General features: G+C 36.6%; 1 non-coding gene and 2 pseudogenes across 1 annotated transcript; all 3 read left to right on the top strand.

Moving 5' to 3' along the window:
* The first annotated feature begins 23,417 nt into the window (after positions 1 to 23,417).
* LOC118835037 lies at positions 23,418 to 23,521 on the top strand. Its single transcript, XR_005009401.1, has one exon. It is a non-coding gene; the product is annotated as a U6 spliceosomal RNA (small nuclear RNA).
* A 21,867-nt stretch (positions 23,522 to 45,388) lies between these two features.
* Positions 45,389 to 110,768, top strand: LOC118840033 (annotated as a pseudogene).
* An 18,023-nt stretch (positions 110,769 to 128,791) lies between these two features.
* Positions 128,792 to 129,208, top strand: LOC118834452 (annotated as a pseudogene).
* The last annotated feature ends 14,971 nt before the right edge of the window (positions 129,209 to 144,179 follow it).

The following is a 144,179-nucleotide window of genomic DNA, read 5'->3' as shown; positions in this document are numbered from 1 at the left end:
CCCACCAGCATCATTTTAACTGTTTTACAAGTTTGATGGATGTGAGGTTGATGAGGTTCAGGTAGAGTTGTGGTGGGACATCTCTAAAGAATTACAAAGATTCAGGTCTACTCCAAGCTGGTTGGAAAAATTTATTGCATTTTTGAGGTTTCACGCTCTGGCAAGTGTCTAAGTCTCTAGAGGAACTAGGAACTTCAGTGAGGCAAGACATATAGTTTTATGGAGAATATAATGATTATTACACAATCAAAATTTACATAGAATATAAGAATATGATTAATACTAAAAAGGCAGGAGTTTGTTAAGGGATTAGGTAATGCAAGAGGGGACCCAGCCTCAGTGGAACTGCTCAGGCCCTATGGTAGGCTGGGCCCCTTCTACAGTGAGGTGGTCAAGCATACTGCTCTACATCCTGGTGGTAGTGTCTTCTGATTGGCTAGTTATCGTGGTCCCATCTGGTCAAGATGGATAGCATGATTGTGCCTGTTTCACGGGAAAGGTTTCTGTGGGACAGTGCTGAGTTTCTGTTTCTATGGGAACTAAGGGTTCAGGGACACATCTGTTGTTATAGTGAGCAGTGAGGCATAAGTTAGGACATTGGGGGTGGGGGAGTAGGGAGGTACAGTGGACTATAATGGAGTTAGAATATTGGGGCTCAGGGCAACTCTATTAGGACTCCATCAAGGTGGTATCTCAAAGTTATTTAATTTGCATCTCTTCATTAGTAAGGCTGAATGCTTTTCTCCCAAAGAGATTATTGACAATTGTGTCCCCCGAAAATTCTGTGCTTATATTTTTGACAATCTATTTAAGAATCATCAGCATAGAGATGGTAATTGAATCCATAGGAACTGACCATGTAAAGAACACCATGTACAATAGTATCAAAGGAGAAGAGGGCTCACGACAGACCCCAGTGAAGCACCATGGTTGGTGGGCATGACTTGGAAAAAAAATCCAGCAAGGGAAAGTGAGAAGAAGTAGTCAGGTAAGGGGAGAACAAGGAGAGAATAGTGTCCTGAAAACCTAGAGAGAAGAGATTATCAAGGAGATGAGGGTGATCGAGACTGGCAAAGGCTGCAGAATCTGGATGAAGATTGAAAAAAAAACACACATTAGATGTGGCAAGTAAGAGATCATTACTAATTTTGGAGAGAACAGTTACATCTGAATAATTATGTCAGAAGTCAGACTGTAGAGTTAGGAGAGCCAGAGTGGAGGAAAGTGAAGGAAGTGGAGGGCTCTACCGAAGACAGATTTCTTAAAGAGTTTATCCACAAAAAAGCAGGAGAGACACGGGACAGGAGCTAGTGGAGACGGATGGATCAAGTGAGGGTTTTTTTGATGAGGGGACATATGGACATGTTTGTAGGCAGAAGAGAAGCAACCAGTAGACAGAGAGGTAGAGAGACTGAAGATTAGAGAAAAGATGATAGAAGAAGCAATCTGTTGGGGAAGATGGGATAGAATGGGATCACTCATAAATGTAAAAGAGTTAGCTTTGGCAAGTAGAAAGACCCTCTCTTTATATGAGGCAGAGGGGAAAAGGAGATAGTGGCAGAAACATGTGGGTTATGTGAGAAGAAATGTTAAGGAGAAAAGGGTGCTCTTTGTAAACAGCCTCAATTTTTTTCTTTAAAATATGAAACAAGGTTCTTAGCAAAAAGGTAAGGGGAAGGGGAGCCATTATAGACTGGAGGGATGAAAACATTTTGGAAGTACCGCTGCAGAGAGTGGGATGAGTTAATAAAGTAGATGTGAGGAAATTAAAATTATGCTGTATCATTTTATAATTGATTCTACTCTGTAATTGACCTTATTCCCCATTTTGTCAAGCCCCATTTCTCAGTTAAGCTCAAAAATGCAGTCTCTCCCACTCTGAATTAATTGCCTTAAAGGTGTTGGAAGTGAATGAGCCAAGGAGGCCTCCATTTTTCACCTCTATAAAGGAAAAGGAAATAGGTTGTTCTGTGACAGAGTGGAGGGGGATCTCTCTCTTAATCTTTGCTCGCAAGATTTTTGCCAGATTCTTCCTTAATATGCTAATCCTTCACCTGTAAGATGGTCATCTACCTGAGAGCCAGTATGGCTTCAGAAAGGACCAAGGAATGGTTAAAATGGTGTTTGCTGCCCAACAACTGCAGGACAAATGGCAGGAGCAGAACAGAGGTCTGTACCTAATATTTGTCAACCTGATCAAGGCCTTTGATACTGTCAATCGCTAGGCCTTGTAAAAACTTATGTCAAAATTTGGTTACCCAGAGAAGTTCATCAGTATCCTATGTCGGTTTTATGATGACATGCTTGTACACTTTCTAGATAACGGATGGTACTCTCACACTTTCCCCATCACTGATGCAATGAAGCAGGGCTCTGTGCTTGCTCCTAAGATTTTTTTTTCAGTGATGACAAAAATAGCATCAAGGTCAGTTACCTCAAAGATGGTAAATTATTTAACATGAAAAGTCCACAAGCCAAGACTAAACTGGAGGGAGGGTTGGTGCATGACTTCTTGTTCACAAATGATTGTGCATTCAGTGCAGCCTCTGAGCCTGAGATAAAGTATAGATCGATTCTCTGATGCTTGTGCTAATTTTGGCCTAACAGTTAACACCAAGAGGACACAGATTCTCCACCAGCCAGTACCATACTATCAATATGCGGAACCATCAGTTATAGCAAAGGGAGGAATATTGAATGTTGTGGTCAAATTCACTTACCTTGGCAATACACTTTTCAGGGATATACACATAGTTGCTAAGGTTCTGAAGGAAAGTGTGGGAGAGAAGAGGTATGAGGCTACCTACCAAACTGAAGTTCTGTGGAGCCACTGCACTTATTTCATTGTTGTGTGGCTGTAAAACCTAGATTGTATACCAGTGCCATGTTGGGAAACTGAATCACTTTCATTTGAATTGTCAGAAGATTGTAAAGACGACCTGGCAAGATAAGGTACCAAAGACTGAGGTCCTTTCTTGAGCTAAACTGACAAGCATTCAAACTCTATTGCAGAGAGTGCAACTCTGATGGGCTTTTTGCACTGTTCAAATGTCAAAAGCCCATTTGCCTAAAAGACTATTTCATTGAGAACTCACACAAGACAAGTGCTCAAACAGAAGTCAGAAGAAGCAATACCAGGACACTCTAAAGATTTATCCGAAGGACTTTGGAATTTCCAAGATACTAGTAAATAACCTGTTTTCCACAACTAAGGCCCAGCAACCAACCTGTGCCTTGAGTCTGGCATAGTAACAATCCTTTGTGCTAGCTCTCTGGATAATCTCAGTCACAGCAAAATCCCAGAACTGTCTGTGGTCAGGAAGTCCTTCTATGAATCAATCTTTCCACCTTGTTGTTGTTATTCCCCATTATCAGTGCTATAGCTCACTATGTAGCCATTGGTATGTGCACATGTATTGAGATCTCCTCAAACTACCTTGAGTCCCACCCCCCAACTAGAAGTGGGACTACAGTACATGTGTCCTTGCTTACAAACCATTTCCTTCACTTTACAATTAAACTTCTGTTTGATTGCTGACTCTCCTGTCTCTATCCTCCTTATTTCAACTCTGGCTACCCACAGGTTAGAGGCTGATTCCATAGGGTTGACAGAATCAATTGTGAGACATGGGAGACATTGGCATAGAACCACCCTCAACATGACATTCCTCCATCAAAGAAGGTGCTGTGCTCTATGAACAAAGCAGAACTGCAGTAGTTCAAAAGAAATGGGAGATGCACAAATTTAGAGCCATCTCTACTCTAAATGTCCATATCGGCCATTTGTGCAGTCTGTGGTAGAGCTGTCAAGCTTCTATTGATCTGATCAGCCACAATCAGATACACTGTATCTTGACCCCAACGTAGTAATACTATTTTGAATCTCTTTTAGTATGAAGGACAACAACCTCCATAATACAAATTTATAATTCATGTGTGCAGTCATTTTTGTACCTTTTTTCAGAGATCCTCAATATCCTGACAGTGGGAGTAGAGAAACAAACAAACAAAAAATGATGTGCCTAGATTTCTAGCCACAGCAAGGTGGTTTAATGGATAGAGAGTTATACCTGTATTCAGGAACACCTAACTTCAAAACCAGCCTCACATACCAGCTGTGTGACCTTGGGCCAGTCACTTAAGATGTCTCTACCTCAGTTCTTTTATCTATTAATTAGGGATGACAATAAATCCTATTGGTTGTGAGGATAAAATTTGATATTTTTTTTTAAAAAAAGCTTCGCAAACCTTAAAGTACTTTGTAAATACTAGATATTTTATATTTTAAAAGGGAAATTATTTAAATGGCTGACCCTGGCACATGGTACATGTTTGGTCAGGAGCAATACGAAAACAAAGAAAAATAGGAGAAATGGAAAATTAGGAGTTCATGGTTGTCAAGAGGAAGCTAAGAGTTTGAATTCTAAGAAACAGATCTTGAGTCTGTGATACAAGTGACAATGGGTTCCAAAAAATGGCTGGGCTGATGTGGACTGAAGTAAAAGAGGATTGAATGTCATTGAAATGGAGGAGGTTGAAGAGCTGTGAGGTCAGGTATTAGATGGGTCATCAACATGAATCCTGAAGTCATCAAGGAGAATGGCAGAGTAAAGGGAAAAGAGGACAATTGTCAAATAATATTCTGCTCAACTTAGAAGTTCTAAGAGAGACTTCAGGGATACAAGTCAGGAAGGTACAGACAATATGGATTTGTTGATCTAAAAGGATGAATGAAATTCAGAATAATAGAATGAAGAAAAAGAAAGGGAACTTGGAAGTCATCCAGTATGAACCCCGTTGATTTATAAATGCCAGCAACAAAGATCACAGAGAGTAACTCTGTTCCAAAGGCCATCAGTATGAGACTCTCTCCTCATTAGTAAAGATGAAGGCCTTGCCCTGCTTGAAGGATGAGAAAATGTGGATAAGAGGCCAGAGAGCTCCAGACTTAACCAGTCCCCTTTGGATTCTTCAAAGACTAGCCCCCTTTGGGAACTTATCAAACAGGAGTCCCCATTCAGGACACCTTGGATCCAGAGCCCTTTGGGACTCTTGGAGCACCAGTGTTCTGCATTCTACAAGTGGCCAGTTACTTTGGGAACTTCTGGCTTCCAATTTGGGGACAGAAAATGGAAGAAACTAACCCCACTTCTGTTTTAACAATCCGGCTAGTAGCTTCTGTGGGGGTTTAATATTCACCCACAGCCAGCACCCAGAAAGCTGCCAACAGCACAGGTTTTTCGATCTGCTTAAGCAAGAGAAGCAAGGTGAAGGGGTTGACAGGCTTACTTTTAATTCAAATATCATTCAGTTAGTTCAGGGGAAAAAACCAGCACCCTGAACTTCAAAACAAAAAGCAAACAAATTACATACATCAACAGACTTTGTCTGATTCAAATCCCAACACATAGTTACCAGAGTTCAACAAATTTCAACATCCGGCTTTACAAGCTGGAGGGCTCCTTAGGTACAGCTGCCCGGAGTCTCCTCATCAACACCATCTCCAGAGCCCCCACACAAATGGCTCTGTCCTCCCTTCTTATAGGGCTTCAGACATCAAACATCATCTGAATCACCAGAGCTCAGGCTCTGGTGATCAGTTCTTGAGTTGGCCCCTCCTCTTAGGACCCTGGGAGGTTCACATCCACATGGATTATGTTAACACCTAATGGGGTTTGGGCCTGGGGCTTAGCACCTAGTAAAGCTCACTGAGATAAATTGAGTCACTCAAAGAAAACAAAGGCCATTCTGGATACAACTTCAGGTTTTGGGGAAAAAAGATTCTGTGAAAACATGAGAGGAATGATCAGTTTCCATCACGTCCCTATCCCCAGCTACATACAGGGAGTCTTCTCTTGGGCGAGGTCTAGGACTTTTTCTCCTGGTTGAACTTAGCTCCTAATGGAAGAGCTGGTTCATTCAGTATTGTCTGGTATATATTTTCCTATATATGGCTTTTCTGATTTCTAATTTACTACTTTTTGGATAAATTGGTTTCTTTGTTCTTCACTATGTGTGTTCACTGTGGAACTGGTATTAGGGTGTTAAAGTGATCAAACCTTGGATATAGAGTTTGGGGTCTTCTTTCTCTCTCCCCAAAATGACAAAGCAATCAAAAATCTAGATGGAACCCAATCATATTCCCTAGATGAACTATATTTAAGGGAATAGATAGACAGACTTCTAGCTTGGTACCCCATCATTCTAAAGAAAGAAGAGTGTGGCCTCTGGCACCAACTTCCTGTTCCCCCTACTGGTATGGAATTAAAGTCTCAGCTGAGAAGGGTAGGTGGAAGAGAGGCTAGCAATATCTATTCTGCCTCCATTTAAACAATATAGTGACAGTCCCCTCCTTGCCACACATGAGTCTCTCTATTCTTGGGATCTTTTCTTACCTGCAGGACCCATTCTTTCTCCTTAGAAGAGGAAATGTGATTTGCCCCAAGGTGACATATCTAGTAAACAGCAAGAATTCAGCCCAAGTCTTTTGATTAAAAATTCAACTCTTTTTTTTCATTATGCTATGCTGCCTATAATAGTACACATCACACACAGCTCACAATCATTATGATCCTCATGAAGATATAATTTTTCTGTTCTAGAAATAGATATGTGAAATTTAGATACAAAATATGTATTATTTTCTTGCATATAATATGCAGTCTCACCTAAGGCTTTGCAAAGTAAAATTTTTCTCTGTGGTACATGTTCTTTCACAGAGCTCCTTGGAGAAAATAAAATGAAATACATAGTGGCATTATGTATGATATTGAAAAGTTCCTTGGTAACAAGGACTTTTTCTATAATTGCTTTGAGGGAATTATGGGGAAACTTATTTTATTGCTAAAGGAAATAATAAAGGATTTTTATGAACTGTTGCCATAATAAGTTTGTTCAAATTGCAAAGTTTGGTGACTTATATCCTAAAGCAGAATACCAAACCTCTAAGTGGATCCAAAGAGTCTACCTAGATCATGAGATTTTACTTCTGAAGCCTTTCCTCCTTAGGAGTAATGAAACTAAGACTAGAAAATTCACGGTTTCTGCAGCGATAATTTTTCTTACTCCAAGCCTGTTTTCTTAACTCTCCTCCATAAAAGAAGCTACATCTACCCAGCACACTTCCACATATGCATAATATCTTAGAGTTTAAAAAGTACCTTAAAGAATATTTAGTCTAATGATCAAAATGAGAAAACTGAGACACCCTGAGGGAACGTTTACATAGCTGGTTAGTGGTTATTGTCCTTTATTCTATTCTCGAAGAAGACCAAAATGATATCACTTTTTTGGATGTAAGGTACAATGTGTCCAACTGTGCCTGATCAGGCCAATAGAAGCTTGAAGGCTCTACCACAGTTCAGGCACAAATAGTCCACATAAACATTTGGAGTTGAGATGTCTCCAAATTTGTGCACCCTATGTTTCTTTTGAGCTACTGCAATTCTGCTTTGCTCATAGACCATAGCACCTTCTTTGATGTGGGTACACCATGCTAAGTGGTCCTTTGCCAATGTCTCCCATGTTACACAATTAATTCCAAAGTTCTTCAGACAGACCTTGAGAGTGTTCTTGAATCACTTCTTCTGACTTCCATGTGAGTTCTCCATGAAATAGTCTTTTTAGGCAAGCACATGTTTGTCATTCAAACAATAAGGCCAGCCCATTAGAGATGCACTCTCTGAAGCAGAGATTCAATGCTAGGTAGTTTAGCTTGAGAAAGGACCTCAGTTTCTAGTATGTTATTATTCCATATAATCTTCAGAATTTTCCTAAGACAGGTCAAATGGAAGTGATTCAGTTTCCTGGCATGGCACTGGTATACTGTTCAGGTTTCATAGGCATACAACCATGACATCAGCACAATCACTCTGTAGACCTTCACTTTGGTAGATATCTCTGGAAAGTCTACTGCCAAGGTAAGAGATTCAACATTCAATATTTCTCCCTTTGCTATAATTGATGGTTCTATGTGTTGTATGTAGTATGGTGTTGGCTGGTAGAGAATCTGTGTTCTCTTGGTGTTAACTTTTAGGCCAAAATTAGCACAAGCATCAGAGAATCAACTCATATTTGGTTGCATCTCAGCCTCAGAGGCTACATTGAGTGCACAGTCATCTGTGAACAAAAAGTCTCCCTCCACTTTAGCCTTGGCTTGTAGCTTTTTCATGTTAAATAATTTATGTCAATTTAGTAGCTGACCTTAATACTATTTTCATCATCACTGAAAAAAAATTCATGGGAGCAAGGCAAGCACACAGCCCTGTTTCACTGCATTGGTGACTAGGAAATTACCATCCTTTATCTAGAACATGGATAAGCATGCTGTCGTAAAACTGACATATGCTACTGATGAACTTCTCTGGGTAACCAAATTTTTACATATTTTTCCACAAGCCCTCATGACTGACAGTATGAAAGGCCTTGGTCACTTTGATAGATGTTAGGTTACAGACCTCTATTCTGCTCCTGGCATTTGTCCTGCAGTTGTTGGGCAGCAAACACCATTCCATGGCCCTTTCTGAAACCATACTGGTTCTGAGATAGATGACCATCTTCCAAGTGAAGGATCAGCTTATTAAGGATTTTGGCAAGAATTTTGCCAGCAGTGACTAAAAGAGAGGACCCCACCTCCCTCCACTCTGATTGTCACAGAACAACCAAGTTCCTTTTCCTTTATAAAGATGGACAGTGGAGGCCTTCTTGAACTCCTGGGGGATAACCTCCTCTTGTCTTATAACCCAGAAGATTTCAGTCAGCTTTTGTATGAATAGTGGACCCCTTGCCTTATAAATCTCAGCTGGAATAGAATTAGCATCAGGCACTTTGCCACATGAGTGCAGCCTAATGGCATTCAAAACCTCTTCTTCAGTTTTAAGTTCAGCTAGAGAGGGGTTGACTTTAACCTGAGGTAAACAGTCAATGGCTTCAGCTTTGGTTCATGACCGTCTACTGAGAAAACTACAGAAGTGTTCAGCACACCTCTCCAGGATCTTGTCCTTATCACTAATCAATGTGTCTCCATCGGCACTGAGTAGTTGAGGTGCACCATAGGTCTTTGGGTCATAAGTAGCTTTCCAGGCACAACAAAAGCACTTTGGGTTGTTATTATCAGCATAAGACTAAATTTCACCTGCCTTCTTACTGGCCCAAGTATCCTGCACTTCTCTCAGTTTTGCTTGCATCTTACTTTTGAAGGAGTTAAACACTAACTTCTTAAAGACTGATGAACTATCCTGCTGATAAACTCTATGAAGTTCTCATTTTTCATTTAGTACCTTCTGAATTTCTGCATCATTTTCATTAAAGCAATCCTGATGTTTGCTACTGTTCTGGTCCATATTGTGGTCCTGACCACCAAATCTCTGAACGGTGTCTACTCTTTTTCTGTTCCACTGATGCCAACCGTGTTTTGGCTCAGCTTTCCCTCCAAGTAATCAATAAAAGTTCCCCTTTGGAGAAGCACTCTAATTTGTTTACTTTAAACCTTGTGGTAGTCTTGCCCTGGGGCTGCAGGTTTTGTTGAACGAGAACACTTAGCTTGGGTAGGATAAGTTCATGATCTGTCCAGAACTGTATAACACATTACCTTGCACTCTCAAATCCTGTCTCTTCTCCTTACAATGACATAGTCTATTAAATGCCAATGTTTGCTGCAAGGATATATCCACAAAGTTTATTGTGTTTAGCTAAATGAACACCAGTGGTGGTGATGAGAAGGTCATCAAACACAAATCTTCAATAGTATGTGACCACTGCTGTTGCTGTTTCGAACTCCATATTTGAAGACATTTCATTATTTTCTCTTCCCTGATCAAAAAGCCTTTCTTGTGTCTCACATATTTTTCAACAATATGTATTATGTTTTAGAAATTTTCATTTATGTTTCTCTAACCTTTGTCATTTGGTCAAATGCCTATAAGAAAAAAATCTCCATATAATCTTTGAGGTTTAAGCAGGTCAGGGGCAGGGAAGATGGTTAAGAAGGTATAGAATTTTTCCCCTTTGCTGCTCTTGGATGCCAATGATGCTATTCATGGTAGACCCTTAGGTTTTATTTTCCTTTTATAATTGTCATTAGTAAAATGTGGCTTAATGCAGGGATAGCTGGTGTGTGTGTGTGTGTGTGTGTATGTGTGCACATGTGCTTGTGTCTCAGCACTTAATGTAATTAATCATGACTTTTGCACCAGTGAATTAAAAAGGAATGTCAAAAAATATGTCTGTCTTTTTAGAAGAACATTTGTGTTTAATAAAATATCTGATGGTTTGATAGCAGTTTGCACAAAATTGTGCAATTAGGCAGTCTACAGTCTTTTTCCTTGCAGGAAAAAAAGGGGAGGGTACTCTGCACTCTGCCCTCAGACCACAACAAAAGGGTTGATTTCAATTTTGTATGTCTCAGTTTAAAAAGCATATTGACAAATGGGAGAAAGTTCAGAATTCATCCAAGATTGTGAAGATCCCTCATTCTGTGTCATAGGAGGATTAGGGGGAAAATAGGGAAAATATCCAGGGGAAATATGATACCCATGTTTAACTATTTGAAAGGCTGCTACCTGGAAGAGGGATTAGATTTGTTTTGTTTGGTGAGTAGAACCAGGAATAATGGATGGAAACTGCAAAGGGGGAAATTTAAGTTTGATAAAAAAAAACCACCTTCTTATAATTAGAACTGCCCCAAAATAGAACTGGATGCTCAAAAGATGAATACTTATCTGGTGTCATAGTAGGATTTCTTTTGGGAGGGCGGTGCAGGGCAATTGGGGTTGACTTGCCCAAGGTCACACAGCTAGTACATATGGCAAGTGCCTGAGGTCGGATTGGAATTCAGCTCCTCCGGACTCCAGGGCCGGTGCTCTACTCACTGTGCCACCTAGCTGCCCCAGGATTTCTTTTTATAATGTTGGACTAAATAGACACTATTATTATGATGTTATAACTTATTATTCTGTTATTACTTAATTCTGCAATTTCATGGTATGGAAATAAAGACTTCAAGACTTCAATTGATCCATGGATTCATAGTGGTGAGAACTCTCTTCAGTGGCACAGATCTATCCATTTAAGTTTTCTCATCCTATGGTATTCTTGTCTGTACCCTGGGGGAAAAGTATGCTATACTGGAAAGAGAACTTAGTTTCAAATCCTAATTCTGCTATTTACTACAAAGACGCATCTGGGTAAGTCACTTAACTGGATAGCTGAGTTTCAGTTTCTGAGCCTCAGTTTTTTCATGTGCAAAACGGTGAGACTGAAGAGGATAACATGTAAGATCACTTCCAATTCTTTAACTGTGACAATAGGATCCTTCCATCAATTTTCCCTAGAGGAACTAACAGTAGTATGCTATTAAATGTTTAATAACTAACTTGCCTTCTGGGGGGAAAGCATATCCATAATATACATTTAATTTCATTCTGCATTATTAACATTTTCTCCAGCACATTCCTTACTATAGACAATTAGACAACTGTTGATTAGACAATCAACAAAATTTGTAGCATTTGCTAATTTCCAGGGCTAAATGCTCACACTAAAAATTTATTTTTAATAGTATTTTATTTTCCCAATTACATGTAAAGACAGTTTTAACATTCATTTTTATAAAAATTTGAGTTCCAAATTGTCTCCCTCTCTACCTCTCCTCCTCCTGTATAAGATGGTAAGAAACTTGATATGGATTAGATGTGTGCAATCACATAAAATATATTTCCATCTTAGTCATATTGTGAAAGAAGCAGGACAAAAGGAAAAAAAAACATGAAAAAGTAAAGTGAAAACAGTCTGCTTCAATCTGCATTCAGACTCCATCTGTTCTTTCTCTGGTTGTAGATAGAATTTCCCATTATGAGTCTTTTGAAATTGTCTTGGATCATTGTATTACTAAGAAAAGCTGTCAGTTATAGCTGATCATCACACATTGTTGCTGTTACTATGTACACTGTTCTCCTGGTTCTGCACTCTTCACTTTGCATCAGTTCATGGAAGTCTTTCCAGGTTTTTCTGAAGTCTGCCTGCTCATCATTTCTTATAGCATAATAGTATTCCATTTGTCCACTTGTTCGGTCCTTCCGCAGTTGATGAGCATCTTCTCAATTTCCAATTCTTTGCTACCACAAAAAAGCCTGTATAAACATTTCTGTACATGTAGGTCCTCTTTGGGATATAGACCTAGTTCACGACCTAGTTCACACTAAAAATCTAACAAGTGGCTCAAGCATGCGTTTAAGTTGGTTCCAGCAAACCACTAAGACCTACCTAACCTACTATAGGTTTTCCTTTGTGTTGTTAATTTTGTGTATATCCATGAATCATTTGGGATACCTATTTGCTTTCTTGTTTTCTTGGTCTGATCAGTCCACCTCTTGTTAGGATAATGTATTCCTGAGACTATCTTCTGCACCAATTCTTGCACATATCATTATTGGTAATAAATGGTATTATATATATATATATATATATATATATATATATATACACATATATATATGTGTGTATATATGCATGTGTGTGTGTGTATCATGTGTCTTCCTTTTTCCTTTTGTGTAACCTTCAGCTGAGGCTACTACAGAGATTATGGTGATGGTAGGCTCACAGCAATTTTCTAATACTTGAATAATATTTTAAATACATTAAAAAGAAGAAGTCTGGAATCAATGAAAACTTTTCTCAATTTCCAAAATGCAATTCAATTATCTCTCTTCTACTAAATTCTGGGTCTATTACAAGATGTAAGTTCTAACAGAATAAATGGATGGCTCAAGAAGTTGTGTGTCAGAACCTAGGCAACAGGCATTCATTATGTACTTATTTGTAGGGGAGAGGGTGTTGGCATACATACATTTTATGTGGATTATTAGTGCAATCTCTTTTAAGTGGCAATAAATCTCATTGAAATAGTTTGGTAGTACTCTGAGGATACATACAATAGGCATAAAGTCAAGTATAATTAGGAACATCTGGAGGACCTGATTAAAGTAAGAAGTTTAAATAAAAAGGAGTTGAAAAATTCCTTTATAATAGAGGTCTACACCTTGTATAAATTATTATCAGACTTAGAAATTCATTGGCATAGGGAACTGCTAGTGAACAATATCTCTCAATACAGATAGGCACCTTCTCCGCAATTTATAATCTTAGGGAGTTTCCTGTGTTCCTGAAGCACTGATAAGTTCGGTGCCTTGCCAAGGTCACACAACCAGCACATCTAAGAAGCAGGACTTGAACTCAGTACTTCCTGAATCCAACATTGGTCCTTCATACATCATAACCCTTTTCTTCCCTCTATTTGACACCTTACAAAATAATATTTAACAATGATATATTGTGGTTTTGGCTATCAAGAAATGTTTTATGATCTTAGTGTACACACAAGAAAAACCTTATTAAAAGAAAAATTATAGTTCTCATTTTCCTCCAGGTCTGAAAATCAGCAAAGAAAATTCAGTGGAACCTCATATTTAATATACGCTTTCATAAAATGGGTGATTATGAAGAAATGCTCTGTTTTAGTAAATATTAGGTAGAAACCTACCCTTTCCCTTCTTATAGTTTCCTCAGACAAGGCTGGGATGCACATATAGATCATTCTCACAAAGATTTTATGAATGAGAAGGCATCCTTCTTGCATTGTCATGGTCAAGGAATTCACCACTGACTTGGCAGCTTGCTGGTGATTAGTCTGTCTATATTTATAAAAAGGCTTCAGCACATATAACCTTGCTGTACTTAAAGCTCTTCCACTGTGATAGAATCTGCTAAAGATTGTACTCAACTATTGTAGCCTGAAGAACTTAAGGGTAACTTAACCCTAAAATGAGGCATCTTTAAAAAAACATTGTAGTTGAATGATGATCTGGTCCCAGAACTGAATAGGAGGATGAAAATAGGTGAGACTGTCTTCAGCAAATTATATAATCTTTTTGATAATATCAAGCTTCTCTCTGAAAAAGAAACTTGTTCTTTAATATATATATATATATATATATGCATATATTATATAATATATGTGCGTATATATATATATATGCATATATATATTCTTCTGGTTATATCTTACAGCAGTAAGTTACAGCGCACCAAAATCTCTGAAGAATTAAAATTGTGAGTCACCTAAAAGGCAACGGAGGGGCTGTAATTAGTCTGCAATATATTCTAATGAAGAATTAAACATTGAAAGTTAGATAAATGTTGGCATCAGAAAAAAAAGTGATCAAAATAAGTGGGCTGATCAGGCAGTGTTCAGAAGGGACATCCAAAGAACAACCTTAATGTCCTATTAATATGATACAGTGTCAAGAGATCTAGAGGAAGGACCTGAAAACCTTGTGTAGATCCTCTGTAGGAAATAGTTTCATAGGATATGACAGTAGAGATGAGTTGGATGGAGAAGCCACAAAATTGAGAGCACAAGTCTGTTAAAATACTGGTTGGCAATTACTGATGTCCTCTCAATCAACTTCATGGGACCATTCTATCACCTGAAAATGTTTTTAATCATTTGATATTCTTCTGTTTTTCACATATTGTCAAAATCAAGCCCTTGTTGCTCTTGAAATTATGTATTTGCCAGTATAGATTTCTTCTATGTGTATTCATTGAATATAGATATTATTCATTATCTTAAGTGCCATATTGTTTCCATCATATTGCACAGTAAGATGTTAGAGTGAAAATTTAGTAGTTCCTCTGTCATGGAAATTGAAATAGACACATAAAAACCTGGCAGTTTTCTTCCCTTTTTTGTCTCATTACTGTTATCCTCCAAATTTCTTCCATAAGTGTTCTAAGGATAAAATCAGTTTAGTTGGGTCTCACTTCAAGTTTCATACAGCCCTATTATCTTTCCTACTATTCTTGCCTCTCATGGGACAATATTACTCATAATCTTTCACCATCTTAATTTATAATATTTTTGTAATGAGTTTATTTTTTCTTCTATAATAATTCCATTGCTGTGGTTCAGTGTCTCTCTCCCAGGAAAAAAGAACAAGCATTTTCTGGTTGAGGCTCTTTCTGCTATTTTTTCAACTTTCATTTTAGTGATTGTTTTGTACAGGTCAGAGTTCAATAGAGAATATGGATAGTTTATGTTGATTTTTGTTCTTTATCAATTTTCCCTGTTTTATCATAAATAGCTTATTTATATAGGTCAAGTTAGAGTTGCCATAACTGCCAACAGTGTCATTTCATTTTTGTTCTGTCCCCTAGCTTGGTGTTGATTTTGAATTTTACTCTAATTAATTGATGGCATAATTGCACACTGACAGCTGATTCATAAATGACTCATAAGCTCATAATGAATAATTTCTTGTCTAGCAAAACATAAACAATTTCTTTTTTGTGATGTTGTCTGTCGCGTGCCATGTCTAGTAGCTTAGCATTCTCGGAATAATGTATTCATGTTAGATTCAGGAGGATTCTATGAAGTGCTCAAGCTTTGGCCTTTTTTTCATTTCTTGACCGTGAACAATATTTTACAACATATTTTCTACCATCTTTACCTATTTCCACCTTCACACTGAAATCACCAATTACTACTGTATATTTTTATTTCATTTGTAGGAACTTATTAAGTTCTTTAAAGTACATCTCTAACTCTTCAATCTTTGTGAAAGATTCTAGTGCATACACTACAATCATTTTTATGATTTTATCTTTGTTTGTTGTCATTTTGTGGACTGACAAGTAAAATTGCAAAATGTCTTTGAACCGTTTCTTTTGGCCTTTGGGCTAAATCAATTTTATTAAATCCATTAGTTGGTATTTAAAGGAGAACCATCCATCTATTAAGTGACAATCTCTATGTCTTTTGGTTTCATGTATTATGGGAATGTCAATAATAATGAGATTCAATTCTTTCAATAATATGTCAATTCATTTTCCAGTAGATTAAGATCTCATATTCAGAATAACATCTATTAAGTCAATATTTATGGAAAGCCTAGCCTCTTTACTTTGTAGGAACCCATGTATTTTCTCTATTAATCCACCACCATTACTGCAGAAACAGAGGAACACAACCTTAAAGTCCATTTGTGTGTGCATATGTGTGTTTTGTTACTATTATTTTCATGTCATGATTTGCCATAGGCTAATGAATTCATTATATAGTTTCTGATCCACTCATGATGATCATCTGTGTGCTTAGTTTGACTGGTCCTCAAATATCATACTCAATTTCAATGGGGTCATACTTGAAGACTTTCCATTATATTGAACCTGCAACAGCTTCCACCCCTTTGGCATAGCTTTTGACAACTCAATGTCATTTCAAGGCCACTAGAGGCATTGGATTAGGACTTTTATTCCCAATACCCAGGAAAACTCATAAAAGGTTTAAACTTAGAAACTTACTAATTTGTACAATGAAAATGTGGGTGATGGTAAAATCTGTGATATTTGAAATGTTTGCTTAGAGATCTAGTTTTCACAATATTACCAGAAATTGCAAATCCAACTTGAGTCCTACTGAAATAGTAAGGAGAAAAAAAACTTGCCATTCCCTAACACGTATTTGACCTATACTTACTAAAATATCAGGGACTAACTAATCAAATAATTCATGATGTCCATTACCATAGGCTCTGCTGACTAGAAGTCAAGAGACTTCCTTCTGGTACCTATAAAGAGTTACTAAGAGAAATGAGCTCTCTGGTTTTGTTTGATTAAAAAGTACGCATTTTCAATCGCCATCCTTTTTACTTCTACTTCTAGAGAGAGGGAGCATATTAATGATTCAGGCATTCTTAGGACCATTGAAATTTGAAACTTTGGCACAAAGTGGAAGCAAGAGTGGACAGAACCAGTCCTCCACCCTATATTCATATGAGAATGGCTTAATTATGAAAGTACTTTTGCAAGATCCTTATCCCTTTTTCCTTGTGATTTTCCTAACTGCCTGGTTTCACACTTCAGATTCCATTAATTTGTAAAATTACAAATGCTACTACTCATTTCTTCTAAGCAAAGATGAATAGATTAGCATTGTCACAGTAGTCAAAAAAATTCTCAACTCTGTCCAGAAAGTATTAAAGGAGAAACCTCTTCTTTTTTGGGGTTGCCTAGTAAACTGATATTATTTAATTGATTAAATCTTGGAATATCTCACAGAGTCATAGATTTAAATCTGTACAATCTAAATAGAGTAGATCTAGTTCATTCTTCTAATTTTACAGATGAAAAGACAAAAACAAAAACTGAGACCTCAAGGGATTCAGTGACTTGCCCGATATTATAGAGATAATGACAGAGATGGGGTTTGAACCCAGTTCCTACATAGGAAAAAGAATGATTGCCCTTCAAATCCCACTGTTTTAATTCTCAGCTCTCTATATGAGCTGCAAAAGCAATCTTCAATCACTCCCTAAAGATTGGACAATGATGATACTCTCTGCTTCCATGATTTTCTATTCTCTTTCATATATTCACAGGCTCATAGAAAGTTAGAGCTAGAGGGGACCCTAGAAATGACCTGCTTTACCCTCATTATTTTACTGAATCAAAGATTTAATGAGAACTTATAAATTTATTAAGATATAAGAGTTTATTAAATTTTTTATTTAATAAGAATTTATGCCTACATGCTAAGCATTGTCCCAGTACTGGAGATAATAGAGGCAAAAGAAGAAGCAATCACTGCCACCAAGGAGTTTACATTCTAGTGGGAGAAACACCATGGCCTCAAACTAGGACTTAAATCAAGATGCCTAGGTTGAGGAAACTTAGGCCTACAGAGGAAGAATGACATCTCTAAAGCTTTACAATTTTTAATATTTAAGGATGGAATTTTAAATCAAAATCTGTTAATGATGGTGTAAATACAATGCTTTTTGAAATGCACCATTCAAAAATGTGAGAAATAACAAAACGAACATCAATAAGTCATTTCACGTGAGCCTTGTAACAAACCAAAGCTGTGTTATTACATTTTACAAGGAGGAAATTGAAGCTAACATCACATTGCTGGTAAGTGATAAAGGCTGGGTTTGATTCCAGATCTACCCTAACTCCAGGTCTAACATTCTATTGACTAGCTTGCACTGCCTTCTTGTTAGAGTATTTTATTGCAAATGTTTGGTATTCAATTTGGAATTATGAAAGAAAAAAATAACTTATAACTGTTAATACCACTTCTGGGTATGTACCCCCAAAGAGTTCAAATATATAGGGAAAAAGTCATCTCCCAAAGCTAAATTGGTAGATTCTCTCTTGTCATAGAATCTATATTACTGGCAAGTGCCTGGCTTTTCAGTACATAAATCATGAACTGTATTCTGTTTTGTGGAGATTTTAAGGGTTCATAATGCAGATATACAAGGGTTCTGGGATATTCCTTATTCAGTATACAGGTACTTTGGGTTTAATATTGAAACAAAATGAGATGCCTGCATGTTAATCACTAGTTAGCAAAGAGATTTACTTAAGTATAGCAAGAGAAGGCTATTCAACAAAGACAGGCATTGAGAACTTCTTTAGTTGATTTAGCTGAGTAAATCTCCCACCATGATTCACTAGCAAAGCAACTGAGTCCTCCGCAATCTCAGTCCTCCCTCCATCTTCTCCACCTTTTCATCACAGATCTTCTTTCAACTCTTCCTCCTTATTTCTGCTGTGTACAGAGATGATGAGGAAGTGATGACAACAGTCCAAGTTCTTGGCGTCCTGAGTGTCCATAAACATCTCAATACCTTTTAAGTATAATCTGAGTTCTAAAGCCATTGGGACTCTTTCCTCATTGGTGGTGATCAATACCTGTGCCTGTGTGAGGGACAGGATGGAGTTGTCAAGATTGTTAAACAGAAGAGAGCTTCCATCTTTTTAATCTCTTCAAGCTTCCAGCTTTGAAAGAGAAGAATGAAGACAACTCTACTTGAGGTTGCTAAAGGGAAACTAAGACTCCAGGAAGAAAGTGACATGAGAGGACCATCCAATCTCCATCATTTCCCTCTACTCAGCTTGTTAAACTAGAGACTGGGAATTTCCCACTGAGTGGAATCTGGGGCTCTCTTTTGTTCAGTTGAGTTATCTCAATCCCAGCATTTTCACTGTGTATTGCCTGGCATGCATCAACTTATGTATACCTTCTCAGACTTCTGTTTTGCTTCCATTTGAATAAATGGGTTCATTTCCTATTTGCTATGTGTGCTCTTTGTCAAACTAATATTTGGTGAGAAATGAGTCTAGCTTTAGCTATAAAGCTTGGGTCTTCCTTCCTCCAAAACAAACACACAATCAGAAGTTTAGCTTGAACCTGAAAACTCCATCCTCTAGATGAATAATATTCAAGGGGGTAGACAGATACAATTTTAGCCTACTACCCCTCTCTGAGGAGAGCAGAGTAGGCAAGCTTCTGCCCCAGCCTCCTGCTTCCTCTTCCTAGCAAGATATAAAGTCTGTTTTGGAGAAGGAGAAGAGAGTAGAGATGTCTATTATGCCTCCCTTCAAAACACACATTGGCACCTCCATGCTACATGAGAGGGGCAGCCTTCACTACGTAAGGAAAAACTTGCCTAATCTGCTTATGAGAAAGGGCTGAGATAATGCTTCTACAAAAATATGACTTTACTTGATCACCATTCAAATATATTTTTTTAAAATCCTGCAGAAATTTTAAAATAATGATTAAGAAAAAATCCACACACGATTCAAGAAATGCTACCAACAAACAAATAGATGACATTTAACTCTGAAGTAACTCCCTGGTGGAATTGTACTTACAGCTTAGATGACTATTTGTACAAGGGCATTGCATTCCTCTGTCAAAGCTCTCTTTTCCTGCTGCTTTTAAAGGTGGTTAATGACTTCCTGGAAGGTAGATAGATATTTATACATATGCCATATATGCATAACACCAGTAGTGAGCAGAAGCCTCTCATTCTTAACAGTGAGTGTTCTAGATCGCCACACAGAGTAAATTAAATTTGAGGTTGATCTTTAATTAGGTGAATGCTATTGTTTATTCTGACACATAATATTAAATGCTTTTCCATTTGGAAATATTTTATTTCTTATTAAATATTCTAGAAAGCATGCAGTGTTTCTTTCACAGTGAACTCTTAGATGTTTTTTTTTTCTAAATAATCTTACTGCATTTGAGTAATTGTATGTTTTAAAACTAGTTATAAAAATACTGTGCCAAATAATTATTACTATATTACTGCTAAACAAGTACTTTGAAAGAAAGACTCCACATTCATATTTGAGCATGAGAGCATGCAAATACATGAGAGGATTGTTTTTAAACAAGAGGCAGAATAGCAAGTAAAGTGCTAGTCTTAGAGCCAGAAGACCTGGATTCAAATCTTGCTTCAGATATATACTGGCTATGTGACCCTAGACAGTCACAATCTTTTTGAGCCTTGGTTTTGTCATCCATAAAATGAGGATATTAACACCTCATTTTCAGGTTTGGTATAAGGACCAAGCACTTTGGAAATCCCTAAAGTGCCATACAAATTTCACTGACTGTCACTATAATCATCATCATCTTCATTAAAGAACAGAATAGCCTTGGGGAATTACCAGTTTTCAAAGAAAGCATATATTCACTATTTTGGTCTTCCACATTATCCATGGTGCACACGCAGCCCATAACACTCCTGAGAGATGGTTGAAGCAGACTAAAATGTCATTTGAAAATGTTTAATTTTTTTTGAAAATTAGGAAAACATAGATAAAATTGTCAATATGAGGCTCACAGGGATATGAATATGTGGTTTATTGATCACATTTTCTATTGGAGATCGACATCATTGATCTAAGAACAGTAAATATGATGACCCTCTAGAATATTTCCACTTTAAACAGAGAAGCAAAGGAAATGGTGATTTTAGTTTATTAGTTGATGGATTTGTATTAGAGTTCTTCTCTCTTATTAATGCCTAAAGGGAATTAGATTCAATTACCGTACTTAGTATTACGTGGAAGTTATTTTCCATTCCAATTAGGGTGTCTGTCATACACATTTATGGCTCCAGGTTTGATATCATCATTTAGGACCAATCATTTGTAACCCAGTCAGAACCAGGAATTTCCAAACCTCTAAGACAAATGGGTATACTCATTAAAAATCTGATGCTCACAAATGATCTTTAATAGTTAAAATGGTGGGATTATGGGTTGGTAGGCCATAAGAACTTAATAGGAATACTTGGAAATCTTATGTTTCAATTTTATTGATCAAAATGGTGATCACTCAGTAGCCCAACTAGGAAAAGATGTATTCCAAAGATACTTGAATGACTTGCCATTTCCTTCTCCAGCTCATTTTACCATTGAGGAAACTGAGGCAAACAAGATTAAGTTACTTGGCCAGGCTCACAGATCTACTAAGTATCTGAGGCCAGATTTAAACTCTTGTATTGATTCCAGGCCAGGGACTCTTATCCACTGTGCAGACTAGCTGCCCCATTCCTTACCAATGATTATAATACTTCATGACTTCATTCTTGTGAGATTATTGTGAAACATTAAGATAAGTGAGACAAAAATGGTTTGGTGGGTCAAATCTTGTAAGCCGTTTTCTTCGTCTTCTATATCACATCTATATAAAGCATGAGTGTAACTGATCTAATCCTTTCCTGAAGTTAAGGGGGGAAATTATCTTTCCTATGCTAGTTTCATAATACAATTCATTAAAACAATAATTTGGCTATTGTCAAGCTGCATAGATGCAAAGAAATGGGGAAAAAACCTTCCTCTTTAATTAAAAAGATAAAACATTGATGCAGGAAAATTTGGAAAATAATGAATGGCATTATATTAAGTGACAAATAAGTGCTACAGCTACCAAATGCCATGGGAGTTTAAAGGAGAATAAATCAGGGCTATTCTGATCTGTAAGATTTTTCATAAAGGGAAAATGAGAAATGATCAGATTTTATCTTTCATTTCTTACATTTAGTAGCAAATGTGTCTCTAAATGAGTGATATGTCTTTGTTGTTCTTGTTGTTAGTATGGATGGGGAACAAATTAGTAACCAAAAAGGAAAAGAAAGGAAAAACTTCAGGCATAAAATTAATTCATTGAGATAATACATATTTATAGTTAATTGAGGCCTCAGGAGCCCTAGAGACAGGGGGTGATATTAGTCATAGGTCTAGAGTAGACCTAAAATGATCCAGTTCATTTACCAACATTTTATAGATCAGGAAACTGAATCCCAGTGCTATTAAGTGACTTTTGTTGAGGTCATATAGGTCACTTCAGGTCAAAATTTTACCTAGATCTTCTAATTTTCAGAGTGAATGACACTATCAGATCAGCATTTTGAGGCTGGCCCCCACTGACTGTCTTGAATGATTTGCCATTTCCTTCTCCACTTCATTTTACCAATGAGGAAACTGAGGCAAACAAGATTAAGTGATTTGTCTGTGCTCACACAGCTAGTAAGTATTGAGGTCAGATTTATGCCTGACTGGCATCCTGTGGTGTCAAATCAGCTAATGGGAAAGCAGCACCAAGGATGGCTCCCCATATTTTCTAACAGTCCCTATATCTGACATTTGCTAAGGACACTTCCTCAGTTTCTTGGTTTAAAATGATTCCAGGGCAGTGATTAGTAATGGAGCATGCTATTATGCGTTACTTTTGATCCCAGATATACACTTTAAGATTCTGAAACCTGGAATTGGTTGAGGGTATTAAAAGAAGTAGAAAAAGAAAAGAGGGATGAAATCTTACTCATTGTATGATTCTGCATATTTATCATACCTGTTCTTGTGACCTTGACTGTATTTGTGAAACATTTATCTGTCCATTTCCTGAAGCCCGGGGGTTTTTGTTCCATAGTGACATGTATAACTATAGACTAGCTAAAGTTTTAAGGCTCAGTGAATACAACATTAGCAAAAAGCACAAGGGTGCCATTAAGTTTTTTCAGGTCTTAAATTTCTGAAAACTCAACTCTCCAGAGCCAGTCTACAAATTCTAAAGCATGCTCAGCACAATACACAGGGATTCTCCCCAAACCTCATCCCTCCAATACCATGCATATCAGAGTATCTTGAATTTATGAGATGGACCATAGCAGACGGCTGCCAGCATCTATAATAGGACTTAACACACAGGGGAGAAGTCAATGCGGGTTGAGGAAACGTTCATAAGAGAGTTAGGAATTGAGCCGGATGTTATAATACGATAAGGATTCATGAAGTGGAGAAGAGAGATATTCGAAGAGAACAGTCCAAAAGCAAAAAATGGAGATAAGAATGATTGAGATACACTAGGTGAACTAACACATATTCAGAAGTAGCAGTAAACAGCTTTAGAAAGGTAGGTCGAGGCTAGCTTGTGAACAGTCTTGAACATCAACCGAATGACAAGAGGCTTTAACTTATAAATAATAAAGAATCATTGGAGGCTTTTAAGTAGGGTATTGAGTTCATAAAAGTAATGTTGAAGAAGACTAGTGCTTATGTTGGCATTATAAATACTAATATTGGCATGATACAGAGAAAATTAGCATGACCCCTGTGCAAGGCTGACACGCAAATTCATACAATTTTCAATATTTGGGGGAGATAAAATGGATAAGTTTGATGTCATTCAATTTTAAAAGTTTTGCACAGAAAAAATAAAATTAAAAGGAAACTGGAAGAAAATTATAGCAAATTTCTCTTATGAAAGTTTCATTTCTCAGATATATAAGGAACTGAGTTGAATTTATTAAAAAAATCCATCACCCATTGGTAAATTGTCAAAGGATATGAGCAGACAATTTACAGAAAAAAAGAAATCAAAGCTATCTATATTCATGTGAAAAATATTCCAAATCACCAATAATTAGAGAGATGCAAATTAAAACAACTCTAAGCTACCACCATATATTTATCTGATTGGCTAACATGACAGAAAAAGAAAATGACAAATGCTACAGGGGATGTGGAAAAATAAGTATGCTGATGCCTGTTAGTGGAGTTGTGAGCTGGGCCAAGCATTCCAGAGAACAATTTGGAACTATGCCCAAAGGAATCTACAATTTGAACCAGCAATATAGCTATTAGATCTGTCTCCCAAAGAGATGAAAGAAAAAGGAACAAATCCTATATGTACAAAAATATTTATAGCAGCTCTTTTTTGTGATGGCAATGAGCTGGAAATTGAAGTTATAATATACAATTGTGATGTAATGCTATTGTGCTATAAGAAATGGTGGAGGAATTGAACTGCATATTCTAATCTATTGAAGTGTTTCGTTTCTATATTACAAGATTTCCAAATTAGCACCATGACGTGGGACTTCTGCAACAAGGTAAAACAATTAAGCAAGAAGAAAAAGGTAGTGACTTCTTTTGAAAGTTCATAGAGCATGCCACACCTGTAGTCTTCCCAACCCCTCTTTCTTTAAATGTTTTATTTTTGTTTTTAATAACAGAAATCCATTTTCTTATATATTTTCACTGGCTGCTCCTCATACCTGGAATGGTATGAGGAGGTAGGGTATGAGGAATTCTCTCCCTTCTCATCTCTGACTCCTGGTTTCCCTGGTTTCCTTCAAGTACTGCTAAAATCTTACCTTCTTAAAGAAGCCTTTCCTGGCCCCCTTTACTGCTAGTCCCTTACTTCCTTTATCTCCTATTTATCCTGTATCTTGGTGGTATGTATTTGCTTGCATGTTGTCTCCCCATTAGACTCTGAGCTCCCTAAGAGCAAGAACTTATTATCCTAAGTGCTTCACATAGTACCTGGCGTACAGTACGCACTTAGGATAGACTTGTTGACTGACTGCAAAGGCACAGATGGTGGGGGGCGGGGGGGTGTCATGTATGAAGAATACTAAATGAGTAGGAGGAACTGAATCATAGAGTATGTGAAGGGGAAGGAAATATAAGAAGAGAAATGAAGGAAGGGAATAGGTTGTGAAGGACTTCAACTGCCAAACAAAGAAGTTTGAATTTGGTCCTAGAGGTAGTAGGACGTCAATGAAATTTATTGGATGACAGGAGACATGCTAAGGCATGAACTTAAGGAAAATCAACTTGATTACCATGTGGAGAACAGAGTGGAATGGGGAGAGACCTGAGGCAGAAGACCAATTAGTAGGCCATTGCAATAATGTATATTTGTTTTAATGGATTTGTTTTTTTATTTTCTTTTTTCCCCCTCAATGGATTATGGAGTATAAGAAAATAAATTTCGGCTAATAAATTTTTCTCTAAAACCATTTAAGAAGAGAGAGATTGGGAGGACTACAGGTGTGGAATGCTCTATGCACTTTCAGAAGAGGTCACTACATTTTTATTCCTGCTTAATTGTTTTATTTTGTTTCAGTAGAAGTCTCACAGGGTGGTGCTGATCTGGAAATTTTGTAATATAGAAACAACACAATACAATACAACATAACACAACACAACATAATACTATACAATACAATATAACACAATAAAACACTCCAGGCAAAAATAATAAAGTCTTATATTGGGACGGTGGTTGTGTCAGTGGTGAGAAGGGGAATGCATGAAAGAGATGTTGGACATTTGACAATTGGTTGGAAATATGAGAAAAGAGAATGGGTCAACATTAACACCAAGATTTAGAATCTGAGAAAGTGAAAGGATGGTAGTGATATGAAAAAAGAATAGGAAATTGAGAGAAAGAGAGGGATTTAGGAAAAAGAAAATGATACCTATCTTAGGTATTTCAGGTTAAGATATTTCTGGGACATCCAGTTTGAACAATCAAAAAGCCATTTGGTAATGCAGGTCTGGAGGTCAGGAAGAATTAAAGCTAGAGCTGGGTGTTCTTTGCATAGGGACATTAAAACCTTGTAGAGCTGATGAGGTCACCAAGACAGAGAATGTACAAAGAGAAGGGAAGAGATCTCAGGGCAAAGCTTGTAGTGCTTTAAGGTTTGTGAAGTACTTTTTTTTAGATGTAGACAGTTCAAGTTTACTATTCCCATTTAATAGTAGAAGAAGCTGAACCTTAAGGAAATTAAGTGATCTGAGCATAAAGTTATATAGGTAGTAAGTAGAGAAGATGTAGTTTGAACAGAGATCCTTCTGAGATCAAGAATATAGCCTTTTCCTCTAAACTACTTGCTGAAGTTATAAATAAGTGACAGCAAAATTAAGAATGGCTCACAGGTTCTTTTCAGACAGCTATGGAAAGGAGGCAGGGGCTATTTCATTATATGTAGAAGGACAATAAAATATTATGGGATACTTGAATATCTTAATCTGCAGTGTCCTTGCTGAATAAGAAAACACTCATGATAATAACTGTGGTTTGTGTACTAGCATCTGTCACACAGCTTAATAATTAGAAAACTTCTGTGAAAATGAAGATAAAATCCTACAAAGTCAACATATACTTGATGGTTGGTGATTTCAATGTGTAATTGGGCAAAAAGGAGGAGAATAATGGAAAAAATTCTGCAAAATTGTATTCATAATTAAGAAATGAAAGGGTACAAAAACTTCTATACCACTTAAATGCCTCAATCCTGTAAACCATGAAAAGAATCTTTTTTTAAAATAAAATATGTTGGAAGTCACTGGACAAAAGTCAAACAACATTAGAGGAATTGAAAAAGACTATATCTTTAAATTTAAGAAATAGTTGGCTATTGATTGGGGAGCCTGATGGCAGACTTTCAGTTAGCCTTGAGAGTGGATGAAAAAGCCAGAAATGGGAGATGAACCTCACCCTAGAAGGAAAATTGAAAGGATGCTCATACAGAAAATTCCTATGATGGCTATTGGGGAGGGATGAGGGACAGAGGCCTTATAGTAAGTTTCTTCTGCAGAAAATAGACATTAGAGAGGAGCTCTTACTCAAAGCAAGTGTCATCTCTTCCAGGACTACATTTCATAACAGGAAAAGGAAAGGATAGATCCCCAGGAGAGGTGGCCATCTCTGTTAGAGGGAAATTATTTCAGAGCTAAGATTCATTGGCCTTATGAGAAGTAACTGACTGTGCTAAAAGCAGGAACTGAACTGAATCTTATGACTTGGGATAAGGAGTAATTCCTATCATATTTTGGGGCCTCCTTAATGAATCAACATTTTCATGAGTTACAACAGAAGTTCCACCTTAGGTGACAATCAAATAAGCAAGGAACATGAACACTGGTGTATGATTTACAAATATAATAACATAAAAATGGGGCTGAGGAGGGAGCTTTCTGTGTTTGATATTTGGTACTATAGGCATGCAGTAGAGATAGTTATTCTTGGATTTGGAGCAAGGAAGACATGATTTTGAGTCCTGTCTTAGGCATTTTCCAGTCATGTGACCCAGAGTAAGTCACTTAAACCTCTCTAAGTAACGGTTTCTTGACCTATAAAATGGAGATTATAATAGTACCAATTTTGCAGGGTTATGAGGTTTAAATGAGATCACATGTGAATTGCTAATATTGTTGTTATTATCACTTCAAAAGTTCCACCTATGTTGAGAGACAGGAAGAGAATGAAGGAAAAAAAAAACAATTAAAGATATATAGGCTGTGAGAAACACAATTGTGGGTATCACAGGGCTCCTTAGGCAGGGTCAGGAAGTAAGCCTGGGCTCGCTTCCATAGCTCATTGCTTTCCTGGTTGCATGTCCTTAGGGAGATTCACATAATAGACCCATTCCCACAGAAAGAACTCAGAAACAGAGTGGGCAGAGGAAGGCATTTATTACACTTCTCAGGAGGAAGCAGATATGAAGTGGGTGTGGTGCTCACTAGGAATACCCACATTGATGCAAAAGCAGAAGTGAGGTTAAACAGTTCTACCCCTCCAGTAAGAGTTAAGATCGGTCCAGACTCCTCAGGATTACATTCTTCATTACCCTACATTCCTCTCTTGTGCAGATTAGTAGGCATGGTAGTGAGGATACTTGTGACCTGGGCGTGACACTTCAGGTTTGAACTGGTTGTTCCAGTCTAACCTTCCTAGTCCCCCTAGCACCAGGATGACCATTGTCTTAGTAAAATAAGATAAGTGAGCTTCCTCACAGCTATTGGTTATCTCCCAATTAACTTCTGTGGGAGTAAAACAAGATCCCATAATATCCCTTCTTACATAGACCATCAATGAGAATACAAAATTCAGATTTGGGAAAGGCAAAAAATGAAGAGAAAGTAAATAAAAAAGAAAAACTCTTGAAAAAGTATCACTCAAAATGTTATGGAAGCTGAGATGTTGGATGGTTGAACCAATTTCTTAGGTGGATGGGAAATTGGAAATCAATTTTTAAATGAGTTAAAAATAAGAAAAAGGAATGAAAGATTTAAAGAACTTGTAATTTTTCAGGAAAATGGAAATAAAGATGGGTAAAACCTCTGGAAACAGAAATTAAAGTAAGGAAACCTAATAATCATGACAAATGCTGGCTTAAGAAAGGATAAAAATCAATAGAAAAGGAACAGAAAGAAGAAAACAAAAATCTAATTATCATAACCTTAAATGTGAATGCCTTAAACAACCTAGTAATGAAACAGAAAATCAGAGTGAATAAGGAAACAAAACCCAACAATTTGCTGCTTATAAAGAAATAAAAAAATACATACAGAATGAAACGAAAGGTTTTATTAAATTTTACTGCATATAGACTTATTTTTTAAAATAAGAGTTGAAATTTTGTTTTTAGTCAAAGTACAGATAACTTTCAATGGCAAAGAAATGGTTTGGTTTGGGAAAGGGGAGAAGTAAACAAAGGAATGGGATGAAGAAGATTACAACATACTAACTAGATAGCCTTGATTACATAAAATTCAAAAGCGTTTGGATAGACAGAATCGGTGTTGCCTGATTTAAAAAAGAATAGTTTTTTTTTTTTAATTTGAAAACCTGACTTGGTTTATCTATAGAGTTTATTTGATGAAGTTTTTTTGTCTTTGTGGAATGTATGACATAATGACTGTTTAATGAGGTTTGTTTGACTTTTATAATATGAAAGTAAGTAGAGGATAATGCAGCAATCTTCTCTTTAACTTTTATGGCCTAAGAGGAATGTATAGGATTACAATATGTAAATGAATTGTTTCTCCATCATTCTGAAGTAATTTTTCCTATAAGACACTTTGGGGAATCTTCATAATTGTTCAGGTTTTCTCTGAGGCCTCAACTTATATTTGAGCATAATAATAAGAGCTCAGTTTTTTCCTCCGTAATTTCTGTGTTGTGGTAAATACAGATTTGCTAGCACTTACTCACCACATGAACTCAGAGAGAAGATATTTCTCCCCTAACACTCCTAATCTCTAATAATAAGAGAAATTTAAATAAAAACAACTCTGAGGCTTCAATTCTCACCAGCAAATTAGAAAAGATGATAAAAGTCCATTTTGTGCTTGCTTATAAATTCTCTATCTTGTCCACAAGGTTATCTGGGGAAATTTTGCTGTATGCCTTTGCTAAACCCTAGCATAGTGGTTTTAAAATTACTTTTTATTTATATCTTTTATTTTTACATAATTATTATTTCTGAATGTATTACTGCCCACTAAGAAAATTATTTTTAAAAAGAATAAAAATAATAAAAAGAAAAGAAGTTCAGAAAAAGCAATCAACTTGTCATACCCAGTCTGATAAAATATTCCACACTAATTTTCCTCCAACACTACAAAGAAGGGAAGAAAGGACATTTTGGGTTTTTTTAATCTCTTTTCTAGGGCCATTATATTGAACAGTTTTCAGTTTCAGTTTTTGTTATAATTGTTCTTTCTATTTACAATGTTTTTGTCAATACTGTACCTATGAAGAATAGAAAGAGAACTGAATTTTAAATCAGGAAAACCTGAATTCAAATACTGCCTCAGAAATTTACTAGCTTAATATTATTCTAAGTAAATCATTTAAAGTCATTCAATCTCAGTTTTCTGATCTACAAATGGGGATAATGATAGCACCTATCTTAGAGGTTGTTAAAAGGATAAAGTGAAAAAAATGCAGAAAAATACAAGGTAGAATTTAAAGTATTATATAAATACCAGCTATAATTATTATATTTTTATCATGATTGTACTTATTTTACTTTGCAACATTTCATATGCCTTCTAATGCTTCTTTTAATTCATCTTCATTCATTGTACCACAATAATAAATCATTACATTCTTGTCCCACAAGACATATACTTTATCAATGGGACTTCCCTTTCCCACTCATCTGGTCATTCTATCAAAGCAGCAAATGAAATTAGTCTGGCATTATGGATTTTTGATAAACTCATGTTGACTCCTATTGATCACTGTTTCCCTATCTGAGCATTCACAAATCATTACATTAAAAATATGCTGCAATGGGGAGCAGATGGGGATAAGCAATGGGGATAAGCACTGCATCAAAACTGAAATTAACAAGATTAGAGTGGTGACAGAAAGAAGGACCTATAGCAATACCCACTTCATTTACTTATATTTAGTGGCCAGACGGTTGAAGTCCAAGCTATAAAGGGAATTTGGACTTTATTCTACAGGTATGATAAAGCTTTGAAGCATTTTACACAAAATCATATGTTATGATGAAAAACTGCATTTTAGGAAGATTAATTCAAGTATGTTCAAGAAGAATAGTAGAGCACTAGGGAAGCCAATTCAATTTAGTTCACTTCTATAAATATTTAAAAACACTTTGCTAAGAACTATAGGGGATTAAAAGATGAGGAAGCCAAAGTTCCTGCCCTCAAAATTTATGTATTGGAAAGCAGGTAAGACAAGCACACAAATAGCTACAGTACTACATAGCTAAAGATAATGCCTTAAGAATACAAAGGGTAGGCAATGGAGCACAAAGCATCTAGTTGGAAAAAAAAAGAAATCTGGGAACCCTTAAAGCATATTTTGGCATTAGAACCAGACCTTGAAGTACTGTCAACACCATCCATTAAGTTACCCAAGAGTTTGAAACCTCTAGTCTTTACTTTTCTTCTCTTTCTTCTCCTCTCCTCCCCCCACCTCCCACCCAAATCCAATCATTTGTTAAGTATTGTTGACTGGATCTCAACAATATTATTCCTATACGTAGCTTTCTCTCTACTCAGAAAACTTAACTGCTTCTGGCCCTCATCATCTCTTGCTGATCAAAAGCTAACTGAATGAAAGAGCATTCTGATAGGACTCCAAGCTTTTTGGTTTTGTCCTCAAATCTAACCATACAGCTACTGAACTCATCATCTTTGTCAAACAAATCTGACCAAGGTATTCCCCTATCTGAGAGACTTAAATAATCCCTCCTGCTTCTAGGATAAAATATAAAGTCCTCTGTTTGACATTTAAACCCTGTGCAGTCTGGCTGCAGTCTGCTTTTCCAGGCTCATTACCCACTTTGCCCTTCACATACTCTATTTCTCAGTCAGCCTAGGCTGCTTGCTTTTCCTTCCTCATAAAACATCATTGGCCACCTGACACTTTGATTTTGATCGTGCTGTCTCCATACCTGGAACGGATTTCTCGGCATATCTTTTATTTGGAATCACTAGATCTCTTCAATCCTCCAATCAACAGCTTTCTCCTACATGGGATGTTTTTTCTGATCTTTCCAATGTCTAGTGTCTCTCCCCATAAAATCGCTTTATCATACACACACACACGTGTGTGTGTATGACTCAGTGCACCATTGTTTCTAGACATGTTTGTCAATCAGTGTTGGAAAGGAGGTATCACTCAGTCTGTAACTTAGTATTGCCTGATATTTGTCACGCAGTCATCACGCCCATTCAGTTGCTACCCAGAAATTGTCACTTACTCCTACTTTGAGGAGGATCAGAGATGCAGGTGTCCAGTCTCTTTTGCTGATCTTGACCTACCTGACTTGTCTTTATCTCATTACAAAAATTATCAATAAAGCTGGCCCCACCTTGAAGCCATAGCTGATCTCCAGGGATCAACTCCAATGTGTTGCTACCTCAATGTACTTATAATAAGTTCTTTTTAATTCTCTTTGTCCTGAGTTTTGCCTTGTTAGTCAGAACAAAAGCCCAACAAAGAATTTTCCTTACACACACACACACACACACACACACACACACACACACATACACACATACACACACACACAAATATCTTTATTTTGGTATGTTTTGTTACTTGAGAAAATGTAAAATGTAAGGGCTAGTTCTATTTCATCTTTGTTTTTGTCTGTCTAGCACCTAGGATGGTCATTGGCTCTGTCAACATTTCCTGAGCTTGTTCTAAGAAAGACAAACAAAATTATGTTGTCTGTGTAAGCCTCAAAGCTTGCAGAATATGCATATAAAAATATGCATGGGAGCTCATTGTGGAAAATGACCCCACGTACAGATAGACAAAAGGGATCTGATATCTTTAAGAGTAATTCCATCTCATTCCTCCCTCCCTTCCTTGCTCAGAATACCTGCATCAGCAAAAATTATAGTCTCCATATGTGTTAACCATGATATGAGAAAGGAATTTCTTAACTGGATAGATTGTAAATACAAAAAGATAAGAGAATGTCAAGGTGTCAATTAAATTGTAGATCCAGGATTATATAACATTACATATGTTGATAAAATACCAAGACAAGAAAAAATCACATTATGCAAGATAGTGCCAGTTCAAGGCACCCTGCCCTGGATAGTCATAAACAGAAGAATGCTCCTGATCAGCTTCATCTGGCCTTGTAGTTGCTGACACAGGAGGGAGCATTTTGGGTTCACTCAGAGAGCAATGCAAAGTATGTGTGTTATGCCAGAGCACACAAGTCATTATGGTAGGTTAAACTCAGAGTGGGCCAAAATGTCTCTCTGTATTGGCCAATGCGGGTTTTAGGCCTTTCTCAGGTCTTGGGGATTCAAAATGATTTTGGCAGGGGTTCACAGCACATAGCAGGCCCCTAATAAATGTTTGAATTCCAGTTTTGTTACTTATTATCTTTGTGAACTTTAACAAATTATTTTACCTTCTCGGGTATCAATTTCATCAGGCATAAAATGAAGAGGTTAAACTACTTATCATATTAGAACATAGAGCATAAAGCCTTGGTGTAGGAGAGGGCATTAAAATTATTTATTGGAAGGGATGAAATATAATAATAATAAGCTTTAAGGTTTACAAATAATTTTGCAAATATTATCTCCTTTGTCACAACAACTGCGAGTTAGGTACTATTTTTATCATTTTACACATGAGGAGACTGAAGCTGATAGGAAATCATGTAAACTGCTCAGGGTCATACAGCCAGTATGAGCCTGAGGCCGGATTTGAACCCAGAATTTCCAGAGCTCTATCTGCTATGCCATCTGGTTGCCTTTGTTAGAAACAGGAGCTCTAACCTATGTGAAATGTTGAAGTATGGTAGCTTGGAGACAACCAAAATTCAGAATGAGATAATGCATTCCTGGATTGATGCAGTGTCCAGAGGCAGAAGGGCAGTTAGGTGGTAAGGTGGACAGAGTGCCAGGCTAGGAGAAAGGAAGACTCATCTTCCTAAATTTAAATCTGGTCTGAGACACTTATTAGCTATGTGACCGTGGGCAAGTCACTTAGACCTTTTTGTCTCAGTCTTCCTTATCTGTAAAATGAGCTGGAAAAACAAAGGGCAAACTACTTCAATATCTTGGCTGAGAAAACCCCAAATGACATCATGAAGAGGTGAACATGACTGAACAACCATCAAAGGGACAAGAAAACAGTGGGGAGGTAGGGGAGGGAGCTGTCTAGAGCCCTCACCACTTACTAGTGATAAATCTGCTTATCTTGTAGGAAAATTTTCTTCACCTTGGCATATAATATCACTTTCCATTTGCCTGGGAACTGGTGCCTCAAATGGCCCAATAACCTTTTAATAAAGAACTATAGTAAGAAGAAAAGGAAATATTATAAATATTCTCAGTGTCTGTCAGTCAGCTAATAGACTATAATTGCTGTCACGTTCCTAATTGGAATAATGGGGATGTCCTCCTAAATATGGATCAGATTCAGACAATCTTCAGACCAGATATCTCCAAGGAAATAACATGCCGACATGTGTTTAGGGTTCAGGATTCAGGAAACAATCTAAAAGTTCATTCTGCAGTTAATATGTTTACCATGGTTGCCAGTTTTAATCTGTTTTATCTGAAGACACAGACATCTTACTGGAGATTATTCAAACTGAGAAAAAAATAAATTTATTCTTTGCACACTGGGGAAGTATTTTCCGAAGCTTTCAAGGAACCACTAAGCAGATAAGTATTTTAATCTGCCTCCACTGAGTAACTGTTTAACTAAAAAAGTTGGGATTTCTGGAGGGAGTTAAATAATAACATAAGCTGTAATCATACTTCATCACATTACTTATTCAACCTAGTTCTTTTGACAGTCTATATGGGCATGTCAGTGGTACAGTGGATAGAGCACTGGACCTGGAGTCAGGGAGACCCAAGCTCAAATTTCACTTGTCCTCCATTTGCCTCATTTGCCTCATTTATAACCTGAGGATAACAATAGCATCTACCTCCCAGGATTGTTGTGAGGATCAAATAAGAAAATAATTTATAAAGTGCCTATCATAGTTCCTGGCACATAGGCTCTCATGTGCATGGGCATGTACGTGCACATACACATACACACACATTTAGAAAAATAAAACAGAAATGTGCATGAGTTTCTGGGGATTCAGAGTAATGAGTAAAGCCAAACAAGTCAAAGTCAACATGTTGAGATCTATCGTCCTTTGAGAAAATTGTTCCCTTAAAATCTTTCTTCAGGTTAAGATTTTTTTTTGTTTATTTTGAGGTGGGAGGAGGAAAGGGAAAGAGGCAGGGTCTGAGATTTTAACACTTAGAACATAGAGCACTTTATAGAGGACATGCTCTGGTACAAAAAGCTTCATCAAATGTCTACAACAATTATGAGAGAACACACTAATTTCTCATATTTCCAAAATTATAATGTTGATATTTTAAAATCTTGGACACACAAGTCAATTAATTAGCCACTAAAAAAATACTTCTTTTATTCCATCCTTACCAGTCAGCAACTTGGAAGTAAAATAAAAAAGCACTTAAAGATTATTGTATTGCCTCATTTGATTTGATCTTCCAGAAGAGATTATAAGGTAACAATTTGTCCTTCTTCCTGTTTTACAGATAAGAAAACTAAGACTCAGAAGTCTGATATGGTTTGAGGTAACAAACTAGTATAATTCCTTTCCTAAGCCCATTGGTATGGCATTCTCTCCTTACTGGTGGAGGTGAAGACATTGCCCTACACGAGGGGTGGTTTGAAGCTGGTGAGAGGTAACAGAATTCCAGCCTTCATCCATCACTCTTCAGAACCAGTCCCCTTTAGGGACTCTGCAAGGAGGACTCCCACTTTGATACCCTTCAGGGACTCTTCATATTGCGACTGGGCAAGCTTCCGATCTTTCTTGAGTTTCAAGTCATTTCAGTAACTCCTGGATTCCAACCTGGGAAGATAAGGTGGAATAAGCCAACTCCACTCAAAGTTGCTGATGGAAAAGACTCTGGGAAGAGTTAGTGGCAGTCTCCATAACGTCCTTATTCCCAGATTGCTACTCAAGAGACTACAGGGGGTTTCCCCTTTGATGAAATCCAGGACCTTTCCCCTTGGTTGAGTGGAGTTACCTCACTCCCAATGGGAGAGTTCCTTAGCTCTTTATTGTCTGAGTAAATGGAGGCAAATTTCTCTTGAAGTAGTTTAGATCTCTCTTTCCCCTAAAGGGGAAGATGTCCAGATAACACAAAGGCCAGTTCTCAAGATTTAAATCCTCCTTTCTCCTAAAGGGAAAACCAGAGGAAGGTTATGCCTGTGAAATTAAAGAAAAGTTTTTATTAAGCAGGGAAGTAAAACATGCACATTGAGATTGCCAGCCTTTGCTGACAAACCATCAAGTAATGGATGGGGAGAGTTTATATACCTTTTGAACAAAGGAAGGTAAGGAATTTGGGGAAAAGGTGGGCTTAGAAAGAAATAAGTCAATGAGGCCCATCCCCAAGGGGAGGGGGAATGAGGAATTCCAGGTGTCATTGCTGTGGCCCTTTGATTAACAAATCAGACAAGCACACCAAAGTTCAAGGATTAATAAGGAGATGACTCCAAAAACAGGATAATTCCAAGAGCCCCATAACCAATTAGGGGAGCCTCTGGAGATAAGGTTGTCTCAAAAATTCATAAAGTCTTTGAAGATAGGGATATCTCTGGAAGGTCCATAAACCACTAAATAGCTCAGTGTCTGCTTCAAAGTTCCTATGAGCTTAATTGGCTTCAGAGTTGCTGATTTTCTGCACGTCCTGCTAGGTTTACTCTAGGTCGCTGCAAAGGATTGTTGGTACCTAATACAACTAGTCCTCATACAGTTATTCTGGTTACCTGGATAACTGGGGGAAGGGATACTCAAGTGAATCAAGGTATCCATTTTCACACCTAGTATATTCTCCTAGGTGTACCTTGTTTGATTTGTTTTGCTATGATTTTAATAATTGGGTTTCTTTACTGTTCTCTATGTATGTTCAATGAGGAATTGATATTAGTAATGAAGTTGAGCCTTGTATATAAAGGTTGGGGTCCTCCTTTCTCCTCAGAATGACAAAGCGATCAGAATTTGGTTCAAACCTAGAAAAACAATATTTAGGGAGTAGATAGATACACTGCTAGCTCAGTACCCTTCTAGCTCAGTACCCCTCTCCCAGATGAGGGCAGAGTGGCCTCTAACATCAACCTCCTTCTCTCCCTCCTGGCAGGAAAGAAAGTCTCCCTGGGAGAAGGGGAGGGGGGTGATGGAGAGGAAGAGGCTAGAGAGATCTATTCTGCCTCACTTTGAGCCACACAATGACAGACCTTGCCACACACGAGCATTCTTTACCTCTAGAATTTCATTTTCCTACATTTGGAGGATCTATCCATAGCAATATGAATTTTGGTCATTTTTGCAAGGTAATACAGAATTTTTTATATTTGTTTATTTAAATTAGTTTTTTATTTATTTATTTGTTCCTTTTCCCTTCCCTAAAAGCTGGGACTACTTTCTATCCTGCACTTCTTTAGTATTTTAGTTTCTCAGGACCACCCCCATTTTAAAAAGGGCTACTTGACTAGGTTGCACAATGGATAGAGTGGCAGATCTGGAGTCAGTAAGACTCATGTTCTTGAGTTCAAATCCAGCCTAAGACACTTCCTAGCTGCGTGACTGTGGGCAAGTCATTTAAACCTGTTTGCCTCAGTTTCTTCATCTGCAAAATGAGCTGGAAAAGGACATGGCAAACCACTCCAGTATCTTCTCCAAGAAAACCCCAAGTGGAGTCACAAAAAGACAGGACTGAACAACAGCAACACTCAGCCACACCTTTAAATACAAAACCCTCAGGCTTTTATTATATGGCCAATAAAAGTCCCTAACCCAAGCCTTAAGTGGCTCATTAGTTGTATTTTGATGCCTTAAAATGAGTTTCAGTAGCAATTGTTTTCTACTAACAACCTATTTTACATTTTGTAATTGTACACTAATAAATTTTCTAGGAAATGGGAGGATATTTCCCTTCCAAACTGATTCTTTTCTCTTGTGACTCCTAAAGCCATCTCCTCTTCTCTCACTTCTTACCTGTCCCCTAGGATGGAGGCCAGGGAAATGTCCTTGAGTTAGAAGGAAAGTTTTTAGCATGTTCCTATGGTCATTTCTGTGTGAGGTAAGTAAAATGTGAAGACTTCACAGGGAAGATATGTGTGTGTGTGTGTATATATATATATATATATATATATATGTATATGTATATGTATATGCACATACTAAGAAATATTTAAAAAGCAAGAAATAGGGAAGTGGAAAAATTCTGAGGCCGTGAGAGTCTGATGGTTCAGCCTCTGGGAAAGTTTACCCTGAAACTTTTTGTTCTTTCTTCTGGTTCTGGTTTAAAGATTTGCTCAGTGAGGATAGGGTTACTGTGACCTGCTTTCCTTTACTGTAAAAGTATTGTAAAAGAATGGAGATGGTCTCCCCCTCCCCTTATCCTATTCCCCTTCTTTAGATTTATATATGTCACCTCAATTGTAATCATTAACTAAGGGAATAGGAATTGGAGTTTCTGTGCCTCGATTTCCTGGTTCTTTGTCTAGCTTTCATGCTCAGATTGTAAGCCTGCCTCCCAGCCAATGGTGAGAAGGATCAGAGGTGGGTGGGAATTCTCTTCTGTTAGGTATAATTATGGCTGCTTTGCCTCTTGTAAAGTGCCTCCCTTACTGGATTTGTTCTAGCAGAGGATGCCCTATTCTTGAGAATTGAATAAAATTTATTTCTGTTCCCATCGTGAGATGGCTCTTTATTAACTTTTAATTGGTGAGGATCTTTTATCCCACACATTTCTGTTTTGAAAGCAGAATTTGTCTTCTCATTCTGGAAAATATTTTTGTTTGTCTTTTTCTTTTATTTTTTTCTTCATAGGATGTAGATATTTTTTTTAAGCCACAGATAATTTTATTTTTTTGTTGTTTTTATCTTGGAAATTTTTCAATGTAATTTTTAGTTTGTTTTATTCAGTTTTTTTGGAAGAATAATAAACTTATCTTGGCATTACTTTATCCTGCTGTTATATAATTGCTGCATTTGTTGATATGGCATATTTATTTAAAATCTGAATGCTACTAGTACAATGCATAGTTACTTATTATATGTTGACACATGAAAGTCATTGGTACTGTTTACATTATTTGAATTCATGTCTTTGCTGTAGTATATTATTGCTTAAGCACGGTATATCAACCCGTTGTTTCTGTAATAATGAACAGTTGTTAACTGCACAAATATTAGTGTATTGATGCGGGCATACATGGAACAATCTCTAGAAAAGGTGACAAGTATGTAGAAAATATGAGGGGTACTATCTTTCTCTTACACTTGAAAATAATAGAGGTCTCCTAATATCAGGAATTAATGCAGGTTTATTCTTTGTACACTGGGGAAGTATTTTGCAAAGCTTTCAAGGAACCTTAAGGATAAGGACATTTTAAAAAATTTGTGCAGAAAAGTGAAAGTATTGGATGAATGTACAATTAAAGCCACTTATGTCAAAGCAGGTAAGACAACTCAGGAAGTTTCTAATCCAGACTGGGAACTGTGACCATGGAGATGCATCTGAGGAACTGACAGTAGAAAGTTAGTCCTGGGAATTTCAGACTTGTCCAAACTCTGAGAATATGGAACTTCTTAAAGAAGTGGGAGCACTGAGCCCCTTCCCCCCCAGAAAAGAAGTTGCAATCCTTCTAATCTAAGGAGAGAGAGATCGAATGTCACAATTATGCCCAAGAACTCCACTTTATCCGTGAATGAGGCAGTGGCTTTATTCACTGTGGTATATGATTACCAAAAAATTGGCATTTTCTCTGAACAGGAATCGTGACTCCAGAATAATATTGGGAGACCTGAGTTGGACAAGCAAGAGTGAGCCTGGAACACCTGAAGGCCTCTTAGACAAACAAAGTGATGAGACTGTTAGAGAGCCTAAGGGAGATAGCTGTAAAGGCAATCAATACCTTCATAGAGAAAAGGTCAGATACTACTTGACAATAGTGTTTACAAATTCAGATTGCTGAGGGGAACAGACCTAAAGACTTCTATGCTAATTTTGTCTCTAATAGTATGCAGAAAAAAGTATCGAATTCCTCCTCTTTGTGCAGAGACTGAAACAGAAAGGTCCTGTGGACATTAAGAATGCAAAAAAAAAAAATACACTTCAGAGACTATTCCAGGATTTGGTACGATGACCTTCATGTAGCTGATGTCATCATGAGCTATGCAGACACAGTAAAAACAGAGAATGTGGATTACAATGCTATTCTGGACAGTGGATCCCAAGTTAATGTTATTTTCCAATTTTTTTCATGACAGTGGTTTGGATAAAATAATTTTAAAGGCTATGACAGGGCTTGAACTTTGTGGTTTGAGTGATAGACTATCCTTACCTGGGATACATCTAGATGAGTTTCCAATTTCCTAAGAAAGTTGTTGGCATCAATAAAAATAAAGAGGGACAGTGTGAAGCAGAGCTAAGGTAATAGAATAAAAGGAGATTTTTTGCCAAGCTGTCCCAATATTACCCTCTAAATATCTTTTTAAAAGGGCATCAAATCATATTCCAAACTGTATAACCAGTAAAAGTCCAGAATGAGTATTTGCTTCCCCATCTAGGAAATGTTTGAATGTCAGAAAGAGAGGTCTGTGGCACTGGGGTGGGGGTTGGTTGGAAGCACAGTGCTGTGGAAGTGGCATCAACCATGGGCCTTGGAGGGGCAGCAGCAGTAGCAACAGTGGTAAGAAGAGTTCAGCACTCAGAGATGGTAAAAGTACAGAACAACTAGTCAGAAAAAAGTATGGGGTGCCCCTACTCTAGCACTGGGAACAAGGCTTACTGCCATTTAGCGACTCATTTATCATTACCCAGTTCTGGATCACAAGTCCAGGGCAGTGAGGAGCACTTGCAGTTGCAACAGGAGCAGGGGACCTATATGAGTATAAGTCACAGTTCTGGGTTGGAGAAGAGATGTGGTTGCTAGGGAGCAAGGGCCCTACCTGGGTAAGTACCCAAGCACAGAAAAGGAGAGCACTGACCATACCACTTCCTGGATCATACCACCTTGAAAGCACCAAAAATTTATAGGCCTCAAAGTAATAGCTGTGGAAAACGTAGGACATAAAAGTCTGACGCTCAGGACAGTTACCCCTCCCTCCCTGCCAGATAAGCAGAGCCCAGCTCTGACTTAAAGAGAAAAGTCAAGAAATAAGTTGGAAAATGAGGAAACACAAAAAGAGAACTTGATCATAAGAAGCTACTATGGTAACTGGGAAACTGAAGACACAAACTCAGAAAAAGAGAATGACCTGAGAACAACTACAAACAGGGCCTTAAAGAAAAATGCAGATTGCAGGGCAGAGCTGAGATGGCAGAGTAAAAGTGGAGACTTGTTTGACCTCTCCCCCAAACCCTTCCAAATACCTGTAAAAATGACTGTAAACAAATTCTAGAGCTATGGAACCCACAAAATGACAGAGTAAAACAAATCTGCAGCCCAAGACAACCTGGAAGGTTGACAGGAAAGGTCTACCACACCAGGCTGGGAGTGGAGCACAGCCCAGCACGAGGCACACCAGCATGAATGGGGCCAGGGGACTGAATCACTGGCAACTGTGATGGTTTACACACTTCTCAACTCACAAACACCAAAGACAATGTAGAAGGTCAGTGGAAATAATCTGTAGGACTTGGGTTAGAGAGGAGTGTGGTCCAGCTCCAGCCCCTGGGTGGCTGAGGTAGTGTTGATAGTGGTAGAGGTGGCAGCAGCAGCAATGGTGACTGCTTCTGGAGCTCCAGGACCATAGATGGTGGGGGCATCAAGAAGCTGATCAGTGGGGGATTGCAGGGATCTCTGATGGCCATGAGGGATGATTGTCTTGCTTTGCCCTTCTTGGATCTGTGTCACAATCCTGGGTGATAGTCCTGGGGTAAGAAGGAGCATTGGCATGGCAGAGCTTGTGGCAGCTGTTGCAAGGCAGAAGAGTGCTTGAGAACACTCATAGACCAGAGCACAGGCCAAGAGAGTATTAAACACCTCTGTTTCTATCATAGCACCTTAGAAGAACTGAACATTTACTGGTGCCTAGAAGTATCTCTGAAAACAGCTGTGCAAAACCCCTGAAGCTTGAGACAGAGTTCTCTCCACTCTGGAAGAAGAGTCTGACCTTGCCAAAGAGCTTAAAAGTCAAGTAACTGACAGGGAAAATGAGCAAATAGTGTAAAAACTCAGACTATAGTATATTACTTTGGTGCCAAAGAAGATCTGAACATATAACCAGATGAAGGCAAGAAAGTCAAATCTCCTACATCAAAAGCCTCCAGGAAAAATATAAATTAGTTGCAAGCCATGGAAGAGCTTAAAAAGGATTTTGAAAATCAAGTAAGATTGTTTTCTTTCTCATGTTTTCTCTCTTTCACTATAATTTGTCTATGCAACATAACTAATGCGACAATGTTTTTGATAGGAATATACGTGTAGAACCCATATTGCATTGCATGCCATTTCAATGAAGGAGTGGAGAGGGAGGGGGAGAAAATTTAAACTTGTGGAAATGAATATTGAAAACAAAAAAAATTAGTTGGGGAAAAATAAAAATACAAATCAAATATCTCTGAAAAGAAAAAAAAGAAAATCAATTAAAAGTAGTAGAGGAAAAATTAAGAAGAGAAATGAGAGTGGTGTAAGAAAATAATGAAAAATGAGTCAACAGCTTGCTAAAGGATAATTCAGTAATCTGGCTTCTCTTTACCAGCTTTGTTTTACTCAGATATGGTATCTGCTGATTTCTGTTACAATAAGAGCTGCACATTTTTCACTCTACTGAATTTCATGTTGTCTATGAGTATTTACACATTTCATGTAGCAATGGTGAGCGTAATATCTTTGCAAAATTTTTTGTACTTTTTTTGTTTGTGTTTTGACCACACAGTGTGATCTCCACTTGCTACAATAAGCAAACAAGGGTTGCGTAAAGCCAAAAATGTTTAGGGTACTTTTTCTAGCACCTTCATCATTCCAGGAGGTGAGCACTGTAGTCTTTAAAAAAGGTTGCTCAGCAATTAGGAAGTATCCCCAGAAGGCTATAAAACTGTGCATACCCTTTGACCCAGCAACACTACTTCTACGTCTGTATCCCAAAGAGATCATAAAAATGAGAAAAGGACCCACATGTATAAAACTATTTATAACAGCTCTTTGTATGGTGGCCAAAAATTAGAAATTGAGGGGATGACAATCAATTGGGTAATGCCTGAACAAGTTGTGGCATATGAATGTAATGGAATACCATTATTCCATAAGGAATGATCAGCAGGTGGACTTCAGAAAAGCCTCAAAAGACTTACATGAACTGATGCTGAGTGAAATGAGCAGAACGACGAGAACATTGTACACAGTAACAGCAAGATGGTATGATGACCAACTTTGATAGACTTAACTCTTCTCAGCAATACAAGGATCTAAGACAATTGCAAAAGACTTATGATGGAAAATGCTATCCACATCCAAAGAAAGAACTATGGAGTCTAAATGCAGATTGAAGCATACTATTTTCTTTTTTTCTGTTTCTTCTTCCTTACATTTTTCCCCTTTGTTTCTAATTCTTCTTTACAACATGACTAATATGGAAATATGTTTAATATGTTTGTTTATGTATATGAAGTCCATATTGGATTGCATGCCACCTTGGACAGAGAGGAGTGGGGGTGGGGAGAAAATTTAGAAGTCAAAATCTTATAGAAGTAAATGTTAAAAACTAAAAAAAAACATTTTTAAAAGCTGCTCAGACACTCAGTGGACTGCTGAATCCCATTGTTGCTTCAATGAGATGACCCTATGGCCTGGGTCACCTATGTTTAGGGTAGTGACTACAAATCTCAGTGTATCTGCACCTGTTGCTTCATCACTTCCTCATTGACACAGGACTTCAAGGTAGGTACAATAATAAAATAGTAAGATAGTAAAGTAATAATAAAAGAGTAACATAATAAATGATGGATAATGTCTTGACTTCTTCACAAATTGGATGAGCCAGAGTTGGGTAAAGTCATTAGCCTCTCTTTCTTTTTATGTCATCAAAGTCTAATAGCAAGAAAAAAATCAAGATTACTGAATCATTTTTCCACAAAATCTATGTTACTTAATAGGGAAAGATGAGTGGAAGTGGCTAAGAAAAAGGGGGGATGATAAGAGGGAGGTCAGATTAAGGGATGCTGTCAGTGATCAGAAATAAAACAGATTTTGAGGAGTGGATAAGTTAAAAAAAGAGAGATGGATACACAAAAGAGAATAGGATGGAGGTAAATTCACAGCTAGCAATCATAACTATGTATGTTATGATGAACTCATTCATAAAATGGAAGCTTAGAAAAATTCATAAGATGCCAACATACAACAGTATGTTGTTGATGCACTTGTAACTGAGTTATAGAGTTAAAATAAGCAGATGGAACATAACATGCTCCATCAGAAAAAAAGCTAAGGCTATAATCATGATTTCAAACAAACAACAAAAACATACCCAATTAAGAGAGATTAACATATGTAAACTAAAAGAGAAAGTACATCTTGCTAAAAGTTACCATAGATAATGGATTAATATCAAATCTAAACATACATGAACCAAGTGTCATAGTATCCAAATTCTTTAAGGAAACAAATGAATTATAGCAGAAATTGCAAATCTATACTAGTGGGCGACCTTAATTTACCTATCTCAGAACTAGAAAAAACTTAATATAAAATAAATAAGAAATAAGTGAAAGAGAGAAACAGAATTTTGGAAAAATTAGATATGATAGACCTCTGGAGACAATCAAATGGGAATAGAAAGTATAACTTTTTCTTAGCTGTACATGACACCTTTGCAAAAACTGACCATGAGTATAAAAAGATCACAAACAAATGGAGCAATGTTGAAATATAATATGCATTTTTGGACTATAAAAATTTCTGTAAAAAGACTTAGTAGCATAGAATAAAAATTAGTTGGAAATTAAATTATCTAATCCTAAAGAATAAATGGATCAAATAATAAATAATAGAAACAATCAATAATTTCATTAAAGATAATGACAACAATGAAACAACATGTCAAAATTCCTGGGATTCAGCCAAAGCAGTACTTAGGGGAAATTTTATATCTTTGCATGCTTACTTCAGTAAAAGACAGAAAGAACAGATTGGTTAATTGGACATTCAACAAGAAACAAGAAAAATAACAAATTAAAAATCCCCAATTAAACTCAAAAAATAGAAACCTTGAAAATCAAAAAAGAGATTAATAAAATTTAAAAATAATGAACTAACAAATACAACTAGAAGCTGGCTTTATTTTTAAAAAATAGATAAGCAAATGATTAATTTGATTTAAGAAAAGAAAACTAAATTACCAGTTTCAAAAATTTAAAATAAAATTGATGCACCACCAAAGAAGAAGAAAGTAATGCAATTAGGAGTTATTTTAGCCAATTATATGGCAATCAAACTGGCAATATAAATGAAATAGCTGAATATTTACAAAAATATGAATTGCTCAGAAGAGGAAATAGTATACTCAAATAACCCTATCTTAGAAAAAGAAATTTGGCGGGCGGTTGGGGGGGATGAGCCAAGATGGTGGCGAGAAAACAGGGAGTGGCTTGAGTTCTCTCCCAAATCCCGCCATAGCCTGTAAAAAATGACTGTAAACAAATTCCAGGGCTAAAATCACCACAAAATGACAGAGTGAAACAAGTCTCATTGCCCTGTGCTGGGAACGGAGTGCCGCCCAACTTGGGTGGAGTCTGAAGAGAGTAGAACTGACAGAGCAGGACTCAGGGAACTAAATCACTGGCAGCTGTGGCAGTTTCCAGATTTCTCAACCCACAAACAGCAAAGACAACTTAGCAGATAAGTGGGAAAACTGTTGGACATGGGTGACAGAAGTGCATGATCCAGTCCAGCCCCAGCGCCAAGGTGGTGGAGGTGGCTGCAGCAGCAGCAACTGTTTCTGCAGTTCCAGGACCACAGACAGTGGGGGGAGTCAAACAGCTGATCAGAATGGGAGTGCAGGAATCTCTTTACTGGTGATGAGGAAGCACTCTCTTGCTTTGCCCTGTTTGGATCAGAGTCACAGTCCTGGTTGGTCATCCTTGGGGGAGAAGAAGCGCTGGTGTGGCTGGGCTTGTGGTGGCTGTACAGAGGGAGTACTGTTAGTTACATGGCAGAAAGGAGTATTTGCACTCACAGACCAGAGCACAGGCCAGGAGAGGAGTATCATACCACATCAGAATAGAAGCAGCTCTGAAAACAGCAGTATAAAACTGCTGAATATTGGGACAAAGCACTCTGCACTTTGGAAGCAGTCATACCCTGACAAAGAGTGAAAAGTCAAGTAATTGGCTGGGAAAATGAGGAGGCAGCATAAAAGGACTCAGACTATAGAAACTTTTTTTTTGGTGACAAAGAAGATCAAAACATACAACCAGAAAAAGACAAGAAATTCAAAGATCCTACATAAAAAGCCTCCAAGAAAAATATGAATTGGTCTCAGGCCATGGAAGACCTCAAAAAAGATTTGGAAAATCAAGTAAGAGAAGTAGAAGAAAATTGAGGAGAGAAATTAGAGTGATGCAAGAAAATCATCAAAAACCAGTCAAGAACTTGGTAAAGGAGACCCTCAAAAATACTGAAGAAAATAAAACCATAAAAATAGTCTAACCCAAATGGCAAAAGAGCTCCAAAAAGCCAATGAGGAGAAGAATGCCTTAAAAGGCATAATTAGTCAAGTGGAAAAGGAGGGCCAAAATGCCACTGAAGAAAATAATTCCTTAAAAATTAAAAAGGAGCAATTGGAAGCTAAGGATTTTATGAGAAATCAAGAAATCATAAAACAGGACTAAAGGAATGAAAAAATGGAGGACACTGTGAAATATCTCATTGGAAAAATCACTCACCTGCAGAATAGATCCAGGAGAGAGAATTTAAAAATTATTGGACCACCTGAAAGCCATGATCAAAAAAGAGAGCCGAGACATCATCTTTCAAGAGATTATCAAGGAAAACTGCCCTAATATTCTAGAACCAGAGGGTAAAATAAAAATTGAAAGAATCCACCAATCGCCTCTTGAAAAAGATTCCCCCCTGAAAAAAACTCCTAGGAATATTGTAGCCAAACTCCAGAGTTCCCAGGTCAAGGAGAAAATATTGCAAGCAGCTCGAAAGAAAGAATTCAAGTATTGTGGAAACACAATCAGGATAATACACCATTTAGCAGCTTCTACATAAAGAGACTGAATGGCTTGGAACATGATATTCTGGAGGTCAAAGGAGCTAGGATTAAAACCAAGAATCACATACCCAACAAAACTGAGTATAATAGTTCAGCACAAAATATACATTTTCAATTGAATAGAGGACTTTCAAGCATTCTTGATGAAAAAAACAGAATTGAACAGAAAATTTGACTTTCAAATACAAGACTCAAGAGAAGCATGAAAAGGCAATCAAGAAAGAGAAATCATAAGGGACTTACTAAATTTGAACTGTTTTGTTTACATTCCTACATGGAAAGATATTTGTAACTTATGAAACCTTTCTCAGTATTAGGGTACTTGCAGGAAATATACAAATATATAGACAGAGGGTACAGGGTGAGTTGAAATGAAGGGATGATATCTAAAAAATTAAAATTAAAGGTTGAGAGAGGAATATATTGGGAAAAGTAGAAATGGAGAGATAGAATGAGCTAAATTATCTCACACAAAAGTGGCAAGAAAAAAAGCTGTTATAATGGAAGGGAAGAAGGGGGAAGTGAAAGGGAATGAGTGAATCTTGCTCTCATCTGATTTGGCTTAAGGAGTGAATAACATACACACTCAATAGGTTATCTTACCCTATAGGAAAGTAGGGGAGAAGAGGATGAGATGGGAGGGGATGATAGAAGGGAGGACAGATTAGGGAGGAGGTAGTCAAAAGTAAACACTTTTGAAAAGGGATAGGGTCAAAGGGGAAAACTGAATAAAGGGGGGCAGGATAGGATGGAAGGAAATACAGTTAGTATTTCACAACATGACCATTATGGAAGTGTTTTGCATAATGATACATGTATAACCTATATTGAATTGCTTGCCTTCTCAAGGGTGGTAGGCGATCTGAAACTCCTTCCACTTCCGCAGCTTTTCCTGCTAACCTTCTCTGTTGTCTTTGGTGCTTGTGGGTTGAGAAGTCTGGTAACTGCTGCAGCTCACTGATTCAGGGCACTAGAGCATGCTCCACCCAGCTCCTGGTCTGGTTGGTCCGCACCGCCCATGCTGGGTTTGGCTCCTCTTGGCTCCCCTTGGCTCCCCTCTGCTCCCAGCTCCGTGCGGGATAGACTTCACCTGGAGACCATCCAGGCTGTTCTGGGCTGGAGCCCTGCTTCCCTCTGCTATTTTGTGGGTTCTGCAGTTCTAGAATTGGTTCAGAGCCATTTTTTATAGGTTTTTGGAGGGACTCGGTCGGGAGCTCACGCTAGTCCCTGCTTTCCAGTTGCCATCTTGGCTCCACCCCCCTAGAGGTGTGTTTTCAATGCATCAATGAGATGCATGATGTGCTCAAGGTACAATTCGCAGAATCCAGTTCACTGATTCCAAACCATTTAGAGAAAGACCTTTGAAGATTCCTCTATTTATGATGGAAGATCTCAGAAACCATATCAAAGAACTTCTGGTTAATTACACCATCACAAAATCCATTAAGTCTTATTCATCACCCACAGTGGTGGTGCCTAAAGAAAAAGTGGAAAGACAGGGATGCACAATCACTATTGAACTTTGAATAAAAGGACGTAAGCACAAACAGGGTGGGACTTTTTGCTGTTTTTTTTTTTCTTTTGGAGTGCTTCTCAGCACTAAGGCAATCAAGTGCCTTTGAGTCTTGCCTTTGTTTCAATCTTTGATTGAATCAAGAATCTTTGATGACCTGCTTAAGTTACAAGAAAGTGTAAGTCACATGAGTTTGAGTCAAATGATTGTGACCCCCTCTGGCACTGAAGAAGCATATGTATACTCTGAGGTTAGCATTTCACTTTACGGGCTCACTCATTGGAAGAGTGTTCCTGGGTCTGGGCCAGACGAGAGTCTGGGTAGCCACTGACTAGCCTCCAGGCTTTGAAAAACCCAGATGTTGGTGCTTCTCTCCTTGACAAGTATGTAAGTATTTCTGTGGACAGACAGAAATCCTGTCTGCTGATTTGTGTTATTTGCTCTGTTTACATAATTTCTACTTGTAATTTCTGTTTGTATTTGCTCTGAAGTTCAAGGCTTCTGACTTTTTCCCCTGAACTAAGTGAATGATATATGTATGTTTAATTAAAGTGAGACTGTAAACCCCTTAAAGTTGCTTTCCTTAGAAAAGCAGATCAAAGACCCTATGCTAGCAGCCCTCCTGTGTGCTGGTATTGTTGCTCTTGCCCCAGTACACTATGCCACAGGTGTGAGATACCCTGGATTATACTACCAAATTCCTATGTTTGAGGAAGACAAGTGATGTTTTCATCAGTCAAAGGATTTTCAAGTGTACTGACAATTGGAAAGCTAATCCATATGAGGTAATTGAGAGACTGGGCAACTTTCCTGTTTCTAAAACAGATCCAAAGAATGGAGGGGGCACTATTAATAGTATTCACCACAACCTCCTATTGCCTATAGAATTAGTTGGACTTTCTAATGTGGAGGTGGACATAATTGATGGACACTCACCTAGGATAACATTGAGAAAAAGAAACTGTCTACCATATGGGCACTGAAAATACACGGTGCATCCTGGGGAGGAGGCTGTGTGTATTATTACAGGACAGGAGAATTGAACTAAGATACAACTCTTTTCCTGCCCCAAATTGCTACAGAAACTCCTAGGGTACAGAATCAATCCATACAGCTCAATGACCCTGATAGTCAATTTGACATAGATGCCAGCCCAGATGCAGATACAAAAGCACACAGGGATCCTAATGGTCAGCCCATACCAGCTGCTAGCCCAGGTTTAAGAATTTAGGTATCAGTCAGCGACAGGAGAACTAGGACCTATTAGATCAGTCACTAGGCCTAAATTATGATGTTACAGGTAAACCTAAAGATATAGTTATACATGTCCCTAGGGGACAATGCTAGAAATTGCTCATCTGAAAAGTATCTTGCTTGTAATTGCATATATTTACTCTTTTCCACGTAAATTGCTGAATGCTGAGTATGCTTTTTTGTTTGTTTTACCGTTATGTTCATTTGACTATTTTGCGTTATATTCATGTTATCGCAATGGCTGTTGATTGTTCTGCATCTCTTATAGCTATTGCTTGTAGTTGTTCAGTGGTTTTACTTTAGTTATATTTTATATATGTGCCTCTTGATACTACATATATGCCAACTGATATTGATATTGTTGCAACTAGCTAGCTTTGCTAGGTAGCCACGCTTATTGCTTTTGATTGGTTGTTGCACACTATGGATATGCATGTACCTCCAAAATGGGGCATGTGTTGCATATCCTATATGTAGTTAAGTATGCTGTCACTGTAGTATTCTTCCAAGTGATACTCTATAGTGTCATGCCTACTACATGCATTGTTACTGTTCATTTATTTTATTTTAATTTTATTACTAAGTGACAGAGGCAATATTTGAACCTAGGTATTTGCAAACTCCAGGTGACTGTTTCTGTCTAGTTATATTTACTCTTTTAATACCATGTGTTCATGGGCTGGAGTTTTTGCTGTTGGTAAAACTTTCAGATTTGTATCAGTAGAGATGAGAGGTTTTTTTCATGCAATCTGCAAAAAAATTGCATTTTGAGAATATGGTAGATTTTGTTTTACAATTTTAATTTAGTTATATTGTAACTCCATCTTTATTTAAGTTATTAAAACATTTCCCAAATATGGTGAGGTCTTCCAGATGGTCTTGTTTATAGATGAAATTGTGCTGATTGCATCAGACCCTGGAATGCTACAATGAATACTAAATGAGATCTATCATCAGCCAAAATTTTAGCTCAAGAATCTACCCAGAAAAATAAAGTGAATGAAGAATGCCTATTGTCCAGCCTAGGATACTCAGTTGAATGCACAACTTATAGAATTCATTCATAATTATGTTTTGAGAAACTCCACAAATCCATAATGGACTCGTCCCAGAGCAGAACAGGAAAGCAGACTGGACTGCCTTTAGAAAATCACAAAATTCTCTAAATAATATAAATTATTTTTCTGACATAATATCAATATTTTACTATAATTTTCTTTCAGTGATGCTGTATGGTTGCAACTCACCAATACTACAATCTCCCAATAATTACAGTTGGGGTTTATTCAAAGGGTGATTCAGATGTTGGGCATGAATACATTTGCAACACACTACAAACAAGGAATTATGAGTTTAGCAACATAAATGTTGAATGAATTATGAGTATAAGAACACAAATGCTTCTAAACTCTGAGAGATCCCTAGCTTGTGACCCACACAAACAGACCAAGTATAATAACAGACCAGTTCAGTCCTAGATCAAACTGACTCCCAAAGAGAAATATTAGACTTTTTTTCTTGAACTCTTTAGTTCATTGTGACTCCACTTGGCAGTTCCAGGGGAAATCTTTCAAAGCTTAAGTATGGCTCATAACTAGGTTCTTCCCAAAAGGTAGCAGAAAAATATTCAATGTCTCAAGTAAAGAACAGCTATTTATTTCCTCCACACAAGAGAAATACTCAAGCCCGCAAAAGGCTCACAAACATGCATTGACAAAGATGTAAACATGTATCTGTAATTTGAAACCACTATTATATTCTCCCAGGAGGTGGATCCTTCAAATATCAAAACAGGAAGCATTCTGGGGACTACTGAATAGAAATTTTATCTTCATTATTTTTAGTAAGTGAGGCTAGGGTTTGAGTTCCTCTTCCTTTTGATAATTCCAAGGAGCATTGTAAGCATTGTAGTAGTCATTGAGGGTATTTTCCATAGTGCTGCTGGAACTACCTGAGAGACCCTGGTATTTCCCAACCCCTCAAACTCAAAAGGTTGCCACCAAGGCTAGGAACATTCATCACAAGATTACTGAGATCCAGCCACCTATAATCAGAGAAGACATAAAGCAGAAAATGCAGTTGGAGGACTAAAGGCTAAAACTTGCCAAGGCACACATATTCATAGCTGCTGTCAGTGGGAGGAAGGTGGACTTCATCCACTGGTGATGGGAAATTCCAGAAACAGATAATTACATGTTCCAGGTAATTAAGATAAGAGGAAGGGTTCTACAGCACAAAGTTATTCTTTTTAATCTCTCTTTAGTGGACATCTATTTTGGGCTGGGCTGGACTCAGATCTGTCCCCTGGTAATTTAGGTTCTATATTAGAACAAAATGAGACACCTGTGGATCAATCAACAGTTAACAAAGGAAATTTACTTAGTTATAGCAGGAGTTAGATATTCAACAAGGAGAGGTATTAAGAATCCCTTAAGTTAATTTAACTGAGCAAAGCTCCCATTGAGATTCCCCAGAGAAGCATTTGAGAGAAGCCCATTCAGCTCCTCTTGCCTGTTTTGTACTAGGGTGAGGACTCAGTCCCCTGAGTTAAACAGTGCTTGAGGGATGTCTCAATTCCTTTAGAGTACACACACACACACACACACACACACACACACAGGTTGTAGGAGTTAGGATGTTGCTCTCCCCGAGTGTTCAATAAACCAGAGAGAATAAATCACTTAGGGGCCACATTTTTTGCTAATTACAATAACAAATTGACCCAAGCCTACTAGCAGGTCAACTGGGAGTAGACAGTTAATCAATAAATCAATGAATGAACATTATTAAGCATAAAAGTAGTGGCAAGCAGTTGGGTAACCACTAATGACCTATTAATTAATGTATGCCAACCAATTGGGTTAAAATATTGCTTAAAACTTCCACATGTCAGTAGGGACATTTGGCCCAGGGTTGATATATTAAATGATGAAGATCTAGATTGTGATGGTCTAGAGAGAATGAGATGAGTGAAGACAGAGAATCGAACCATGAGTGTTATCCAGAAGAGAACGTTTAAATCCTGACTTGGTCTCTAATTGAGAAAGTTATACTGCTCTTGGTTTCAGTTTCTTTATCTATAAAATTATACTTTAAAACCTAAAGCAAAATTTGCTGTTGTTTTGTTGTTCAATTGTTTCAGTCATATTTGACTCTTTATGACCCCATTTAGGGGTTTTTTAGCAAAAATACTGCAATGGTTTGTCATTTCCTTCTCCAGTGGTTTAAGGCAAACAGAAGTTAAATGACTTGCCCAGGATCACACAGCCTGGAAGTGTCTGAGGCAGTAATTGAACTCAGATCTTCCTGTCTCCAGGCCCAGCACTCTATCTCCTATGCCAGGGCTGTCAAAATATGGCCCACAGGCCGCGTGTGGCCTGCAGTGTGATTTTACGCGCCCTGCCTGTGGGTTTTAATTTTCACGAGCAAAGAAATAAAATAATAATTCACATGAAATGTGTATTAGATTTTTTAATTCTATCACTAATAAATAATCTCGTTGATGTTAATTTTCTTTGGTGTTTTTAAGCAATATTACTGACCGAACATATCGCACGGAATTTTCAATCAATCTATTGCAATGTGTTCCATCTGTATAATGCAGACTAGTCAGTATGCACCTACCTTTACACTGTTGTGTTGTCACTTTGTTGTTTTGTGTTTGTTTTTGCACCTCCACCTGTTGTATTGATGGCGCGCATTCCCCCACTTTCTATTAGTGTATGAGTGTGGCCTTCAAATAATTATTTTATTTTAATGCAGCCCTAAGATAACCTAAGGTTGGACAGCCCTGTCCTACCACCTAGTCGTCTGAAAGTAGGCTACAAATGAATTATTATAATTTAAAGAAAACCTGAAACTGGGGTGATTATCTATTTAATTCCTATGCTCTTTCTAAACTTCCTAATCATGCCAAATATCTGCCAGCTCCTTGAGGACCACTTTCCTTCAGATCCTGATGGAGAAAGCCTAGGACTCAGAGCTTTAGAGCACCAGGAACAGCAGTTTACTCTAGACCAGCAGCACTATTCCAACCCTGTCTTTTACTATTATTCATGGAATCAACCCTTCTGGACATGCAACCCAGCACCTGCTTCTACAGGGCTGTAGCCTCCATTTTCTCAGCAACCTGAAGATCTGGAAAAGAAAATACTTACCACCAAAGTGCTTGGCATTGTCAACTAGTTTAATTTCAGAAATCAATGGCGTTTATCAGAGAAAATAGCATTAAAGAAGACTCGTTGCCATATGCTATGCTACTATACTTGAGGGACCAATGAGACTTTCCATCTCACTTGAAGTTTAAACTTCCTACATGTATTGTTTCTTGCTACTAAAATGTGAGCCCCTTGAGAGCAGAAATTGTCTTGCTTTTCTATTTTTATCCGTGTCACTTAGCACAGAGCTTTACACAGTATGGACACAAGATGCCATTTTTCATTCATTCATTCATGCATTCATTCATTCATTCATTCATTCCTCCCGAATGAATTTTGAAGAATTTATGCAATTTAGAAATTCACTCTTTGTGTAACTTAGGAGTATGAATTGATGGGTAATATGGACTGTACCTCAACTATTCAAAGACATCTCTTTGTTTTTGGTTTTAATTCTCTGGTGCATGGCCACAGTTTTTTTTTAGCTATCTTACTATTCCATGATGACAACTTAATTCATTTTCCATGGGAGATTGTTAGTTTTGAGGCTAAATCAGGAATGATTCCAAATCAATGTGCTATAATGATCAAATGTAATACTACATTAGTTCCTCCCTACTCCCTAAATAAGACAATATAACTCTTTGGATATAGAACTGGCCTTGGAGTCAGTAAGACCTATTATTGCTGACACAAGCTAGCTACGTGACCCTGAACATGTCAATGAACCTCTCATTACCCAAAGTAACACTCTAAGGCTAAGTGAGAGTTAAAGGCGCTGATCTGCATCAGTATAGAGAGTTTCCATAACAAGAGATCTTCGAGGTAATGAAATAATATGTTAAGAATACACCTCTCCATCTCACAACACATTCTTAAAAGTTAGGGGAGAATTCTCTTAAGCAGGATTTAAAATCAGTGTTATATAGTTTACATTGATTAGCCTGTACAAAAATATATATTATTCTCCGTTTATGACAAATCATATTTCTTTTATTTCTATTGTTCTTTTGATCATATTATTACATTACATTTTAGCATATTCCCATTGGATGCATTAGAATGAGAATATGCTAAAAATGTAAGGTAATATTATGATCAAAAGAACCAGAGAACTCACTCTGGAGCTCACAGACTGGACAATAGGTCCCTGCCCTCTTAGCACAGAGTGAATATAAATACTAAATAGTAACTGCTTCTCTTTTGGCCAGGAACCCTGAGGGTCTCCTCTCCCAGTTTGATTTTTTTTGAGTTTTGATTAAAGGGGCCATCCCTTGATTAACTTCATAAAGAGGCCTATTCACTGAATGGGCGTTACCTCACTCACAGTGAGAGCCTGAAGAGACCTTAGCCTGAAAGGACCAGGGTCTCCCAATGCATCCTGGGCTATCTCCAGTCATCCTGATGAATATCAGGCCCCTGGACCCAGATGACTCTGGAGGAGAAAGTGAGGCTGGTGACCTTCCACTGCCCTCCCTCACTCAAATCAAAGTCAGCTGCAAGTCATGTCATCATTTCCCTGATGTCATGGTCTTCTTTGGAATGAAGGACAAACACAACAACAACCAACACAAGCTTATTTTTAATTGATGTTAATAATAGTCCTGTAAAACAGATGGAGCAGCAACTACTATTACTGTATTATTTTTATTGTTTTTATTTCCCACGTGAGGAAAGTGAGGTTAAGAGAGGTTATATGAATGGTTCAACTTCAAGAGGTCAGTCTTTTAATTATAGATCTAATACAGTAACTTTGACTTTTTAAAAATGTGGTTTTTTTTTTACTTAAAATACTTTTACTTAAATACAAATGTATTATTTTTCAAATAATTATAAGCAGATTAAATAAGATATTATAAATTTCTATAGTGTATTTGTTTTTTAAGAATAATAAATATGACCAGGATTAGTGGACTACATCTGTAAACCTTGCTACCAGAGGACAGTAAGGCTATGAGATACATGGAACTAGGGGGTTTCCAGCTGCAGTAGGCTAAGCCATGCTAATCTATACTAAATCTAGCACCAATGTCATGAGCCCTTGGTAAGTGGAGGAGGGCTTGTGTCAGGAAGACCAGATTGCCTAAGGAAAGGTAAGAAAGGTAAGGTCAGAAATAGAACAGCTCAAAGCTTCCATACTAATCAGAGTGGGATCAGGCCCATTTGTGTACCCTGAACTTTAACTACTGGCCTGGGTGAGAAACCCAATTTTTGTCATTATTATGAAAAATAATTATTATTGTTGCTGTCATCAGTATTATCTAACATCTGTACAGTATTTTAGGATTGCAAAGTGCTTTATGTACATTATCTCATTTGATCCTCAAAACAACTCTCTGACGAAGATGTCACAATTATCCACATTTTACAGAAAGATGAAGTAAAGCTAAGAGAAGGTAATTGATTTGCCTAGTGTCATAGAATTCATAAATGTTTGAGGTAGGATTCAAACCCAGGTCTTCCTCACTACTTACTCCAAGCCCAATGCTCTATTCACTCTCGATAGATAGACAGACAGACAGATAAATAGATAGAAATAGATATGTATGTATATGTACATGTACATGAATATGTATATATGTATGTGTGTGTACACACACAAAAACACACGGAGTGCGATTGGTGACATACAGACGCACATATCAAAGATATACAGAATAATAACAAAATTGTTCCATATTCATGTCTATGCTTTAAATTTTTCTTTTGTGTATTTTATAAAGATCTTGTATAAGTTGTGTTTTTATAATGTACAATGTGCTTTCCATTATATCATGTTGTTGCCTAGGCTCTGTTTCATTACCTTAAAGATAGTGGTAGCAGAGAAGTATCTGCTCAAATTAACTTGGTTCAGATATCTTTACTTTGGAGTTGTATTTCATCCTCTATGTCTGCAGTACCTTCCTCTAAAAACCTCAAACTATTTCACAATTTTCCAATAACTATTGATTCTTATTGTTATCTTTTTAAACAACCAAAGCTTCATTTCTTTAAAGATATACCAACCCAATTACTTTTTCCCCCCACCACCAAATTTCTAGTAGATATTTTCCTACTGAAAGGCACTAGTATTTACACAATCATTTTGATAATAAAAGGTAAGTTTTGCTTAAAAATATAATGCTATTTTCTTGCTTTTATTCCTTTTCTTTGCTCTAACCTCTTTAATTGTAAAAAAATTTTTCAAAATAAATTTTATAGATGTATTTTGTTTCTAAACCACATATGTTGCCTCTCTCACTTCCACCACCTAAAGAACAATTCTTTGTCAGAGAGAAAAAGTTGAGCAAAATTAGTTCATGCAGTGAACATATCCTGCAGAACATGCAACATTCCATGTCTACAGTTGCCTGTAACATACAGTAAGAAGGAAGTCACGTTTCCTGATTTCTTCTTTGGAGACAAGGTCGCTCTGCAATTATTCACAATCTGGCTACCTTTTAACATTCTTTTCATTTATTTTGCCATATTCATTGTGTACACTGTGTTCCTGTTTTTCCTTACTTGATGATATATCAGTTCCTGCAACTTTCCCCTCTATACCCCCAAGTTACTCATATTCATTGTTCTTTTGCCCCCCCTTATTATTGCTGGTCCAAACCAGCAATTCCATTTATGTACAGTACCCTTATGAGGAAATTCGCTCTACAAATAATAATTTGTAAGGAAAGTTTTAGAGAGTTCTCAGGGGCACTGAGAAGTTCCTTGAGGTTCACATGACACAGGGCTGGAAACATATATGTGTTTCTTTGTGAGTGGTGCACAAACACATGTGTGCACATGTACTTCTGTGTGTTTTCAACTCTGAAAACAAATGGCCAAAAAGTCACAGATGTTATACAACCACTGTTAACTCTAAAAATATCAAAGAGCTCACACTAGTTATCACAACCACAGTTAACTCTAAAGAATAAAATAAAATAAAAACAAAGAGCTAACAGTAGTCATAAGCAAAAAGCTTTCTTTATTCCATTGGTGAAGGGAAACTAGACATATGTGCCAGAGGCTCCTATAGTAAGAGGCCCACTTTAGTGTGGGGAAATATAGCGCTGACAATGAGTGACAGCAACAGTGAGAGAAGTTTGATTCATAGCAGGGCTTCATGGCTGGAACATGGTTTCTCCACGTACTTCTCTGAACTCAGGGACCACCTGAGGAACTTGTTCAAAAAAATTCTGGGATTTTGCTGTGGCTGAGTTCATCCAGAGGATGAGGGCAAAGGATTGTTTTTATGGACACATAGACACATATAAACACACACGTCTGTCTTAACATGTATGCGCATATACACATAATATACATATATGCATATACACACGTACACACAAACACACATATGCATACATACATGCGCATATGCGCATATACATATTTACATGCATGTGTATGTGCATGTATATGTGCATGCACACATATATACACATGCACAAATATACATACACATATACATATACATGCATATATACACACATAACATACATATATTCACATATATACACATACACAAATGCACACACATACATGTACATACATATACGCATATATTTACACGTGTGTATGTGTGTATTGCATATATGTGTAAACACACTTATATACGTATACACCTACACACATATACACATATGCATGCATACACACATGCACGTATATACACAATACACATACATATACACACATGCACATAGATATACATGCGCACATACATGTGTACATATGTGTACACATATACACCTTATACAACACATACGCATATTCATACACATACACAGATACATATACACCTGGCAGTACCCGTCATTGTTATAATAGCTGTTATTATGTCAAGCTCAGGACATAGCTTGCTTGCTGGGCCTTAGCTCTGTAAAACAGGGTATCTCTTAATAGGATTAAAAAGAAAGTGATAGTCTTGGCATAGGGATCCTGACTCTGTGTGTGTGTGTGTGTGTGTGTGTGTGTGTGTGTGTGTGTGTGTGTGTGTGTGATATATCTTGAACCCAAGTATTCCTGACTGTGAGCCCTATATCCTATGACATGCTGCCTCTGTCATTTCTTGCTATGAGAGAATAGCATTCCTATACTAGAATTTGTTCAGCCAATCCCCACTCCGTATAGGTAGTAACAATTTGCTGCCAGTCTGTGAGGAACTACCTATGAAGAAACTGTTTTGTAAGAGTTATTATGACTGGAGAAAGCTAGCCAAGTGTAGCGCCAACATGATTCTCACAGCACCGAAGGCTGCTATGAATGCACTGGTGTAGTTCTGAATCACAAAATATGACAGACTCTCTTTAACGAAGGTGAAAACAGAATATTAATGCAAACACCAGAAAGCCAAATCCATCACAGCACCAAAGAAATCTATACACATTATCAATGCAGGGGGCATCCCCAAGCCTTCCTTCCTTCAGGCCTTCGCACAAACAAGGGCAAAATCACTCCCTCTCTCACTCACTGCTAGCTGCTGCTCTGTGTGTCTCTCTTTCCCAGCTCTGACTGCTCTGTCTCACTTCCTTTCAGCTCTGCTCCACCCCTTCCTGCTCCACTCCTTCAGCAAGCTCCTTCCATTACAGGCTCATGTGACTCAGACTTCCATTTGACTCAGCAGGTCACATGGGCCTATTAAAGGATGGGAAAATCTTCAGATTGTATTAACATTACACCAAGGTATATAGGAAGAGGATAAAGAGGACTTCTTTGTTTATGAGAGTATTTTAAGCTTTATCTTGTGACTAAAGAAAAACAAAACCAAAAGAAAATAGTCTGCTTTGCTCTGCATTCAGACTCCATAGTTTTTTCTCTGGATGTGGTTGGCATTTTGCATCATGAGTCCGTTGAAATTGTTTTAAGTTCTTGCATTGCTGAGAAGAGTTAAGTCTGTCAAAGTCAGTCATCACACACTGTGGCTGTTACTGTGTACATTGTTCTCCTGGTTCTTCTCACTTCGCTTAGCAACAGTTCATGTAAGTCCACAAATTATAACTTTAACATAAATACTTCTAAGGTAAGGGTCAAGTGTTTTATTTCCTTCTAAACTCCCCAAGTATCTAATTCCATGCTCTTCACACAATGAATGTTGTTAAAAGAATGGAATAATTTTACAAGTTCCATACATAAGTAAAATGAGATATTCTTCGTAGAGAAGTCTGTTCAAGTAGGCCAATTAATGGAGAGAACCTCTTTAATCCTGCTTTTCCTCCATTGCTTCTCTGGATATCCTAGAACTTTTGTTTCTGTACTTGAATTTTATTGTTTTCCACTACTATAATAATTACATCGTGTGAAATCTACACATCAATTTACATACTATCATAATTTCTTGTTTTATTGGTATAGCCCAACTATTATGAATACATCTCTAAACAATGTCCATCCTTTTTTGTAATGGTAATTTTATAAATACTTGTGTGTGTATGTAAGTGTCTGTGTGTATATAAATTCTGCATATGCCTCTGCAGATATTTTACATGTCTTGTAAGGTAGGAAATGTTAAGGGAAGTGCCTGAATTGTGATGCAGGAGCTAAATAGGCACACAGAGGAAAGGCAGTTTCAAGAATCTACAAGAAACCAAGCGGGTGGCTGTGCCATGCCTAAGAAGAACATCATGAGTATCTCATAAAGGGAAGAAAAGGACTTCCACGAGGTGCATTACTCCCATTGTTACATATGCTCTAAGCTTAAGCCCACTTTCCTCTGAATTCTCTATGTACTTGTGGAAGAGGATATTCTTGACTTTCAGGGCGTGTTTTATACCAAAGGTTGTGATGATAGCATCTTAGGATATATGTTTCTCAAGACCAAATAAATCTTACTGCCTAACTAATATCAACTGATTTTCAATGAGGAAGCACATTAGTGTTGGTTCATGAGCAATAACATCAGAAAACCCAGTCACCACCCAGTCCCTCAGGGTCCCCTAATACCATGAAGCAAGAAGCAGTTACTGACCTGCCAGTGAAAGTGTGATTTGGGAGGATGAGACCTAGAGAATGTACTGTATAAAAATATAGTTTATAGAAAAAGAGACAATGTACTCCAACTCTCTCATTTTATAGTTTAGGAAACTGGGCTCAAGAAGTATCATAAAGGTAACAAGTGGCCAACTGGAGACTTGAAACTACATCCTCTACCTTCAGATTCAGTGTTCTTTCTACTACATCATGCTGGAGTTTAGAAGAGAGCACTGTAATACCAAAGTAAAGATTTTATTTTTGGATTATCATTTTTATGGAATATTGTATTATTAAACTTGTATATTCCGTGTGATGAACCTAAGGAATAAAGAACAATGAATAAGACACTGTGAAGCATAAGGGAGTAATTTCATAGACGGATGCTGTACCACAACATGTGTAGAACATAGCAAATCATTTCTCCACCAAGATTTGAGGGCTTTCTATTTTATTGTTGGGGATCTAATAAATAATCGCAATAATTAAGTGTCTTTCCTTAAATCATTGTGTTACAAATGTAGCTATTTGAGTGTACTTGATTTTTCATCAAACACTTTATATAGTTTCACTACCTTGTGAGTTATAAAGACAAGGATTACAAAGGAAAGGTGTTTTCACAGTTTGTTACCTGTAGAAAACCTAGTTAAAAAATACTTATACATACTCATGTTTCATGTCCTAATAATAGCCTCCATAGGATTTTTGAAAAGCTGTTATTCTTATCAGAAGATTCTCAGAATTGTGAGAATTGGGTAGCCTGTGAATCATTGTCTATTTATAATAATGTCTTGAGTGAAGTCACAGCAAATCTGTGTTTGATTTATTTCACTGTGCAATGATTTGCTGTAGACAGAAAAAGATTTTCAAATCTATAATCTAGAAGTAAAACAATTTTATTTCCTTCACCTTTGCTAGACTCTGATAGCCTCTTAATAATGGAATTCCTTGTTATGTGTGTGTTTGCATGTATGTGTAAGGTATAAGTATGTAGGTATGTATATATGTATGTATAAAATTCCATGAAATAATGATCATGGATGGGTTAAATGGAAACAGAATCTGGGTCCCATTCTCAGCTCTGTCACTTATTTTCCATATAATTAATTCATTCAATCTACCAGACCAATAGTTGTAAATAGTTGTAAAACATGTTGTACTATCTACAAAATATGTTTGTTTTAAGAAAAGTACACTGTAAGGTGCTATACAAATGTGAGATTGTTTTATAGTAGTATATACATACATAAATACAATAATAATGCATATAGGTATGTATATATATATATGTATAAAATGTGTGTATAAATATATGACATATATATATATATATATCATATACTTATACACATACACACTCACACACATACACACTAACCAGTTTTATTCTATTCACCATCCACCTCGCTGCCAATAAAAGAGTTTCTAATCAATTGCCATATTTTTGCCCTCACGAACAATGCAACTATCTGTAACAAAATACCTTCTGCTGATAAGCCTTCTCTTGATGTATTGTCTCTGCCTATTAGAATGTAAGCACAGTTTTCTGCCCTACCATTTCCCACTTTTCCCAGCAATTTTTGTGAAATAGTGAATTCTTAGCCCAGAAGTTGGATTCTTTGGGTTTATCAAAGAGTAGATTGCTATAGTCGGTGACTACTGTGTCTTGTGTACCTAACCTATTCCACTGATCCACCATTCTGTTTCTCAGCCAGTAACAAGTAGTTCTGATGACTGCTGCTTTATAGTACAGTTTAATATCTGGTGTGTCTAGGAGATGTTCCCTAGCATTTCTTTTCATTAATTCCCTTGATGTTCTGTACATTTTGTTCATCCAGAAGAATTTTGTTATTATTTTATCCAGCTCTGTAAAATAATTTTTGGTAGTTTGATTAGTATGGCACTGAATAAGTAAATTAATTTAGGTAATCCCTTAATTTTTAATACCATTACCTCAAATTCAACTTATACCCAATACCCTCTGTCTCTGTATCAGCATACACGATTACAGACAAACGGTATCTGTAAGGACTAACTTTGATAGACTTGGCTCATCAGTGCCAGGTTCAAAGACAGCTCCAAAAGACGCATGATGGAAAAACCGATGCACATCCAGAGAAAGAGTTATGGAGTCCAAATGCAGATTGAGGCAAATCTCTCTCTCTCTTTCTCTTTCTCTTCCTCTTTCTCTCTCCCTCTCCCTCTCCCTCTCCTTCTCCCTCTCCCTCTCCCTCTCTCTCTCTCTCTCTCTCTTTCCTTCCTTTTTGGTTTCATTTCTTCTTTCTCATGATTCATTCCATTGGTTATAATTCTTCTTTACAACTGGACTATTATGTAAATAAGTTCAATATGAAGGTATATGTAGAACCTGCACTGGATTACATGCCATCTTGGGGGTAGGGGGGAGGAGACGGAGGGAGAGAAAATTTGGGAGCTAAAAACTTGTGGAAATGAGTGTTGTAAATTAAAAATAAAAAAAAACAAACTTAAAAAAAGAATGTAAGCACCTGTAGCATAAGAAATGACAAAAGTGATGGGTTGAGAAAAAATTGGGAAGATTTGTGGGAACTAATGCAGATTTATCTCCCTGAGTTCAAAATCTGGCCTCACACAATGACTAGCTGTATGACCCTGGGCAAGTCACTTAACCCTGTTTCTCTCAGTTTCCTCATCTGTAAAATGCGCTAGAGAAGGAAATGGCAAATCATTCCAGTATCTCTGTCAAATGAGGTCACAAAGATTTAGATGTGACCTACACAACTGAGCAGTAACAATGAAAATACAGAAGGAACTAAGCAGAAACTAGAAAACAATTTACACAATAACAAAACAAGTTTATTTAATACTGTAGAGACAAATTGGGTAAACTTAAAATGGCTGATAAATACTATAACCAACCATAATTCTAGAGGGCTCATAATGAACTCTGCTTCCCATCCCCTACAAAGAGGTGCCAGATTAAAGATGCAGAGTGAAACAAACATGTTTGGACCTAGTTGATGAGGGAGACTGGTTTGCTTGACTACAAATATTTGTTACAAGGATTGAGCTTTGTTTTACTTTTTTTTGTTTTGTTCTGTTTAAATTGGTGGAGGGTGGAAGGGAAAATAATTATTTGAAAACAAAAATAAAATGAAAAATCCCCCCCAAAATGTGTAAGATCTTTGTACAATTGTCTCACTTTTGTATCTGTATCATCAGTGCTTAGCACAGTGTCTGGAACATAATAAACAAAAGCAACTACTTTAATTCCATTCATTCAGGTTACAAATGTATAAGGATATTATAACAGCCCAATCATGAAAGGTAAGTTCAAATTTCCTTAGGTAATCTATTTTAATCTGTCACCAGTATCGGTATTTAAGAGATACCCTACAAACTTTTTTTTTTTAATTTGCCTTCCAACAATTAAGATTCCTGGGATTTTAGGAAAACCAAAGAAGTGTCTTACGTCACTTTCTGACTCTTGGTGTCAGAGAAAGAGAATAACAGCTGTAATGGCACTTTCCTCCTAGACATACATGTAGAATAATCCTTTCTTCCAATTACCCATGAATATGCAACATCATTACTAATCATTTTACCACTGGCTATCCATATTGATTATTTACTGTATCAATGCATTTTATTATTTTATGTAAACTTACTGTAACAGTTGATGCATCAAAAAAGTACATGAAGATATATTCAGTTGGTAAACTATTCCATCTAACCCAATGTACACTATCTTAACTTAATTAATTTAATCAGAAAGCTTTGTTATCTTTTATTTCTTCACAAACAGAAAAACATGTCAAGCACTAGATTTCAGTCCAGAATTCCAACTGCACACAAAATTTATGGAATATTTCACTAAGTAACAATAGTTTGTTACATCAAGAGAGACTTCACACTAATCTAAACAGGGATGTTATTTTAAATTTACTGATTAACATTAGTCTGACTTGAATCCAAGAGAGAATTACATAAACAAGTTTAACTGCAGATGCCTTTGTACATTATATATAAAAAAATAGCTCCCATGTGGATGCTATGGAATATAAGAAGAGTACTAGGAAATTATGTTTTATTTTGCCATTTTCAAAAAAAACTGATATAGCATCTTATATCTTGATCCATGAGTGAATTAGAAATTACCATTCATGCTTTATTAATTTCACTGGAAAAAAATTATATTAACATTTTCCCCTCATTAATTGTATATTATAGAATACAAATGATTTGACTCATCCCAACATAAAAGTGATGATTGAAATCATGACACTCAAAGAATTAACAGGAAATTCTTTACACATGCAAAACTAATTTTTTATAGCCTTACAAATAACATTCATTACAGCATTGAAAACAAATTGGGGAATAGACCTATATTTCAAAAGAATCTCCATTATGTGAGGACTATTTCACTTCTAGTCTACATTAACTGAAATAAGTGTGAATCCCTGGGTCACATAACACTCCATTATTTTTTTCTATAAACTCATTGTTAATGAGCATTTATTATTTACATAAGATTTGAAATAATTTTATCAAGGGATACTTTTCAAGAACATTGAGATTCAAAACAACATGACCACTTTTTGCAAATAAAGCAACTAAAGAACAAGTTTTGCTAAGTTGATTAAGATCACATGGCAATTGCATAGAAAATAAGGAATAAGAACTGAAGCCTAATGATATCATTTAATGATATCATTAAGCATCTTTATTTCTATTTATTAGTAATGTCCTAGATCATAGATTATAGGATTTAAAGCTCATAAGGACCTTAAAGATGATCTTTTTGCTAATGGTAACTTGAAATCTCAAGATTTATGTTTCCTAACTTCTAAGTGCCTTATATATTCTTATTATTAGTTTTTTCCCTACTTTATTTATATATTTTTGGAAATTAATGTCCAAGCCATTTAAGTGATTTTTTCCTCTAAGAATTGTACATGCTCATGCTCCCTCACCTCAGCAATAAATAAAATGAATAGCTACTTTTGTGTGTTTATCATGAAAAGCTTTGTTTATAAGGGCAATGCTGAAAACCAAAATATTGATTATAAATGTGTTCATGGTTTGCAGCCATGATATTCACTGACACAAAAGTTCATATAATTAAATCAGTTAACATTTAAAATGTGAAATGCATCTAAATAGCACTACAAACTTGTGTTATGACTTTTTTCAAGGTCATATTGACTATAGGCAAGAATTGTCTGACAATAATACTATTATTTCTTCCAAAATGATGTAGGTATGTGTCTATATATGTTTATATTCATGCTTTATGGTATTTGTCTGTGTTGTAGGGTAACACATATTTTAGGAATCTTCCCAAGTTAAATGAGATGATACAACATATTTTGTGTAGAATTCTAGGCCTGGCAAAATCATTCTCCTTCATGGACAAAATTGTATATATTGACAGCCTGGAAATTCCAATCCTGTCCACAAATATCCTCCCTCCCTCCCTCTCTCTCTCTGTCTCTCTCTCTCTCTCTCTCTCTCTCTCTCTCTCTCTCTCTCTCCATATATATATATATATATATATATATATATATATATATATATATATACACACACATATACATATACATATATATATGTACACACAATATATATGCATACACACATACATATACAAACATATATGTGTGTGTTGTTTACTGTGTGCCAGGCACTAAAATAAGCACTTTTAAATTTTATCTAATTTAATCCTCACAATTACCTTGGGAGGTAGTTGCTATTATTATCCCCATTTTATAGATGAGGGAAACTGAGGCAAACAGGGGTTAAGTGACTTGCCCAGGGTCACACAGCTACTAAGTGTCAGAGGCTGGATTTAAACTCAGGTCTTTTCTGACTCCAGACATAGCAATCTATTCACTTGCACTATCCAGTTGCCCTTCTTGAATATGTATCAAGTGCATGCGGAAAGGCTTCATTTACTAAGGAAGAATGTGCAAACTAGAATTCAGTGCAGGTGTTCCACAATGTGGAGATACCACACAGATGCTGATTGATGGGGACTCTCAAATGCATGGGTGGCCAGAGATAGTTCTTATCTTTTCCTAGAGGAAAAACTGAGAAGTATGAATGACCAGAGACCAAGGGCAAGTTAGAAGCAACCCAAAGCCTCAGAAAGAATCTTAATCAACTGTAAGAAAAATTCATTTCATTCTACAGCTAATAGTAGTCATTCTCCCAAAGGAAGTTTTCCTTGTTCCTGCCTTAAGTAACCAGTATAATCCCTCAAGCAGTATTTCGTTATTAATGGGTTAATCAGGTGAAAGATTAGTGATTTTGGAAGACATAATAAGGGAGAAGTTTGGAAATCATTTAGAAATAGTTACAGATCATTAATATTCGACTAATTGTTTCATTAAATGTCTTTACATTAAATTTGTAGTCATTTGGTATGATTTAATGGATGAAATGCTGTTATCAGCTCCTGAGTAGTTGGTTTCACTAGACAACTAACGTAAAAGAACAAGGGGCCTGTTAGTATCTGAGGAGCACTCACATGAGTACTAAGATATGTGTTTTCAGGATGCTCTAGCAGCTCAGGAATCCACTGTATTTCTTTGCTTGTTCTTTTCTTTCTTTCTTTTGTAATTTTTCCCTAAACAAGGCTTATACAGCAAAGTCCTACGATGTGATTTTGTTTTTTCCAGGATGGACACATTGATTTTCAAAACAGCTACTAATACCATTTTATGTCAAATATCGACTTTGTATTATTGTTTGCTTGAACTGGATTATCGTTTTCCTTGCCTGTTGTAGTATTGGGCCAAATAGCTACCACTACTACGCAGTTATTGGAAAATTTGAGTGTAATAAAGTAACCACCTAAATTGAAGTGGGGAGCAGCTATATATTGTAGTAGAATATATTGAAAGGCTTTTACACAATGCTTCTGGCACTTGGAAGGAAGGTGAGATGCATTCAAAGGAATGAAAGGATGAATATGAAGTTATAGCTGAATTAGAGAAGCTGTCCAAAAGAGTGGTAGACCCCAGTGCCTTCAGGAAGATAAATGTTAATAAGGCTTTTGAGAAACTAGTCATTAAAAACCTCTTCTGCTGACCAGGGAAAAATGAGAATGCTTAAAGTCTCCCTAATGAAATAAGGAGCAACTATAGATGATATGGAGCATTATGCTTAAAGCAACACTATCTTGTGCATTTTGTGATTCAGAAGTAAATTTACCTCCACATCTAAGAGGTGACACTACCTTCCAGCAGTGATTTAGAATCTGCAGCATTCAGAAACCAATGATTCTATGACAGTCATTACTTGTGAAGAGCTGACAGTCTAATAAAATTACTATAGTGACTCCATATGGTAATTTGTGTAACTTGAAAGGGAAGCGCTGTCCTCTGCCAAAATTTTTTAAAAAGTCTTTAGTATGAGGCTGGAACAAGTATATTATACAGATGTAGTATAGAACTAATGTAGTGTAACTATATTTACACAGAGTTTTAGGGCACTTCTATTTGACATTTTATACACATTGAAGATGCAATGCCCCAGATATTTGAATGTCTCCAGATAGCCAGTTTCTTCTGGAAGTGTCAAGGATTTATATCAGGAATTCTTAGATGCCTCCTAAGAGAAGGGAGAGAAATTCTCTAATTTTGTTATGGGGTCAGAGAATTTGCTCCAGAGGATCAAGGGTATGGTGTCTTTCAGCTACATTGAACTAAATCAAATGCTCTTTGAGACCGTATATAATGTCATGATATGAATGCACCTACAACCGCAAGGTTGAAGAGAACAGTTTCCTTGCTGCCCAGTACTAAGACACAAATGAAGAGTGTATGGTCTGGATGAATTTTCTGGAGAAACAGAGTGGCACCACTGAGGGATCAAGGTGTGAGGGTATTGAGGAGATTAGAGCAGTAAGTGGTAGTGGGAACTGAATGAACCACACTGATTTCATTTTGTGATGAATTCTGGAGCTAGTTCAGTTCCCTTTCTATTCAATTATGAGTCTAGTCAAAATTCTGTCACAATTATCAACCAATCAACCAATCAATAAACATTCATTATGCACCTACTATGTGACAATGAGAAATGAAAAAATTAATGTGCTTTTCTTAACTGAATAGTGGGTCTTGAGTCTCAAATGCATTTGAACCATTTTATGAAGTACAATTACAGTTCATAATTCAACAAACAGTAGCAGCTAGGCATCACTTAACTGGCAGAAAAGAGCTATACAAACTTGAATTATAGTACAACAAAGTATAAAGAAATTGGCCACAACGGCTCTGGTGTGGCCAGGCAAAATAAGTAACTCAGTAGAGTCAGTGTTCATTGATATGAAATCCAATCTATTCAAAGCACTGTCAGAAAATTGTAGAAAGTTAAGTGGGGGTACTCAATATTTGGGCATTTTGATTACCCATGAATCTTATGTGGAAATTTATAAGATGGAAGCCAGGGGTGACAGAGAGAATCAAAGAAGCACTAAACCTTTGACCCAAAATCTTGGATGCTCAACTACACTTCACCATTGTCTCCAGAAACACTTCCTCCTATAAAATCAAGTCAACTCTGAAAGTCACAGCTCCTCCATAGCCACAGCACTTTTGGGCTCCTTTCTCCCTCTGGGTGGAAAGGATAGAGGATGGAATTAGCAAGCTCTTCCAAGGTCCTCTTTAAAGGAGAATGCCTTCTCAGAGACACTCATCATTTCCCACCTGGCTGCAGGACTTCATCATGTTCCTGCACCAGGTACCTCTTCTCCACCCACCCATCAGGCCTCTATCTGGAGACGAATAGAATTTTTCCTTATAGGGTTGAGGGGACTCATTGGATTAATCAGTTACTAAGTCTTTTGGAGTTGATTTTCTTGTACTATTGCTGTTCTGTGTACAATGTTCTCCTGGCTCAGGTCACTTCAATTTGCATCAATTCACATAAGTCTTCTCAAATTTTCTGAAACCACCCTGCTCATCACTTCTTATGGCACAATAGTATTACATCAAAAACATATGCCACAACTAGTTTAGTCATTCCTGAATTTATAGGTATCCTCTCTCAGTTTCCAGTTCTTTGACATCACAAAAAGAGTTGCTATATTGTATGTATGTGTCCTTTTCCATTTTCTTTTATTTCTCTGGGGTATGGTACTAGTAGCATTATTGCCTGGTTAAATGGTATGCATGATTTTATAGCCATTTGAAGAAGCCCTACCTACTGCCATTGGGGTGAATGGGCCAGAGGGTCAAGGATTCAGGATTCCTTATCACACATTGGTAAAGAAAATTTCCTCATCTGGGAATTCTCTATATCAATGAAATAATAGATCCAGTCTCTGTTTCTATCCTATGTACCAATTTAGAATTCACAAGGTCCCAAATAGGATTAATTAAAAAAAATAGATGGAGTGGGAAGGGTTGTCAAACTAGGAGTGGGGAAGAGGGAAGGGATGTTAGCAGGAAAGGTGCAGGAGAAAGGAAACCCATAACACTTGCTCCATTAGGCCAATGGACAGCCTGAGACTGGGGTGTGGGAAGAAAGAGGACTCCCACTATCATCTGGGCAGCTAGGTGGCACAGTAGATAAAACACAGAGCCAGAAGTCAGGAAGATTCATCTTCTCAAATTCAAATCTGGCCTCAGATATTTACTAGCTGTCTGACCCTAAACAAGTCCCTTCACCCTGTTTGCCTCAATTTCTTCATCTGGACCAGCATTTGTAATGTTAATGGGATTTGAAGATCTTCTCCACCCAATAATAGGCTTCACATAGAGCCCATTGCCCAGAGGAACTTGCCTTAGAGGGAAGCTTGCTTATAGGAAGGTTCACACCTTTTGCTAATTTCTAATTAGGCACTGAGTCACAAGGATTGTGATGCTCTCTGGCTCTGAGAAGGGTATATATACTCTGAGGTGAGGTTTTGCGTTGGGGGCTCATTGGAAGAATACTCCTGTGATTTGGCCAGACAGACTCTGGGTAGCCGTTAAGGAGCCCCCTTGGCTTTGAAAACCCAGATGTTGGTGCTTCTCTCTCTGGTAACTATGCGTGTATTGCTTTGGTCAGATAGTTGGATCTGTCTATTAATCTACGCTAATTTCTCAGACAGTTAGAAGCCCTGTCTGTTGATCTGTGCTATTTTCTCTGCTTGTCTCTACATTCAGGGTGCTGACCTTTCCCCTGAATTAAGTGAATGATATATATGTTTGATTAAAGTAAGATTGATGACCCCTTTAAAAACTATTTTTTTCCTTTAAAAGTGGATCAAAGAACCTGTGCTAGCAGGCCATGCCTAGCAGGTATGCTAGGGTGTTTGCCTTTAAAGAATTCTATTGAGTATATCATCTGGTACTAATGCTAAAGAAATGATTGAGAGATTGGGATGATGTACAACAGGACTAAGTTCAATTCACAAATTCAATATGTTCTTTATTGATTGCCTGTCAGACAGTTCTCAAAGTTGGAAATGTGCAGTGAGTTTTATTAGAACCTAATATTAGGAGAAGATAAGAATATGCATCCTTTTCAAACAAGACATTACCAGTTAGAAGAAATCTAAGAAGATACATAGAGGGTAGCCATGGAAATTGCTATGCAATTCTTTTATCAGTGCTGGGAATAGAAACATTTAGAAAGAATAGAAGAAATGGTAGTACAAACAAACTCAAGGATTTAGGAATGTGGTAATCTAGAGAAAGGGGGCAGAGAGAAATTGCAAGAAAAGTAAATTAGTGTGATGAAATAAATTATAAGGATTAGCCGGAGGTTTAAACAAAGGGGAAGTTATATAGGGAATGTTGAAAAATGAACAATAAAAACTTAAAATGTATACCACTAACACAAAAGTGGGTTAAATTTCCCAAGAAAAATAATTTAAAAAGAGACAAATCAAAAAATGTGTTGTGTTTAAGAAACATACTGATAACAAACTGAATATTGAACATGAGAGACTACAACAAAATTTATTATGTTCTAGGAAAATCCCCCAAAACCTCAGACATTACCAAAATGATTGCATAGAAGCCAAAAATAAAAATTGATTGTGTCAAAAGAAATAAAGGAAATTTCATTGTTTATAAATCACTCAGTCAATAAAACAACAACATTACTAAATGTCTTTACATATAATATGCCTTAGAATATCTCCAAGAAAATCAGAAATATTATTAGTCTTCCAGCAAAGCAGTAGGAAACAGTTCCAGAAAAAAAGAATATTAAAAGGGGAAATGCCATTCAAAATAATTATAAAATTCATAAAATATTTGAGTTCAACTAGTAAGACACACATAAGAAACAAATACAATTAAAAAGTATGGTTTATAGAAGTAATTGAAGACAAATATGAAGGAATTTTCATTGTTCAAGGCTGGGATGTGCTGATATACTTTTTAAATTTTATTTTAAAAAATGATAATTCTACTTGACTCTTAATTTACAGTTTTATTTGCTCACCAATCATTCCATCAAGCTGGGATCCCAATAAGGACATATAGAAAAAACAAAATATTATTTCCAGTACATTTTTGCTTGATATGGTTGAATCTATTAGACAGATTATTGAACAAACCAGTCTATGAATAACAAAGAATGTTGTCATGCTACATAAAGATTCTGATGTTGGGTAAGACTGAAGGCAAAAGAAAAAGAGGATGGCAGAGGATGAGGTGGATGCATAGTGTCATAGAATCAATGAACAGGCTTTGGGAGTCAGAGGAGGATAGAAGAGCCTGGAGTGTCATGGTCCATGGGATCATGAAGAGGCAGGCAAGACTGAATGACTGAACACAAACAAGTATGAAAGGATGGATATGAGGAAGTCAGTGAACATGAGAACATTTATGAACTGATGCAGAGTAAAGCAATCTGAACTAGGTTAACAATATTTAATGAATACAATAATGTAAATGTGCAACACACACAATTAAGATCATGGTGAGCAACTGTAATGACCAATTTTGGACTCAGAAAAGGAATGAAGACATACACTTCCTTCTTTTTGGTAAAATTTTGGGGACACATGGATCTGGGACACTAAATTTAGTGCCATGTGCCATCATTTTGCCACTTGTTTTTGCTTAATGGGTTTTCTTCTTTTAAAAAAGAGATTATTAAGTAGGGATTATATCTGTAAATTACTGTTGTCTATATCTATCAGAAGAGAATATAAACTGAATAAATGATTAAAAATATCAAGAAAATAAATGTCAACTTTAATAAAACCTAAAAGAAGATTTTTGGGGGGAAATTAAGAGCAAAATGGTTGGAAAGATTATTAAACTCATGAAGCAGTGCTGTTCTAAAAAATAATATAATTGATAAATTATTACCTAATGATCAAAAATGATAAATGTTACAAATTGCCAAAATTAAAAACGAATAGGATAAGTTGATTCTGAACAGTGAGGAAATGAAAAGAATTATCGGGAACAACTATGACCAGGAATATACCAAAAATCAATGATTTGAAAGAAATAGACTATTGCCTTATGAATTATAAAATAACCAATTGAGTAGAATAAGAAATGGATATCTTAAATAACACAATGTAAACATTAATAGTTCTATGATTTAGGCTCTTAATAAGACATTACATATAAGAAAAAGGAAAGAGAAAGGCATGAAAGGGAAGGAGGCATGAGTGAGATCTATAATCAAACTAAATGAGCAAATAATAAATAAGCTGTCAGATAAAAAATCCTAGGGCCAGATGGTTTTTTAAGTGAAATATATCAAATATTTACATAGTAATTAGTCACTATGTTTAATAAAATATACGAAAAATCAGGAAAAGAAGACAATCTAGCAGAATCCTTTTAAGAGACAAATATTGCCCTGATACTCCATCCATAGAGTGAAAAAGGAAGGAACTAGTACAGTGTAACTAATGAACAGTGGAGCTAACATTTGAATAAATTTTAGGAAAGAGACTACTCAAAAATATGTATTTTTAAATAAATATTTATCAGATTTGTATCAAGGATACAAGGATGGCTCAACATTAAATAATCAGCACAATTAGTCTCATTAATCACAAAAACAAATCATATGATTAAATCAATAGATAAAAGGGAAAAAAAAACCCTTCAGCAAAACACTGTAGAGTCATTTGTGCTAGAAATCCTAAAACACAGAGATATCAAAGGGCATTTATTTAATATGAACAAAACTACATATAAATGGAAATGGCCATATTATTTGTTATTTAGGAATTCTTCAAGCTTTCTCAAAAAGTGCAGAGTTAAAGTAAAGATGTGCCCTTTCTCCTCTGTTACTTAATGAAGTGGAAATACTAGATAGTGCAAAAAAAGTAGGATCTTGGGGATTTGAGTATAAGAAAAGAAGAGAAGGGCAGTTTCTTGGAATAAGTGCCACTTCCACTATGTTCTGGCTATGTAAGACTTCATTGGGAGTACTTTGTTTATGGGTACTACATTTAAAAGATGATGATAAAATTGAGAGCATTGGTAGGAATTTAACCGGAATGGTGAATGGCCTTGTTTTTGTCTTTCTTTGTATCCCCAGTCCTTATCACAGTGCCTACCATATGGTAAGTTCTTAATAAGTAGTTGTTTGCTGACTGACTTACTGGCCGCAAGTCCATACCACGTGAGTATTGATGGGCATCGGAACGGTTCTGAATACCACTCTGTGATTGTCCAATAACCTGGGTAGTTCAGCTAATCTCATAGAGATGTGGTCAGTAGAGGCATAAAAGTTTAGAGGTTTCTGTCACACAAACTACATATAGATAATGCCAATGAATCTGACGAAAAACTATTGTCAGAATAGTTTTCAGAATGGATCTAATACTTCACATATGCATTAACTCTAAGATATTGAATTCAGAACTATAAACACCATCTTGTTCCCTTCCAGAGTCAGCTTTTGCAATTGTGAAGTTTCTCATAATGCACATTTTTGTGATGACTATTTGAATATCATCTGTTTCAAACTATGTGGCAATGTTTTATTATGAGAATAACTTTTTTATTTTATTATTGGGGTGACTGCTGTGGATAATGCAAGTAACTAGAATAAATTATATTACCTCTTGGGGAGAAATATAGAAAAAGTTCCTAACACTACTTTGAATAAAATGCACTTTGTGAAGTAGGAAATCCAGCACACCACTCTTAGCTTCTAGCCAGATCTGTGACTTTGAATGTGACTTTGAAACAATTTCACTACCTTAGCTTCTCTGTCAATAAAGCAAGAACGAAAATAATTGCCTGCCTGTAAGAATGTTGTGAGAACTGGAGAATTAATATTCTTAAATTGTTTTGTGAGTCTGGGAAGAAAGGTTCCAGAGGAGTGGCAAGTGTTATTATGCTGTTACTATGGCTATGGTTAATCTCACATTCAGGTTAATGAGTGTCATTCTAGCTCAAAAGGTTTATTTATGTGCATTGCTCCAGATATATGAAGTATATTATTTATCTTCAATGTTCTGCTGACAAGAAATTTTTCTTTTTAATGTGTCAAGAGCTTTTACTAGGGACTAAAGGAATTATTCTTTGACATTTGCCAACTATACGTTTCACAGTGTTATCTATGGGCACTGTGTTATGAAAGTTGTTTTCAAAATTAAAATCAGCACTTACTGGGCAATGAGGTAAGGAAAAAACAGCCAGTAAGGAAAAGAATAATGTAGGCCCTCAGGAACTTGGTAAGAAGGATTATAAGGAATAGAGCTCACTGTAAAAGATTAAAATAAAACCTTTTTTTTAAATTTCTGTATCTCTATTGAAAAGTCACTTTAAATAAAAGTGAGAAAATGATATTTCCTTTTATACTCCATGAATAACTTCAATTAAAAACAACATACATAATCAAAAAATATTGATCCTCACAAGGAAGGAAATTCACCAGTTACAAAATAGAGGCCCCATTGCCAATTTTAGGAACAAGACTACTTTTATTCCATTAGAATCAGAAAGTTTCTGAACACTACTCTGACTATGGATTTCCAGTATAGTTACTCTCATAGTCATTTGGTCAGTGAAGGCATAAAAGTTTAGACATTTCAGTCACACTGGAGATTTTATATACATATGTGCACATGTGTGTGTGTATATATATGTATATGTATATGTATATGTATATGTATATGTATATGTATATACACACATATGTATATAAACACCAATGAATTTGCATGTGTGCATATGTATACATATGTACATATATGTGCATGTGTGTGTATATATGTATGTACACACACATATATGTATATACACACCAATGAACTTGACCAAAAGCCATTGTCAGAATTGTTTTCAGAACTAATTTAATACTTCACACATGCCAGAATTATCCACCAGGACAATTAATTAAATTCTAAAACACATTCTGAAAATTTACCTATCTAAATCCAGTAATCTTGTGACATTGGCAATAATGAATTTTGGCAAGCTGAACACAATGTTACATATATACAGAGTTCTTGATAAAAATCAAGGGTATATATTTAGTGAACACATTTAACTAAAGTATGTATCAATTACTTTGGAGAAATTTTAGTTTAAAAACAAATACTTTTGTTTTTGTTCTGTCACTTCACTCATCTCCCACTGATGCCCCTATTTGGGGTTTGCTTGGCAGAGATACTGGAGTAGTTTGCCATTTCCTTCTCCAGCCCATTTTACAGATGAGAAAACTGAGGCAAACAGAGTTAAGTGATGTGCCCAGGGTCACACACCTAGTAAGAGTTTGAGGCCAGGCTTTAACTCAGGAGGATGAGTCTTCCTGATTCCAAGCCCAGCACTCTATCCACTACACCACCAAGATGCCCAAAACAAATATACCAACGGCCAGATAATTTCTTTAAATGGCGTAATAGAAATTTAGATTTGAAGATATTTTCCACCCATTAATAGGCCATGTGACCTTCTTATGTCACAGGAAGCCTAAGTCACATGAGGAGGGAGGAGGTTCCTGAGAGGAAAAGGAAGCTATGTCACAGGAAATGATGAGAAAGAGCTGTTATGGCTGTTAATGGCCATTGTGACTGTTAGAGCTGAGGAAATGCAAGTATACCTCTGATAGCTGGGCAGATTGTGGTGGCTGTCAGTGAGTGAGTTTTTGGAAAGATCCTAGCAGGGGGTCGGAGAGGTTTTGGGATGGCAAGGCTCCATGTTGTGATATTGTGTTTTAAATTCCTTGCTGTTATGATAAAGTGGGCTCACTGTTTGTGGGAGCTGAACATTTAGTTATGGGGTATGGCTTTTTGGTGTCTGAATAAATGTTTTACTTCCTCTACTTTCTATAGGGAGAGTCTGTCATACTTTGCAATACAGAACAACATAGGCATATTCACAATTATCACTGATGTTCTATTTGTTGCCTTACTGATACAAATGGACAACTTTAGGTCCATAAATCACAAAGCAAGGACAAATAAAGAAAGAAGATCAATGGGGATTATATATTCTTTAACTGTGGTAAATAGATTACATGTGGCACAAAGTTCTTCACCAGCACCCCATAGCTTGTCTACTACATACCTGCCATCTTGGAAGCATGCTACCTGTGTGACGTTGGGCAAGTTACTTAATCTTGGTGGACCTGAGTCTCATCATCTGTAAAATGAAAAGGTTGCTTGAACTAGATGCCCACTGAAATTCCTTCTAACTCTAGATCTATGATCTAATGATCCAAGGGTGCCAGGGATAATAAAAACCCTTCATTTCTTAAAAGCGCAATTCAAGGAAGAGAGAAAGAGTCCTTCTAGGTGATAATAAGTAATCCCAGAGCCAAAGAGCCATCTCCATGAAAGAAGCTCTGCTCCATTTTTTTTACCTATAAATCAGGTAATCATAACATTTGTTTTTATTGTTGTTTTTATTGTTATAGACCTCTATGGCACTTTAGTGAAGCCTATGGACACTGGTTATTGGTAAGCTACATCACACAAACATCCATAAATGTAAAGACTGTGATCACAAGTGATTATGTCAGTTTAACAACTACAACAAATAATGTTGAAATTATTTATAATTTAAAACTAAATAAGTAATTTTGAAGTAGTGATGAGCATAAATGATATTTTGAGATATCTCCAATTATAGTGTAATATAAAAATATAACTTCTATTGGTTACAAAGTCACAAGTATTACAAATATTGCAGTGGATTGCTGTTTATATTCATAACTGAAGAAAATGTTGAATGCATGTTAGTGAAAGATTAGTGAAAATAAAGATGCATTCTTTCCTATTTAAGATCATGGACCACAAGAAATAATAATAATAATATAAATATCTAGCATTTGGATAATGCTTTAAGATTTGCAGAGTTCTTTCAATTTCTTGATTCATTTGATCTTCAAAATGACCCTGGTAGGTAGATAAAATTATCCATATTTTACAGATGAGGAAACAGGATGAGAGCAGGTAGGCAGTACAGTGGATAGAGCTCTGGCTCTGGAGTCAGTAGGACCTTCGCCAGTCTTCCCTTTCCTCAAATGACTTGCCTTCATGTAGGACTGATTTCATTAAATGATTAAATGTACAAAAACATTATAAGAACAAAAGGAATCTAATTTATTGAATTTTTTAAAAGTATCTACAATGTACAAACACTCTTCCAGGCTCTGAGGATTCAAAGACAAAAATGAAAAAAAACAAACTGTCACCACTCAAAAAGTTCATATGATTCTGGGGAGATACAACATGTAAATGAATATAAATCTAAAACCAAGTAACCTGGGTTGCAGTTACAATTACAGTATTTTTCTAGTCCTGTTTCATCATCTGTAAAACAAGAGGTGGACTCAGTCATCACTAAGAACCTTTCCAGTTTAAAATTCTGTAGTCCTGTGACACAAAATAAAAACATGCCAATATTCATCAATAGCAATAAGGATTAAGCTTGTATTGTGTGAAGAGTGCTATACGAGGCATATAGAGAAAGATAAATTTTAGATCAGACTTGGATCCTATCCTCATGAAACACAATCTAATAAGAGAATGGGACAAGCTAAATTATTCAAACCGATGAAAGTTTATCAAGTCTACTACATGCAGGTAGTGGGGCATACAATAGCAAGAAATGTAGCAGCTCTTCTCCTCCAGGCCTTTATATACAGATAAATGTAGGGCAAGACAAGGGAAAAGGCAGGATCTAGCCAAATTGATTGGGGAACACATGAATAAGAAAAGTATGGGAGACAACAGGAAAAACTTGGATATCAGGAAAATAATAAGAAGATGGCTCCTGAGATGAAACTTTATGGTAAAAATATATTCTGAAACTAGGAAGGAAGAGGGAAGGTATTATAGGGATGATTTGATGAACTGGAAGAGATGGAATTCTTCATGAAACAGGTTAGTCAGCAGTATTAACTTGCTGGAACACATATTGAGTGTAAAGGAGAAATATGAAATAAGGTTGAAAAAGTTAGTGGGGGGCAAATCTGAAAGGGTTTTGAATGGCATTCTAACAATTTAAACCCCTGCTATGCCTAGAGGGATGGGCGCTATGAACTTTCCCTACCCACAAAGAAATTCTCTCTTCTGGACACAGGAAGACTGGGTTCAGTCCTGGGGAGAGCCTGGTTAGCTTACTCTCAATGAGCTTTTTGGTTCATTACACCCCTTCGCTGACACTCCTGTCAAAGATTTACTTAAAGTTTAGGTTTTTCACATATCTAAAGGATCCCCAAATAGTGATGAATAAAGGTTATTAACATACTGTTTGTCCTTCATTTTCAAAGAGGACTAATGACATCATTGGTGATGTTTTGACTTGCCTGTGAATTGGATTTGGCAGGGTTTCACAAAGTTGTCAGCCTTTCTTCCTGAGTCATTGAAGTTCAGTGGCAGGACAAAAGATCATATGACCTTAAATGGCTCAGGATGAAGTGGATGACTCTGAAACATTTGATGTCTGACCAAACTCTACTTCAAGTAGAGTATCTACAGATACTTACTTCAGCCACCTTCATAGCCATTGGAACAAATTGTTCTCGTCCACCCATGCTATCAGGAAAAGTCTTCACATGCTTGATGTAGACATCCCCCTAATTCACTGACAGTTTTGAGGTCAGTCAGCTACCCCAACCTGGTTTAGCCAGTCTGCTAAAATGGTTTACTGGGGTGTGGCCATTGCATATGCTACAACTTTTTGGAGCCATAGGTGAGAGCTGGGTGAAGATCGACATCAAAGGTAGATGAGCAGCCCTGAAAACAACTCAACAGGGCCTCATATCTGATTGCGAGTCCTCCCTCAACACCCCATGTTCTTAACCTAGAATGTAAACTAGATATGGGAAAGATATTTATTTTCTCCACACAAGAGAAATACTACTTACAAAAGGCTATCACAAATGAACATTTAAAGAACCATAAAAATGGAAAATAATCTAGGAGGTTGAAGCTTAAAAATAAGAATATACAATAGCTTCCAGAACTGTTGGAGAGAAAATCATTGTTGCATTTCACCTTACTCTGCACTGACCCCATCAGAGTACTGTGCTGGAAAGTCATCCGAGTTGCAGGTTTTATCCCCAGCCACTGGTCAACAAGGGAACTACAATCTCCAGTCATTAAAACTCACGTGCTTATCTCCAAGATTAGATACTGTCATTTCAGGATCAGGAAAAAAACAAAAATTTAAAGGTAGCCAAGAACACTAAGTCCCAGGCTCAGCTTGCCTTTTTGAAACCCTGCTCTAGCTGCCATTTGGGAGCAGTTGCTATTTCTGTGACAGTAAGGGGAAGGGTGGCTACCTTTGCCTCAGTTCCTCCATAGATACTTGAATAGATCTGACATGATCTACAGGTAGGAAGAAACCACTGAGGGAAGATCATTCTCTTTTAAAGATCCACTGAGACTTCAACTTCCTGCTCAGTTCTTAATAAGAGAATTGAATGGTGAGCCCCAAAATATTTGAGTTCTTCATTATTGCATCATACAGGGACAACCAGAAGCATTTAAGGGCTTTCTCATCCTCAGAGTCCCCAAGCACAGAAAAGGCATACATAGCCAGCAGAAAATAGGAAAGAGAGTTCTGTTCCCAGTTTAAGGAGTTTGCATTTCATCTCAAACAAATGAGAGTCCTGAAAATTTTCAAGCAAGGTTCTAAATAAGACTTAGGAAGGAAAAAAATTCCAACAACTAAGTGGAAGATGAAATAGGGAGGGGTAGCCATAAAGCTATTCCAATAGTTGAGGTAAGAGGTGATGATCGTCTGAACTAGAACAATAGCTATAGGAGGATAAAGGATAAATGTGAGAAATATTGTTGAAATATAATCAAAAAGTGTCAAATGACTTGATATTGGTTATAACTGAGAAAGAGAAATGAAAGATGGCTTTACAGTATTGTGAAGTACTAGGTTTCAAACTCAAGTGTGTCTGGTTAGAAAAGAAAGAGAAAAGGAGCCAGGACAAAGTTTTGGGAGATCTGTCAGAATGGGGTTATAACCAACACATAAGGAGGAGGGGATGTATAATAAACTGAAAATGGAGACAGAGAAGAAAAAACAAATCAGAGAAGAGAATAGTATCTCTGAAGAAAAGAGAAGAAAACATTTCCAGTAATGCAAAAAAAACTTAAAAAAAATTTTAAAAAGCTCAAGGAGGAAGACTGAGAAACAGACATCAGACTCAATAATTAGAGAAATAATGGGTAACTTTTCAGAGAAAAGTTTTAGTAGAGCAGTAGTGTCAGAAGCCTGGATTCAAAGAGTACAGAAAGAACAAACAATACTTGTTGATTACTTGTGATGCCAATCGGTGATTAAAGATCTTTCCTACACACTCAACAGACCTCAGGTGGAGCCCATTAAGGGAAGCTTGATTAGAGGTTTGTTTATAGGCAAGCCTACTCCCTTTATACTAATCCTCAGGCCCACACCCTTTTTGCTGATTGGGCATGAAGCCCTATGGCCCCAAAAAGAGTATATGCACTCAGAAAGTAGCCATTGGGAACTGAGAATTCGGAAGTCAGAAGTGAGAATTCAGAATCTAGCACAAGGAGGAGAAGTTAGAACTCTGAGACAACAGAGCTGCAGAAAGAGTGCTGAGTGGAGAGTGAAGTGGAAACCAGGGAGCTTCTAGAGACCAAAAAACTGAGGGGGGGGAAAGAATGCAGGCAAGCAGACAGGATTCGTGAGTGTTTATAGGGAGGCCCCAGTGGGGAGGAAGGTTACAGGACGACTTGGTTCCTTGCAATAATACTGTGTTATAATTTTCTTGTTGCTACATTGAGGTGGGCTTACTGGTTTGGAATATAATTACTGCTATATCAAATTGGAGTTATTGGTCTTGGGATTCGATCCTCTGGTGTCTAAATAAATGTTAAACTTCCTCTGCCTTCTACCTAGAGACTTTTTTGTACTTTGTAATTCCAAACCATACAGGCATGTTCATGGTCATCTTCCAGGTCATGAGTCTTATCTTACTGATACACTACTATCTCTAGTAGTTTAGTAATTAAAGGAAGGAAAGACATGACATGAAAAATGGCAGGGTCAAGAGAAGGTTTTTAAGTATAGGAGAAATCTGAACAGATTTATAGGCAGTAGAAAGGAGTTAGCATTCAGGGTAGAATTGAAAATGAAAGAGTAAATCACTGAAGGAGACAGAAGGGCATAGGTTCATGGAAAAAAAATTAAATGTATTAGCCTTGGAAAAGGCAGGAAAGAAATAAGCATTCATCAATTGTTCACTATGTGCAAGACATTTTGCTGAGAACTTTACGAATATTGTCTCATTTAGTTCTCACAACCACCCTAGGAAGCCGATGTTATTATTATTCCTATTTTATAATTGAAGAAACTGAGGCAGACATAGGTTAAGTGACTTGCACATGAACACATAGCTAATAATATTGGAGACTGGATTTGACTGCAAATTTTCTTGACTCCAGGTCCAGCATTGTATTAACTATGCTACCTGGCTGCCTCATTCTTTGAGACTGAAACAAAGGAAGAAATGATAAATGAAGATGCAGAGAGGTTTAGAAGTGTGGAATAGGCATGATAAGGAGCTCAGGAAAGGTATCCTTAAGTTTCTCAGTAGAATAAGAGTAGAAGTAACCTATTAAGAGAAAGAATGGAGAATAGGTCTAGTTTTGGGGATAGGAGAGAAGTCTCGAACAGCACAATGGGAAATGTAATTGAAGAGTGAGAGACGAACAAAAAAGTTACCATGTAGGATTGAGGACCCCAATGAGCATAGATACAATTTCATAGTGTACCCAGTTATTTAATTTTCTCCAGCAGAGTTCATTGACTTGGGATTAAAATCAAAAGAAATAAAATGGCAGTGATCCAATATGAAGAACTAGCAAGGTGGGAAAGATAAAAGTGTAAGGGAATAAGGATTTATAATATTAAAGAGAAGTCTTGTTGATCTGGTTAACAATGTGACCAAAATTGAACAAAAGGAGGAAACTCTGTCCAGAATTGGTATTTCCAACAGGGAGGATTTAAGAGCTTAAAGGACCCAAAGATATTGTAAGGATGAAGACTGGGTTAGGAAGACTGAGGTAATGGTGAGAGGACAAGAATTTGTGATCAGAGAGGAGAATTTCAGAATTAAAAACAAAATTAAATGTGTCTGAGTTTTGAACTATAATGATGGCTAACCTGTGGTTTAGAGCAAGGTAGGGTGATGATAATAGTAGATAGGAATGTGCTTACTAAATTAAAATTTTTAAAAATTTCAATATGTACCATGCACTGTGCAGCACAATAACAACAGTAGTAGCTATATTATCATTGCTTGATACTATTTGGTCATTCTCAAAATTATTTTAATTATGGCTATTCTACAGTAAATTTTGCTTTCATGTTTAAATGGACACATATTATGCCATGTGCTCCCTTGTATACTCACTTTGCTTTACACTGAATAGTCACTCAATAAGTACTAGTTAATGGGGAGGAAAAGGAGGAAGAGCACACATGGTCATCATGAAATTGATGGAATAATATTAAAGGCAATTATTTTTCAGCATACACTATGGTAAAGAGTTCTGGGTTTTGAGGACTTGAGTTCAACTCCTGCCCATAACACTTGCTAGCTGTGCAATGCTGAATAAGTTAGTTAACTGTCCTAAACCTCACTTTCTACATTTCAAAATATGGGAGTTGTATTAGAGGGATTCTAAGATTTCTTTTTGCTCATTATTTATTCCATTTCCCATTTAATTCAAGATGTAATGATTATGGTTGTCTGAAAATTTTCAAGTTTAATTGATCAAAAGAGATCATTAAAAACAAAACAAAACAAAAAAGGGGGCAGCTAGGTGGCTCAGTGAGTAGAGCACCAGCCCTGGAGTCAGGACAATCTCAGTTCAAATCTGACCTCAGACACTTGACACACTTACTAGCTGTGTGACCTTGGGCAAATCACTTAACACCAACTGCCCTGCCTTCCCCCCTCAAAAAACAACAACAAAAAAAGAAATTATTTTACAATTTAGCATCATCTACCTCCTGCTCTTATCAATACTTGTGGAAGTTTATCTACTTCTTCCTCTAATTTGTTTGTTTTACATTTAGGTTCTGTAGGCATTGGAAGTTTATTGTGGTATATGGTTTGAAGTTCTGGTGTAAACCTATTTTCTACCAATTTTTCCAGCGGATATTGTTAATGGGGTTTGGTTGAGGAGATACCATCTTATCCTAGCAGTCGGTTGGTATACTTGGGTTTACTAAACAGAGCAATGTGTGATTGTTTCTGGATCTTATTTATATCTGTTCAATTAACTTTTCTATTTTTAATCAGTACCCTCTGTGTGTGTGTGTGTGTGTGTGTGTGTGTGTGTGTGGAGAGATAATATTAATGACTCTTTGTTCTTCCAAATGAATTTTGTTACTTTTTCTAATTCAGCAATTTTTTTGGGGGGGGGGTAATTTAATTGGGTTGACATTGAATATATAAATTATTTTTCATAAAATTGTCATTTTTATTATGTATTAGTCCTGCCTACCCATGAACAATTAATATTTTTCCAATTATTTGAATCTGATTTTACTTGCATAAAAAGTTATTTTTTAAAATAATTTTGTACATATAGTTTCTGGGTTTATTTTGCTAGGAGTACTCCTAGGTATTTTATACTGTTTAGAGTTATTTAAAATGGAGTATATCTTACTGTCTCTTCTTGAAGGGCTTTCTTTGTGATATATAGAACTACTGATAATTTATGTGTATTTACTTTATGTCCTGCCCCTTTGCTAAAAATTATTAATTGTTTCAACTAACTTTTTTTGTTGAATCTTTGGAATTTTCCAAGTATGTGATCATATCATCTTAAAAAAGGGGTAGTTTTATTACCTCATTGCCCATTCTGATTCCTTCTATTTCTTTTTCTTTTCTCATTCCTATTGCTAAGATTTCCAATACGATACTGAATAATACTGGTTTCACACCTGATCTGAATAAATTGTGGTATATGATTGTGATGGAATACTACTGTGCTATAAGAAATTATAAGCTAGATGATCTTAGAAAAACATGGAAAGACTTGCATGAAATAATGGAGAGCAAAATGAGGAGAACCAAGAAAAACACTATATACAGTAACAGCAATATTATTTTAAGAACAATTTTGAGTGAATAAGCCATCTTGACTATTATAAATACCCAAATTAACTACAAAGGATATATGAAGGAAGATGCTATCTGCCTCCAGAGAAAGAACTGATAAATAGAATTATGTATAGAATGGGATATGTATATTTTATATATATATATATATATATATATATCCATACATACATATATACATATATACACACATACATATATCTACACACATATATACATATATACATATATGTGTGTCTGTGTGGATATATACATACATACACATACACATATACAAGCCATCTCTGTGGCAGGGTTGGGGAAATAAAGAAAAAAAGGAAAAAAGTGTTACACGATAAAGGTATTATATATTTAAAAGGAATTGCAAATTGCACATAATAGAAGTGAAGTTTCGTGTGCAATCATCTTTTTTTTCTGTCCTACTATGTTATGGAAATGCTTGCTTTAGTTCTTAAGGTCAGAATAAAATATTTTTTAAAAGAACATACTGTGGTCCAAATAATTATTAAGAGTTTTAATGCAATGTAAAAATACATGTTATAAATACTACCTCAAAAATTAAAAAATATTATTAATGAATTAATACAATACTAATTAATAATAGAAGAAGCATAGAGGAAGGGAATGTGCCAGTAATAGATCTCAAACTGTACTACAAAGAAGTAGTACAAAATATATAGTTTGAGATTTGGTGCTGTCACACCCCCTTCCTCTCAACTTTCTTCTATTATTTTACCTAAGACTTGTAGCTTTTGTTCTTACTGACTAATTTTCTCATTCCCCCCTTAATTTTATAAAGAAACCTATAGTTTGATTAAGATGTCACTAAATCTTGTATGTATCTGTGTAGGTGGACTCCCAGATACTTTATAGATGCTATAGTTATGTTTAACGAAATTTCTTTTCCTTATCTCTTCTGGCTTGTTTTTTTAGTGTTTAAAGGTATTAATTTCCCATGATTGTTTTGTGATATTATGTCTCACTGTTTTACTTTTATAATGTGCTATAAAAAAGAACATGTTTATGCCCTTTGATTCTTATTCGCTAATTACTAGAGAACTATCATCTCTAAATTTTTCTAAAGTTTTATTTCCTTTTAAAAAGGAAGGAAAAACCTTTAAAAATAAGGTTTGTTTTGGTGTTAAAGGGTCACACTGAGATCTCCAATTATTATAGTTTTGCTATTTACATCTCCCTATAATTAAATTCATTTTTTTCCTTTAAATATTTAGAATATATACTATTCAGTGAGTGCATATATATAAAGAATTAATATTGCTTCATAATCGGAAGATGGCGGCTGGTAAACACGGACTACAGTGAGCTCCGTACCCGAGTCCCTCCAAAAACCTATAAAAATGGCTCTGAACCAATTCTAGAACGGCAGAACCCACAGAACAGCAGAGGGAAGCAGGGCTCCAGCCCAGGACAGCCCGGATGGTCTCTGGGTGAGCTCTATTCCACACGGAGCTGGGAGCTGGGAGCTGGGAGCTGGGAACGGAGTGGAGCAGAGCCCAGCCTGAGCGGCGTGGACGATCCAGTCCAGAAGCCGGGCGGAGGGGGCCCTAGCACCTTGAATACGTGAGCAGTTACCAGACCCCTCGACCCACAAACACCAAAGACTGCGGAGAAGGTTAGTGGGAAAAGCTGCGGGAGTGGAAGGAGTTTGCGGTTCGGCTTCCAGCCCCGGGGGCAGCGGAGGTGGGGCAGCTACAGCTGTTGTTACTTCCAGCTCCAGGCCCACCTGGTGGGAGGAATTAAGTGGCGGATCACAGCAGGGGTGCACAGCCTGCCGAAGATCTGAGCCCAGCCTGGACTGGGGGTCCTTGGGGAAGGAGGAGTGCGGCTCTGACAGAGCTGGCACCTCCCCCCCAAACGTAGAACATAGAACACTGTAATCTACAAGCAGTCATACCCCACTGAAAAACTCAAGAGTCAAGTTAGTTGGTTGGGAATATGGCCAGGCAGCGAAAACGCGCCCAGATTCAGTCTCAGACTTTGGATTCTTTCTTTGGTGACAAAGAAGACCAAAACATACAGCGTAAAGAAGACAACAAAGTCATAGAGCCTACAACAAAAGCCTCCAAGAAAAACATGAACTGGCCCCAGGCCATAGAAGAACTCAAAAAGGATTTGGAAAAGCAAGTTAGAGAAGTAGAGGAAAAATTGGGAAGAGAAATAAGAAGGATGCGAGAAAACCATGAAAAACAAGTCAATGACTTGCTAAAGGAGACCCAAAAAAATACTGAAAAATACACTGAAGAAAACAACACCTTAAAAAATAGACTAACTCAAATGGCAAAAGAGCTCCAAAAAGCCAATGAGGAGAAGAATGCCTTGAAAGGCAGAATTAGCCAAATGGAAAAGGAGGTCCAAAAGACCACTGAAGAAAATACTACTTTAAAAATGAGATTGGAGCAAGTGGAAGCTAGTGACTTTATGAGAAATCAGGATATTATAAAACAGAACCAGAGGAATGAAAAAATGGAAGACAATGTGAAATATCTCCTTGGAAAAACCACTGACCTGGAAAATAGATCCAGGAGAGACAATTTAAAAATTATTGGACTACCTGAAAGCCATGATCAAAAAAGGAGCCTAGATACCATCTTTCAGGAAATTATCAAGGAGAACTGCCCTGATATTCTAGAGCCACAGGGCAAAATAGAAATTGAAAGAATCCATCGATCGCCTCCTCAAATAGATCCCCAAAAGAAATCTCCTAGGAATATTGTTGCCAAATTCCAGAGCTCCCAGATCAAGGAGAAAATACTGCAAGCAGCCAGAAAGAAACAACTTGAGTATTGTGGAAACCCAATCAGAATAACCCAAGATCTGGCAGCTTCTACATTAAGAGATCGAAGGGCTTGGAATGGGATATTCCGGAGGTCAATGGAGCTAGGATTAAAACCTAGAATCACCTACCCAGCAAAATTGAGTATCATGTTCCAAGGCAAAATATGGACTTTCAATAAAATAGAGGACTTTCAAGCTTTCTCAGTGAAAAGACCAGAACTGAATAGAAAATTTGACTTTCAAACACAAGAATCAAGAGAAGCATGAAAAGGTAATCAAGAAACGGAAATTGCAAGGGACTTACTAAAGTTGAACTGTTTTGTTTACATTCCTACATGGAAAGATGATGAGTATGATTCATGAGACCTCAGTATTAGGGTAGTTGAAGGGAATATGCATATATATATATATATATATATATATATATATATATATATGCATATATATATGTTTATATATAAGTGAATGTGTATGTATGTATGTATCTATGTGTATATGTATGTATGTGTATGTATGTGCATATATATATATGTAAAAGAGAGAGAGCAGACACAGGGTGAGTTGAGGATGAAGGGAAGATAGCTAAAAGAAATAAAATGAAATTAAGGGATGAGAGAGTAACATACTGAGAGAGGGAGATAGGGAGAGATAGAATGGGGTGGATTATCTCGCATAAAGGTGGCAAGAGGAAGCAGTTCTATGGGAGGAGGGGAGAGGGCAGGTGAGGGGGGAATGAGTGAATCTTGCTCTCATCAGATTTGGCCTGAGGGGGAATACCATACATACTCAGTTGGGTATCTTACCCCACAGGAAAGAAGAGGGAGGAAGATAAAAAAAAAAAATAAAAGGCAGGGGGATGATGGAGTGGAGGGCAGATGGGGGTGGAGGTAATCAAAACAAACACTTTGGAAAGGGGACAGGGTCAAGGGAGAAAATTCAATAAAGCGGGATGGGTTGGGAAGGAGCAAAATGTAGTTAGCCTTTCACAACATGAGTATTGTGGAAGGGTTATACATAATAATACATGTGTGGCCTAGGTTGAATTGCTCAACTTCTTAGGGAGGGTGGGTGGGAAGGGAAGAGGGAAGGGAATTTGGAACTCAAAGTTTTAAAATCAGATGTTCAAAAACAAAAAAAGTTTTTGTATGCAACTAAAAAATAAGATACACAGGCAATGGGGCGTAGAAATTTATCTTGCCCTACAAGAAAGGAAGGGAAAAGGGGATGAGAGGGGAGGGGGGTGATAGAGGGGAGGGCTGACTGGGGAACAGGGCAACCAGAATATAAGCCATCTTGGAGTGGGGGGGGAGGGCAGAAATGGGGAGAAAATTTGTAATTAAAACTGTTGTGAAAATCAATGTTGAAAACCAAATATGTTAAATAAATAAATTGCATTAAAAAAAAAAATATTACTTCATAATCTATGGTGTCTCTAAACATAATCTATTGTCTCTGATAATCTCATTGAAAATGTCTAATTTTACTGGTTCCTCATCTTATGATAGCACCCCTGGTTTTTTTTCATTTTCCTGAGATATAACAAATTATGCTCTAGTACTGCATTATAATTCTATTTTAATGTTTCAGTTGTGTTTCTTATAAATTACTATTAAATTATTACTACTATTACTATTACTTATATATTACTATTAAATTCTACATTCCAATCCTTTCTGTAATACTTCTAATTTTATGAATGAATTGATCCCATTCCTATTCCGATTGTTGCTTCAGTTTTTCCCTCCATCATTTTCTATAATGATGTTTTCTGCCTTTGCCTCTCACATCCCTCTTTTCAATGAAGAAGAAAGTGGGAAGATGGGAGGGAATAAAAGGATTGAAATCAATCCTAGTAATCCATAATCAAAGTGGTCTGATCTCTCTTCTGCTATCTCTCTTCACCTAGACCTTAATTACTGGTTCTTATCATGTCTTTCTATCCTTTTAAATCCATCTTTGATGATCTATCCTCTGAAGTTAAAGTTTGCTTTGTGATTACTCTATCCCCAATACTCTCCTTCCCAACCCTATGCCTTTTCTCTCTCTGTCGCTACCTGTTTACCTGTTTGACTTTAAAATATTTCTACACCCATCAGTGTGTGAGTGTTTGTGTGTATGTGTACATGTGTATGCATAGGTGGATTAAAATTTCCTTTTCCTGGGTTCAGATTACATTGAGGTCCATGATATAGCCAATCCTCCCTGCCCTCTTATCCATGTTTATAAAATTTCTATTCTGCTAAAGTTATAAAAAATAATAGCTTTCTCAATCTTCCTCATTTCTTCCTAGTGTTTTCCCTGTACCTTTTCTTTCATTTCTTAAAAACAACAAAGCACAGCAAAACCATGCACAAATCCTGTTTATCCTTTTTTCTACCCCCATCACCACATGATCTATGAGTGGGATCTTGAGTGGACAATTATTTCTTCCACCTATTAGTCTCTTCCAATTGCTGAATAGTATTAGCCGTTTCAGGTAAAAAGAAAAAAAAATTATACTGTTCAGGTATCTTTCATTGCTAATCATGATGGCCAATGCCAAGTTTTAAGGAAAACATTCTTCTCATTTTATTAATAGATGTAGGCACTCAATCCTGAAAGCACTTTATGAACTTGGGTGAAGCCAACCTGCAGGGGAAACTTCAGAGGATAGATCATCAAAGAGGTATGTAAAAGGACAGAAAGTAATCATAAGTACCAATAACCAAGGTCTAGGTTTGGTGAAAACAGATGACAGAAGAGAAATCACACAACTTTAATGGAGATGGCGATTACAATGGCATAAAGATGGGAACTGGAAATCAGTTTGTTTGTATCCCAAAGTGTGGGTAAGGATAAAATTTACAATGAGTCTGGAAAGATAGTTGGGAAAGATTGCATACACCTTTGAAAGCTAACATCCTAAAGGCAATAGGAAGCTACTGGTAGTGATTGAGTAGGGGAGTCACATGGTTAGATCTGAATTTAAGGAAAATTACTTTGGCAGCACTGTGTAGGATGGACTAGAGTGGTGAGAGAGTCAGGGAGACTAATTAGTTGGCAGTTGCAATAATCTAGGTAAGGGCTGATGATAGCCTGAAATAGCTGTGTAAGTTAATTATGGAAGTTGGATGAGAGAACTGCTATGAATGTAATAATGGTAAAATTTGGTAATTGGTTGGATATGAAGACTGAGGGAGAAGGAGGAGTCCAATAAAATGCTAAAAAATAGGAAATAACTGAAAGACAGAAAGGATGGGAAAGATAGGGATAGCTCTAACAGAAATAGGAAAGTTTTGAAGAGATAAGTTTTTGGGAGAAAGATAATAAGTTGAGTTTTGGTCCCGATAAATTTAAGATGTCTCTAGGTGAAAGGCTTAGGACAGCAAATGGTAATAGGATTTGAGTGAATCAGACTCTCTCCATCTTCTGATTTGATTCTGGATCCAGCTCAATTCCCTTTCTGTTCAATTATGGGTCTAGTCCAAATCCTGTTCTGTGAGAAAACTTTATTTTTGAGCCTATCCCTGCATGGCTAGGAAGCTTAACCAACTCTGCCTATTGCTTAGAGGTCCTTAACTGAGGACCTAGGTTATGTTGACCAGAAACCTAGTCACATCTAGTGATTCATGCAAGAAATTTTCTCACAATCATGCATCTTAAGCAACCTATGTGTCTTATCTGAAAAATGGCCCTGTAACTGGTCAATCCGTTATTTTTTCCATGTTTTTTTTGCTTGTTCATAGGCACTCAGGGTTGGTGGGGGGCAGAATAAGATGTCTCTTTTTCTGATTTCAAAGAACTTCACCTGTTTGATCTTCTCCCTTCCCCCACTAGAAAAATCCCTAATTCTTTCTCCAATTAAAAATCAGATTGTCTAATTTTGTATTTCTAGTTATTATTATCTGTGGTCCTGGAGCTCCAGAAGCAGCTGCTGCTATCACCACCTCTGCCACTCTGGGGCTGAGGCGGGACCTCTCTCTTCTCTCACCCAGGTCCAACAGAGTTACCCCACTGACCTTCTACTTTGTCTTTGGTGTTTGTAGGTTGAAATGTCTGGAAACTTCCACAGTTGCCAGTGATTCAGTGCCCTGAGGCTTGTTCCAGCCTGGACTGTCTTGATGTGGCCCATGCTGGACTGTGCTCTGCTCTGCTCACAGCCCAGTGCAATAGACTGTTTTTCCTGTTGGTCTTCCAAGTTGTCCTGGGCTAGAGACTTGTTTCACTCTGTCTTATTCTCTTTATTGTGGGTTCTGTGACTCTAGAATTTGTTTAGAATCTTTTTTTTCAGGTATTTGGAGGGATTTGGGGGAAAGCTCAAGCAATTCTCTGTTTTTACTCCACCATCTTGGCTCCACCTCGAAGTTGTTCCTAAAACAATAATGTTGTTGCTGTACACAATGTTCTCTTTGTTCTGCTCATCTCACTCTTCCTTATTTCATGCAACTCTTTCCATGTTTTTCTAAGATCATCAAGCTCATCCTTTTTGTGGTACAGTAGCATTCCACCACAATCACATACCACAAACCATTCAGCCATTTCTCAACTGACATCCATCCCTTCAGTTCCCAGTTCTTTGTCACCACAAAGAGCTGCTATAAACTATTTTAGAACATATGGATTCTTTTCCTTTTGCCCTGATCACCTCTGGAAATATACCTATTAGTGTCATTGCCAGGTCACAGGGTAGAGACAGTTTAACAATTCTTTGGGCATAATTCCATATTGCTCTCCAAAACAGGTAGATTGGTTCATAGTTCCACCAATAGCGAATTAGTGTCCCAACCTTTTTTTTCACATACCCCCAATTTATGTCACTTGTTTGTTTCTAATAGTAATCATCTCTAAGGAGGAGAGGGTAAGAAGAAAAAGAAGGAAAAAAAGAAAGCTATATGATAACTTTGTATGTGTGTGTGTATATATATGGAATAGCAAGTTATATATAATAGATTTGCAGTTTCATGTGCAATCATCTTTTTCTTGTTGTTTTACTGTGTTATGGAAATGCTTGTTTTATTCCTTAAATTTAGAATAAATTAAATTCCTTGGGGGCAGCTAGGTGGCACAGTGAGTGGAGTGCTGGTCCTGGAGTCAAGAGGACCTGAGTTCAAATCCTGCCTCAGACACTTGACACATTTGCTAGCTGTGTGACCTTGGGCAAGTCACTTAAACCCAATTGCCTTGCCTCCCCCTCCCCCCAAAAAAAAGAAAAAAAATTCTTAAGAATAAAATAAATTTCTTAAGTTTGGAATAAAATAAATAAATACAATAAGATAAAATAAAGAATTAGGTTTTCCTCCAGGAGACAGGAAGTTTAGGATTAGGTTTTCCACCAGGGTGGGAAAATTTGGGAAATAGGGCACAATTGAATTATGTGGTATTTGGCATAAATTTGAAAGAGATTCAGCTTGTAATTGGTTTTGGCCCTAATTCAGCTCCTTTCATTATTGCAAATTAAAAAAAAAATTAAGGCTGGCAAGTATATGTTTGTCTTATCAGTTGGTCTATTTTTGTTTCTTTGTAAAATATATGAAAATCTTTGTCTTGTGTCATGGTTAGCATTGTTTTTAGATTCTGCTACCTTGAAATTTTTCTAAGGGAAAAATACAGACAGCCAGAAAAACTGCTAAAATGCTGCAGCCAAAGAATCTACCATTCTGTGGAAGATTAGCGAAATTTTATAGGGTCATACTTGGAAAAGTGATGCCAGTCTTTGTCCCAGTAAGCAGGACTAACTCCCACTTCAGTCTTTTAGCACAAGATTAGTTTATAAGGAAAAAAAATAAAATTTGCAAGATACTTTCTCTCTGTCAGCTCTCTGTCTGGGAATACAGTGATATAATCAGATAGTCAAAGAGAGGAAAACTTTTACTTGGTTCGTAGAACTGTTAGGAATAGTCAATTCGGAAATTAATCATTAAAAAGTTAAATATTAAACATTTTGAGATTCCAAGGGAGGATTCCTGGGACTTTAGGGAATTACAGGAATTTATCCTTCTGAAATATTTTGGTGAGTTTTGGGATACCACTCTGCAGAATTGGTTTTTAGGAAAAATAAGAATTAAATTATGTAAAAGATTCAAGGGTAAAAATCACTTAGATCAATTTTCCCCCAAAAAACTGATAGACCCATTATTTTAATTATAATGAAGGAAGGCAACTAGTTTGAAAGTAATGCCCCCCCCAAAAAAAATACATGTGGTTTGCATTTTTTGGCTCCCTCTTATTAACCCTTCCTTGGCCATGAAAAGAGGAAAGATTTTTAAATCAGGGAGCAACTTAAAAATGGGTAAAATTTAATTAAGGAATGGAAAGGGTGATTCAAACTAGAAAGGAGCCTGTGAAGAGATCAATGCATGGGCCCAGACACTGTTGTAGACAATAGGGATAGGTATTCACAATAATAGGAGTGGAAAGGTGATCAGGAGCCAAGAATATCTTTGGGAAGACTGAAGTATAACTTTCAAAGCTTTATATAATAGAATTAATTGTTTAGGTAAATTAGAAGCAAATTTACCAAAGAAGCCATGCATTCATTAGATCTTTATTTACCTCAGTTTCCTGATCTGGAAAGAGGAAAATGATAATAATACCCACCTCCTTGGATTGTTGTGAGGATCAAATGACAGAATGATTGTGAAGTGCTTAACACAATGACTGGCATATGGTAAGCACTATATAAATGTTAACTATTATTGTCATTATTATTATTTCTTTAATTAGATTTAATTGTTCCATACTTGATACCTCTATATCAGGTTTTAGCTGTGATTAATGTAAAATGACAAAGGTGATAATATTGAGAATTTTCTATGTAAGGTTATTTGGAAACACATTTGACTAAATTGAAGTCATCTGACTGCTAATAAGTTTGGTTTCATGTTTTAAATCCATGATATTTATATGCTGTTATTATATTTCTAAATTCTTTTATATTGTTAAATTTGGGAAATCATTGCATCAGAAATACTGCTAGAGAAACAACTTTTTTATCTGGATGCTGTTAGATTATGAATTGAACTTTTAAAAATGTAATAAAATAGATATTTGAAAGCTGTTGAATATTTAATGGGGTATATTTTGTTTTAAAATAGCTCATAATAATAATAAGCTTATTATATAAAGACTGAGTCTTCATTGGAAATTTTTTGCCTTTCTCTTATAAAAATTATGGAGAATGTATGAGGTCATTTAAAGATGCAATTTCAGTACATTAATATGAGTCAACTATCATGTATTTTCTGTATATATGAAACTCCAGAACGTGGTTAGTTTTAATTTATAAGAAAACCATAAATGAAATGTAACTGTTAGAGAAACATGAGAGAAGTTAATAGTGTTCAAACCCTAAGTTGCAGTTAGTGAAATTTTGCTATTTGATGTAAAAATTTCTTGGGACTGTAATCTACTGTTGTTTTGAGTTTTGATAATAGGGATAGCTGTCTGAATGGTCATGACAGCAATAGTAGAAAATGGCATGTGCTACAGTCTGAGAACTGCTATAAGGGGATATCTCCCTCTGTGATAATTGGAGAAAACCTTGCCATGCTGTAAGATAGGATTCTCTTGATCAGTTTCTCCATTTTTGCTATTTTGTTTCTGAACATGAAATTTCCCTAGACTGTACCCTTGAGGCAAGAGTCTTGACATTCTTATAACTATGTCTCTCCTTTTCTTTTCATAGCAAATTTCTATAATCAAGGCAGGTAAGCGGTAGTTTTGTAAGTACAATACTAAAATTGTTAAGTAATAGATCCATTTTAGAACATTGATGAGTTTACTATAATATGATGCAAGTATGAAAAATGTTACAATTGAAATCTATACTTGTGGTCAGATTATAATAAAAGAATGATATCCTCTTAAAGGGGTGATTAGACAAAGTAAAATGACAAAGATGTAATGTGAATGTTTTCTTTGGATTAATGAATCGTGGAGTAGGAAAATTAGAGTAGTAAATATGGAGGAAGGAATAGGATTAGATTGTTTTCTCTAAAAACTATATACTACATATGATTTATTTTCAAATGTATCAAGTACAAAAATTCACATTTTGCTTATATTTTAGTAATAAGTTCTAAAAATTAGATTAAGGATTTTATATATAAAATTGTATCGATAATTGTACAGAAAGTAAAATTATTTTCTTATTTTAAAAATGTCTGTCTGATAATATTAAGAGACAGAAGAATTCATTTTACAGTTAGACCTCATAATTTTTTAAAAGATTCTTATACTAGGTATAGTGTTTAGGTAAAGATAAAAATAGCAAGTAGTATATAAAAACTTAAATTCTCTAAAGTTTCAGTTGAATTATGGGCTCTTAACTGATGTTGTCTCATAACTTTGTTGTCAATAGGATCATAAACATAAGGCTTGAGCTGGTTTTGAAATAGGTATTGGAAAATCAATTTTTAGAGATTGTATTAAACTGTGTTGTCTTGTTACTGACAGATTTTAGCAAAATTATCTAGGAACTTCTCCAAGTGATTTAGAATCAGAGAAACAGAGCCTCCTTCAGAGCTGTCGTGAGAAAGAGGCCTATTCTAAAATGTCTAAGTCTATTATTATTAAGTACCCTTAATAAAAGAATTTGTTCCATAAAATTTGGACTCAGTCAAAAGGCTGCACCCATGTGTGGCCTCAAAGCTTCAAGTTCCCCACCCCTGGAATAAGAAAAGATATTTCCAAGGACCAGATGACTCCATGGGATATCTGAGACTCAAGAGAAGATGAAAAGATCACATGGACATTGGAAGTGGGTTATTAGAATACAAAGAGACTTGATGTTATTTAATATTTATGATCATCATTGTCTTGCTTTGGTCTTTTGTTTCATTTTGTTTACGCTGAGCTTTCTTGGTTGTCTTGGTGACATGTAAATCTCTCCTCTCAACATTAGTCCATTGTGAGCCCTCTGCATAGTTTGATCTGTAACTTAACTTATGGAAATTTGATTATGAATATAAGAAATATAGATAAGCAATCCATGGGGGAAGTAGACTGACCCCCTCCTTCATGAATCAAAAGGGAGAATTGGGGGAATTAAAATAGCAAATGTTAGTGGGAATTGACTGAACCATACCAACTCCATCTTGTGACCCAATTCTAGATCTAACTTAGTTCTCTTTCTGTTCAGTTATGAGTTTAGTCCAATTTCTGTCTTGTAAGAAAATTTTATTCAATTGTGAATATTGTGAGAATGCTTTATTGCATTGTTCAAACCTAACCCTGTATGGCTGGGAAGCTGGACCACCACTACCTGCTATTAGCAGCCCTTAACTAAGGGCACAGATTATGCTACCAGAAGCCCAGTCAGATCAGACAATTCATACAAGGAATTTTCTCACAAAAATTTTGTTTTCCTTGGCCATTTCATCTTTCACCTGCCATATAAGAGAGCTTAGGCACAATATTTCTGCTCCAAAATATATAATTCTTTTTCTGTTTTTTTTTCCTCTATAATAACATATTTACGGATTTTTAAATATATGTTTGCTTGTTTCTTTCCTTGTTAGAAATTTTATTACTTCAGAAGCTGAGGGTCCTCTAAGGAAAATTTGTTTCCAAATCTACACACACACACACACACACACACACACACACACACACTTCTCTCAAGATCTACCAGTTTTACATTCACATTCACACTTTTGGTTATTCGTGGGTTGGGCATTGATAACTAAATGGGAATTTTTAGAGATTTGCAGAGTACTATAGAAAGGCACAGCCAATGCAGATATGTAAAGAAAATTTAAAAATAGTAAGTCATCAATGCATAAATGCTGTATATTATTAATCTATTTTATCATTTACTACCATAAGTATACATATATAAATTTATTATTCACAGTTCAATTTTGTTAAAAGTTTCAATGAATTAAAGAACTATGAGCTACACACTCTCTTTGGGAATGCCTCCTCTTTGTCTCTCTACCATCAAGACTCAGTCACGTGATTTTTTCTTGCAATGATCATATCTTGGGCTTTTCCTAAGAGAAGGAAATTAATTAAGCAGCTGCTGAAGCTACACAGTGGTTTCAAAAATGGCGTAGTGTGTGAGATACCAATCTCTCTCATGTAGAAACCTCAACTCTTTATGGGTGCAATGTGTTGTTTTACTGTGTGTGTTTTGTATGTTAAATAAATATGATCAGAATGATTAAAGATAAAGGTTTGGGGTGGGGTCTAGAGTTAATCATACCTTTTCACATTCACAAGGGTCCTACGCCAATAGCCCCAACCAATGTGGAGGGACAATTGTGCATATTTATTAATTCCTTTAAATAAATAGAAGCCTAAGGTCAGTGGCGGGATTCAAATGAGTTAACAACCTGTTCTCAGACCTGAGGCCCCATTCTGCTAAAAACCAGTTTGCAGGAGCCAAGATGGCGGCTGGTAAACAGGGAATAGTGTGAGCTCTGTACCGAGACCCTCCAAAAACTTATAAAAAATGGCTCTGAACCAATTCTAGAACGGCAGAACCCACAAAACAGCAGAGGGAAGCAGGGCTCCAGCCCAGGACAGCCTGGATGGTCTCTGGGTGAGGTCTATCCCACACGGAGCTGGGAGCTGGGAGCTGGGAACGGAGTGGAGCAGAGCCCAGCCTGAGCGACTTGGACCATCCAGACCAGAAGCCGGGCGGAGGGGGCCCTAGCGCCCTGATTCAGTGAGCTGCGGCAGTTACGAGACTTCTCAACCCACAAACACCAAAGACTGCAGAGAAGGTTAGTGGGAAAAGCTGTGGGCAAAATACAAATTGAAAGAATCCATCGATCGCCTCCTCAAATAGATCCCAAAAAGAAATCTCCTAGGAATATTGTCGCCAAATTCCAGAGCTCCCAGATCAAGGAGAAAATACTGCAAGCAGCCAGAAAGAAACAACTTGAGTATTGTGGAAACCCAATCAGAATAACCCAAGATCTGGCAGCTTCTACATTAAGAGATCGAAGGGCTTGGAATGCAATATTCCGGAGGTCAATGGAGCTAGGATTAAAACCTAGAATCACCTACCCAGCAAAACTGAGTATCATGTTCCAAGGAAAAATATGGATTTTCAATAAAATAGAGGACTTTCAAGCTTTCTCAGTGAAAAGACCAGAACTGAATAGAAAATTTGACTTTCAAACACAAGAATCAAGAGAAACATGAAAAGGTAATCAAGTAACGGCAATTGCAAGGGACTTACTAAAGTTGAACTGTTTTGTTTACATTCCTGCATGGAAAGATGATGTGTATGATTCATGAGACCTCAGTATTAGGGTAGTTGAATGGAATATGCATATATATATGTTTATGTATATATATAAGTGAATGTGTATGTATGTATGTATCTATGTGTATATGTTTGCCTGTGTATGTATGTATATATATGTGTGTGTTTATATATATATATATATATATATATATATATACATATATATATATATGTATGTATGTATGTAAAAGAGAGAAAGCAGACACAGGGTGAGTTGAAGATGAAGGGAAGATATCTAAAAGAAATCAAATGAAATTAAGGAATGAGAGAGCAACTTACTGAGAGAGGGAGATAGGGAGAGATAGAATGGGGTGGAGTATCTCGCATAAAGGTGGCAAGAAGAAGCAGTTCTGTGGGAGGAGGGGAGAGGGCAGGTGAGTGGGGAATGAGTGAACCTTGCTCTCATCAGATTTGGCCTGAGGAGGGAATACCATACACACTCAATTGGGTATCTTACCCCACAGGAAAGAAGAGGGAGGAAGATAAAAAAAAATAAAAGGGGGGGGATGATGGAGGGGAGGGCAGATGGGGGTGGAGGTAATCAAAACAAACACTTTGGAAAGGGGACAGGGTCAAGAGAGAAAATTCAATAAAGTGGGATGGGTTGGGAAGGAGCAAAATGTAGTTAGCCTTTCACAACATGAGTACTGTGGAAGGGTTATACATAATGATACATGCGTGGCCTAGGTTGAAGTGCTCAACTTCTTAGGGAGGGTGGGTGGGAAGGGAAGAGGGGAGAGAATTTGGAACTCAAAGTTTTAAAAACAGATGTTCAAAAACAAAAAAAAAGTTTTTGCATGCAACTAAAAAATATGATACACAGGCAATGGGGCGTAGAGATTTATCTTGCCCTACAAGAAAGGAAGGGAAAAGGGGATCAGAGGGGAGGGGGGTGATAGAGGGAAGGGCTGACTGGGGAACAGGGCAACCAGAATATATGCCATCTTGGAGTGGGGGGGAGCGTAGAAATGGGGAGAAAATTTGTAATTCAAACTGTTGTGAAAATCAATGCTGAAAACCAAATATGTTAAATAAATAAATTTAAATTAAAAAAAAAAAACCAGTTTGCAGCACTAAACCTAAAGTTAGGTACCAGTTCTACCAAACCCATGTAAACTGGCTGAATCTCACCACTGCCTAAGATTATACCATAGGTAATATCAAAGGTGCATCATCAACTACCACTCCATATCTACTTTTTTATCTTTAAAATCTTATGAAAATAAACTACATACATATTAAAATCATATTTGATCAGAAGGGGTATTTTGTGGATAATTTTCTATATGATATAGACCCCAAATTCACAGCCACATAATCAATTGAAAGATATAAAGAAAGTAAAATCCCACTGTGTATTTTTTGTTGATAACACAGAAGTGTCTCTTTCTTGGCTCAGGAGTAAATGCATACATAAAGTTTTCTTTCCAATAAAGCAACTCTTACATAGGTTAAAAGCATATGAGATTTAGTCACTGAGATGTAAGAAGCCACTCCCTACAAATTGTGAAATATTTCAGATAGTCCTGTTTAAAGATGACGATTGTGTTGATAATTTCAAGTCCCAAAATACTATAGGACTACCTCAAAGCAATCTGTGACCATTCAAATATTAAACGTCTGAAGACTGTCTACTGTAGGTAAAATGATGTTCAATTGAATGGATAATCCATTGAGTTAGTCTATCAAGACATATATATTGAGAAAACAATGAAGACAGACAATGAGCTGGGCCTTTAATTGAATAGGAGGAAGAGAGTGGGGGGAATGGATAACAGCACTTGGGAAATATCATAGCACTTTCAGTGATTGCAATCTGTTCCCTAACATAGAAATCTATATTTTACAGCATCAAATATTCTGCTGATGACTGTGTTTATGGATCATGAAATAGTACAATCACCAAGAATTAAAATTATCAGTGACACAAAAGGCAATAGAAAGATACACAAGTGGTATAAATAGGCCACAAGAATTGATTGAAAAGATAGCATTTCTACAACCATCTCCAAAACATGCTCTCTGTACTTTGGCTCTCCTCTTCATCTTATCAAAACCTAGCTTCTATACCCTGGGACACTGGGTTTTGGTAAATTTTCACTTTTACCTGATGTAGCCCAGAACCAAGTCATCACAACACTTCCTAGATGTCTTCAAATCATGTTACAGTGCACTCTAGTCTTCTTCTGCCTCCTACTGGAACTTGGACTCTGGCCCCCAAGGACCTGAATTCTGATTCATGAGTTTTCAACTTATCTAACTGGAACCAGATCATCACAGCAGTTTATGGCCTTTCCAATTCTATTCCTTTATGTATTGACCTCACTTATTAGAATATAAGCTCCATGAGGTTACGGGCTGTCATGTTTACTTATGTTTGTGTTCCCAGAACTTATCACAATTCCTGGCACATAGTAAACAATTAATAACTTCTAAATTCATCTATCAATTAGTTATTATTTATTAATATAATAGGAAAAAAGAAATCCTGGGAATGTAATAAGAATGGGAAAAAATAAGCATTATACTGATCCTGTAAAATGTTAAAAGACTGGAAGAAAAGCTTCTAGCATGTTGGGTAACATCTTTACAGAGGACTTATAAAAAAGGCTTAAACAAGAACTACATCAAACAGGAAGAAATAGGTAAAATATAATCAGCAATATTTGAAAGAGGACCCATTTCAATGAAATCACAAGTCCATTGATAGAGAATGAAGCATATGAGGATGATTAATATTCGGTGCCCAATGCTGAACCCCAAAAGTTCTGGCCTTATAAAAATTTTGAAGATAGCACTGCCCAAGAATTCCCCTTGGTTGTACAGAAAGGCTGTGAGGCAAGATATTTGGTTCCCAAAAGGAGAACACATGGATTTCTCATTTGCCTCTGATTTTTGTCAGCCCTTAGGAACTTATGCAAGGAAAAAGATTTTGCAGTCCACTATCAGTATGCAGGTTTGCTTTTGGCTCAGTTTTGCCTTTGAAAAGGGAAAAAGTTACAGTCTAAAATTGAGCAAATTCAATACAAAAGTTGGCCCCACCCTCTAAAGTCCAAGTTCATTCCCTGCTTCAAGGGGTATCTTCTTGATAGGAAGATATAACTAAAATTCCCAAGCAAGGACCACCCTCACTCCCTATCAGGGTAGTCAGAGAATATTTTGGATTAACTCTCTTCCCTCTTTCATATTATTAACTTGAATAACAGTGACAAGATGGAGAGGCTCATTTAGGCTTACTGGACTGATGAGGAGAAGTGTTAAGGAATGATAGATATCACAAGTTGCTGCCTTTCACTGGAGTGGACTGGGCAGCCAGTGGCTATTATAAAGAATCTAAGTACTTGAGAAAAATGTTCTGAAGGAAATCATAGATAAGGGGAATGGGTATGAGTAGTGAGGATGCTAAATTTGGCTTCCGTATTTTTCATTAGGGCTGGATCTGAAACAGAATGCCACTAAAAATTCTAATGTAGGTTTGAGTTCTTGAGTCTTGGCTTGACTAATTTATATAAGCAATAGTTAACCAAAATGATGGAAAGCAGTTATAAAAATTAACATTGGGATCAAATATTCATTTGATTTACAGAATGGAGCCCCTTTTGTTTGTAGGAAGGACTTTGATTTTGAGCAAATGACTAGCAGTGTTACAATTGGAGGAAATGACAAATACCCAAAGGACTGACTTTTTCCCATTTATTAGGAGGATTTTTAAGGAAAGTAAAACTCTAAATTCTAAAAAGTAAATTCTAAAAATAAATAACTTATTTGGGACAAGTAGTATTAATACCAAAAATATTGCCCCAGAGAGAAAAATAGGAGGAACTTTATTACAAAGAAAGTCAAGCAATATTTCATATTTATAAACCATTATGTAGGAATAGCCTATAAATATTTCAGTTGAAAAGTTAAGAAAAATCAGAAGGGGCTTTCAAGCAGAGGCTAACTGAAAATGCATTTTTCAAGAGTTTCAAGCTGCTAGCTTTATGAGCTAATATCTAATCTTGGAGTATTTTAAAAAATCAAATCCTTTTCATCACTGGAATTGCTAGGTTTTTCAGTCATTGCCTTCTTAGCCAAATTATTTAAACATACAGCAATCTATGCTTCTGGCAAAAATAGAAATGAGAATCAAGGGTCACATTCTTTTCAGAATACAATGATTTTATGTGCATTTGTAGTCAAAAGATTTTATTTCATTTTTTTTTTGTTAACCCAAAACAGTTATGTTGCATGCTTGACTTAACCCTTGTGCTTAATCTGTAGGGTGCATTATCAGGGATCTATTATAATCCCAATAGGAGCCAATTACAGAATCCATCTGTTGGATGCCTACCAATATGATGCATGGAGCAGTGAGAATGAGTCAAAATGATGCCCCATTTGACAGTGGAATCCATACATTCTTGGATAATGAGTCTAAACTAGCTACTCTACTCGATGACATGCTGATTTGGGAAACTCTTATATGTTTATTCAGTGGGAAAAAATTTAGAGGCCTTAGCTAATGCTTAGCAGGTGCTAACAGGGTAGAATTTATTCTCTGGAAACATCAGGCAGAAGTAATTTGTAAATATCATAGGCATGTGCTATCCTTGTTTTAGCTTTAGCCCACAAACTTCTGATTCTGCAAGAAAATTACCTGAGTCATCTTGAGTTTCTTAGGCAATCAATATGAAGCATAGAGAAGAATCATAGAATCAAACTTGACAATCTGAAGGGATATCAGTGGCTATCTAATCCTATCCAATGAATTGCCATTATAATAGCCCAACTTGTAAGGTAAAAGGAACTCATCATCTGCCTGCGCAACCCATTCTACTTTGAGGCATTCTAATTATTAGGAAGTTTGTTTTTGTTCTCTGATATCAAACTTAATTGATTCCTTTCCAAATTTTAGCCATTGCCCTCCAAAGCCAAAGAGAACAAGTTTAGTGCCTTCTCAATATGACAATCCATCAAGTGCTTGGTGATAAATGTTGTGTCCCCCATGAGTCTGTTCTTTTTCATGCTGAGTACATGTAGTTCCTTTCACCAATTCTCACCTGACATTTTATCATGGCCCTTAATCATCATGGTTTCCCTCTAGCTTACCAATGACCCTGGATCACAGAAATGAATGCCATACTCCTGATGAAGTCCACTGAATACAGAAAGCAGTGTGATGATCACATCTTCATTCTTAGAAGCAATCCCTGTCTTAATCCATATGACTGGATTAATATGCAGTGTAAGGATTTAATTTATTTTGGCTGCCTTATCATGCTACTGATTCATATTGAATTTTCAGGGCTCTAAATCCCCCAGGTCTTTTTCAGAACAACTTCTGTCTAACCATGCCTTACATTTTACTAGTGATGTTCATTTTGTTTTTCACAAGTGTAAGACTTTACATTTATCCTTATTTAATTTTATTTTATTAGATTCAACACAATGTTGTGGATCTCTCTCTCTCTAAAGAGTTTGGTTTAGTAATACACACAGGAAAAGACAAATGAATGAAGAATGTCCATTGTCTAACAGATTGATTGTTCAATGGAAATTGAAAGGGAAAATTTAAGGATTTTAATGTACACTAATACCCACAGACACATAGACACACATGCATATGTATGTAATCTGGGAACAAAATTGTAAACGGACAATTTGGACTTTGGCTGGGCCTAGAGGAAGAGAAAAGGCTGGATTAGTTTTTGGAAATTTCACAAATATTTTAATTATCCTAATGTCTCCCTGAAACTAAAGCCAATGTTTTTAAAAGAAATATTCTTCCATGATGTATTGCTGTAATTCATAGAATAAAATAGGATATGATGAATAAGAGTTGAGTATCATACAAAGGGCAATGGAGAGACCTATACAAGGGAGAATAGACTGAGGAATTGAGCAGGAGAGATGGTAGAAATTGGAAACATATGTCAGGGAGGAAAAGGAATCATTCACTTAGTGAGAGAAAGGGAAGACTGATGGACAGCCTCTCTGTTTTCCTCATATTAAAACCACAGATTTTAAGCCCAGTAATAGCCAATGTGTTTATCTTCTAATAATCAACTTAACAAAATTAACAAAAAAAATCATCACCAAAAGGTGGACCACTAAGTGGAGCTTACCATATTATACCACATGAAATCATGAAATTTCTTCTGCTGATCGTACTGGTGGTAGGGACAGGAAGGAGGTGGAAGGTGAAATGGTATTCTAACTGGCAGAAGTATCCACATTGATGAAATCACTAATTCATTGAATGTAACTTTTCCCACTAAATTTCACCTCTCATTTATTAATTAAATAAATCTTGATTTTCTTTGCCTACTTTGATTTTCAGAAAACCATGGGGGGTGGAGCCAAGATGGCAGCTGGTAAGCAGGGACCACTGTGAGCTCCGTACCAAGTCCCTCCAAAAACCTATAAAAAATGGCTCTGAACCAATTCTAGAACGGCAGAACCCACAGAACAGCAGAGGGAAGCAGGGCTCCAGCCCAGGACAGCCTGGATGGTCTCTGGGTGAGGTCTATTCCACACGGAGCTGTGAGCTGGGAACGGAGTGGAGCAGAGCCCAGCCTGAGCAGCATGGAACAACCAAACTAGGAGTTGGGCGGATGGGGCCCCTAGCGCCCTGAATATGTGAGCTGCGGCAGTTACCAGACCCCTCGACCCACAAATACCAAAGACTGCGGAGAAGGTTAGTGGGAAAAGCTGTGGGAGTGGAAGGAGTTCGCGGTTCGGCTTCCAGCCCCGGGAGCAGCGGAGGTGGGGCAGCTACAGTTGCTGCTGCTTCTGGCCCCAGGCCCAGCTGGTGGGAGGAATTAAGTGGCGGATCAGAGCAGGAGTGCAACAGCCTGATGAAGATCTAAGCCCAGCCCGGGCTGGGGGTTCTTGGGGAAGGAGTAGTGCGGGTCTGACAGAGCTGGCACCTCCCCCACAAACGTGGAACATAGAACTCGTTAGTCTACAAGCAGTCATACCCCACTGAAAAACTCAAGGGTCAAGTTAGTTGGTTGGGAATATGGCCAGGCAGCGAAAACGTGCCCAGATTCAGTCTCAGACTTTGGATTCTTTCTTTGGTGACAAAGAAGACCAAAACATACAGCCTAAAGAAGACAACAAAGTCATAGAGCCTACAACAAAAGCCTCCAAGAAAAACATGAACTGGCCCCAGGCCATAGAAGAACTCAAAAAGGATTTGGAAAAGCAAGTTAGAAAAGTAGAGGAAAAATTGGGAAGAGAAATGAGAAGGATGTGAGAAAACCATGAAAAACAAGTCAATGACTTGCTAAAGGAGACCCAAAAAAATACTGAAAAATACACTGAAGAAAACAACACCTTAAAAAACAGACTAACTCAAATGGCAAAAGAGCTCCAAAAAGCCAATGAGGAGAAGAATGCCTTGAAAGGCAGAATTAGCCAGATGGAAAAGGAGGTCAAAAAGACCACTGAAGAAAATACTACTTTAAAAATTAGATTGAAGCAAGTGGAAGCTAGTGACTTTATGAGAAATCAGGATGTTATAAAACAGAAACAAAGGAATGAAAAAATGGAAGACAATGTGAAATATCTCCTTGGAAAAACCACTGACCTGGAAAATAGATCCAGGAGAGATAATTTAAAAATTATTGGACTACCTGAAAGCCATGATCAAAAAAAGAGCCTAGATACCATCTTTCAAGACATTATCAAGGAGAACTGCCCTGATATTCTAGAGCCACGGGGCAAAATAGAAATTGAAAGAATCCATCGATCGCCTCCTCAAATAGATCCCAAAAAGAAATCTCCTAGGAATATTGTCGCCAAATTCCAGAGCTCCCAGATCAAGGAGAAAATACTGCAAGTAGCCAGAAAGAAACAACTTGAGTATTGTGGAAACCCAATCAGAATATCCCAAGATCTGGCAGCTTCTACATTAAGAGATCGAAGGGCTTGGAATGGGATATTCCGGAGGTCAATGGAGCTAGGATTAAAACCTAGAATCACCTACCCAGCAAAACTGAGTATCATGTTCCAAGGAAAAATATGGATTTTCAATAAAATAGAGGACTTTCAAGCTTTCTCAGTGAAAAGTCCAGAACTGTATAGAAAATTTGACTTTCAAACACAAGAATCAAGAGAAGCATAAAAAGGTAATCAAGAAATGGAAATTGCAAGGGACTTACTAAAGTTGAACTGTTTTGTTTACATTCCTACATGGAAAGATGACATGTATGATTCATGAGACCTCAGTATTAGGGTAGTTGAAGGGAATATGCATACATATATATACATATATGTTTATGTATATATATATAAATGAATTTGCATGTATGTATATATCTATATGCATGCGCATGTATGTGTATGTATGTGTATATATATATGTGTTTATATGTGTATATGTGTATATATGTATATATGTATGTATATGTGTATGTGTATATATATATATATGTGTGTGTGTGTAAAAGAGAGAGAGCAGACACAGGGTGAGTTGAAGATGAAGGGAAGATATCTAAAAGAAATCAAATGAAATTAAGGGATGAGAGAGCAATATACTAAGAGAGGGAGATAGGGAGAGATAGAATGGGGTGGATTATATCGCATAAAGGTGGCAAGAGGAAGCAGTTCTGTGGGAGGAGGGGAGAGGGCAGGTGAGGGGGGAATGAGTGAACCTTGCTCTCATCAGATTTGGCCTGGGGGGGAATACCATACATACTAAGTTGGGTATCTTACCCCACAGGAAAGAAGAGGGAGGAAGATAAAAAAAAATAAAAAGGGGGGGATGATGGAGGGGAGGGCAGATGGGGTTGGAGGTAATCAAAACAAACACTTTGGAAAGGGGACAGGGTCAAGGGAGAAAATTCAATAAAGCGGGATGGGTTGGGAAGGAGCAAAATGTAGTTAGCCTTTCACAACATGAGTATTGTGGAAGGGTTATACATAATAATACATGTGTGGCCTAGGTTGAATTGCTCGACTTCTTAGGGAGGGTGGGTGGGGAGGGAAGAGGGGAGAGAATGTGGAACTCACAGCTTTAAAATCAGATGTTCAAAAAAAAAGGTTTGGCATGCAACTAAAAAATAAGATACACAGGCAATGGGGCATAGAAATTTATCTTGCCCTACAAGAAAGGAAGGGAAAAGGGGATCAGAGGGGAGGGGGGTGATAGAGGGTTGGACTGACTGGGGAACAGGGCAACCAGAATATATGCCATCTTGGAGTGGGGGGGAGGGTAGAAATGGGGAGAAAATTTGTAATTCAAACTCTTGTGAAAATCAATGCTGAAATATGTTAAATATGTTAAATATGCTAAATATGTTAAATAAATATGTTAAATAAATATGTTAAATAAATAAATTTAAATTAAAAAAAAAAAAAGAAAACCATGGGCCTAGCTTGTTAGGTGGTTATCCCTTATAACTCTATTCTACTCCTAGAATTAACTGAAAATTTGAATAATACGGGTATATTCAAATCACCAGCTATTCCTCAGCTTTTGATAACCAAGTATCACATCTTTTAGTATTAAAAAAATGGCTCCTTTCTAGAAAACACTCATAAATGCCTTAAGCCACCTCTTACTACCTCTATAATTCCTGTATCATTCACATTCCAGATTTTTTTAAAAAAAGCCTTTTTAAATTAATTCTTTCAGTCTTTTTCAAACTAATTCTTCCACTTCCCTAGAATTGACTATTCATTGAATACTTACATCCACACAGGATGAGGAAATCAGGAAGGACTTCTTGCATGCACCTGACTTGAGAGGCCTGCAAAGACAATCCCACCATAGACTGTTCCAAGGGAAAAAATTAGAAGGTATTCTTCATTTTACACTGATGGTGGAGATCAGGAAACTTCAAAGACTGGACAGTTTTTAAAAAGGTGCACAGATGAACAGTCTAGATATAAATACCAGCTTGAAAGGAGTAATACTAGGGAGAAAGAGGCCCCATAGAAGAAAGGAACAGAAAAGGGGAGGTCAGAGGGAGAATGGAAGGATCAGGAAGCTTTAGATCATATCAGTGATAAAGAGGCTGGAAAGTGAAAGCTTAATGATTCATAAGGGGCTGACACAGAGCAGACAGAGGATTATAGACAGTTCAGGAAGTCTGCCCTGGCTAATCAGGGTAAAAAATTTGATGGACATCTTATGAGAATGCTGAGGAAGAAGGAACCAAGTACAAATCTAAAGTTTTACTCCAGGGCAAGAGAGAAAGTGATGGATTCAGAGAAGAGAAAAATTATAAACTTAAAGAGCCTGGATATGGAGTGGAAAGGTCTAGCACTATAAAAGACAAGCACAAGGAAGATGACAAATGTTATGAAAGAATAATGGTGAAAAAGGAAACTCATTGACCTGAGCAGGTAAAGTCTGAAAAGCTCAAAGAACTCTTTGATTACAATCTCCCCCTACACAAGAATCTGGAGGTGAGAGAAAAGTCTACCTTCAGAGAGGAAAGCACACTTAGGATCAAAATTTTAGCCAGTGATTCCTATCACCCCACAATCTAACTCAGACCTGCTTCCTTGACTAGTGAATTTGTCCATTCTGTCAAGAAAGAACAAGAATTCTCATCCATCTTTGACGGCATTAAGTCGCCACAGGCCAACAAAAAACAATTCAGAGTCATTTATTCAGAACATCGTGTCCTTGGTTCATCACGTTAAAGAGCAATATTGCTGAGATGACCCTAAATGAAAGGTTCACTTCGTATCAGAAGGCTATGGAAGAACATTGCACTCAGCAAAAGAGTCCAGAAATACACAGAATTGATATCTCTCCTAGTACCTGGAGAAAGCATACCTGCTTATCAGGATAAGAGAACATTTTTAGAGAAGGAAATCAAAAGGGAGATTAAAAAATAAGATGTGATTCTGCTGATCTTTGACATGACATTGATCATCATAGAAAAGAAAGAAGTAAAGAACAGGGGGATTCTAAAGGGCTCCAGGGAATCCAGTGGATCCAGAAAGCAAGGAAAAACTCCTAAACATCACAAAGAATACAAATCTTACAAAGATGACCGTAAACATAAAAGCAGAGAGCAAGACCATTCTCTATTTTCATCTTCTTCATCATCCTCTTTCTCAGCATTCTCTCAAGAAGAAAAACGGTGAGAAGAAGAGTTTAAAACCCACCATGAACCAAAAGGATATTCATGCTTTATAGAATTCAGCTCAGCCTGAGGAACTTTTTTTGTGAATTAGTGGCAGAGGAAGAGTCAGAGAAGTTTTTTTCTGGGGCAAATACTGGTCTCAACAAATCAAATACTACTTTTCAAGAGAGACCAAAGGAAAAGGAATGGGATCCAGAGTATACCCCAAAGAGCAAGAAGTACTTCTTACATGACAACAGAGATGATGTTGTGGATTATTGGGCCAAAAGAGGAAGAGGCCATGGCACTTTCCAACATGGCAGAGGGTGGTTTAACTTCAAAAAATTGGGTATTAGTCCAAAATGGAAACATGGAAAAAACCAAGGAAATGGGATTGTTGATGATAAAGAAGAGACCATGGAAAAGAATGAAGAAAAGAACAGAAGCAAAGAAAAAAAATTTAGAAAATTCCAACTTTTCAGTGAATTGAAAAGCAGGTTTCCATCAGTATGGGCTACGAGAGTGACAATTTACTAAAACTTAGTAAATCTAATTTAATAAATAGAGCTTGCTATGGTGTGTCTATCATAGACAGTTCCTTGCACCCACTCTGTTAATATTCATTTTCTGGTTTTTTCATAGAAATAGTAAATTGGAAGCAACTGAGAGCAGAACTTCCACCCACTATTGTTACATGATTGCTTTTGTTTTTAAAACAAATGTAAGCATTTTACCTAAATTTCACTGTTTGCAAGTAGTCTGTAGAATTTTTTGTTTCAAGCCTTTAAACATTTCAGTAATAGTAGGGTATATTTTGAGGATTGTATTGAATCAAAGTAGAAAGTTGCTATGTGCCATATTTGTAATTATCAACTTAAAAATTATTTTACTGTTTTGTTATATCTATTGTAATTCTGCTTTGTCTATAAGATATGGTCAAGTACAACTCTGTGAAAATACTGATTTTTCCATACCTCTGTTTTTCAGTGTTTTATGCTAAAGTAAACTTTAGCATTATATATATATATATATATATATATATGCATATATATATATTATACACATATATACTTTTTAAATACTTAAGGCTGAGCAAGCATCAAATTTAAGGTTAACACAATTTCTCCAAGCCACTAAAACATGAAAAAAAAATGTTCAGCCTTCCAAAAGAATAAAATGGCCTTCACTGACTTACCATGTTAATTACGAGCAACATTTGATGGCTCTGACTTTTAAAGAATAAAAATACTCCGTATTTTTGATTCACAGACTGAAAGGCAATCATCTAATCAAAGGGAATGGTGTTGCATTAATGCTCATAAAGGAGACTTTCACAGGACTCCCTTCACAACTAATTGGTTGCTACTGGGGAGTTTCCAAGGTTCTGTCATAGAGATGACATATTGCTAAACCAAAATGAAGCTTTGTGTGTAAGACCTCTAACCAGTTTTCCTTTATAGAGCACTCACCACAATTATTGACATTTGTTTCATGCTGTTTAACCCATTTCCAAGAAAATTTTTTTTATTCTATTCGTTTTGTAGGAGTATTTCTTGGAATTTTTCTGGACTTGGTGCAACTAACTCATAAACTTTCTAGTTCATGCCCATTTTCCCTGCTGCACTAACATCTAAGTCTATTTTGTAATTCTTCCCCAACTACCTTTACTATTTGCATCTCTTCCACATCTTTTTTTAAAAGTATAAGTCCATATACTTCAATTTCTTCCAGGTAAGATTTTTGTTATATTTATTTATTAAATATAATTAAATTATACACTATTATATGCTTTATTGTACTCAATGTGATTGCTTTTCATTTGAAAAATATTTATTTTTCTCTTTCTATGTTACAGATTGAACCTACTTTCAACTTATGTTCATTTCAATCTTATAAATTGAAGAGATATTAGCATGTCATTTAATTTACTTCTTTTGTTTACAGCTGAGGATACTGAGTGGGATAGGAGAAATCACATATGCACATACACACATACACACACACACACACACACACACACACACACACACCCTGGATTTAGTCATAGATCCTGATTTAAATCCCAGCTCTTCCACTTCCTACCTATGTGACATTGGTTAGTTTGTTTGCCTTCTCTAAGCCTCAGTTTCCTGATCAGATGAATAGGTTTGAGTAGACATCTAAGATCCTTTCCAGCACCGAGACTGTGATCCTATGATTCCATTAAATGACTTAACAGACAGTCACAGAGACTTAGCAGAGTCAAAACTAGTACTCAGGACTTAATGTTCTTCCTACATACAAGAGAATTATTTACAATTTCACTGTGGTTCCATACTAGTGAACACACAAAAGTTTCAAAATTTATATTCATATATTAGTTACATTTCATAAAGCATATACCATAAATATATTCTATAAACATATGCTTAATGATGAAGAGTTTAAATATTTTGAATGGTATTTGAATGTCTTGTTGGTTTAAATTCTTCAGTAAAGTCCTCCTTAGATATCTTGTGAATTAAAAGAAACCTTGTTGGAGACAATATGTCTTGTAGGGACCCACTTATGCAATCAGGAAAGAAGAATCCATGTATTCTGCCCTCATTTTCTTTTCATATTCTAGGCTCTGTTCCAGTGGTTCTCCAAATTTGGTTCCTCATACCCTTTGTTTTTTAGTAAGCATTTTATGCCCCTCATTCAATATGAAAGCAAACATTGTAGAACTTAAATTAGAATTTTTTTGTACCATGCATACACAAAGATATAAACTAGAGAGGAGGAGAAGGTGGAGGATGAGTAGGTGGAGGAGGAGAACATGGAGGAAGAGAAGGAGGAAGAGGAGGAGGAGGAAGAGGAGAAAAAAGAAGGAAGGGAACACCCAAAAAATGTGGAACTGACTGTTGTAAACCAAAAATAAAAAATAAATTTATAATTAAAAAAAGGAAGGAGGGGAGGAAGAGAAAGAAGAGGATTAGAAAGTAACACTGTTTTCTAGAAGGGCATGCCAGAGAATTACAAGCTCTGGCAGATCTGGCATTCTGAAAGAACTTCCAATATTGGACCTGTATGTATATGTTACAAGACACCCACATGAACTTGGGAAGGTTCGTCATTTGATTTCCCTTGGGGTGTTGTATTTTTAAACCACAGGAACTCTTCAAGACTATCTACCAAGTCTGCATCAACAAAGAGAGACCTTAAACTGATGAAAGCATGTCTCACTGAAATATAGAAAAATATACATTAAGTTTAATTAAAATATAAATTAAATTTAATGTATCAAAATACATTAAAAATCAGTCAATATCAGCTGTATCCTTAACCCTAATACAATGCACATAAAATTGCGATCTTAGTTTTGTTAATTTTTATTAGCACTATCCTCTTTGTGGCCAGGAGGACATACTTTATGAAAATGAAAAAAAAGTCATTATATGAACTAAATTTCAGAAATCCTTTCATAGCAAATATATGTATATATGATAATATTACACAGTTGTTTCTCAGTGTGTACTGAGACATATTTTGCCTTTCAAAGAGTTTTCATTAAAGAATGTGGCCCACACTCAAAGGAAGCCTATATATAGATAAATATAGTTCATTTCTTCCTGACTCATCTACTTTGTGCCCTATTTAAGACATCACACGAAACATTTTTCAAGTGTTCTTAGCTTTGTATTCATGTTAAAAATGTGATCTAACTATTACAACAAGAATAAATATTTGGTATCAGACAACTTGGTGGGTTGTTTTTTGGCAGGGTTTTGATAGTTCAATATTTATTTTTCACCTATCCCAATATCTCCTCCTGCTAGTAACACTAAGAAAAACTCCAGTCTACCAAAACCTGTCTGCTTATGATGCAGATTTTGCATTTGCTTATTTCACCGGTTTGTACAGGATTGTGAATCATATCTGTATTCACACGAACTGCATGTTGAGAAAATGCCAACACTAACATCATTGATATAAAAATGAAAAAAATGAAAAGACAATTTTCCACACCACAGGATGGGGGGAACCATTCTCTTTACATTCTGAAAATGTGCATTGTAATCTAAGTGTGATGAGAATGCTATAAAACAACATTCCTTCTTCCTCTTTCAAAATTTGTCATGAGAAAAGTAGTATTTGGTGTGGAAAAGAAAATCTGCTAACAAAAGAAACTGCAAGATACACGTGCAATACACAAGGTTCTGCTCTCTTAAATATGGAATGATGACCAGAATCGCCACATTTGAAATTGTGTATATCTGTAAATGTGTGTGGGTGTGTGTATAATCTATATCTTTATCATCTAAATCTTTATCATCTATATCTAATTTTCCTTTCAAAGAATTTTATTTTAGGAGTATGACCTACATTTAAATAAAGGCTGTATTTGAATCAGTGTAGTATAGTGCAATACAGAATAATAAATAAGTAATCCGTATGCAAATGTAACCTTTTTACACTTGCAGATACTCTCCTACTTTTTTTTTAGTTCTGTGGCATCAAATAGTTTTTTCCTCTGTCTATCTCTGTATCTACACTTTCTTTGCCTCTTTTGCTGACTTCCCTTTTCATTCTAAAAACTATATGTACGTGTAGCTCATCCTTCTCCCACTCCATCCCAAAATTCATACTTCTAGGCTAGCATTTGAATACTGATTTGTAAGAATTTGGAACTCAGAGATGAAATAGTCTAGCTTTTTTAAACATTTAGTAATAATAATAGCTAGCATTTTATAGCACCTTAAGGTTTGCAAAGTGTTTTACAAACATTTTATTCATAAAACAACCTTGCAAAGTACCTGCAATTATTACCCCCAGGTGAGGAGAAGGCTAAGTGATTTACCCAGGGTTACAGACCTGGTAAATATTTGATACACGATATAAACTTAGGTCTTCCTGACTCCAAGTTCAGCTCTCGTTCTACTAAGCTACACAGTTGCTTTTATAAAGGCATTATGGATTTAAAAAAATAATCTTCACTGAATTAATGGATGGATTTGATATCACAGATGTTCTATATGGTCCATAAATATCTTTGAATTGCATAGGAAAACAGAATTTACAATACCTCAGTTCAAATTTTTTATAGGTCTACATCTACAGAAGTGCCTGCTAATCTTTTATACATAAATGTATAAAAGTAAGATCATAGCTTTCAGAGGCCTTTCACCAACAAATCAATCATCACTCAACAAGTACTTATGAAGGACTTATTCTGTGCTGTATATCGTTCTAGGACCTGGGGAGACAAAGATTTTTTTAATGAAATAATCCTTGCTCTAAAGAAGCTTACCCTCTGCAGGAGAAGCATCTAACCCACATGGCTCTACACTGCTCTCTCGCCAGCCCACCTCTTCCTCCCCTCTCACAGCCTTCAGATTTGGAATACATTCTACACAGACATTATCCAAAAGTCCTTCTCTGGTTTCTTCTTCAATAATTTCATGTCATAGTGTATAAAGCCCTTGATAAATCATAAATTGCTATATAAATCTCTGATCTTTTATTCTTTTCCCATAGTTTCAGCTCTTTTGAATGACTTATACATGTTCTCCCAAGTTTCAAACCCTTACTTCCAGCTTCCCATCGGTCATGTCTTGCGTATCTTGCTGAAACTTCAAGTTCAGCATGTCCCAAAATGGGGTCCTTCAGCTTTCCCCCAATCTTATCCATCCCTCAGACTTAGCTTTTCATTGTTAATAGTGCCAAAGTTATTCTAGTCACACAAATTCAAAAATTCAATGTTATTTTTGACCCTTTCTTCTTCCTTTTCCATATTTAATCTGTTGTCAAATCCTATGGATTCTACATCAGTATTATCATGCTGTTTTCTCACTTCATTTCCTACTGGCATCAGCCCAGTATAAGTCATTGTTACCTCTAGTCTCAAATATTACAACAATCTACGTCCAATTTTCTCTGTCTCCAGTTGTTTTGACCATCAATTCATTCTTTATACTGACACTAGATAAACATAATTTACTGATCTGATCACTCCACTCCTCCTAAACCTTGAATGGTTCTCCATTGTCTAGTGAATAGAATTTAAATTCCTTCACAATATGCTTTCAAGTTTATCTTACATTCCACAACTTTCAAAATTTTCTCATGAAATACTGGCATAGGAAGTGTGGAGTACAATAGCAACCCAGAGCACAAAACCTGATTAGACAAATACCAGAGTATCTCTCTTAACAAAGCCTCCCCAACTCATACCCACACTTACACCCATACCTACCTCTCCCCAACTCCACCCCCATACTCATACCATGACGACAAGAGAGAACATTCAAAGTATTATAGGGCTCTCAGTGGCCCTACTTGCTCCATGACCATTCTCTACTTTTGCACCAAACATAACATCTACTACAATCACACTGAGGCTGGCTGTACAAGAATATTTTCTTCAAAAGAGTGAATAAAAAAATAATAAAATTCATCTGGAAAACAAAAGGTCAAGGATGTCAAGGGAATCAATGGAAAAAAAACATGCAGGAAGGTGGTCTAGCCATAACAGATCCAACACTGTATTATAAATCAGTGATTATCAAAACAATCTGGTACTGGCTAAGAAATAGAGTGGTAGATCAGTGGAACAGATTAAGCACACATTACATTATAGTGGATGACCATAGTAATCTAGTAAACCCAAAGATCCAAGCTTTTGGAACAAAAACTCATTATTTGACGAAAACTGCTGGGGAAAACTAGAAAACAGTATGGCAGAAACGAGGTATAGACCAGCATTTCATACCATATAGCAAGATAAGGTCAAAATGGGTACATGATTTACACATAAATAATGATTCCATAATCAAATTAAGAAATCATGGAATAGTTTATTTCTCAGACCTATGGATAAGGGAAAAAATAGAACCCCCACACCAAAAAATAGAGCATTACAAAATCTAAAATAGATACTTTTGATTTTATAAAATTAAAAAAGCTTTTGCACACACACAATGAAACCAAAATTAAAAAGAAAGTAGATGAAAGGATGGGAGGAGAATTTTTGCAACAAGTATCTCTGATAAAGGTCTCATTTCTCAAGTATATAGAAAACTGAGTCAAATTTATAAAAATACATGTCATTCCCCAATTGATAAATCATCAAAGAATATGAACAGACCATTTTCAGACAAAGAAATCAAAGCTATCTATAGTCATATGAAAAAAAATGCTCTAAATCACCATTGATTAGAGAAATGAAAATTAAAGCCACTCTGAGGTACCACCTCGCACCTATCAGATTGGCTAATATGACAAAAAGAAAATAAAAATGATAGATGGTGGAGGGGATTTGGGAAAACTGGGACACTAATACATTGTTGGCAGAGCCGTGAACTGATCCAACCATTCTGGAGAACAATTTGGAACTGTGACCAAAGGGCTATAAAACTGTGAATACCCTTTTGATCCAGCAATACCGCTGCTAGGTCTATATCCCAAAGATATCCAAAAATAGGATGGGGAAAGGACTATTTGTCCAAAAAATTATAGCACCTCTTTTTGTGGTGGCTAAGAATTAGAAATCTAAGGCATATGAATCAATTGGGGAATGGCTAAACAAGCTGTGGCATATGATTGTAATGGAATATTATTATGCTATAAGAAATGACAAGGAGGATGACTTTAGAAAAACCTAAAAAGACTTATGTAAACTTATGCAAAGTAAAGTGAGCAGAACCAGGAAAACGTTGTACATAGTAATAACAATATTGTATTATGAAGAACTGTGAATGACTTATCTGTTCTCAGCAATACAGTGATCCAAGACAATACCAAAGGACTAAGAACTAAGCATGCTGTTTTTCATTTTCTTTCTTTCTTTTTCTTTCTTTCTTTCTTTCTTTCTTTCCTTCCTTCCTTCCTTTCTTTCTTTCTTTTTCTCTTATTAATCTTCTTGTACAAAATGACTCATATAGAAATATTTATATGATTTTACATGCATAATCTAAATCTGGTTGTTTACCATCTCAGGGAGGTGGGAGGCAAGGGAGAGGGAAAGATAGAATTTTTAACTCAAAGTTAAAAAACAATGTTACACATTTGTTTTACTATATAATTGGGAAAAATATGAAATTTATAGAAAAATTTTAAAGAGTTAATAAAACTATACAAATAGCTTATTTTACATAATGTGGGAGGGCATAATCTTCCCCCTCTCCCTTTCCTAGGCTGGCTGGCTGGCTGACTGAAACATCCCACCTGTAATTCTGGCTCTGAGCCCTCCATGACTTGAAGTACCAGTGAGATGAGTATCGCTGCTGGCACCTAAAACTGAGAGATAGAACTGAAAAAATCACTCCCAGGCTCATCTATCTGAGCTTGAGTAAAAGAGATGAGGAGAAAATAGATCTCTGTTCAAGGTTCAGTTCATGGTATCTTATGCTAAGGGTGAACTGTGTGTGTTCTTTACATTCTCGATGCAGTAGGAAAGAACTGGCAGTCTCAGTGTAGCCAGTTTTAAAGATAGAGCCTATGCTGACTCAGCCACCAATAAAAAGAGACTACTCATGCCAGTGGTGGGGGAAATTAGGGGAGCAGAGTACCCCTATGTTAGGTGATCTGAGCATACACAGCAAATCTTCTTTATGTGAAACCACAACAACGATGTCATCAAGTCCCACATTTCTCAATCATCTTCTGGACATTTCATGTTAATGTAATGCCAACACATTTAAATCAATATACCCAATATAGAACTCCCCCCTTCCCACATCATGGATAAAATAGACCTCAGAACCTGCTACCCATCTCTATACTTCTTCTATTCCAAGACTCTATTAAGATTTCCTGATCTGCCTAGCAAGGTATATTTATAACTCTATTGTATCTTTAGGTATTCAATAATATTTTAAATTTTGTGATACTTACTTGTGTACATATCTTATTTCCACTCTCTCCAAGATTTTAAAATCTTTGAGTGCAGTGACTGCCATTTTTCATCTTCCTAGAGCTAATGTCTATCATAGCAATTCCTTATTTAATGTCATAAGATCATCTAGTTCAGTTTCATCATTTTAAGTACCTAACATATGATCTAGTGTGTGGAGGGCAAACTTTGGAGTGAGGAAGGCCTAGGTTCACATTCTGCCTTGATTCATACAAAATATGCATGAGAGCCCTGAGAGTATCCCCCTCATCTACACATATATGCAATGGTAATGTAAATAGGAAGATCTTTCCAATCCATTAAAAGGCCCATGTGACCTGCCTGGGTCACATGGAGGCCTGAGGCACATGAGCCTGTGGTGGGAAGAGCTTGCTGAATGGGTGGAGCAGGAAGTGGGAGGGAGTTGCAGCTGGGGGAGAGAGAGAGGAGGCAGAGAGAGCAGCAGCTAGGGTGGGTGAGAGAGGAGTATTTTGCCTAAGGGAGCTTGGTTTGTGAAAAGGCCCAACAGAAAGAAGGCTTGGGGATGGTGGTGCCCCCTGTATTACTAATGTGTATAGGTTTCTTTGTTGCTATGATGGATTTGGCTTTCTGGTACTGGGATTTGACTTTCTGGTGTTTGAATAAATGTTTTGATTCTGCCTTCAATGAAGAGAGTCTGTTATATTTTGTGACTCAGAACTATGACAGCATATTTACAGCTGCCATAAGAGCTATGAGTATTGTATTGGTTCTACAACATACTAGTCCTGTTTTCAATCCAATTCATACAGCCTTTATCTGGGAATTTAGCTCTTGTGAAGAAGGGACTGGCCATCTGGACAAACTACCAAGTCATGGCCTGATGAGTCAGGACTGATGAGCCAGCCTAGATGAAGCAGCAGGGGATAGAAGATGGGGGATGGGAGGCAGCATATGTACCGGACGTGTCTAACCACTATCATCACCACTATCACCATCTTGACCACCGCATTCGTTCTCCCCTTGAACCTTGCTGGAGATAGTCAGGAACCTGAACCCAAGAGTCTTGACAATGGCTGTGTCCCCTAAAACACTAGATCTGTTTTTACCTCAAGCCTAATGCTATCAATGAAGGGAAAAACACTGTAGAAAAAGGGCCTGCCATTCTCAATACTGACTCAAAAACTTCTGGGCAACTGCCTTCAACAATTAGATAGTTCTAGGAGCCCTGGGAATGGTATCATCCTGCCAAACCATGGCTCCTACCTCCAGCCCATCCCACACAGCTCTCACCTGTGGAGGTAATTCCAGTGTAGAAAGTGGCCAGCCATCCCTAACCTTCTGGCAATCTCAAGGCAGGCACACTAATTTACCAGTTTTGTTGCTACACCCTAAGAACCTTGGGATGTTTCCATTTAACTCTCAGCTAAAACCTCCCATGTGTGCTGTGTTAGAATGTGAACTCCTTGGAAGCAGGGACTTTGTTCTCTATTTATATTCTCAGTGCTTATCACAGTACTTCATACACAGCACTTAATAATTCATTCTTCCTTTTTTCATACAAGCAACGTAAACTTTTGGTTAGTTATTTAACACATGTGTATGTATGTGTGTATGGGGTTGCGATGGGAGGGTCATACTAACAAGTCTGCATCAGTGGAGGACATTTCCATAATGGAAATTCTACCAATCAATGAAATAAGATCACAGATTTAGATCAAAATTTCCTCCTCTCCCCTCAAAACGTGCAAGGCACTATAATAGGTGTTGGGGATACAAAAATTAAAAGGAAATAGCCTCAACTTCAAGAAACATATAGATTATATGTACTTAACAAATAAATGTCAGTCCAACAATAGATTCCTAATGGTTTTAAATTTTTGTGTGAATTTCAGTAATTATAATTAACTATATTATTTTCTCCTCAAATACATTTTGAATATCTCATGAAATTTACAAAATGAAACCTTAGTGTAATCTATTTTCATTGGGAATTCTATGTTTAACAGCAGAATTTTTCTTGGAAGGTGATTTGAAGGCAAATCATTTCTTAGAGTATCAGACAGTAAAATGCAGAGAAGATTTATTAATAAGTGCTCAAGTTTAATGTGAAGGGCCCTGTGCTAAGAACTGGCAGATATATGAAGTTTAGAACCCACAGACCCCACCCTAAAGTAGCTTACAGTATAGCACAAAAGCATTTTTTTCTTCCCAGTCTTCTTCACTGTTATCATCCCCTTCTTATTCCACCTAAATGTGGATTTCCTAATTTCAACCTATAGCATGAAGCTCTGTGCTAGATCAGATCATCTCTCTTTCTAGTCTCTCCCTTGGTATTTACTTCTGCTTCTATGAGTTCAGTCATCACCTCTATACAGGTGACTCCCAAACCTAGGTTGAGCCATATGCTCTGGTTTGAGCTCTAGTCCTGCATTTCGAATTACCTATTGGTTTATCTTCACCTAATTTCTTCCCAGTACCTCAAATTCAACATTTTCAAAATTGAACTCTCCTCCACTCCTTGCCACACTCCCTGCCCATGCAACACACACACAGACAGACAGACACACACACACACCTCTAAATCTCTGCTGTTTCAAACTATTTTATTTATGTTGATAGAATTATAGAGACAGAAAGAACACTCAAACTTTCAAAACTTAACATAGCCATGACTTTCAGTCAGTCAGTCACCAAACAATCATTAAGCATGTACTAGGAATTCAGTGTTTTGCTAAGTACTGGGGATACAAAGAAAGGCAAAAACATGGCCTTAAAAACCTGCCATCTTCCCATCTTCCTCAACACAATTTCTAATTCCATCTATTTCTATCTCTACAACATTATATGCTCATACCTGTGTAAGCATAAGTGGAGTTTGGTTTTCCAGGATCCATTGCCATAACAATCTCTTGTTCCCAGGTGTTGGATATGAGTTATATGGTTCAAAACATCACCACAACCCCTGTAGATTGTAAGAGTCAGGTGTCACCTGTTTAGATTGTAAAGGTTAGGACCTTGGAGGGGTGGACAATAAGTATAAAGCAGGTGGGCACTGGTCAGTGAGTGGGAAACCTTTAGGGTTGAAATGCACGAGCTAAGATGCTGTGTGTGCTTTGACTGGCCGCCACCAAGATTTGGAGGGAATCTGTCTTTGCCTCAACTTGCCCCCATTGAGGCTTGAGGGGATTTAGGGGTTGCACAAGTTGTGCCTGTTTCTATTGACCTCATTGAGACACAGGGGGAGTAGCCCCACCCCCTTCTCACCAGCCTCTGCTAGAAGGGTGATTAGGGAATGCTGTAGGAGTTGGTGCTCAACAACACTTGTGAGAAGGTTAGATAGAATAAACATCTGCATTGTTCAGTTGTTAACCCCTTTATAAAAGCAGATCAAAGGACCTATTCTAGCAGCCCATCCTGGGTGTGCTAGGGTGCTTGCTAATTCAACCTGTCTACTTGTTTCCACTCATCCTCCTTTCTCCATTCTATTCCATCCCTTCCAAATCTCTGGTCTTTCATTCTTCCAGTCCACCCTTGACACAGCTACAAAAATCATCCCCTCAATGCACAGGTTTGAACACATCACTAGTCCATTCAAAAGCCTCTAGGATAAAATAAAATCTCCTTAATGTGTCATTTAAGCTATACAATTTGACTTCAACATAAATTTCTTATGGTATTTCACATTACTCCCTTTCATGTCCTCTGCATTTTAACCCAAAGAGATAACCAGCTATATATTTTACTCTCCTGCATTTGTGGACAGGCAACCCTGCCTACCCCCTCTCCATACCTAGAATGCACCCCCAGTCACTCCCACCCTACAAAATATTTTTCTTCTTTCAGGGGTCAAAGCAGATGCCACAACTTTTCCGTGAAATCTTTTTTTGTGCTCACAGATACAAAGGATCAATCTCTACTTGTTTACATTCTTCTGGAATATTTTGTTTGACCTCTTCTTTGTTCCCATCACATTCTATCTTGAAATGTGCTTATTTTTATACATAACCTTAATTTCCTTTAGAAAACAGATCGTGATTTTTTTTGAATCTCTGTATTGTCAATGCCTAGTATCTTGCACACATTCAGCAAAATAAAATATTTGTTGCATTAAATTGAACACAGCTGTCCATAATGTAGAACATCCCCAAAGTCTTTGTGCAGAGTTGAATTACTAGAGCTTTTGGGATACCTTATATACAATATTGCATGATAAATGCATTAAAAATTTATGAATCAAAGTACTATGTAGAGTCTGAGGGGGGAGGTCATTATGGATTCCAGGATTCATGGAGGCTTCATGCAAGAGAAGGCATTTGAATTGGGCTTTATAGTATGGACAGAAATTCAACAGGCTCCCAAATGTCTTTAGGATCAAATGTAAATTCTTCTGTTTGACATTTAAAGGGTTTCACAGACTGGCACCAGACTATGTTTTCAAGATTATTGCAAAGTACCCTCCTTCACACACTCCATATTTCTGTCAAACTGGCCTACTATTGAGTTCTTAATACATGGCATTCAATCTCTCACCTCAGTGCATTTTGCATATGCTGCCCTGGGCCTGAAATATATTCCCATCTCACCTCCTACTCTTGAAATAAATACCTAGTTTCCTTCAAGGTTTAACTCATGTGCCACCTCCTTCATGAATATACTTTGAATACATCTCTTTTATGAATATACTTTGACTACACTTTATTATAGGGCCAGCCTGTTGTAGTGAACAGAGAAAAACACTGAGCCAGAGATATGTGGGTTCAAACCCTGTCTATAGTGTCTGTGTCACCCAAGGCAAGTTACTTAACTTCTCAATTCTCTGGGCAACTCTCTGAGACTCTAAGTTGTAGCGTAGGTGCCAATTTGAATTGCTAGAAATAATTCTCTTAATTGGGAATTTCCTGGACCAATGAAATCACAATATAGTCTCTATCTCTATAATTCATATATACATATATATATATATACACAAATATGTATGTGCATATATGTGTACATATATAGTTAATTGAGAGAAAATGCGGTATAGTGGTTAGAGAGTTGGCCTTAAGTGGGAAAGACATAGGTTCAACATATATTCTGACACATACTGGATGTGTAATCCTGGTCAAGTCATTTAACCTGCTAGTACCTCAGTCAATTACCTATAAATTGAAAATTATTTGCAGATACATTCTTGAGATAATTATTCCACTAAGAGTTCTCTGAATCAATGAAACCATGGATTGGGACAGATTCACATTCTCAGATGGAGAGGAAATGGAAATAATAGCCTTAGTGAAGTGTAGATGGCATGGCTGAAAACATCTGGCAAAAGAGCTATTGCAGAAGTAGAACTGACAGCACGTGGTAAGTGGCTGAATATGATATGTATGGAGTTCAGGATTTCTTAGTCCTTCTGGGTCTGACCAGTTTTTGGTTTTTTTTTTAATTTGTTTTTTTTTGCCAACCAGTTTTAGTGGTTGAAGCATTAAGCACTTGAATATAAAGTGGTTACAGAATATATGATATTACATAGCATTATCTTGAAACAAAATTTTCAATTTGGAAATGGAAGTTGGAGACTGTCTAGTTCAATTCCATTATTTTGTAATTCCATTCAACTACATAAATTTGTTGAGTCCACACAATGATGTGGAAAATGTGACCAGAGTGTTCTTGAAGGTATCATCTGTCATTTTTTTAAAGTGTTATTTTAGTCATATCAACAGTAACAGTTCTGCAGTAGACAAGATAATTTATGGAAAGGAACAACTCAGTTAAATAAAAACAATATTTTTCCTTACCTTCATTGTGTTGAAAATAAGACAGAAAAGGGCAAATAATTACAAAAATGATTACAATAAGGGAAAATTTCATTTTTATTCACTGATATAATATTTGAAAAATAAGTTTTCTTTCATTCTTCATTCCTTCTTTTTCTTCCTTCCTTTCTCTTTTCATCCTCTCCTTTCCTTCCTTCTTTCTGTCTCTTTTTTCCTCTTTCTTTCCTTCTCAAACTAAATTTCAGAAATTAGAATTCAATCTATTTTTGTTTACAGTCTAACATATGTTGTTTTGGTTCATTCATAGTCAAAATGAAGACCTGATCTAAAGTAAAATTAATTACTTTGACAAACTTTTTAAATGTTTCTCCTGATAGTTGGTTTATTACATTATGAATTTTGCATGTGCCCTTTTAAAACTTATCCAAGAAAAAATATATCTGAGATTTTATTACATGATCAATTCTGTGCAGTTCTCTGTTTTAGGAATCCTTTTTTTCCTGAAATAAATCATGCCTTCAAACAAATCAAAAAAATGTCACAAAGGGGAAGGATAGGAATCATGGAAATATCTTACAGAATGCAATTACTGAGAGAAAAATAAAGAAGATACATTATTTTTGATGTGAAAGCAATCATTCTCTCATTGCTCAGACTTGTACCAGTGACCTTCATTTTACTTTGGTGCTTTTTATATAAATTTTCATTTGCAAAGTTAATTTCTACAGTTTGAAAAGGGCTAGATGTAATTTGCTGATATGGGAGAGGAAGTGTGTGAACAACATTGAGAAGATTGTCATTCATGTGTATATCCTACATGCAATGTGAAATCTCAAATCCTCTTACTAAAAAAAATCAGATTATTTCTAGGTCTGCTAAACTTAGGCTTGATTTTTGTGTGTTTTGTTTTGTTTTAGAAATGCTCTTATCATCAACTCACACACGTAATGTAGAAGATACCTTGCGAAACCATAAGGTGCAGACATTTTACAAATCCTTCTACAACTTCCACAATTCTGGTTTTAGTATAATAAAGAGGTGAATATTTTGGTCCAGTTTTAAGGTTCACAAGTTCAAGATTCATTATTTCTGCCTTCTGGATTTGTGTTGGGTGGAGCAAGTATTAGATGGGGAAGTGGAAGAGTAAAAGAGGGATTGAAAATAGCTAAAGAGGACCATAATTGCCTCCAATGGCAAGAAACTAATTTCATATTTAGTTCAGACCTTCAGTGTCTAAGCAACTCGTAAGGTGCATATCTCTTGGTCAGTCAGGGCATGACTTAGGATTTCTTTTGTCCTTCAGTGGGTTATCATCCCTTGAGTTCATAGAATCAGTGCTTTGAGACTGGAAGGAACCTTAGAGGCCATTTCATTCACATAATTTCAGAGTTGAAAGGAACTTAAGGAGAAATTTAAACTAACCCATATCTAAAGGATAAAAAAAAGAAACCACTTTTCTTTGCCCAGAAACCCTCCCTTCCTCTTAACTTCTTTATTCTCAAGGTTACCACAGGACTTCTAGTCACTCAGGTTTGCGACATGCCAATCTTTTGCCTCATTTTTACTCAATCTACATACATAATCACTTACCAAATCTTGTTTCTACCTTTCCGATGTCTTTTGTACACATAACCTATTTCTCTGCTCATGGAACTATTGTAGTGGCCTTTTTTAAAGAAAATTTCAATGCAGTTTTCATATAATTAGTGAGATCAAATTAAATAACTTTTGTAAATCACTTTGCAAACCCTAAATCACTATATAAATAATAGCTAGTCTTTTTTTCATGACATAGTATAATAAAAAAAGATGATTGCACATGAAACTGCAAATCTATTATGCACAACTTGCTATTACTTTTAAATATATAATTGAGTTATCATGTAAATTTCTTTTTTTTTCTCCCTCCCAACCCTAGACATGGCTACCAGTAGACACAAATAGGTGTTTATATATACTCTATACATATTTCTATTTAACAGTTCTTTCTCTGGATGCAGACAGCATCTTTCTTCATATGTCCTTTATAGTTAATTTGGGTATTTATAATAGTCAAAATGACTTATTCATTCAGTAATTTTAAAAACAATATTGCTGGGGCACTTAGCTGGCACAGTCAGTAGAGCACCGGCCCTAGGGTCAGGAGGACCTGAGTTCAAATCCAGCCTCAGGCACTTGACACACTTACTAGCTGTGTGACCTTGGGCAAGCCACTTAACTCCAATTGCCCTGACTTCCCCTGCTCAAAAAAAAAAAAAAAAAACAAAAAAAACATTGCTGTTACTGTATTTACTGTTCTCTTGGTTTTGCTCATTTCACACTTCATTATTTCAAGCAAGTCTTTCTATGTTTTTCTAAGGTTGTTGAGCTCATAATGTCTTATAGCACTTAGTATTCCATCACAATCATATACCACAACTTGTTCAGCCATTCCCCAAGTGATAGGCATCCCTACAATTCCTAGTTCTTTGCCACACAAAGAGAACCGCTATAAACATCTTAGAACATATAGATTTTTTTTTACTTTTTCCCTAATGATTTTTGGAAACAGACCTAGTAATTTTTATCCATGAATGAAGTCTCTCCTCATTACAATCCATCCTCCAATTAACTGCTAAATATTTTTCCTAAAGCATAGGTCTGACCATGTTTGGTGTTATTCAGTTGTGTCCAAATCTTCAAGACCCAATTATAAGGTTTTCTTGGCAAAGGTACTGGAGAGGTTTGCCATTTCCTTCTATAGTGGATCAAGGCAAATAGAGGTTGTCATAACTAGTATCTGAAGTCAGATTCAAACTCAGGTTTACTTGACTCTACCAGTGTTCTATACATTGAGCCACCTGTCTCATCTGACCATGTTATACTCCCTAAAACACACACACGCACACACACACACACACACACACACACACACACACACACATCCACATGCACTCACACCCCTCCACACACACACTCAATAAACTCCCACGGCTCCCTCCTACAAGATCAAATATAATGTCCTCCCTTCCTGCTTTTCTAGTCTTCTTATACTTGGCCTCTTTACAGTGTTTACTCTACAATCCTGCCATCTAGACCCAGCTGTTCTGTCTTCCAGATGACACTCCATATCCCATTTCCTTGCCTTTTCACTGACCCTATACCTATACCTGGAATGCTCTCCCCACTGCAATTCCATCTCTTAGAGTCCTTCAAGATTCCTTCAATTCCTTCAAGATTCAAGTCTGTTGACCTCCTGCAAGCAACTTTTCTCAGTTCACCAAGCAGCTAGAGCCTTCTCCTTGAAGGTAACCTTTCAGCTATTCTTCTTAAAAAATAATATTCATTTTTTCCAACTGAATATAAAAAAGATTTTTAACATTTTTTTTTAATTTGAGTTCCAAATTCTCTCCCTGCCTCCCTGAGATGGTAAGCAATTTGATGTAGGCTATGCATATGCAATCATGCAAACCATACTTCTGTTTAAATAGTATTTTATTTTTCTAATTACATGCAAAGACAATTTTTAGCATTCATTTTTTAAAAATTTAAGTTCCAAATGTTTCTCCCTCCTTTCCCTCTCCCTAAAATGGTAAGTAATTTGATATAAGTTATATATGTGCAATCACATAAAACATATTTCCATGTTGGTCATGTTATGAAAGAAAACACAGACTGAAAAACATGAAAAAAGTAAAGTGGAAAACAGTATGCTTCAATCTGCATTCAGACTCCATCACTTCTTTCTCTGGAAGTGGACAACTTTTTTCATTATGAGTCCTTTGGAATTGTCTTGGGTCTTTGTATTGCTGAAAAAAGCTAAGTAAATTACATTTGATCATTGTACAATATTGCTGTTACTGCATGTGATGTTCCCTGGGTTCTGCTTATTTCACTTTAAATAGTTTTTTATGTACCTAATGATTTACATGACAACACCTCCATTAAAATTCAAGCTCTTTCCCCTTTCTGGCTCCTCTATTGCCATGGCGCCCGTGGAGAAATCTGTGATGAAGGGCGGCAAAAAAAAAGCAAGTCCTCAAATTTACCCTGGATTGTACCCATTCTGTGGAAGATGGGATTATGGATGCAGCTAATTTTGAGCAGTTCTTACAAGAACGAATCAAAGTTAATGGAAAAGCTGGCAACCTCGGGGGCGGAGTTGTGACCATTGAGAGAAGCAAGAGCAAGATCACCGTGACGTCAGAGGTGCCGTTTTCTAAAAGGTATTTGAAGTACCTGACAAAGAAATACTTAAAGAAGAACAGTCTTCGAGATTGGCTTCGGGTGGTGGCCAATAGCAAGGAGAGTTACGAATTACGGTACTTCCAGATCAACCAGGATGAAGAAGAGGAAGAGGAGGAGGATTAAACGCTCTTGGGTCTGGAAACTTTTTGTATATGATCTCGAATAAAACTTGAACCAAAAAAAAATTCAAGCTCTTTGAGGGCAAAGACTATTTTTTACCTTTCTTTGTATCTGCAACTTAGCACAGTGCCTGACAAAGGGATGAGGAACCTATGGCCTCGAGGCCATATATGGCCTTCCAGGTCCACGGGTGCAGCCCTTTGACTGAGACCAAGTTCACAGAACAAATCCTTTTATCAAGGGGATTTGTGCTTGTAGTTTGGATTCAGTAAAAGAGCTGCACCTGCAGACCTAGAGGGCATTGCAGCCACAGGTTCCTCACCCCTGCATATACTAAGTGCTTAATAAATGCTTGCTGATTAATTGTTTGCACTATATTTTAATCTGATAGTTTAGTAAACTTATCAGGAAAAAAGGAAGAAGAAAAAAAGAGTAGTTTGGAATAATGTATTATCTTTGATAATTCCACATTATGTAATTAAGCAATTACATCTATCAGTACTTTCAATACCTGGAGATAACATTAATTCGATTAATGATGAGGATGACAGTTATCTAGCACTTTTGATGTTCCAGGACCTATGCAATGCCCTTTATAATTATCTCATTAGATCCTCATAACAACCGTGGGATGCAGAGTGCTATTATTATCCCCATTTTAAAGATGAGAAAATTGAAGCAAACAAGTTAAGTGACTTGTTCAGGGTCCCAGTTCTTCCTGACTTCAGGCCAGACACTCTATCCACTGTGTCATTTGGATGTCTTTGATAGTAAGATCAGCTAAGTGCTCTCTTACAATATTCATATTTATTTTGGCTATCAGTTCCATACTAGCCACATTTATTCTTCCTTTCCTGTCTAGAAGCCATTGACAGAGAAAACAGAAGGAAAAAAATGGAGGTGGCGGGGTTGGACAGTTTAGTCTTTTTTCTTATGCCAGTTTCACCATCCCATCACATTTGATTCTTCCTTTCTCTCTAATTGAGAAAAAAGGGTGTTCTTATCTTTCCTTGCAAATGTAAGTCCATTACGACTTTAACTGGAAGGGAAAGGAAGAGAAGAAGAGGAGAGGAGAGAAGAGGGGAGGGGAGGGGAGGGAAGATTAGGGCTTTATATATAAATTTGGGAAAACTTTTCATAGAGATTATAGGTGAAACCATTGGAGCTAATTAGGTCATCAAGGAAGATAATATAAATGAAAAAGAAAAGAGGACCTAGCACAAAGCCACCCATGGTTCAGGGGAAAGTACAAACTATGACGTACCTAGCAAAGAATGCTGAGATTAGATATGTTGGATAAAATTAAGTGAAAATAAGGTAACAATAATCCCGAAAGAAGAGAGTACCAAGGCGGAGAATGTAAATAACAGTGGCTAATGTTGCAGAGGTCAAAAAAGATGAAAGTTAAGAAAAAACTAGTAGATTTTGCAATTAAGTTATCATTGATATGTTGGCTGAAAGTTTTGGTTGACTGAGGAAGTCTGAAACCAGATTACAAAGGCTTGAGCAGTGAGAGGACTGAAGGTAATGAAAGTCAATAACTTTTTATGTATAGCTTAACTAGATTTTACACAACCATGTTTTTCTTGTGGGGTACTGTATAGTGTCACAGAAGGCTGAGAAGTAGGGAGTTTCAAGAACGACCCAAGGTTCAATTGTTTCACATGCTAAAGAGAAGTCAAGGAAGTTGAGAAGTAATAAAAAGTCATTTTATTTAGTGATCAGAAGAACATTGGTGATCTTTTCTTTCAGTGGAATAGTAGGTACAGAAGTCTAGTTCATTAAAGAATATTAATAAGACTAAGGAGAGACAATGTGATGTAATAGACATCAGGCAAGGAAGTAAGTCCTGTATTTGAGTCCAACTCTAAGAAGCTCTGTCGTCATGGATATAGACAAGGCTCTTAACATCTCCATTATGGATGCGACTCACTAAGGCTATTAACTTCAGAGAAGGTGCTGATTTGCATGGGTAGAGGGAGTTTCCTTGCTTGAAATTCCGTTTGCCAATAAAATCAGAGAGCTAGTCTGTATCTTTGTAATAAGGCTCAAACCCAGTTTAGCCCTTTGCCCAAACCAATATTTTTCTGTGGCAACAAACTAAAGCTTGAAGTCCAGCCAATTGTTTTGTAACTATATAGCCTTAGTTATAAAGGAAGAAAATTACAACTCATTTATACAACTAGAAAATTCCTGTTTTCTTTTCTCAGCCTTTTTTACACTCAAGATGATTATTTCAACTTAGGTAAAAGAAAAATGAAGTTTTAATATTTATTAAATTAACTTACAAATTAAAAATTTGCCTCTGTATCATTATGTCTGTCTGTCTCTGTCTCTCTGTCTCTTTGTCTACATCTTTCTGTCTCCCTCTGTATCTTTCTCTCCCCTATTAAGGAGTTTTGTTAGTCGACAACTTTTTTTAGGTACCTATTATGTACAGATATTCTGCTGAGGCTTTGGAGATAAAAAGAAGGCTTCTTCTCCCTCCATCACACAAAAAAGTCATTTCTCTCAAGGAATTGATAGTCTATTGAGGGAGACAATATAAAAAAAAGCAATATACAAACAAGAAATATTCAAATAAATTGGGAGTCTTCTCAAAGGGAAGTCAGACTAGGAGGGAAAACCTCAATTATCTGGTGAATTTTATGAGCAATAAATAACCTCAACAAATAACAATAAATAACTTTGCCAAATAAAAAATTCTCTTCACCTGAATTATTGAGATAATTGAATTAACTCCCTGACTTCACTTTGCTTCAGCGCTGAATGCAATATTATCTTTACTTATGTGACTTGGAAGAACCAAGACAACTCTAAGTACATTTCCTACGGATGGAAAGACAGCAGAAGGATTTTCACTATTACAACTATCCATTGTTCTTTTGAGTTTAGATTATGAACTTCTGAAGGGCAGCTTCTATAACCATAAACTTCTATTTTTAAAAATAGTAATCAGTAGAATGTCACATGGAATTTGGCCTTTATTAAAATATGTCTTTGGGCACATATACATACATATACACATACACACACACACACACACACACATACATATATATATATGTATATATATACACACACACATATACATACATACACACATTTATATCTATACACATGCACACACACACACATATATATATATATATACACACACATACATACACACATGTGCACAAGAAAATTCTAGCATCGCTAAGTGGTGCTATGTGTTCATGCTCTTACCTTCTCCTTTAATCCTACCCCTAGATTGTAGGGAATATTGTTTGGAATTTTTTTTTGTATGCCCACTCTCTGCTTTTCACATAGCAGGCACATAATGAGTGTTTGTTATAAACTTCATTGAGTGCAAACTTTCTTCTTTTACAAAATGGAGAATGATTATATACTTATTTCTTAGCTTAGAAGCAGACAGACTAATGATTGTAAAAGCACTATATAAATGCTAAACAGCATGTAAATATATAATCAAGTGTATTTCCACATCCAGATGGTAGTTTGTTTTTATTTTGTTTTGTTTTCTAAAAGAGAAACTATTAAGACAGATAATGGCTGCATAATTTCCATTTGTTCTGCCACAGATGACATTATTCAAGAGGTAACAGGCAGATATCTTGCATCTTCAGTTGCCGCCCAAAAGAGGATATGGTCCTTAACTAATAGTGTTTCATCTTATTAGCAGAAGTTTACATCAAAAAGCAGTGTAGCTTTGTTGATAGAGTATTAGACTCAGAAACTGGAAGTTCTGAGTTCAAATCCTACTTTGAATAATTTACTAGCTACTTGACCCCAGCCAGTTCTGTTTCCTCATCTGTAAAATTGAGGGTTACAGTATTTGTAGTACCTTCTTTAAATGGTGGTTATGAGAATTAGAAGACATGATATACATCAAACACTTTGCAAACTTTGTTCACTTATTCATAATATATCGTGTTATTCCTCTAATATAGTAAAGCAATGAAACTGCTCCTTAATTCTTATCACTTGTAAAGTTGGTATTTTGTGGTTGGAAGGATTTCTGGAAAGGCCAACCACTCTTAACTCTGAGGATAGTGCTCTGTACATACCAAGCATTTAAAAAATGTTGATTTTAATTCCAGGGTTAACATTAAAACTAATACGCTATGTGAAAAATGAAATTAATGTCACTTATATTTACGTTATACCTGTACACATTTTCTTAAGAATAGATACCAAATTGCCACGGGGCTTCAGAACCAAAACAACCTTCACATACATTCCACAGCATGAAGCTGAAAAATGGTTCTTGAGGTATAATCCCAACCACATGTCCTCCATTTAGGATATAACCCTGTTTTTAGGCCATAATGGATTTGGCCTTCAGAGAAGTGAGAAACAGATATTGTTAAGGCATTTGCTCCATGGAAATAAAGTTGTTGTCGCTGTTTTATTGGTTTCTTTAAGCAAATCCTGCTTAAATAGTTCCAACAAAAGAGGATTCCTTATACTGGTGGTGATTGTTATTTTCTGCTTAAGGTATGAAGAGTGCTTTCTTATTTTGGAAATGGGGGAAGGAAATAGGAATCCTTAAAGGATGCAGTCTTAAAATTAAAGTAATGGAATGTAAATTACAGAATCACAGAATCTGAGTTGGAAAGAATTTCAGAAACTAAATCACATACCTTCTACAACATACACATGATCATTTAGCCTTTGCTAGAAGACTGTGAGCTTCCCTCTTAAGAAAATCCATTCCAAAGTTAGATAACTCTAACAGTTAGGAAGTTTTACCAAACCTAATTTTGTCTCCTCTCAAGTATCACACTTTTCTCCTACTTCTGCTTTATGGGGTCAAATTCAACAATTCAAATCATCATTGCATCTCTTAAAATATCTGAAGATAGCTGTCTCATTCTTCTCAAGACTAAATAATAATATTAATTTTCTATATTTTATATCACCTTCATTTCCATGTTTATGTATAACTTTTTCAATGCCCTCAAACACTGATCACTGGGAAATCCCTCTAGGAAACTCTTCCTTTGACATAGACCATCCCTGAATCTAAGTGTACTAACCTACATCTTTCCACAAAGATAAAATCAGGCTTTGTTCAAATGCTTCACTAAAAATCTATGTGAAATGGAACAAGTTGGCTAAATAAGAGGTCACTGCTAAGCTCAGTCCTTCATCATCACATTAAAACAGCAAGACATATGTGAAATAGAGTAAAAGACATAAAAGGGGGATAGAAAATTTTTTAAAAAAGAAAAACTTCATGAGGTAAAAAGCCCATAGTCTCAAAATCAAGAATGGATTGCCAGACAAGGGCTCTAATAAAATGAACAAATGCTATAATGTAGAAGAAAGCATCAAATTTGAAAATCTTAGAAGAAAAGAGCCACAAACACAGCAGTAAAGGTGCCGAAAATAATAAAATCACTGTCTGATCTGCCAGAATATTTCAAATGATAAAAGAATAAAAAAAGACATAAGGCTAAACAATAATTTGCAAAGAAGAATTAAACAAAGATAAGAGAGTAAATATCAAAGCAAATGATAGATTATCTCTCTCTAGAACAACAAATTATCTAAAAAGGGAATTCATATGTTTGGGATGAAAAATTCTGAAATAGAAGAATATCATAAAAATCTAGCAGTAGAGGATTAAAGAATTTCTCAGATATCTTCAAATCAAATCTATTCTTCTTGAAGACAGGCGATCTTTGATTTATTGCCCTTTTAGGGGAAGAAGACACAATAAAATAAAGTAAAATAAATTTAAAAACATACTTTAGAAAATCACACAAGAAAATTGTTACATAATTGAAACAAAAGGCACAGTAAAAGGTAAATTAAATTCATGTCACTAACACAAAAAAGTTGTCATCAATGTCCAGAGCTTTGGACTTAAAGAATCTTGGAAATAGCTGGGAGAAGACCTTTTATATATCAAGGGGAAAATGTTTAAATTACGTAAGACTATTTTGCCTCCATGAGATATTAAAACAAAAATTTTGTCTGCAGGTTTTTATTATCTCAAATTATTTGCTATGAATATTTTGTGCATATGCATCTTTTAATTCTTCAGTAAACTGAAATATAATCCAAGAACCTTGGATCAAAGAACATAAATGGTTTAGTATCTTTTCTTTCATAATTCAAGACTGTTTTGTAGTAGAGTTGAACCAATACATAATTCTTCCAGTGGTAAATTAGCATGCTTGTCTTGCCCCACAACTCCCATCTTTTTCCATTTTGATAGTTTGCTGTATGTAAAGTGATGCTTCAGGCTAATTTTAATGTGCTTCAGTGTGTTTTGGTGATTATGAATATTTTTTCAGATGATTAATGATGATTTTTCATTCGTTTTTGATTATCTATCAATTGGGGAGATACTCTTGATAACTGAATCAATTAATTACATATTTTGAGTGTCAAATTTTTATCAGAGATAATTAATGCAAATATTGTTCCTAATCTATGTTTCTTCTGATTTTCAATGAATTGATTCCATTATACAATAACATTTCTTTTAATTTTGTAGAATCGAGATTGAGTAGTGGGAGATATTGCCAGTGTTACCACAAGACTCTAGGTCTTTGAAGTTCTCGCATGTCCCTGTAGCAAAGGGAATAAGATGGAAAAGGGTACTGACCTCACTATAGACCCCAGCTTGCCTAGGCAAGATATTTTGTTCATGGATTATGGTTGCATAGAGATAAGGATCAACTTACACACATGCAAACACATGTACACATACAGAAACACACACACACACACTCTGCCTTATAGGCAGATTAGAGAATCATTCTTACTCTTCAAAGTCAAGAAAGAGAGCAAGCAAAGAGTACATCACCTATTTAGTATATCTGTGGAATGCTGGCTCAGCAACAATCATGCAGACTCAACCCAGCAATAAATCATATGTGACCAGAAGATGCTCTCCTTCATACCCTAAACTTCCATGTTGCTATGAGGAATGGAGACCAAGCTTGCTCAAAAATTGGATTTAGGGAGAAGGTGCCTACTACATACCTCTCTTCTGATAATTTGTGCAAACAAGTCGCTTTTGTTTGTGTCCATTCTGCTTTCCTTAACAAGGAAGGAGAGATGATCATCTTTCAATAGACCTAGGGGATCATACAATTTCCACTTAGAGGCTGAATATGGAGTTAATATAAGCTCATGCAACTTGGGCTTGGGGTGGGGGTTTGTAATGGCATGCAAAATTGGACTTTTCAATTTTTTTTTCTTTTGGAGTGTTTCTTAGCACTAAGGCAACCAAATGCCTTTGATTGAGCCTTGCCTTTGTTTGTAGGAAGGCCTACACCCTTTTGCTAATTGGGTCACTAGAGGTGTGAAGCCTTGGAGAGATGTGAAGCCCTGGAGGGGTGAAGCTCTTGGGCCCTGAAAAAGGGTACATATACTCTGAGGTTAGTATTTTGCTTGGGGCTCATTCACTGGAAGAGTGTCTTGTGATTTGACCAGATGAGATTCTAGGTAGCCATTGGAGCCCCCCAGCTTTGAAAAACCCAGATGTTGGTGCTTCTCTGTCTGGTACCTATTTATAGATAGCTTTGATCAGGCAGCTAGAACCCTGTCTGTTGATTTGTGTTCTTTGCTCTGTTTATATTTTCTCTGTTTGTAATTTCTGTTTGTATTTGCTCTGAAGTTCAGGATACTGACTTTTCCCTCTGAACTAAGTGAATGATATATCTATGTTTAATTAAAGTGAGATAGTAAACCCCTTAAAGTTGCTTTCCTTAGAAAAGCAGATCAAAGAACCTGTGCTAGCAGCCCTCCTGTACGCTGGTGTTATTGGTCTTAAACAGCCACAGTAGCGGCAAGTAGCATTGTTGTTACAGGGGTCCTCTTGGAGGTAGAGTGGTGTAATAGAAATAGATGCTCAACTTTCCCTTTAAACTAAAAAGTTATGAGACTTGAATTTGAGTCCTTGCTTTTCCATTTATTACCTGTGTGATGGGACCTTAGGGAAGTCACTTAACCTTTGAGTATCAGATGGCTTATATGTAAAATAATTGGGTTGGATTAGATAACTTGTAATACCACTTTCAGCTCTAGATTTATGATCCTATGAGATCAATTAGTCACTGCTACAACAAATGATGATACTTTCATGGGCACCTTTTCCTTTAGGTTTCCCTATATGAGGTTAAGTGACAAAGACCATATGTTCATTTTCAATCTTGATTGTTTGTTTAAAAATATCCTAGATTTCTTAGCTTATTGGAGAAACCCAAGATCAAATACCCTGTAGTATATGGATCAATTTAATTTTGGTTTGCAGTTTGAATATATGTGTAGCTTTTAATATTTGATATTATTAAAGAACCTAACTTGTTTGGGGAATTGTCAAGTGACAAATGTGACTATTCCATGCACTGGGAAAAAAAAACAACTTTACTACCTACCAAATTATTCACAACAATACTATTTGTACTAGCAAAAAGCTGAAAGGGTTCAAGATAGAAAAAAAAGTAACTGCATCTGGTCAAAACCATAGCTCATGTGCCATTGTGTATGCTTTTTTACTTTCTTTTGGCCATTAGAGATGTTAGTTTAAAATGAAAGATATTTTGTGAAGTGAAGTTCAGCATCTCTAAAATATACAGGGAACTGATTCAAATTTATAAGAATACAAGTCATTCCCCAGTTGATAAATGGTCAAAGGATAAGAACAGGCAGTTTTCAGAGGAAGAAATTAAAGATATCTACAGTCATATGAAAAAATGCTCTAAGTCATTATTGATTAGAGAAATGCAAATCAAAGCAACTCTCAGGTACCACATCTCTCTTGTCAGATTGGCTAACGTCAAACCAGAAAATGATAAATGCTGGAGAAGATGTGGGAAAATTGGAACAATATTGCATTGTTGGTGGAGTTGTGAACTGATCCAACAATTCTGGGGAGCAATTTGGAACTATGCTTAAAGGGCAATAAAAATATGCACACCCTTTGACCCAGCAATACCATTTCTAGGTCTGTATGCCAAAGAGATCATACAAGGGAGAAAAGGACCCCGTAGGCACAAAAATATTTATGGCAGCTCTTTTTGTGGTAGCAAAGAATTGGAAAGCAAGGGGATTCCCAATAATTGGGGAATGGCTAAACAAATCATATGAATGTATTGGAATACTATTGTGCTATAAGAAATGAGGAGCAGATGGACTTCATAAGAACCTGGAGAGTCTTATATGATCTGATGGTGAGTGAAAGGACAGAACCAGGAGAACATTATACACAATAGACACATTGCTTTTGTGTTGACTAACTTTAATAGACTGGGCTCTTCTCAACAATGCAAAATTCTGAGACAGCTCCAAAAGACTCATGATGGAAAAGGCTATCCACATTCAGAGAAAGAATTATGGAATCTGAATGGAGATTGAAGCAAATTATTTGCTCTCTCTTTTTTATTCCTTTTTTCATTTCTTTTATTTTTGGTTTTGTTACATCTTTCTTATGGTTCATTTCATTGGTTATAATTCTTCTTTACAACTTGATTATGGGAAAATTAGTTTAATGTGAAGGTATAAATAGAACATATATCAGATTACATGCCATCTTGGGAGTAGTGGGGAGTAGAGGAAAGGGGAGAAAATTTGGAACTCAAAAACTTGTGGAACTGAGTGTTGTAAACTAAAAAAAAAATTAATTTAAAAAACTATTTGGAACTGTAAACACACACACACACACACACACACACACACACACACCACTAGTCTTTGTATGTGATTTGACCCAGATATACCACTGCTAGGCCTATACCCAAAATAGATGAAGGAACAAAGAAATATTAAAATATTGATGTTATCTTTTTGTGGTCACAAAAGAAACCTGGAATCTAAAGAAAATAACTAAACAAATTGTGACATCTTAATTTAATAGAATACTATTGTTTCATAAGAAATGAGGAAAGAGTTTCAAAATGACCTGATATAGAGTAAATTGCAGAACCAGAAGACAAAAATTGTATTTTAACACCAATATTATAAAAGTGAACTATTTCACATAGGCACTTAAATAAACTGATGAAGAATGAAATAAGAAGAATTAGGAGAACAATTCTTACAACAGTGACACTATTATTCAGTCAGTCAACAGTCATTTTGTCAAATGCAATCTTAAAATTGGGAATGTAAATATAGTCCCTGCCCTCTAGGAACTTACATTCTAATGGAGGAAGACAACCTATTAAAGGGAGCTAAAAAGGCAGCATACACATAGATCAGGAACACATAGGGGAATAGAGAGCATACACAAAGAGACGTGAAGCCAGGGCAACTCAGACCTCCTACACCACAGAGTTACCAGTGACCTCTAGCAATGTCCTCATGGTGTTCTCTACAGCTATCTTCTGCACTTCAACTATCCAGCTTTTTCAAAGCTGTCTACTGGCGGGGAGATTGGCAGCACATTTAAGGCAGGCAGAGTCATCACATGCTGCCAAGCAGTAGCCAACTACAGCTAGCAGATTTCTAAAGTTAAATATGAGAGTTAAAACTTTCTAGTCTTTCTATTCCTGTTATGATGCTGTTTTGAAGTCGTTAGTTGTGAATCTGATGAGAATAGGAAATATTTTTAATTCTTGCTACATTGATGTTGTTAACATCCTAGTCTCACACACTGCCAAAGATCTTGTCTTAAAGGAAAAAAAAGTTTTAAGTTCCTCTTCATAGCAAAGTTAGAAATCCCTTGTTTAGTATCATTTTGCTGAAAATCCATCTATTTCCTCTCTTGTCCTCCAGAAGAAAACAATTTATTCTACTCCAATGTGAAAATAGCATAGTTTGAAAATGGAACTATGGACTTAATCCTGGATAAAAATTTATACAACAGATGGGGCTTATCTGTATGTGAGTAATTTTGCACGTATGTATAGTATCTAATATGTATGAAGGATTATGTAAGTGAAGCTCTTCAGATATTGGTCTCAATAAGACTGGATAGCCAATGCTGAACTCAGCGAAAGTATGATCACATTATTGATCACGAAATGAGTTATATTGAAATACAGATTTGTTTGGGGATCTAGGACAATAAATATTATTAATTAGTTGATACTTTTGCCCATGTTATAAACATATACTTAAAATTATAGTCTTCAAGCTTAGATTGTTAAACCAGTGTCATCCAGTAAACATAACATGCCCAGAGAAATGGTATTCCAGACAAATTCTAACACTAAAAGAAAGTGTAAAACTGAAATGACAAATGTGTTGATGGCATGTCACAGAAGAAATTTGTGCTAACGGAGATATTTCAAATCAGGGGAAAGGAACTAGTGTATATATGAATAGAGACCATTTCAAGAAAAGAAAGTTTCAACTATCATCAAAACTCTTAGGGATACTAACTTATTGGTGATTTATGAAGATTAGATTTTTGTCCCCAAAACTCTTCCATATACCACTACACAAACAGTAATAAGTAGCACACTTTGAATTAATAAAAAAACACAAAATATCATCTGATTAATTACATTCTCCTTTTCTTTTTTACTCTATTTTTCAAAACATTAACTATCTACTAAAGTTTTCCACCAATGTGCAAAAAGTTGGGGGAAAAATATCAAACATTATTTTCAATGTAAAGGGTTGATAAGGGTATTTCTATGAGCTTGATAAGATCTTAGGTTGGGTTTTATTTAATTGTCTCCCCCTGGTAGATTTAACTATTTTTCCATGGTAGAATTTAGAAACTTTTGATATGAATCTCCCTTCGAACCTCCTTGAAAACAGATTTCACTTATGGAGGATCCTCTCAAGAAGAAAGAAGTGGCTTCCACTCTTGTGGGATGAATTGTTTTGTATAGGAGCCTGATCTTTGTGCTGGCCTATGAATGGCAGGGTCATATAGCTAGTAAGTTTCTGAGGTCAAGTTTAAACTTATGAAGCCAATTAGCTATGCCTGGGTTTATGTCTGGAGTTTCCTCAAAAGGGTACGTAAAAAAGTGTTCAGTGCACAGTATGAATAAGTTGTAGGATGGGTATTAATGTCTCAAGCACAGGGAAATACAAAATCTTAATGACACAAACATATATACATGTATATATATATATATATATAGTCACATAAAGTATGTATAAGTAGAATAAATAATAATAACTAGACACTGCAAATAAATATACATATAAATATGGGGCAGGTAGGTGGCATAGTGGATAGAGTGCCAGCCCTGTAGTCAGGAGGATCTGAGTTAAGAGTTGACCTGAGACACTAGCTGTGTGACCTTGGGCAAGTCACTTCACCCAGTTTGACTCAGTTTTCTTACCTATAAAATTAGCTAGAGAAGGAAATGGCAAACCCACTCTAGTGTCTTTGCCAAGAAAATCCGATACAGAGTCCAAAAAGAATTGGAAAAAACTAATGGACAAAATAATACCAACAAACAATATATAAATATTATATATGCATATAATATAAAAATATAAATTGACACTTAAAAAGAGAATTAACTAACTTATTTTAACAATTGTTACAACTTCTAAGGAAGCTGATACTGAAATATCATCAGATCATAAAAGAGTTTGCAGAACGGCTGTTTAATCATTTTACATTTCACCTTGGCTCTCCATTATCCCAACTACTTCAGGGACAAATCAACTGGAAAAACAGGACAATTCACTTGTTAGTGGTTTTTCTTTTCAAGAATACTGGAGTCATTGCTGGGAATTCCTCACCAGGCCACCAGAAAGCTCCAGTCCGAAAGGACCCAAGACTTGTGTTTTTGTTCAGTCATGCAGTTTTGTCAAACTCTTCATCCATGAAGTTTTGTTGGCCAAGATACTGGAATGGTTTGCTATTTTTTTTCTCCAGTGGATTAAGGAAAACAGATATGAAGTGACTTGCCTAAGGTCACATTGCCATATTGTCATATTGCCAATGCAATACTCACAGCGGCTACTATGAACATGCAGACATATTTCCAGGTTTGAATCTCAAGATATAACAGACTCTCTTCATTGAAGATGAAACCAAGACATTCATTCAAAAACCAAAAAGCCAAATCCATCACAGTAATAAAGAAATCTACTAACAGTGCCAAGAGCACCTCCATCACTAAGCCTTCCCTCCATCAGGCCTCCCCACAAACAAGCTCCCTTAATCAAAATCACTCCCTCTCTCACTCATGCTAGCAACTCTCTCTCTCTCTCTCTCTCTGTCTCTCTCTCCCCTCTCTCCCTCTCTCTCTCAACTCCTCCACCTCCCGCCCCGGCTCTGACTGCTCTGTCTCACCCACTCACTTCCTGGTCCACCCTTTCCCGCTCCACCCATTCAGCAAGCTCCTCCCACCACAGGCTCAGGTGACTCAGGCTTCCATGTGACTCAGGGGCTCAAAGAAAGTCACATAGGCCTATTAATGGATGGGAAAGATTTTCCCATTGTATTAACATTACAATCACATAGCTAGTAGGTGTCTGAGACTGGAAGTGAACACAGGTCTTCCATGACTTTCACAACTCTCAAAATTACCATGTTTCCTCCAAGTTGGGATATATCCATCTCTAGAACAATTTTGATAACCTTTTCAGGAAAATAAATACAAAGCAGAAGAGGCATCCAGAAGCTGAGGTCGAAACTCTTCTGAGTACATTCTTCCCATGGGAGTAGCAATAGGTTGGAATGAAAAGAGCACAGTCCATCCCTGACATCCCACTTTGAGAAGTTTAGAGACAGGATGTGCTACTTGCCATACAGAGGAGTCAAAGAAAAGAGATTGAGTCAAAAACTATCTCTCCCTTTTCAAGGTCCACTAAGTCATTGGCTCTTCCTAGTTAGTGATCAACGAAGAGATCCTTCATCATCTCAAAGGTGTAAGAGTATTAAGGGAGGGGAGAGGTAGGGAGGACATGGGAGGAGAGGGGAGAGGGGAGAGAAGGGGAGGGGAGGGGAGGGGAGGGGAGGGGAAAAGAAGGAAAGGAAGGGACCACATATAAGTGATAAGGAACTGGAAAACTAAAGTATTTGTTACCTTTCCCTTTACAGAAAATGTTTGCAGAACTAGACTAAGGTCTAGTAAAGAAGAACTGTAGAATTTTCTGTCGGCAAATTTTAGGAAAAATTAATGTTTGTCATTTATTATAAAACTTCACAGTTAATTCTAGTATGAAAGGTGAGGAAAAAATGCAGTAATGGATTGTGAACTGCCTTTGGGGACTGGAAAACTAGGGCTTAAGCCCCACCTCTGAGTATACACACACACACACGCACACGTATGTGTATACTATATATGTATATGTATATATGTGTATGTATATATATTTGTATATAAAGGTATATATGTATATGTGTGTATATATATGTGTATTATGTGTATGTATATATTTGTGTACATATATATGTATATGTACACACATATGCTGCCTAATCATGACCAAATAACTTAAACTCTCAAAACCCCAGAGAGTTTTCTGATACTGTAAACTGTAATATTCAAAGCAGGCACTGTTATACATTGGTTAAAGAAGCTTCCTCTGTGAGAATTTCCTATAGGAATGAAATTCCAGGATGAACTAAAAAAGTAAACATTAATAATTTTTATATAGTTTTGAAACAAAAGAATATAAGATACTTAAACAGGGAAGGGCTTTTGTTCCACATAATCACCACCATCATCCTCCCCCATTAATATGACTATTAAGAGAACTTCTGGATCAGGTGAACAACAGGATTGAGAACTAGATATTTTTATCCAGTCCTCACTATGTCTCAAAAATTCCATAAAAGAGGAATTATGGGTCGGAAGTAGAGTAGTTATAGCTACTTCCATGAACCAATACATTAAGAAGTAGCCTTAGAATCAAATCATAAGCAAAGAATGCTCATTCTTAACATGTTTATTCAGCTTGATCCCTGTGCCATTCTACATGATCTGTCACAACTTCCCCCACCAGCTTGGGCTCCGGTAACCCCTCAGAAATTTTATTGCTACCCCTGAAGTCTTTGTCCACACACCATGCTCCTCACCTTACACTCCTTTCAGTCTAAACAAACAGCAGACCTCAATTTTGCCC

The sequence above is a fragment of the Trichosurus vulpecula genome, chromosome 1, assembly GCF_011100635.1.
Source record: "Trichosurus vulpecula isolate mTriVul1 chromosome 1, mTriVul1.pri, whole genome shotgun sequence".
Classification (NCBI taxonomy): domain Eukaryota; kingdom Metazoa; phylum Chordata; class Mammalia; order Diprotodontia; family Phalangeridae; genus Trichosurus; species Trichosurus vulpecula.
The sequence above is the reverse complement of the archived record's forward strand: the minus strand, read 5'-3'. Positions and strand labels throughout refer to the sequence as shown.